General features: G+C 36.7%; 11 protein-coding genes and 4 pseudogenes across 16 annotated transcripts in view; 8 read left to right on the forward strand and 7 right to left on the reverse strand.

The window, feature by feature from the left end:
- Positions 1-7,240: 7,240 nt before the first annotated feature.
- Positions 7,241-10,679, reverse strand: LOC137727703 (uncharacterized). Its single transcript, XM_068466526.2, has 4 exons — positions 10,276-10,679; positions 8,920-9,551; positions 8,158-8,673; positions 7,241-7,608 (listed from the first exon to the last, which is right to left on the reverse strand). The coding sequence occupies exons 1-4, from the start codon at positions 10,544-10,546 to the stop codon at positions 7,453-7,455; spliced, it is 1,575 nt and encodes a 524-aa protein (XP_068322627.2). The 5' UTR covers positions 10,547-10,679; the 3' UTR covers positions 7,241-7,452.
- An 11,479-nt stretch (positions 10,680-22,158) lies between these two features.
- Positions 22,159-27,665, forward strand: LOC137728921 (agamous-like MADS-box protein AGL12). 2 transcript variants are annotated; one of them, XM_068467730.2, is made up of 7 exons: positions 22,159-22,521; positions 22,722-22,809; positions 25,033-25,094; positions 25,697-25,796; positions 25,930-25,971; positions 27,023-27,064; positions 27,352-27,665. In XM_068467730.2, exons 1-7 carry the CDS (start codon positions 22,340-22,342, stop codon positions 27,442-27,444), a joined length of 609 nt encoding a protein of 202 aa, XP_068323831.2. In that variant the 5' UTR covers positions 22,159-22,339; the 3' UTR covers positions 27,445-27,665. The 2 variants fall into 2 exon arrangements, with proteins under 2 accessions (XP_068323831.2, XP_088542617.1); XM_088686491.1 differs by having other exon boundaries at positions 22,202-22,521; positions 25,894-25,971.
- A 4,002-nt stretch (positions 27,666-31,667) lies between these two features.
- LOC148690373 (uncharacterized) lies at positions 31,668-32,831 on the forward strand (annotated as a pseudogene).
- Positions 32,832-32,846: 15 nt separating this feature from the next.
- Positions 32,847-34,021, forward strand: LOC148690374 (uncharacterized; annotated as a pseudogene).
- Positions 34,022-39,462: 5,441 nt separating this feature from the next.
- On the forward strand, positions 39,463-49,710 carry LOC137709931 (suppressor of mec-8 and unc-52 protein homolog 1). Its single transcript, XM_068448915.2, has 16 exons — positions 39,463-39,797; positions 40,167-40,377; positions 41,492-41,644; positions 42,116-42,164; positions 42,715-42,798; positions 44,397-44,500; positions 44,805-44,891; positions 44,980-45,033; positions 45,388-45,483; positions 46,529-46,656; positions 47,006-47,132; positions 47,229-47,288; positions 47,421-47,528; positions 47,712-47,812; positions 48,220-48,271; positions 49,284-49,710. The coding sequence occupies exons 1-16, from the start codon at positions 39,769-39,771 to the stop codon at positions 49,380-49,382; spliced, it is 1,542 nt and encodes a 513-aa protein (XP_068305016.2). The 5' UTR covers positions 39,463-39,768; the 3' UTR covers positions 49,383-49,710.
- A 4,551-nt stretch (positions 49,711-54,261) lies between these two features.
- On the forward strand, positions 54,262-56,698 carry LOC137719235 (GDSL esterase/lipase At1g71691-like). The gene is made up of 5 exons (XM_068458408.2): positions 54,262-54,765; positions 55,156-55,277; positions 55,429-55,668; positions 55,892-56,141; positions 56,247-56,698. The coding sequence occupies exons 1-5, from the start codon at positions 54,447-54,449 to the stop codon at positions 56,483-56,485; spliced, it is 1,170 nt and encodes a 389-aa protein (XP_068314509.2). The 5' UTR covers positions 54,262-54,446; the 3' UTR covers positions 56,486-56,698.
- Positions 56,699-58,716: 2,018 nt separating this feature from the next.
- Positions 58,717-61,040, reverse strand: LOC137742503 (uncharacterized). Its single transcript, XM_068482389.2, has 3 exons — positions 60,626-61,040; positions 59,368-59,482; positions 58,717-58,947 (listed from the first exon to the last, which is right to left on the reverse strand). The coding sequence occupies exons 1-3, from the start codon at positions 60,851-60,853 to the stop codon at positions 58,874-58,876; spliced, it is 417 nt and encodes a 138-aa protein (XP_068338490.1). The 5' UTR covers positions 60,854-61,040; the 3' UTR covers positions 58,717-58,873.
- Positions 61,041-66,531: 5,491 nt separating this feature from the next.
- LOC137710610 (uncharacterized) lies at positions 66,532-70,662 on the forward strand (annotated as a pseudogene). Its single transcript, XR_015957346.1, has 2 exons — positions 66,532-68,760; positions 70,524-70,662. The product of XR_015957346.1 is annotated as an uncharacterized LOC137710610 (transcript).
- A 1,725-nt stretch (positions 70,663-72,387) lies between these two features.
- LOC137712790 (glucuronoxylan 4-O-methyltransferase 3 pseudogene) lies at positions 72,388-73,923 on the reverse strand (annotated as a pseudogene). Its single transcript, XR_015956210.1, has one exon. The product of XR_015956210.1 is annotated as a glucuronoxylan 4-O-methyltransferase 3 pseudogene (transcript).
- A 3,603-nt stretch (positions 73,924-77,526) lies between these two features.
- Positions 77,527-81,511, forward strand: LOC137716772 (uncharacterized). Its single transcript, XM_088685654.1, has 10 exons — positions 77,527-77,904; positions 78,030-78,204; positions 78,288-78,446; positions 78,704-78,797; positions 79,393-79,463; positions 79,599-79,650; positions 80,215-80,263; positions 80,355-80,492; positions 80,941-81,060; positions 81,194-81,511. The coding sequence occupies exons 1-10, from the start codon at positions 77,549-77,551 to the stop codon at positions 81,339-81,341; spliced, it is 1,362 nt and encodes a 453-aa protein (XP_088541780.1). The 5' UTR covers positions 77,527-77,548; the 3' UTR covers positions 81,342-81,511.
- A 674-nt stretch (positions 81,512-82,185) lies between these two features.
- On the reverse strand, positions 82,186-86,418 carry LOC137713179 (Thioredoxin family protein). 2 transcript variants are annotated; one of them, XM_068452448.2, is made up of 10 exons: positions 85,892-86,418; positions 85,618-85,656; positions 85,185-85,311; positions 84,784-84,845; positions 84,610-84,677; positions 84,217-84,266; positions 83,449-83,518; positions 83,239-83,362; positions 82,533-82,646; positions 82,186-82,427 (listed from the first exon to the last, which is right to left on the reverse strand). In XM_068452448.2, the coding sequence occupies exons 1-10, from the start codon at positions 86,237-86,239 to the stop codon at positions 82,326-82,328; spliced, it is 1,104 nt and encodes a 367-aa protein (XP_068308549.2). In that variant the 5' UTR covers positions 86,240-86,418; the 3' UTR covers positions 82,186-82,325. The 2 variants fall into 2 exon arrangements, with proteins under 2 accessions (XP_068308549.2, XP_088541781.1); XM_088685655.1 differs by having other exon boundaries at positions 85,888-86,293.
- Positions 86,419-87,101: 683 nt separating this feature from the next.
- On the reverse strand, positions 87,102-93,182 carry LOC137736843 (nuclear pore complex protein NUP96). Of its 2 annotated transcripts, none has more exons than XM_068476137.2 (6): positions 92,891-93,182; positions 89,948-92,539; positions 88,605-88,728; positions 88,127-88,275; positions 87,718-87,815; positions 87,102-87,562 (listed from the first exon to the last, which is right to left on the reverse strand). In XM_068476137.2, exons 2-6 carry the CDS (start codon positions 92,477-92,479, stop codon positions 87,367-87,369), a joined length of 3,099 nt encoding a protein of 1,032 aa, XP_068332238.2. In that variant the 5' UTR covers positions 92,480-92,539; positions 92,891-93,182; the 3' UTR covers positions 87,102-87,366. The 2 variants fall into 2 exon arrangements, with proteins under 2 accessions (XP_068332238.2, XP_068332247.2); XM_068476146.2 differs by having other exon boundaries at positions 89,948-92,480; positions 92,891-93,152.
- A 5,725-nt stretch (positions 93,183-98,907) lies between these two features.
- LOC137711760 (putative methyltransferase At1g22800, mitochondrial) lies at positions 98,908-104,889 on the forward strand. Its single transcript, XM_068451005.2, has 11 exons — positions 98,908-99,297; positions 99,460-99,540; positions 100,287-100,365; positions 100,797-100,938; positions 101,034-101,103; positions 102,633-102,697; positions 102,803-102,881; positions 103,361-103,448; positions 103,998-104,062; positions 104,181-104,270; positions 104,550-104,889. The coding sequence occupies exons 1-11, from the start codon at positions 99,136-99,138 to the stop codon at positions 104,661-104,663; spliced, it is 1,035 nt and encodes a 344-aa protein (XP_068307106.1). The 5' UTR covers positions 98,908-99,135; the 3' UTR covers positions 104,664-104,889.
- A 27,663-nt stretch (positions 104,890-132,552) lies between these two features.
- LOC137727683 (uncharacterized) lies at positions 132,553-132,996 on the reverse strand. The gene has a single exon (XM_068466512.2). It carries the CDS (start codon positions 132,994-132,996, stop codon positions 132,553-132,555), a length of 444 nt encoding a protein of 147 aa, XP_068322613.2.
- A 9,967-nt stretch (positions 132,997-142,963) lies between these two features.
- Positions 142,964-143,258, reverse strand: part of LOC137729612 (lysine histidine transporter-like 5) — a 2,697-nt gene continuing 2,402 nt past the window's right edge. The window contains exon 8 of the mRNA XM_068468594.2: positions 142,964-143,258. This exon is cut by the window's right edge and continues 30 nt beyond it. Coding sequence (XP_068324695.2) covers positions 143,190-143,258 — 69 coding nt within the window. The 3' untranslated portion in view covers positions 142,964-143,189.

Here is a 143,258-nt window from a genome sequence, read left to right on the forward strand (position 1 = left end):
GTTGTGTTGGCTATTGGTTTCTAGGTTATTTGGTTGCCTCAATATTTGTTTTAATACTTGTCATGGTTGCCTTAGATTTGTCGGCTTGATTTTATGGTTGCATCGATTTATAGTTGCCTTGGATCTGTTGCCTCGGTTTATGGTTACCTCGGATATGTTGCCTCGGATTTGTTGCTTCGATTTATTGGCTTGATTAATAATTACATCGGTTATTTGATGCCTCATTTCATAGTTGCCTTGTATTATTTTGTAAGTCATTGATTAGGGCTTACCTCTAACATCATGATATTTGTTGTGAATTTTAATGGTTGTCTCGATAGTTTTTGCATTGGTTAATGGTTTTTTGGGCTTTTTGATCCCCAGGTCTTCGGTTTTTAATGCCTTATGGCTGCCTTATTTTTATGCATTATGGCTGCCTTTTTTGATACATTTCATCGTTGCCTCGATCATTATGGGCTAATTAATCGCTGTCTCAAATATCTGGATGCCTTAAGTTCATGTTTTAATGCTTGTCATGGTTGCCTCAGATTTTTTTGGCTTAATTTTATAATTGCATCGATTTATGGTTGCCGCCAATCTGTTGCCTTGACCCTCTATTTATGGCTTAATTTTTTTGGCTTAATTTTATAGTTCGCGAAAAGATCTAAGTTCCCAGTTACGGTTTTCATTTGGAAAATAATATGAAGTCATCTTTTCATATATCTTCACAATTGTCATGGTTGCCTCAGTTATTTGGTGCTCATATTTTTGGTTGCCTCGATATTTGTTGTGTTGGCTATTGGTTTCTAGGTTATTTGGTTGCCTCAATATTTGTTTTAATACTTGTCATGGCTGCCTTAGATTTGTCGGCTTGATTTGATGGTTGCATCGATTTATAGTTTCCTTGGATCTGTTGCCTTGATTTATGGTTACGTATGATCTGTTGCTTCATTTTATGGTTACCTCAGATTTGTTGCTTCGATTTATTGGCTTGATTAATAATTACATCGGTTATTTGATGCCTCATTTCATAGTTGCCTCGGATTATTTTGTAAGTCATTGATTAGGGCTTACCTCAATTGTTTAACATCACGATTTTTGTTGTGAATTTTAATGGTTGTTTCGATAGTTTTTGCATTGGTTAATGGGATTTTGGGCTTTTTGATCCCCAGGTCTTCGGTTTTTAATGCCTTATTTTTATGCATTATGGCTGCCTTTTTTGATACATTTCATCGTTTCCTCGATCATTATGGGCTAATTAATCGTTGTCTCAAATATCTGGATGCCTTAAGTTCATGTTTTAATGCTTGTCATGGTTGCCTCTGATTTTTTGGCTTAATTTTATAGTTGCATCGATTTATGGTTGCTGCGAATCTGTTGCCTCGACCCTCAATATGGTCACCCCATATATGTTGCCTCGAATTTATTGCCTCAGATATGTTGCCTCGATTTATTGGTTTGATTAATAATTACCTCGGTTAGTTGATGCCTCTTTCCTTAGTTGCTTCAAATTATTTTTTTAAGGCATTGATTAGTGGTTACCACCTTAGTTGTTTAATGTCACGATATTTGTTGCATACTTTAAATGGTTGTCTCGATAGTTTTTGCGTTGTTTAATGGTTTTTTCGACTTTTTGATCCCTAAGTCCTGAGTTTTTAATGCCTTATGGCTGACTCGTTTTTTATGCATTATGGCTACCATTTTGATACCTTTCGTCGTTGCCTCAATCATTGTGGGCTAATAAGTGGCTGTTTCAAATATCTTGATGCCTTAAGTTCATGTTTTTAATGCTTGTCATGGTTGCCTCAGATTTGTTGGCTTAATTTTATGGTTGCATTGGTCTATGGTTGCCTCGAATCTGTAGCCTCGGCCATCGATTTATGGTTACCTCACATATGTTGCCTCGATTTTGGTTGCCTCGAATTTACTGCCTTGGATTTGTTGCCTTGATTTATTGGTTTGATTAGTAATTACCTCTCATTGTTTCATGCCTCATTTCGTAGTTGCCTCAGATTATTTTGTAAGGCATTGATTAGTGGTTACCTCAGTTGTCACCATATGTGTTGTGTATTTTAATGGCTGTCTCAAAAGTTTTGGTTAGTGGTTTTTTGGGCTGTTTGATACCCAAGTCTTGAGTTTTTAATGCCTTATGGCTGACTTGTTTTTTATGCATTATGGCTGCCCTTTTGATACCTTTCGTCGTTGCCTTCATCATTGTGGTCTAATAAATGGTTGCCTCAAATATCTTGATGCCTTAAGTTCATGTTTTAATGCTTGTCATGGTTGCCTCAGATTTCTTGGCTTAATTTTATGGTTGCATCGATTTATGGCCTCGAATCTTCAGCCCTCGACTTATGGTTACCTCGGACATTTTGCCTCGATTTTGGTTGCCTCGAATTTGTTGCCTCGGATTTGTTGCCTCGATTTATTGATTAGATTAATAATTACCTCAGTTATTTGATGCCTTGTTTCGTAGTTGCCTCAGATTATTTTCTAAGGCAATGATTAGTGGTTACCTCATTTGTTTAATGTCACAATATTTGGTGCGTATTTTAATGGTTGTCTCGATAGTTTTTTGCATTGGTTAATGGTTTTTTGGGCTCCCCAAGTCCTGAGTTTAATGCCTTATGGCTGACTTGTTTTTTATGCATTATGGCTGCCTTTTTTAATACCTTTCATCGTTGCCTCAATCAGTGTGGGCTAATTAATGGATGTCTCAAATATCTTGATGCCTTAAGTTCATGTTTTAATGCTTGTCATAGTTGCCTCAGATTTGTTGGCTTAATTTTATGGTTGCCTCGGATCTGTAGCCCCGGCCCTCGATTTATGATTACCTCGGATTGTTGCCTAAAATTTGTTGCCTCGATTTATTGGTTTGATTAATAATTACCTCGGTTATTTGATGCTTCGTTTTGTAGTTGCCTCAGATTATTTTCTAAGGCATTGATTAGTGGTTACCTCAGTTGTTTAATGTCATGATAATTGTTGCGTATTTTAATGGTTGTCTCGATAGTTTTTGCATTGGTTAATGGTTTTTGGGCTTTTTGATCCCCAAGCCCTTTGTTTTTAATGCCTTACAGCTGAGTCGATTTTTATGCATTATGGTTGCCTTTTTTGATACCTTTCATTGTTGCCTCAATCATGTGGGCTAATTAATCGCTGTCTTAAATATCTTGATGCCTTAAGTTCATGTTTTAATGCTTGGCATGGTTGCCTCAGGTTTGTTGTCTTAATTTTATGGCTGCATCGATTTATGGTTGCCTCAGATCTGTAGCCTCAGCCCTTGATTTATGGTTACCTTGGATATGTTGTCTCGATGTCGATTGCTTCAAATTTGTTGCCTCGATTTATTGGTTTGATTAATAATTACCCCGGTTATTTGATGCCTCATTTTGTAGTTGCCTCGGATTATTTTGTAAGGCATCGATTAGAGGTTGCCTTAGCTGTTTAATGTCATGATATTTGTTGCGTATTTTGCATTGGTTAATGGATTTTTGGGCTTTTCGATCCCAGGTCCTCACTTTTTAATGCCTTATGGCTGCCTCAATAGTTTTTGCATTGGTTAATGGTTTTTGGGCTTTTTGATCCCCAAGCCCTTTGTTTTTAATGCCTTACAATTGAGTCGATTTTTATACATTATGGTTGCCTTTTTTGATACCTTTCATTGTTGCCTCAATCATGTGGGCTAATTAATAGCTGTATCAAATATTTTGATGCCTTAAGTTCATGTTTTAATGCTTGGCATGGTTGCCTCAGGTTTGTTGTCTTAATTTTATGGCTGCATCGATTTATGGTTACCTTGGATCTGTAGTCTCGGCCCCGTGATTTATGGTTACCTTGGATATGTTGTCTCGATTTTGATTGCTTCAAATTTGTTGCCTCGATTTATTGGTTTGATTAATAATTACCCTAGTTATTTGATGCCTCATTTCGTAGTTGCCTCGGATTATTTTGTAAGGCATCGATTAGAAGTTGCCTCAGCTGTTTAATGTCATGATATTTGTTGCGTATTTTAATGGTTGTCTCGATAGTTTTGCATTGGTTAATGGATTTTTGGGCTTTTCGATCCCAGGTCCTCACTTTTTAATGCCTTATGGCTGCCTTGTTTTGATACCTTTCACCGGTGCCTCGATTATTGTGGGCTAATTAATGGTTGTCCCAAATATCTTGATGGCTTAAGTTCATGGTTACTTTTGACTATTATGTTGTCAGAATTAATGTGTGTTCAATGGCCTCGGTTATTTTGATGCATAATTCTTAGGTATTTTGTTGGTCAACTTGTTGGTTTTCTCATCTTGTTATTATCTTGTTGGATTTACGGTTAATTGTGACCAAAAGAATAATTTTTGTTTCTATCTTAGATCATGGCGCCTTATTATATTGAAACCTTGATTCATAATTGGGTTTAAATTTGTTGTCTCGGTTAATGTTTTCCTCGGTCAATTGATCCTTGAATTCATGATTCCCCTTAGATTATATAATGCCTCAAATTTTGTTGCATCAGTTGATGTTTTATATTGACCCAAAAAAGAAGAGTACGTTTCTATCTAAGATCTTTGTGCCTGGTTATTTGGAAACCTTGGTTAACTGATGGGTTTAAATTTTCTGTCTCGGTTAATGATTTCCTCAGTAATTTGTTCCTTGAATTCATGGTCCCTCAGATTATTTGATGCCTCAAATTTCGTTGCTTCTGTTATTGTTTGCCTGATATTGTTGCCTTGGTGAATGGTTTTTACCTAGCTCTATATTATTTGATGCCTCAGATTATTTTTGGAGTTAGCTCACCCTTGCGGGATCACGACCCATTATATATACTTGGTATTGGCCATAATTTACAAGAACATTCGGTAAATACATTCAACCAACTCCAATCCTTTTACCCATTAACATCTTAGAAGATTTCATGAAACCCTTATCACTTAGTTTTTGACTTTTCGGAAATATTTTAGCTGATGAATTAGTAGTTGTTGATGAAGGTTGATATCTTGCTTGGTTTATAATAAGGTTCCATTTTAAGCAAGAATGCTACTTATGCCGCAGCACCACATGGTCATTCCTCGTTACACAGGAAGGAGCCAAGAGAGGGAGACTGAAAGTAAGAATGCTAATAACTGCAAAGAACTTAAAAGCACAGATTCTCCTGATTAATGCCTAGGTGTTTGAAAATTAAGAAATGGTGCCTAGATTTGTTGATGTGCCCGCCTAATATGTTTGCTCCCTATTTTTGCATTATGTTCCAATACTCCATAATATATATATATATATATATCATTCTATTTTCTAGTTTATGATGAAATTATATATTTTTTTTATTATAAACGGACATTTATTTACATGAAATACAATAGATATACTTAAATCCGCCTAGTGCGCTTAGGTGCCCACCTAAGCTCCGTCTAGCCGTCTAGGCATTAGGTCCCAACTCATCGCCGGACTAACGTTTAGCATCTTTTGGAACCTTGATAATGAAGTCAAGATATCCCACTTCCTATACCCCAAGAAGCTAATGGGCTGAATTCTTTAAATGAAGACACAAAACCAAATGGGATGGACTCTCATGATTTTGAATATAGTTTTACCAAACAAGTTTTTAAGGTTTAAAACTTGAAAATTGTTTTTTAGTTTGAAAAGTTGGATTCAAGTAGAGTACCAAACAGACTCTCAATTTTTTATTGTATTTTTATTCCCTTTACTGCTGCCTTGCTTGACGCTTATCATGGTTGCCTCAGATTTTGTTGCCCTAATTTTTGTTGCCTCAGTTATTTGATGCCTCGGTCCATGGTTTCCTCAAATTAATGTTGATATCGTTCATGGTTGTCAGTGTTAAGAGTATTGCGTTTAAGAATGGGAAAAACAGAATGAACTTGAGAAATTGAAAACAAAACAACCAAGGCAAATAACACCACTCATCTTCATCTTGGTCTAGTCATCATTAGACATACTTGTTGGCTTGCTCGTAACACCTTCAGTAAAGCATGCCCTTCAGTAAAGCATGTCCTTCATTTAAAGTGGGTCGCACCATCCATTAGAAAAGGATATCAACCAAACCAAGCTTTGATACCACTTGGTGAGAATATCGCGTTTACGAATAGGAAAAACAGAACGAACTCAAGAAATCGAAAACAAAATAATCAAGAAAAATAACATTGAGAATTAATTGCTTTGATACCACTTGTTGAGAATATCGCATTTTGCTAATGGGAAAAACAAAACGAACTCGAGAAATCGAAAACAAAATAATCAAGAGTAATAACATCAAGAATTAATTGCTTTGATACCACTTGTTGAGAATATCACGTTTTGCTAATGGGAAAAACAAAAAGAACTCGAGAAATCGAAAACAAAATAATCAAGAGTAATAACACTGAGAATTAACTTGGTTTGGCTATATGTGCCTACATCCACAGAGCAACAACAATAATTTTCAGTGAATAATCTTGTCAAATCTCTATGATCAAGACTTGACTAAAAACCTAAAAGAACAAGAACAAGAGATACACTTTGCCCTTACAATATTCTCTCACTCTAATCCCTTGAGTGGTATACAAAATACTGTTTTGCTCCTATTCAAAACTAAAACAATAGCCCCTTTATATAGACATAATAAATGTCGTCTTCAATAAACATTACTAATCCTAATTGGAATCTAGTTATAAATCTTTCTCCAATAGAAAAACTAACTCCAATTAGGAAAACAATTTAATCATCCATGACTAATTCCCAATAGCCGTAGGACAACCCATCATAGGCGGGAAAACCCAAGTCATATCTTCATTCATGAAGATTCTTTGTTGCCTCAAGAATGAAGACACTGGGAGTTAAGGGCCCTTACAGTTAGCTAAGGCTCCAGAAGTTGAACCTTATAAATTGACCTCCGTCCAGCTCGATGTCTACAAACTGTTTTTCTCTGTTAATTCTCTACAATTTCTTTTCGTTAATTTCAATTTATTTGAGCTAAAAATGGAAAGATGTTTCAAACTAGTGTAAATAGAGCCACCGAAGAGAAGAAATGTCAGAAATCCAACAAGGAAGGCAACATTGAAGGATGCATGCAGATTGCAGGTTTATAACCAATTCATTACCTGCCCATTGATTTCTCCCAATGTCTCAATTCCATGTAATTCTTACCAGAAAATTGTTGAAGTATATAATTCATTGCTGATGTCCTTGGAGCCGTCGCTTGCGTTTCTATTTTCTGGTGTTGTAGCCGACGAGGCAAGGAAGAAATATAGGAGGGAAGTAAATCGCGGTGCCATGGATCTGTCCCCATATATATATATATATATACAAATCTGAAGCCAACCAAATTTTGTCCTCAAATGTATCAATGGCATTTGGTATACGTACATGGAATTTGGATATGTATACATGCACAGACATTTTGAACTCTATTTACATTAATAACTAGAGGGTTGCTTATTTCAACGAAAGAGAAACGAAAAAGAAAAGAACGGTGATCATAATGGGGAGATTTCAATAAGAGCTATAACCACCTTCAACACCTTCAGGAACTAGTACATCAAAATCACTTACAGTCCATTCCGCAGTCTCTCCCGAGTTACTGACGTATATTTCTGTACCAACATTAATCGAAGACCATACCCTCTCTGCTGGTTTTGTTCCTGGGTCCTGTACAACAAGTTCATGAGCACCTCAGACTAATTAAAATGGTTTCAGCATCAACTTAGGAGAACATAGGCTTTTACTCAAGGCAACGAAATTACGTTTACTAAGAAAAACCCAAACCAATATACAAAATTTGAAATGATAACATTATGTTTCGGACAGAGTTGTACTCGTAAATTTTTTTGTAAAATTTTCAGTTTATGTGAATATGTGTGGAGGGGCCAAAAGTTTAAGGGCCTAGCCTAAGGTCCTGCAATTCTGAGGGCCGGCCCTGCTAATGGCATCCTTGCCATCCCATTTGAAAGATTTATGATCCTGCAAGATCTTAAACCCTCTCTGGTGTGGATCATCCAGTTTATATAGAGGGACTGCTTCCGGGATTCATGACAAGTCGACTTGTTTTAAGTATCAGACACAACTTTGTATGTAGGAAAAAGTTAAAATGCAACACAAGGTAACATGCTTCAAAAAGTAAGATACCAACCAAAATACTTTAGACGATTGAAGAAATGAACTCTCAAGGAACGATTTTGAGCAAATACAAAATTATACCTGGTAGAAGTACAACCGGCTAGAGAGGGCACCCACATCAAGCTCCCACGTCCTGGGGTCGCCAACCCATCCATTTCCTTGCTTTCCAGGATAGCCATGTACAGCCCATTCCGGATGCGGAAGAATTTGCACCAATTCCTGTGCTTGTGGATTGCTATATGGGTCACATATATCATATGGTTTCTCCAGATATTCAGCATTCCCAGGAGCGCAGTAGAGATGGTAAGCAGAATATGGAAACCGAGATGTTTCATTTCTGTATGTTATGTCACCGCTAACAGTAACATGGTAAGGCGGGCAGGAGACAAGGTTATCTGGCCGACACCAGCTTGTTGTTTCTGGATTTATTATCATTTCACTATATCTAGTTACATCTGTCAGAACATTACCATCACATGGTTTTCCATTATTCTTCCAACAGCTTCCTATATCAAGCATATAAAACTGACTGTTTGGCCCTCCTCCACGTTTAACATCAAGTGTTAATCGTACTTTAAAATGTGGAGACACTGGCAGCTGCACAAACAAAGAAAATCACGATGAAGTGCTTCCATGGAGTCACTTCAAACTTTGAAATGTTGCTGCATGAGAAATAGAAATACAAAGAGTTGGTATCATAAATATCCAAATGCATACACCATATTGGACCTGAAGTGTTCAACTAAACTCATCCTACGCTCAGTGAAGGCGTGCGTTCTTAGCATGAATGGGAATGTCAAACTTTAATGCCAGTAAGAAAGAACTAAAGCTGAGTAATCAAACCTTTCTCATGACGCCACGACCATCGTAGTGGTAACCACCATTAAATCCTTTTGTTGCATCTGCACGCAGATACAACATAAGCCAGGGATACTTTGAAGATGTTGTCAACCTCTGCGAGAAAATCCAACTTCCTGTGCTCAGGTTTTTCTGCCAGGAGACCGAAAAGTAGGAGTTCCTTCCTATACCTTTGGTCAAATCAGCATCAAGATCATAAGTTCCATAAAATCCTCCAGTCACAGACAATTTTTGGTAACCGTCAGAAACCAATCTTGAGTAGTTATGGTACACGAGTGGCTGGTTCATGCAACCTTCACCGAAACATGGAAAGTTCCTATCTGTTACAATTTTGCTTAAGTGCTTGCCATTTTCAGGACAAAGAGTAGTGTTCTTGTCAAAATTTCCATTCTTCAGCATGACCATCCAAAACTGCCATGGATCCGATGAATTATGAACCTCGCATAAACAAGCAAGATACAGTTCCTTTTCCGTTGCATACAAGTCAGGGTCTGTGTATGACTTGAAATCCCTTAAGGGAAACATATCGCCAGCCCTTAAGTTGTTGTCTGATTCATTAACTCTGTGATGAAGTACACACTTCCTCTCCACGTCAAGAGAGGTCCGATCCATAGGTTCTGATAATGGAAAATATATATAAAACCAAAAAGGATCAATTAGATAGCAAATTCAATGTGGTAGACAAATCCCAAACAGTGTACTGCACAGTCAATCTAAATTACCGTTATTCCTAAACACGGTGGTACATAGATAGTGACACGAAACTATGGAAAGAAGCAACAATGTATTGCGCTATCGTTCTACATCCAAGTTCAGGTAGCTGAGTGAGTGAAGTTGATCCTCAAACAAGCAAGCCAAATTCCCAAATAAGGAATCAAGTTAGCATCAAAACATTTCCAAATGCGAGAAAAACGAGCAGGACCATAAACATATACAGTTAAAATATAAAGACCTAATATTTATTTGTTCTAATTTCACCATGTGGAAGTGATTTGGGAAATATTTGCATCATCAAGAAACAAAACAACACAGGAAAAATGAACCATAAAACGTACATTTAAATTCCCATTATCTTTTTCAACGGAGTGAAGGCTTACACTAAATTAATCTAATAAACTATAACATCAAGCCTTATCCCACCAAGTGGGGTCGGGTAGAAAGTCACTGTGCTCGGTTATGCACCAAGTCGTTAGCTACAAGTTATCTATATCTTTTCTTAAAGTCTCTCACTAAATTAATCTGACCTACGGATATTAAGTGCCGAAAAAACCGAACAGTGTTTCAAAAGCAAGGGCAATCATTCAACTTTAATCAACTAGTCAAAGAAGATAATTCATGTACCGGTAGTAGTAACAGTCGGACAATGGATATCAGCACAATCAGCGAGCCTGGGGCTGCCCATGCCGGGCGCTTCACTTCCAACTTCATTGCAGAAGTTCCAAGCTTCCAACGCAACTCTCACATTTGGGTTCCTCATTCCCGGGTCTCCTATTGCCGACGTGTACTCGACCGACTCCGAGTCCGACACATAGTCACCCAAATTCGACACGAACAGTTGACAAACAAGAACATAAAGAACAACATAAGCTGACCCGACACGGCGACCCATCATCTCTAACCGTGAAGGACTGCGAGGAAGAAATGGAGCATCTGGTCGCGGGAAGCGAACTTCACTCGGTTCTTGTGGATTTTGGTTGGTGAAGAAAACAGAGTTAGTCTTGCTTTGAAGCGAAGTTGCTCTGGACGCGTTGCGTGTGTTTTTCAGGGACATGAAGGAAATGGGAAGCCCAATACGAAATTAGGCCCACTAACTTGGGTGTCCAAGGACAGATAAGATAAATTATGGAACATTTTTAAACTTGGGTGGCCAAGAACAAGCACACGGATCCCCTCATGAGCAAATCATACGGATCGTTGGATTTTGATCCAACGGTTACATATAAGGGATAGATCCTTCTAAAAATTATAATAATTGTAATCAATCAAAATCGAACAGTTCGTGTGATTTGCTCAGGAAGCTCAGCCTCCTAAGCTTATAAGGGGATCTGTTCCCATTGGTCAATCGGCAAAACTCACATTTACAATTTATTATTAATTTTGTTTGGTTTTGCTTAGGTGTATGAGTTAATTTTTTTTAACAAAATAAGTTACAAGTCCTTGTAGTGTATGAGTTTTTTTAAGAAAAACTAATGAAAATGGTTTAAAAGTTTTAAATCTTAACCAAAAGCACCTTAATACTAGTAAAAATCCAAATCAAACCAGTCCAATCTTAATTTTTCATAAGGCTCTTATAAGATAACGAGATCACACAAGATTAGAGGGTACGAGTTCATATCCATGCCCTCTTTCTTTTATACAAGACCCACACGTTGAAACTCAATGTCCAGGGGGATCAAGTTCTCAAAATGTGACGTTCTTCACAATTTTTCCCATTTTTTTTCAAACCGAACGGAACTTGTCCTCAACTCAAGTGAGAAGATTAATCCTCTCCTCATGGGCTTCCTTTCCATGGAAATGTTTCCTCAAAATTGATCTTTCATATTTGGTTCTAGAAATAGGGCAATGTTTAGTTTTAGAAATAGTAGTAGTGCCAGTGTTCAATTCTAAAAATAGTGGCAAGTTCAATTCTAGAAATAGTTGTAGTGATGGTATTTAGTTCTAGAAATAGTGATAGTATTCAGTTCTAGAAATAGTGGCAGTGTTTAATTCTAAAAATTGTTGGCAGTGTTCAGTTCTAAAAATAGTGGCAGTGTCAAGTTCTAGAAATAATTGCAATGGCAGTGTTAAGTTCTAGAAATAGTGGCAATGTTCAGTTCTAGAAATAGTGGCAATATTCATTTCTATAAATAGTTATAGTAGTTTGATGGATTTGGGATAACGCTTATTAGGCGCAAGGGCTGAAATAAAAAATAGAAGGGTTGCGCTTCCAACCCATGGGTTTTAATATCTAGGGTTCGATGTACATAATTTGTGTTATGTAATTAAATAAAGTTATTAGGGTGCTTTTGGTTAAGAAAAAAATTTGGAGAGACCATTTTTCATTAAACATTGTGTTCTTTTTATTAAATAAAATTATTAGGCTGGTTTTGGTCAAGAAAAAGTTTGGAGAAGCCATTTTCTTTAAAGTTCTTTTTTTACTGATCAGTTTATGATTTAATTACAAATACACATTTCAATCAAATGAGACAAACCTTACACCTACACGGTTAAGTTACCTAAAACCATCTCTAACCGAATAGGCTATATTTAGCCCCCTCCAGATTATAGTCCTGTAAGAAATTATTTTTTAATGAACAGTGTTAGACCATATTTATATACCATCTCCAACCAAAGAGGGCTATTTTTTAGCCACTCCCTCAACAATTTATTATTTTAAGTTTGTTCTTTAATTTTATTGGTTAATTGAATTAAACTATCATATTAAAATAAGGTTTGAACATATTTTGAGTGTCACTTGTCGCTAAATGAATAAACCCCTGGATTTCTTATCATTTGGTTGAAGATGTGGCCATTTGAAAAAATATTGAAAAGATTAAATTTAGATTGGAAGAGGTAAGGGAGGGGTGTTTATGAACATGATATGAGAAATAGTGTAGAAATGGCTTAGGTATTAATTTGGGAAAAAATAGATTTTTTTTTCTTTTTTTTTGAAATTTCGGCTTGAAAGAAAAAATGGGCCCCTCAAATAGGCTACTCGGCTGGCTAAGAGTGCCCAGCCCAATGGCCAAAGGGCTAAAGCTTGGCTTGGTGGGTCCCCTTTTTTTTTGCCCAGCTCTTCATTGGAGTTGGGTTTTGGAGCATTTCACGCTGGATTTTGGACTATAGCCCTATAACCATCTCCAACCAACCCGGTCAAAGGGCCATAGGCCAAAATATAGTATGTTTTGACACAAAAATCGTCTCCAATTGAGGACTAAGCCAAATGGCTTGTGGGCCTCACTTAGCTAAAAATTAGACACCATGCTAGCGGGCTAGCCAAAATGAGTCAGTCAACCCGATGCAGCAGCCCAGCCCACTTGCAATGGCTACTTGGCGTCAGCATGATGCCAACTAGCAACAGGTAGCTGACATCATGCTAACGTCAAATTGTCGTTGGAATTTTTTTTTTTTTTTAGACGAAATTTTCCATACTATCTTACCTCATTTTATTTCAATTCTTCACATTCTATTCTCTTACATCTTCCAATAATCTTTCCTTTAATTTTTTCAATAATTTTCAAATGGCCACATCTTCAATCAAAGGAAGGGCTTGGACTCGAAAAGAAGATGAAGCTCTTTGCATGGCTTATAGATGGGTCTCGAAAGATAGTGTCAATGGTAGTTCTCAAACAAGTGAAGGTATTTGGACTCGTACATCCAAAAAGTACTATGAGTTCTACGAAGGCAATACTCCACTAAATACCCAAAACCACAAGAGTTATTCTTCAAGATAGAAAAAAAAAACATCTTCAACCAAGTTTGAATAAATAGCATCAAGCCGTGATAAGGGCCGAAATGAGACATGAAAGCGGAGCCAATCTTTACGACGAAGTAAGTGTTTTTATAAGTTTTTTAAAATATTTAATTATATTACATTTAATTTCATAAAGATAAGAAATCTGGAGAGTTACTCACTTTAGCAATATGTGTCGCTCGAAATTCTATTCAAAAAATTATTGAGATTATATAAAGATAAGAAATTCGGAGGTTTATTCATTTAACGACAAGTGACACTCAAAATATGTCTAAAAATATTATTTTAATATGGTAGTTTAAATCTATTAACCATATTAATTCAATTAAAATAATAAATTATTGAGAGGGCTAAAAAATAGCCTTCTTCTGTTGGAGATGGGCTTTTTGTCAAAGGGCTATGTGTTGGCCTATGACCATTTGACCCCCTCGGTTGGAGATGGTATAAAATATGGTCTAGCACTGTTTATTAAAAAAAAAATTCTTGCAAAACTATAGGGCTAAACATGTTCCTTTGACCCCATTTCGGTTGGAGATGGCCTAATGGCTGTTTGATAGGCCCCGGTGAGTTATTTACTAAGTTTTTTCGTTTCAACCTTGTACCATAATACATGTTCAAATATAAAAGGTCAAGTGTCTTTTCTTTTTCTTTTTTCCTTTTGTTTTTTTTTTTTTTTTTTTTGGTTTACAATGGGGTATAAACCTAAAAGAAAAATAAAAATCACGAGGTCAAGCGACTTTAGTTATACTAACAGTTAAAGGAAGCAAAATAGTCAATGATCTGATTATGATATGATTTGGGGTAATTGTAGGATCAAATAGTCAATGATCCGTTTTGGAGTGATTGCATAATTGAATCTGTACAACTAGGAATTTATACAAAATTGTGAATCTATTCTAGGTAAATTGAAGCTAATGCTATGCTCGTTACAATTCAATTCTACAAACATTCTAAGACGGATTATTGACTATTTGATCCTACAAATTACTTCGAATCATATCATCATCAAATCGTTGACTATTTTGCTTCCTTTAACACTTCTCCTTAAGTTGGAGATGGACGTCAATGACACCCAACTTGCTAAGATGTGAGTGCTAAGATGTGAGTGAAAGGCATGTGCTCTTAGCGGCTTCCTAAATATGTCAACTATTTCATTCCCAGTTTTCACATGAGTAGTCTTGACTTCTCCCCTTTGCATCCTTTCATGAACTATTCGTAACCAATAACTATTAATGTGTTTGGTCCGCTCATGATGCACAGGGCACTACTAGAAAAATGAAAGTAACCAATAACTATTATTGTTGTACATTTAGTTTCAAAACTGTTGTGGTTAGCAATGTTGTCTAATTGGCGTACATGCATGCACAACAGTTACTAAATGTTGCAATTATTTGACACAGAAAAGAAAGAATATTTAATATTTGGGTAAATTACACTTCACCATCTTAAATTTGGGGTCTATTGCAACCTCATACAATATCTTCAAAACATTTCACTTTCATACCTCACCTACTATTTTATTTCAATATAGTACCTCTGTTACATTTTTTATTCGTTGATCCGTTAAGAGTTGACGTGACTACCACATTTGTGCCACGTGGCTGCCAAATTTGTGCCATGTGGCAAAAAAATATTTTTTTATTCATTTAAAAATAATTAATTAAAAAAAAAGGCCAACCGATAACCCATCTTCCACCCCCCTCCCGGACCCACCTCCCCCTCCTTCACTATGTTCACCATCCCTGCAACCCCCCCCCCACCTTCTCGCTTTCCTCTCTCTTCACCTCCCCAACCTTCGTCCCCTCCCTTCACCACCAAAACCTCAACTTCTCCCTCTTCGTCACTTTCCTCGACCACAAGCCCCTCCTCGACTACTTCACTGGAAAGATCTTCTCCTCCGACTCCATCGAGTTCCTCCTCCCTCCCCAGAATGACACCATACACCACCCCAAAATCTCAATCGCCCTCGATTTCGCCAGCAACGGCAACCACATCAGGAACAACAACGACGATTACACTGCTTTGGATTCTAGGGTTTTCACTCATATTGAGACACCAGTGGATGACAGAGTGGATGGACGAGGGGGTTTTCACTCGCGGCGCTGGGCGAGGGGATTGGTGGCATGGAACCTAGCATAGCAGGGCAGGCAGAGAATGACCGAGTCGGCTTTGCAGGGAGATGAAGGTTGGGGAAAGAGAAAAGGGGTGGGGGTGATGAGGTAGGAGACTGGTGGGTTTTGGGGTTTTGGGTGGTGCGGGCTGGGGTGGGGGTTGCAGGGGAGGTGGGGTGGGGTGGGGTGGGGTTGGGGGGGGGGGGGGGGGGGGGGTTTGTTGCAGGGGAGGTGAAGGTGGGGTGGGATGGGGTGTTTGGGTTGCAGGGAAGAAGATGGGTTTTTTTTTTTTTTTTTTTTTTTATAAATAAATAGGGTAAATTATTATAATATTTTAAATGAATAAAAAAATATTTTTGTTGCCACGTGGCACAAATTTAGCAGCCACGTCAGCTCTTAATGGATTAATGGATTGAAAATGTAACGGAAGTACTATATTGAAATAAAATAGTAGGTGAGGTATGAAAGTGAAATGTTTTGAAGATGTTGTATGAAGTTATAATAGAACCTAAACATAAGGTGGTAAATTGCAATTTACCCTTAATATTTATATTCAATTGACAACATCGGTAATCAAATAAATTTTTTAACATATCACATTTTGACATTTTTTTTTAGAAGCTCTAAAGCCGCTATAGAGGTTTTTTTTTTTTTTTTTTTTTTTTTTTTTCTCTACAAAACCATTGTAGTTTTTGGTCACACACGGTTGCTTTGTAGTGAAAACTTATGCTTTTATCAATTCTTGGAAATTTACAAGGGTTTTCTTGAACCATTGTCTAATTTAGCATGAACAGTTGTTCTTACATATTTTATAGCAATTGGACTACTGTTTAAATATTGTCATTGTTTAATACCGGATTAATAAAATGCTTAAACAATAAGTTTAAGGAATAGATAATTGAGGGAATATAATGTAAAGAAGTTAGATTCGTGAGACATTTTTCTCTCGAACACAAACGTTTCAGATCATAGGATTGCTAACTTAGTATTAACAATCCGGTAAGATTAGTACATTCTATGTCTTCTCTCTTCAGAGAGTGATTAGTCTCAAGTTATTAGTGTGAAGACATTAAGACAAGTATGTAGGTCCACAATAGACAATGAGTGCATTGAGCACAATCAAACATAAGTTCTTATAGTCATTTCATATGATAACTCACTGGTTGGATAATGCAAAGTAGTCGTATGACCTAAGACACCATAGTTGTCTCTTTTATCATTTGACGATGTGTGATAGCCTCAAGGTTTGTTCCATGCATTACCGGGGTCATAGACTTATTCTTAGAGGCATGTGAGTGTACAATAAGGAATCTCTAACCTTCAACCATTGAAGGAGAATACTCTATGATATGATTCAAGAGTCTATGGCTAGAGCACGTGAATGTGATATAGGATGTATGTTCCAAATCATGTTTACGGGAATCATATAGATAAGAAAATCACATTAGATGGGAGACATGAATAAACTATCAACCAAACAATGTGATCAAGAGTATTGATTTAGAGAACATATTGAATTGTAATTCCAACTGAATAGGTTTTTTACTTCTTCTAGTTAGCATGAGTAGCTACACACTGCTAGGTGTCAATTATATCTTGTGGAACCCCTGAGGATTAACAATTACTAATCTTCAGTAAAGGAGAACTGAAAGGTAGTTTCAATTCATAATCCTCCGCTACCTCACTAATTAAACCCTAATGAATCATATACTGTGTAAAATATAATTAAATAATCTAACTGTTTTTGGTTAGGATGACTAAATGTTAGTTAATCAAACGAACAAGTTGGAATCGGACCTTAAGTTAATTTCAACCTTCATAACTTAATCTGCATTGAACCATCAAGCCCAACTAGTTAAATGGTTTATCAACTTACAATTAAAAAGCCGAAAAGGCTCACTAAGCCTAGTGAGGCCGCCCATATATAGATCGAGCTTAAGCCGACCAAGTCAGAAAACTACATTAAGTATGAAGTTAGAACTTATACACATTAAGGAGCAAAGGTTCAACCCGTGGGCTTTAACATATATATATATATATATATATATATATATATATATATATATAATGTAGACAATGAGTTAAACCGTTGATATTCACGACTATGATTTTAATATGAACAAATATATAAAATTTTGGGATATGATATCCACATACCCTATTTTACTTCTCACATACCTTTTTAATTTTTGGCTGTCGGATCAGATAAATTGAAGAAGATCAACAAACAAAAATTATCAAGGGGTGTGTGAGAAGTAAAATGGAGTGTGTGGATAGCACACCCCCACACACCCCAAAATTTTAAGTTTATCTAATGTTGTGATAGAATTAAGTTTATCTAATGTTGTGATAGAATTAATGTTGAGGATGAATTTCACATTGATGAGAGAATGAACTTTGCATGAGTTCATAAGTAGTTGGGTTATTCCTCATATAGCCAATTGATTTTATGGTAGAACCTTAACTTTCTTCATGGTATTAGAGCCAGGCTACCTCACGTGGGAAGGCCAACGGCAACATGAACTCCAAGGCACTCTATTTGTATTGTTCACGTGTTAGACTTAAAAATTTGTCAGACATGAGGAGGCGTACTGAGAATTAATCTCATCTATAGAAGAAAGGACCCTTCGTGTACGTATAAATAGTGGAACCTCAACTTTCTTCGCTTATAATTCAAGATTCTATTCATTGATCAACTAGTGAGTTGTTAAATAACCGAGTTCTTAATTTTAATTTTTGTATAATTAATAGGGTTCTTTAGAAATTGGGCCTTGAATCTCCTATTTTCTAAACAAAAACCCACCTAATATTAAACATTCAAATAAAACTTAAATTTCAAATAAACTACCATATAGACAAATATGTAACCAACTAATACACATGTTTTCCCTCTCATATAAGCTTTTTCCTCATCTTCCATCTCTTTTCTCACTTTAGGCTCTAGCTATTATAATAATACTTTAACTTGAAAATACCAGATCATAGAAGACGAAAACAGACCGTACATCTTCCCCCCCCCCCCCCCAACAAAAAAAAGTCCGTACATTCGACTGTCTAGGGTTTTATTTTTCAAAGCTTTTCAAGCCATGGCCGAAAACGATGATGGAATCTTGGCTTACTGGTACATACGAATGGCGCAAAGATTTAATTATTGGGTAAAGTACAAAAAACTACCTCAACTATTGGGGCCAGGACAGTTTCATACCTCATCTTTTAAAATTGACAATGTCATACCGCATCTTACGAATTTGTGACAGTGTCATACCTCCGTCAATTTTTCTGTTAATTTTTCTGTTAAATGCTGACGTGGCAAGAGACAGGGACCACTATCTATTAAAAAATTATTAAAATATTATTTAAAACTAAAAAAATATTTAATATTTTTTAAATATTAAAATAATAAATAAAAGTAAAATTAAAAAAAAAAGGGTAAAGTACAAAAAACTACCTCAACTATTGGGGTCACGACAGTTTTATACCTCATCTTTTAAAATTGACAATGTCATACCGCATATTACGAATTTGTGACAATGTCATACCTCCGTCAATTTTTCCATAAGTTTTTCTTTTAAGTGCTCACGTGGCTTGATTCGGGACATACTTTCTATTAAAAAATTATTAAAAAGTAAAAAACAATTATTTAATATTTTTAAAATATTAAAATAATAATAAAAAGTAGAGAAAACAAAAAACCATCAGTTCGTTCCTCCCCTCCCCCTCCCCCCTCCTCTCTCTTCTCCCCATCTTCATTTTCTTTCCCCCACCAGCAAACCCAAAAAAATAAAAAAAATTTGAAAACCCAACAACCCCCCTACGGAAGAACAAGAAGGAGAAGGAGGAGGAGGAGGAGGAGGAAGAAGAAGAAGAAGAGGGAAAAAAGGAGGAAGGAAAAAAAAAAATTCCTCCCATGTCGGCGCGGAAGAGGAAGAATGGAGAAGGAGGAGGAGGAAGAGGAAGAAAAGGAGGAGGAAAGAAGAGGAAGAAAAAATAAAAAAAAATTTGAAAACCCATCAACACCCCCTTGCAGAAGAAGAAGAAGGAGAAGGAGAAGGAGAAGGAGGAAGAAGAAGAAGAGGAAAAAAAGGAGGAAGGAAATTTTTTTTTTTAAAAACCATCAACTCCCCTGCGGAAGAAGAACAAGAACAAGAAGAAGAAGAAGAGGAAAAACAGAAGGAAAAAAAAAAAATTGAAAACCCATCAAACCCCAAATCCACCACTTTCGTCCATTCTTCACATCCTCTTCCGCACCCATCCTCCACCTTCTCTGCTCACCCATCTTCCCGCGCGACAGGATCTGGGTTTTTTTTTTTTTTTTTTTTTTTTTTTTTTCTGGGTTGCAGGAGGGAGAAGAGTGTGGGTGTGGGGAAATTGAGTGTGGGTGTGGGGGGAAGATAAATTGGATTTTATTATTTTTTTTTTTTTGTTGGGATTTGCAGGTGGGGGAAGAAGATGAAGATGGGGAGAGGAGAGAGGAGGGAGGAGGGGGAGAGGAGAGAGGAGGGAGGAGGGGGAGGGGAGGGACGAAATGAGGTTTTTTTTTTCTTCTGCTTTTTATTATTATTTTAATAATTAAAAAAATTAAATAATTGTTTTTTAGTTTTTAATAATTTTTTAATAGAAAGTAGGTCCCGAATCAAGCCACGTTAGCACTTAACAGAAAAACTAACAGAAAAATTGACAGAGGTATGACATTGTCACAAATTCGTAAGATGCGGTATGACATTGTCAATTTTAAAAGATAAGGTATGAAACTGTCGTGACCCCAATAGTTGAGGTAGTTTTTTGTACTTTACCTTTTTTTTTTAATTTTACTTTTATTTATTATTTTAATATTTAAAAAATATTAAATTTTTTTTTTAGTTTTTAATAATATTTTATTAATTTTTTAATAGAAAGTGGTCTCCGTCTCTTGCCACGTCAGCATTTAACAGAAAAACTAACAGAAAAATTGACGGAGGTATGACATTGTCACAAATTCGTAAGATGCGGTATGACATTATCAATTTTAAAAGATGAGGTATGAAACTGTCGTGACTCCAATAATTGAGGTAGTTTTTTGTACTTTACTCTTAATTATTTGGGAAATTAAAAAGGAACTGTTTCTGCATAGCGGCATTATTTATGTAGAGTCTAATTTCAGCTTTTGAACTTTTGAAACCTAATAAGTGGCCGGGTGAGTGTGATCGCAAAAGGTTTTTGGAATCAAGCTTTACACTGCAAAAGAACTATATGCATCCACGCGGCGGCTTTCTAAGCCACTTCATGGAGCCTATCCGATCCAAGATGTCGAAGACAGATCTCTGCACTGAATTGTATTGATCGTGTGGGATTTGACAAAGATTCTTGGCTTCTCAGCAAAGATGAAGAAAAATAATAATAACTAAATTCTTCGAAATTAAAATATAAGTTGTAGGGAGACAGTGGAGAAAGCTGACCTGACATTTGTGAGTATATTTTCTTCAGAAAAAAGTTAATGGAGAAAGCAAAATTTTTAAGGGATTTTCTACAATATCTTGGAGTATGAAATATTCTAAATGTTTTAATCGTTAAATATTTGTTATAACGAAAATATGCAAGGGATTTTTTTACAATATCTTGAAGTATGAAATATTTCAAATGTTTTAATTGTTAGACATTTGTTATAACGGTTAAAACACTTGAATATAAAATACTTAGAGGCGCTCTAAATATTTTAACCGGTATAATAAGCTTGGAAGGCTTAAACCAGGCAGGGGTTTTGTCACAGATACAAAGGGCGCAATCCTTGAAGGCAAGGCCGAAAGGATGTGGAAAAAGGAGAGGCAAAAGCTAGCAACCAAACATGGGCAGCTCATTGGTGTTGATGTGCGTCACATGAAAAAAAGCTTTCAAATTGCATGCTGACTAGACTTCAACTATCCCACACAAATACACTTTTCCTTCACCTGAGAGTGTTGAATGGTCAATGAGGATACCAAATCTAGTTCTGCAAGGGCCATACCAATGTGTTGACCTACGCATGGGATGGGAGGATGACATACTATATATCACCTTTTCAACACAGAGTGATTCTAGAATTCAGAGAATTAGATGATTTAGTATTGACATGTTTATACAAGTCCGTGATTTAGAGTGCAAATAAATTACTTGATTTACAAAAATTAAAAAAAAAATAACGAGAATAAGTAATTCTAAGCTAACCCTAAGAGGTAACGGAAATCTTAATGGATTCACCCAGCTAGTGAGCACACTAATTAATGTAGGAATAATCAGTCTTATTAAAGTTGCAGCTGTCAATTAACGTGATTCAATAAATGTTAACAACAAGAGACTTAATTAGTTTGCGCTTCACATATAAGCTGTAGAGATACTGAAAAAGGCTTGGTTTATGCATGATTCACGTACTATAATATTATAATGTAATGACTAAATTAACCATTGATACATAACGTGGGGCAATGTGATTAACTTTGTGAAATGGTGGGACTGAAATTCTGTTGGAGATAGAGAGCATGATAGAATAAAGGGAGCTAATTATGTGAGAGGTTAAATCAATTAATGTTAAACAAAGCTCAGTGATTTGTAAAAGTAGGTGCGCATTACTCTTATTCATGGGTTGAAGAGATAGATTGGAATCGACGTAAGGGTATATAAGGCACTAAGCTCTCGATATTTAGAGGCAAACTGTGCGTCGGTAAATTCAGAAAGAGGAGATTATTGCAACAACCTCGAAGCTAGTCCAAACTAGTGGGAGGTTGTCTGCAAAGGAAATTAAACAGCCACCAAATTTCTGAATCAACCATAAATACTCGTATATATATACAGTCAAACCCTAGATATATCGATTGATCGATTGGTCGATATGGCTCGTGGAAAGGTTCAGATGAAGAGGATCGAGAACCCGGTGCACAGGCAGGTTACTTTCTGCAAGCGCCGGGCGGGACTCTTAAAGAAGGCTAAAGAGCTGTCTGTGCTGTGTGATGCTGAGATTGGAGTTTTCATTTTCTCCTCCCATGGAAAGCTCTTTGAACTAGCCACCAAAGGGTCGCTAGCTCTCTCTATCTATTTCTGTATAATAATACTGTATCCTGTATATTTTTTAGTAGATAGTTTCATATACCATATAGTTAAGTATTGCATGTACTCTTAGTAGAAAGAAAATTTACAATCGGTAGAGACCTAAGTGTTAATTAACTGTTTGAGAGTAATTCTAATTGAACTTGCTTTGTTATTTATTATGGTAGAAGCATGCAAGGGCTTATTGAGAGGTACATGAAGATGAAGCCCACCCGAGTGTCTCATGCTGAACAAACCGTGGAAACAGAGACTTTGGTATGGTATATCTTGTTGTTTAATTTGTCACTTCTTTTGTCAAATTTATGTCATTTATTTGTTTCATCACACTAAATAACATCTCATGTTATACACAGTTTAAAGGAGAACACACACACATATTTAGAAGATGTTGAATACTGTACCACGTATAAAACGAATATTATTGGCATTCTTATTCATAAAGCTAGTGCAGCATCAGGTGCTGGTTATGAATGATGCTTACAAGATTACAGAAGTTAATTAAATACACAGACATACACGCTTAGCTAGAATAATAAAATAAACAAAATATATAGAACATGGATACATGATATTGTTTGGGTTTCAAAAGAGTTTACTCAAGTGTTAACCAGTATTTTAAGAGAAACTCAGTAAACTCAATTGTTAACCAGTATTTTAATACATAGCTAACCACTCATGTTCATATGGTTTGACATCATACTTTTCATGATTTGGACCGATCATTTTTATTAGGTCATCAATTTATAGTTATCCTTACAAACTAATTCACTCCGATTGGAGGGTGTTTAGTGATATGCATGTATGTACGACATTACGTACGTACACATACCTGTATTTAATTGATTTTATGTCTTACTTTATGTTATATATTTTAGGGTAAAGTACAAAAAATTACCTCAACTATTAGTGTCATGACATTTTCATACCTCATCTTTTAAAATTGACAATGTCATACCTCATCTTATGAATTTGTGCCAATGTCAGACCTTCGTCAGTTTTTCTATTAAATGCTGATGTGGCTAGAAACATGACCCATTTTTATTAAATAATTAATTAATTAATTAAAAATATTAAAAAATTAAATATTAAAAAATAAAAAAAATAAAACCAAAAAAAACAATAAACAATAAACCAAAAAAAACCCACCAACCTGTGTTTCCCCTCCCCAAAAACCCAGATCCCCTTCTCTGAGTTCTCCCCCACCCAACCCTCTATCTCCTCTCTCTCTCTCTCGCCTATTTCTCTTCTCTCTCCCTGCAACCTGCATCCCTAAAATCCCAAAACCCAGAAACCACTCCCACCCGAGTCATCACCACCGGTGAGCTCTCAATCCTTTGAGCTGACGATCGCAGATTAACCCCAGACCTTTCCCCGCCACTCCCGCTGGCGTCGAAGCTCTCCTTCTAGCACCGCATATGCTTCTGGTTCCCCCACTTCAAATACCACAGCAAGTTGAAACTGTGTAGAGGCTTCACCCTCTCAGAACCCATCGCCATGGACTTTACCTCCACTCTCTCCTCCTCATCTGACCCGCCTATATACACCATTTATTGAAAACTCAAACCAAAGAGAGCCACTCTCAGATCACAACTCTTTCTCTATTTCTCACGCCTTCTCTGATTTTCTCAGAAAATATAGGAATTTTCTGGGAAAAATAGAGAGTTTTTTCTATTGGGATTGTTGTTGTTGTTGTTGTTGTTGTTATTGTTTTGTTTTTCTCTCGCAAATTGCCGGAAGGGCAGACTCCGGGGGCGAGGAGGAGAATGGAATGTTGTTGTGGAGGTTGTGGCTAGAGTTAGGGTTTGGGGGCAATTGGAGGTCGTGGCTATCATCGCTGGAGTCAACGACAGAGGTAGGGTTGTCGTCGGTGGGATTAGAGAGGAAGGTTGGGGGGGGGACGGGTGGGAAGGATTTCTGGGTTTTGGGATTTTAGGGATGCATGTTGCAGGGAGAGAGAAGAGAGAGAGGCGAGAAAGAGGGTTGGGTGGGAGAGAACTCAGATAAGTGGATTTGGGTTTTTGGGGAGGGGGGACACGGGTTGATGGGTTTTTTTTGGTTTTTTGTTTTTTTTGTTTTTATTTTATTTTTTAATATTTAATTTTTTTTTTAAATATTTAATTTTTTTAATAAAAATGGGTCCCATCTCTGGCTACGTCAGCATTTAATAGAAAAAGTAACAGAAAAACTGACAGAGGTTTGACATTGGCATAAATTCGTAAGATGAGATATGACATTGTCAATTTTAAAAGATGAGGTATGAAAGTGTCATGACACCAATAGTTGAGGTAGTTTTTTGTACTTTACCCTATTTTTTATTTTATTTAATACATTAGGGAAAGAGAGGTGAAACCATATATACATCGTGCATCTACGATAATTACAATCCTTTTTTATTGACTTGATTAGGGTATATTCATGGATGCCAACTACGACTCTAAACCTAAGTTGAATTCCCTTATTCTTTGTATTGATATATAGGATGCGAAAAAGGAGATTAACTTGCTGAAACAGGAGATTGAAATATTGCAGAAAGGCCTCAGGTATTACAAATTAGTAACATTATAATTAATACCTTATTTATTCTCATGACATCAATATATATAACTTATATTTGCATGTGATTGTATCTACATATTTCTAACAATTATATATGACAAAAATATATATATGGAGTTAAATCCATGGAGTCTACTAATTACCATAATACAAGGATAATGCAAATATCTGGTATATCTAATAGTTTTTCTGGTATGGTTAATTCTAGCAACGTCACATGTCTGTAGTTAGTTTAAATTAATTGACCTCAAAGTTTATGAATTGGAGAAGTACCCATTTGAAAGTGTTTTTAAAATGATTGAAAGCATTTTAAGTGAAAGTGTTTTTGCCCAAAAGCACTTGAAGTGCGCTTACTGCAAGATGCACTAGTTATGTGCTTTTTGTAAGAAGTACTTTAAGTGATATTCCAAAATTCACTTTCACTTTTACTAATGATTGGTTTCAGAGGCACTCTAAACAAAAGTGTTTTCAGTTATTTAAAAACATTTCCAAACAAAACCATAAACTTTCAACACATATATCATTAGTTTGGTAATGTTTGTAATTTTGGTTTAAATGAATTGGATAACTTACAAAAAGATTACAGGTATATGTTTGATGGAGGTGCTGGGACAATGACTTTGGATGAACTACAAGTGCTTGAAAAAAATCTTGAAATATGGATTTATCACGTCCGCTCGGCAAAGGTAACGTTTTTATTTTAATTTAATTACTTATGTTGTTATTACTTTTTTTATCACAGTCCGTAAATTATATTTAAGCAACAGTTAATTCATGTTATAGAAATTAATTCGAAGACTGAGTCATCAAAATTTACAGATGGACATTTTGTTCCAAGAGATCCAGCTGTTGAGGAACTCGGTAAGTTTGCCATCCAAAGTCCCTACTTACTTTTTGATGAGATCATACATTGGATCGACAATATATGATACTGTATTATTCGATTAGAGATCTCGATTTAAATAGGAAAAATATAATTACACACTTTTGTTTAATCTTATTCTTTAATTTCATTTGGTTATTTAATTCAATGAGATATGATCAAAGAGGTACGCAAGAGAAGAAAAAAAGTTAAAAATTGATCAATGTCGTTCAAAATTCACGTCAATGTTGTCTTCTTTTTAGATTTCGTTTAAAACTTCAAGTCTTTGAAATGCATTAAAACTCTTTGACCAAAAAAATGTCCAAATTCTAACAATTATAGCCAACTAACCAAGAATAAAAGCAAACTACCAAAAAAAAAAAAAAAAAAAAAACCTAACCCAGCCACCTCCCATAATCTCCCGCAACCATCTCCAGTCTCCACCACCATCAGCCTCGTCTGCCACCTTCGGATCTCTTCCACCCTGATCCCACCCGCACACCATATGTTGAAAAAATAAGGTCTGATTGCTATATTTAATCACATAGAAAGCCAAGAATAATACATGCAATCAAATATCAACCATGTCCTTAAGATACTCATGATTTATCGACTTTTATCCCCCAAAAAATAACAACCACGTCCTTCTATTAGTAATACTTTAAATTGTAAGGCTCCACCAAACTACAATAGTGTTGAACTCCTAAATCCCTATATCTAGAGTTTTAAGTGCATTGTTTCTTTTTACTAATGTTGCCTAACTCCCTTGGTACTTGAACTTTTTGGAAGAGAGCACTTCATGGCCTCCAAAGCGTTTGGCAGTGGAGCTTGACTTCATTTTTTTTTTTTTTTTTGTTACTTCATGGAGAATACAGCTAGGAATCATTATCTTATCCATCACTTGCCACTTAAGTGGGCACATACATGACCTTATGAAAATTAAACTTTTAATTTTGGATTTTTTATTGAATTTTTATGTTTATTGATACTATTAATGATTTAATTTTTTTTTTTTAAATCTTCTAAAATAATTAAATTGGTATTTTGAAGGAAGGAGTTCTGACAGCTGCAAATAAGTATCTTCAAGATAAGGTAATCAACATTCTTATTAAAGTTTATGAGTAAATTGTAGCTGTAGTCAGCTAATTATCAGCCAATTTTCAATTTGGTCCTTCAAGACCAAATAATGAAAATATTCAGACCTTGACATCCAGACCAAAGTAACAACTGTTAAATGTGTCGGTATAAATTCAAAATACCAATTTAGGGGCCAAAGCTAGGTATAACTGAAGCACTATTGTTACAATTATTTTTGTGAAAAATACTAAATTTTACTTTTTAAGTCGTTGATCTTAAATATATTTATTTATTTTATGCAGATTGAAGAGAACACTGGAGTTACTAACTTTGTACCAATGGCGACTTACAACACATATCCGCTAACCATACCAGATGACATATTTGAGTGTTAGAGAAGCAACTATGCTTTGAGTAATGGTTTAGTATTCTTATTGCCAAGTGTGGTGTAGTTTAAACAATTTCATAAATAAATGTTATTAAGAATCATCTAGCTAGCTATGGCTTACAATACTGCATGTATATTGTTGTATTGTACAATATGGTATTGCAACTGAAGTGCTTTGTAAGGGAATTTAATGATATGCATAATATAATGGTGTGGTTTATTGTTGAATCATCGCCATTTATTGAATGTTTTTTTATTTTTAGGTTAACTACATTTTTACCCTCAAGGTTTAGGGTAATTTTGATATTAACTGTCACGAGGTTTCAGTATTAGCAGTTTACACAATCAGGTTTTAAAATTGGATTAATTCAATACTTCTATCTAATTGGCCGTTAGGCCTTCTGTTTCGTTTTGACACAGTTTACTATATATTAATCATCTGCCGTGTGAAAGTTTGTTGAAAGCACATAGATTCTTCACTGAGAACCAAAAACCTTATGTTCATCGCTGTGAGTCATTTGTCCCCTGAATTTAAAATTTAGGATCATATTGTCAGCATAGCTCGCAAGTAGGGCTGGAAGCCTTAATGCTGATAACCTTGCAGGTAGAGAACAAGCAACCTCACACTTCGCTTCCCTGAACTCTCTCATCTCTAGTCTAACGCCAATTTGTCGTGGAACTTAATGCACATGGCTAGGGGAAAATTGGTCATTTATAAAGGTTCAGGAGAGTAATCTTTTAAAAATAAAGATCAGGAGGAAAATTGGCCAATTATAAAAGTTCATGAAGTAATTAGCTAAAATTAAAGTTTAGAGGAGAAATTGACAACTCCTTACAAATTCAAAGATGGAAGAGGGGAACAAATACCTCTATTTAAAAATCCCTCAACTGTACCCACTTGGTGATTTTTTCCATGCGTATGACAGCCTAAGAACCCAAGCCTATCCATCAATTTTAGGACTTGGTGGTTTTAGCAACAACTACGTGAATGCAATCCAATCAAGATTAACAACAATGACCAAGGTTTTCAAGTAATAATATTTGCAGGTTATCAATATCAAACAAGTATAACAAACACTCAAAACTATTGTTACCTGAAAAACTAAATTAGTAGGCAAAATTTTAAAGGTATAAGGTCCTCAAAAAATAAACAACTAAATCCTTTGAAATAGCAGACAATTAATGCCGTTTATAAGTTATCAATACAACAAGTTATGGTTGTTGCTAGCGATGTTTCATGTCATGAAAACGTCGCATAATAAGCTCATTATCAATAAAAGCTAAACATCTCTCTCAATGTAAATAATCATACTATCACTCAACCATTGATCTCCCATTTATTAAACACTGGTGTTTTCACAATATTCATAACAAAAAATGCTCTCTCCACCGAAACGGTTGCAACCAGTAACTCAGCGTTTACCTCATTGAAGCAATCATTCAATTCTTTTAGTTGCGTACCAAGGACTTGAAAATAGAAGTTCAGATGATAGTAACGGAAGTTTGTGAATCATGGAGCTTTACGCTTTGACATTTTGATATCATTTCCTCCCAGAACTTTTGTATATCATCAAATAAGTCTTCAAAGGCACATCAAAAATTCGTTAAAAGTAGTGATGACAAGAAAAAGTATATAAATTTGAGTATTAAATAACCTCCCCCTATATTGTTTTAATAACATTAAGGTAATTTTTAGTATTGAAAGTCTTATTTTATGTGGTATTTTGTGGGTACAGTTTATCTAAAGTATTTCATTGAAGCACTTAGTTACGTCTTTAAAGTATATCACGTCCAAAACAATATAATTAGGGACCAATTAAAAGATCCAGCCAAAAGAAAGAGGGACCAAGCCAAACCGTTTAACCAAAAACAAAGGGACCAAGTCAAACGGTAAAAAGATAGAAGGAAAAAAAAAAGGAAAGAAAAAATGGAGAAAATAAAGAATAGAAAGACAGAAGAAAACGTAATAAATCACAACGTTTTATTTTTTATTTTTTTGGATGAAAGATGATATATTTCATTCAAAATGATAACCTAGGCTAAACAGTACAAAGAGTGGAAAGGTCTTCCTCAAGAAGATCACATATAAAATAAGAAGGATTGACAAACCAAGTAGAATTACCCCGAATGGAGAGCAAACCTAGCAATTCTATAGGCGACAGAGTTGGCATATCAGCGAACATGGGCAATAGAAACTTCAACGATCATCTCTATCATGATTTAGACATCCTCTATGATTAGTCCAACAGTCGAAAAATCCTTAGAAGAATCATTCCATGCAGAAACAATTTGAAGCGAATCACTCTTTAAAATAATATTTTGGAAAATTCGACCACCAGTTCGAAACCAACCATGACAACCATTGTTTCATTTAAAGGAGTGGAAAGAAACAATGGTGTCTTGTCTAAGTTTTTTTTTTTTTTTTTTTTTTTTTTTTTTAACACAACTTTTTCTATTCTCTTCTTTTTCCTCGCGCGGGAGTTGCCCTCTTTTGCAACGGGCAGCCTACTGATGCCATGGCTCTTCATGCGGGCTTTCGCCCATTGGAGGAGCGGATTCCTTGCGCTTCATGTAAATTTTCGACGATCGGAGAGGCGGTTCGCACCTCCTTGCGCTACTGTAGCTTCACCACTGAATGTATCTGTAGATGCTATGTTTTCTTTTTAGAGAGTGACTAGTCTCCAATCATCGGCGTGAAAGACACTAAGGTAAGTATGTAAATGCTCAATGGAGAATGAGTTCACTGAGCACGATCAAACATAAATTCTCATAATCATGTCATGTAAGAACTCTTTGGTTGGGATAGTGCAAAGTAGTCATTTGACATAAGATACCATAGTTGTCTTGTGGATACATCTTTGATCATTTGACAATGCGTCATAACCGTAGGGTTTGTTCCATGCATTATTAGGGTCTTAGACTTATTCATAAACGTATGTGAGTGTACAATAATGTATCTATAATCTTTAACCATTGAAGAAGAATATTCTATTATATGACTCAAGAGTCTCTGACCAGTGCACATAAATGTGATTTAAGACTTATGTTCCAAATCACGATTACATGAATCATATAGAAAATAGAATCATATTGGATGATAGACATGAATTAACTATTAACCAAACAACATGATGAAGAATATTGATTTAGAGAATGGCTGTATTGCATTGTATTTCCAACTAAATATGTTTTCCGCCTCTTCTGGTTAGCAATTACTAATTTTCACTAAAAGAAGGTAGTTTCAATTTATAATTGATTAGTAAGAGTTTTAATCATCTATTGCCTCACTAATTAGAACCTAAGAGATCGTATATTATGTAAGGTACAATTAAATGGCTTAATTATTTAATGTTATGATCACTAGCGGAGCCAATGTGAGGGCATTGGGCTCCCTTGACCCCAATAGCTTAAATTGTAACTTATCCCTTTAAAAAACAATTTGACCCCTTTAATAGCATTACAGCAGCAGCCAGCAACGGTTGCATGGGCCACAATGCCAATAAATATTGACCTAAGTTGGGTCACCCAACATGGAACAAGTGAGCCCACATGTAACCCTTTCAGCCAAGTAGCAACAAAATATAAGAAAATAAAAAATAATTTTTAATTAATAATTTTTCTATTGTAACATTGACCAGCTGCTCCACCACGACACATTTGAGGCTCTCTCTACCTGCACGACTCCACCATACCACTGGCACCATATCTATTCAAATTTCAAGTTTCTCTATTCGTCAAGTTTAATTAGGTACCCTCTACTCCAAATTTCCTATCATTGACAACTTTGTTATCTTAAATTTATTGTGGTTTTTAAAGTTTCATTCAATTTCAATTATGAATAAAAAAAGGATTAGGTTTGAGAGTTATTCCAGTTTTTCATTCAATTCCAATTTAGAATTAGGTCTGAGAGGGGCAGAGTGTCATCCTCGTATCCATTTATAACATCGGGTATGAAAAAAGTTCTTGAATGTAGTATAATTTAGTCAAATTATATATTCTTTTAGTGCATATGCAAATATGTTCATGATTTGTTTATTCCAAATTTCATTAGTTAATTATATAATTCCTAATTTTTCATTAGTTAATTCCATTAGTCAAGCCTCAATCACTGAAGAAAAAAATTGCTTAATATTGTGTTTTATTACTTATAATTTGATTGAGTCAATTGTTGTTAATTTGATCAAATTTATATTATGTTGTTGACTCTTTTGGGTATTATTGAAAACAGTTATGGATATGTATTTTAAGAGAAAATCAATCGAAGATAACCTCTCACCCTCTACAACAGATATTCCTAAAAGCTCAAATGAAAATGATATAGAAAGTATACTGGCAAATCTTCCAAGAGATCCTGGGCTTCGACTCCGGATATCAGAATATGATTCAAATATTAGAGATCAAGTCCGAATAGCTTTTTTACAGAAGGAATTGGTTCAACCTTGAACCCATCAATTTCTATATATGTCATTTGCAGAAGTACAATGTTGTTTCAATCCTAAATGGTTCGATGACTTTCCTAATTGGTTGGAGTATAGCAAATCCAAAAATGTTGTTTTCTGTCAAAGTTGTTATCTCTTCAAGCTAGAGATTGCAGACCAAGCAGGTAATGATAATTTTACTAGCAAAGGTTTTTATAATTGGAAGAAAAAAATGTCGACTTCAAGTTCATGTTGGAGGCCCTTATTGTGCTCAGAACCAAGCTTTACTTCAGTTTGAAGTTTTAATGAATCACAATCAACATATTCAAACAATTGTCCACAAACAGTCAGATTAAGCACGTATTGACTATCACAATCGTTTGAATGCATCACTTAATTGCATTCACTTTTTATTGCAACAAGGTCTTGCTTTTCGCAGTCATGATGAAAGTGAAGATTCAAGCAATAAGGGTAATTTTCTTGAGCTTTTGAAGTTTCTTGTAGATCATAATGAGGGATTAAATATGTGGTGTTTGAAAATGCTCCTGAAAATCTCAAGTTAACGTCACCTGATATTCAAAAAGATATTGTGTATGCACCAGCATGTGAAACCACCATTGCTATCATGTTTGATATTGGTGATGATGCTTTCTTTTCTGTTTGGGTTGATGAATCGGGTGATATATCAGTCAAGGAACAAATGACGGTTGTACTTCGCTGTGTGAATACCAACAGACAAGTAGTTGAAAGATTTGTGAGCATAAAACATGTTCCTAATACTACTGCTTTTTCACTTAAAGAGGCAATTGATCAGTTATTCTCTATAGGATTAAGCATATCTAGATTGCGTGGACAAGGTTATGATGAGGCTAGCAATATGCAAGGTGAGTTTAATGGTCTTAAGACACTTACTTTGAAAGAAAATGAACATTTTATATTCATTGTTTTGCACATCAACTTTAACTTGCTTTTGTAGCCGTGGAAAAAAATCATATTCAAATTGGCTCTTTTTTCTGCTTGGTTAATAATGTTGTTACTATTGTCGGAGCATCATGTAAACATCGAGACATGGTTAGAGAAAGACAACAAGCCAAAGTTATGGAAGCTATTCAAAATTATGAGCTTCCAAGTGGGCAAAGCTTGAACCAAGAAACTAGTCTTAAACGTGCAAGAGATGCACGTTGGGGCTCACACTATGGTACCTTGGTAAGCTTGATTAATATGTTATCTTATGTAATTGAAATGCTTGAGGTGATTGTAGATGATGGTGTAAGTCTTGATCAAAGAGGTGAAGCGGATATTTTATTGAATCTTTTGCAATCTTTTGATTTTGTATCTACTCTCTTCCTGATGAAAGAAATATTGGGAATCTCAAATGTGTTGTCACAAGCATTGCAAAAGAAAGATCTCGATGTAGTGAGTGTTATGGCTTTAGTCAAAACATGTAAGCAACAACTACAAGCAATGAAGGATAATGGATGAGATGCTTGGCTAGATTAAGTTTCTTCTTTTTGTGGCAAGCATGATATTGATATTCCTGATATGAATGATATATTTGTAGCTTGAGGGAGGTCACATCATAAAGTTGAAAATTTGACAAACTTTCATCACTAACTTGTTGATCTCTTTATTGATGTTATTGATAAGAAACTTCAAGAGTTGAACAATCATTTTAATGAGGCAAGTACAAAGTTGCTTCTTTATGTTGCATGCTTAAACCCATATGACTTATTCTTAGCTTTTGACATTGAAAAATTAGTTCATCTTGTTCAATTTTATCCCAAAGATTTTTCTAATATGGAGCTCACACTTCTTAAAGATGAACTTAAGAATTATATTTCTTTTATATGCATTTGCATAATGAATTTTTTACGTTGAAAGGAATTAGTAGCCTTGCACAAAAGTTGTTGGAGACAAAGAGGGATAAACAGTATCTCTTGGTGTACTTGCTAGTGAAATTAGCATTGATTTTACCTGTTGCTACTGCTTCAATTGAAAGAGCTTTTTCAGTAATGAAAATTGTAAAGAATCCACATCATGTTATGATGGGTGATATACTTGAATGATAGTTTGGCTGTGTACATTGAGAAAGAGGTATTTGATTCTATTGATAATGATGTTGTAATACAACATTTCCAAAATATGAGAACACGTCGTGGACAATAATAAATGAAAGTATAATTAATTTTTGAAAGTTATTTTTTGACTCTATTGTCTTAAATTCTTGACTCCGCTACAGGTTATAATAAATTAAATGTTAATTAATGAAATGAATAAAGTTCAAATTGGACCTTTAGTTAGTTTTGGGCTTCATAGTTTAATGGGTTTTGAACTATCAAGCCTAACAAGTTAAATGGCATAACAACTTAAAACTAAAATGCCCAAAAGGCTCACTAAGCCTAGTGAGGCCTCCCATATAGAGAGTGAGCAACAAGAAAGAGCTCACGCCGACGAAGTCAGAAAAGATAGTTGGATTATGTTAATTTGAGAAAGTGAGCAATATAGGGGCAACACACAATTAGGATTTTGAAAATAATAGGAAAATCAAAACTATATATACGACCAAGAAATTTTAATTCTCATTGATTGAAAGTGCTTAGCTGTGTACAATATAGATAATTACGTTAAAAACTATATTAAGTAGGAATCTACAACTTATAGGCTTCTAGAACCATCCTTAAACCCGTGGGCTTCTCTAACATAAAAACCTAGCCAATAAGCTAAAGCGTTGATATTCACGACTATGATTTTAATCTGAACAGATATGCAAAGTTTTAAGTTTATCCAATGTTGTGATAAAATGATTGTTTCGAATGAATTTTATATTAATGGGATAAGATATTTTATATAGTTTATAAGTGGTTGGTCCTCATATTTGACAATTGGTTTATGATGGAACCTCAACTTTTTTCATGGTATTAGAGCCAAGTTGCCCCACGTGTGAAGTCCAACAGCTACATAACTCTACGTCACTCCATTTGTATGTCTACGCGAAAGGACATTTAAGAATCAATTCCATTGTTGTACATTTATGAGAGAAGGAACCTTCGATCCATGAACTTGTAAATAATAAAACCTCAACTTTCTTTGCTTACAATTCAAGATTCTATTCATTGATCAACTAGTGAGTTGTTAACTAACCGAGTTGTTAATTTTAATTTTTGTATAATTGCTATGTGTTTTTCCTCCCACATATGCTTTCCCTCATCTTCCATCTTTTTTCTCACGGCTCTATCTATTATAATAATATTTTAACTTAAACATAACAGATCACAGAATACGAAAACTGACCGTCCATTCAACAGTTTAAGGTTTCATCTGTTTTCATTTTCAAGCTTTTAAACCTATGGCCGAAATGGTGATGGAATCTTGGGTTACTGGTTCATAACGGCACAAAGATTTATTTATTTGGAAAATTAAAAAGAAACTGTTTCTGCAGAGTGGCATTTTTTATTTAGTCTAATTATACTTTAACTTTTGGACTTTTGAAACCTAATAAGTGGTCGGGTGAGCGTGTTAGCAAAAGGGTTTTTGGAATCAAGCTTTACACTGCAAAAGAAGTATGCATCCACGCGGCGGCAATATACGCGACTTTATGGAGCTTATCTGATCGCATAAGTCAAAGAAAAATCTTTTTACTGAATTGTATTGAACGTCTGGGATTTGACAATATTCTTGGCTTCTAAGCTAAAGATGAAGAAAAATAATAAATAACTTAGTTCTTTGAAATTAAAAAAATAAAGTTTTAAGGAGACAGTGGGGAAACGCTGACGGAGTTTTTTTCTTCACGAAAAAGGTTAATGGAGAAAACAAAATGGTCAAGGGATTATTCACAATATATCGGTGTGGAATGGTCCACAATATTTCGAGTATAGAGTTTTCCGGTCTGTAATTCTAAGGTTCAACCATTTTAATAGAGAGTGATTCAAGAATTTAGAGAATTGGATGATTTTGTACTGACATATTTTATAAAAGTGAGTAATTTATAGTACAAATAAAATTACTTGATTTACTAAAAAAAAAAAAAAACGAGAATAAGTAATTCTAACCTAACTCTAAGAGGTAACGGAATTCTTAATGGATTCATCTAGCTAGTGAACACACTAATTAATGTAGGAATAATCAGTTTTACTTTTGTAATCAAAGATGCAATTGTCAATTAACGTGATCTAATAGATGTAAGCAACAAGAGACTTGATTAATTTACGCTTCACATCTTAATTAGTTTGTGTTGGATTCACATACTATATATATTATAATGTAATGACTATTGAAATATACCACATCAGCAAAATGAGGAGGAAAAAAAGTTTAAATATTTTAACCTCGCTCCAACTAGTGCTGAGATCTTTTGTGATAAAACATCACATTTGTCGGACTATGCAAATGATAATAACAAAGTGGAGACAATATCAGTGTTGTTAAAAGTGAGCATTTGACCCGTCTTTTTGACAATTTGAAAATGACTAAATTCACCATTGATAGACAATGTGGGGTAATGTAACTAACTTTGTGAAATGGTGGGACTGGAATTCTGTTGGAGATAGAGAGTATGAGAGAATAAAGAGAGCTGATTTTGTTGGAGGTTAAATTAATTAAATGTTAAACAAAGCTCAGTGATTTGTAAAAGTAGGCGACATTATTTTAAGCAAAACTAATGAAAATAATTTCAAAACTTTGAGTTTTAAATATAAGAATAAAATAAAAGGTAAAGTGAATAGTACCAAGATTAATTTTTTAGTGTAAAAATGTGATTTTTCGTTAAAGTAAACAGTACCAAAAACTTTTCGTTAAAATTCCCTTATTCTTAATCATGGGTTGAGATATGACTGGAATCCCTCTCTAGATTAGAATCCATGGGAGGGTATAAAAGGCAGGAAGCTGATGAGTTCTAAGTTACGAAAGAGGAGGATTGCAACAACCTCGAAGCTAGTTTAAACTAGTGGAAGGTTGTCTGCAGAGGAAATTAAAACAGCCACGAAATTTCTAAACCAGTTAAAACTTATATCGATTGATCAATCGGATGATATCGCTTGCAGAAAATTAATAATAATAATGTAAAGGAGCTAGAGACCTTCTTCAACATCACACAGCACAGACAGCTTCTTAGCCTTCTTCATGAGTTTTCATCTTTCCTCTTATGGAAAGCTCTTTAAACTAGCCATGGAAACACAATGAAAAGCTCCTTAGATGTCTATGCTGTGTGATGCTGAGATTGGAGTCTTCATTTTCTCCTCCCATGGAAAGCTCTATGAACTAGCCACCAAAAGGTCTCTAGCTCTCTCTACTTAATAATAACAATAATAATAATCTATAGTTTTCTTGCTATAATTTCAGTTACCATATAATTAAGTCGTGTGCTGTACAATAGAAATAAAATTTACAATCAGTAGACCTACGTGTTATATAATTATTAACTCTTTGAATATTGTATTAATTTAAAGAAATATAGCTTTTAGATTAATTCTGATTGAACTTGCTCTGTTATATATTATGGTAGAAGCATGCAAGAGCTGATTGAGAGGTACATGAAGATGAAGGCTGTCTCAGGCTGAACAAACCATGGAAACACAAACTCAGGTACAATTTAGGTACTGTTTAATTTGTTACTTCTTTTCATATTTAGTCATTTATTTGTTCCATTACACTGAATAACTTCTCATGTTTATTTTTACGGAAGACATGAGACACCTAATTATAGGAAGAGAATTGCTAGGGAGACTCTCTCAAACAGGGACTTTTCATGGACTCTCTATCACCTCACAGTTTAACTTCATTTCTTATGCCAACATTATAAAATATTGTGTAAAAAACATGAGGTGGTAGAGAATCTATGAACATCCCCACTTTTGAAAGAATCTCCTTAGCATTTATCTTATAGGAGTCTCAAATATACAATAAATACTAACTAAATGTACACACATAGTATTTACTTGTATATTTAGGGTTCATTAGGAAGTGTTTTTAAAATGACTGAAAACGCTTTTGGCGAAAATATTTTTGGAACCAATTCTTAGTAAAAATGCAAGTAAACCTAGAAAAGCACTTGAACTAGTGCTTCTTATAGGAAACACTTCAAATGCTTTTAAAATTTAAAAACATTTTCTCTAAAAACTTTCAGTCATCTTAAAAGCACTTTCAAACAAACCTTTAGTTAATATTTAATTGTATATTCGAGATTCTTGTAATTAGGTGTCTATTGTTGTTTGGCCTTACAAAAGAGTATGTCAGGGTTAAGGAGAGCAGATGGTGGTGGTTGCGTTGAGGAGAACATATGTGGCGTTGGAGTCGGGATAGAGACCTCAAGGTCAAGGCTCGAATTCTAGAGAGGGAAGAGTTGAGTGAATTGGGTCTGAGAACACGAAGTTGGGAGTCTAGGGACGAGACAACTCAAACAAGAATAATAGAGAAAGGATGATAGATGGTAGAGATTTAATCAAGGTAGGAAATCAACGGTTCGAGTCAAGGGCTCGTTTTCTCCAATTTCTAGAACCGCCCCACCTCGATATTTACCTAGACTCACCTTGCCCTGGACCCGTCCCGTACCCATTGTGAACTGCATAGATCCGCCCTGATCCGCGAGTCCAAGACCCGTTTGCCCACCTCTATTAGTGACCAAAGTAATTTGGGGCCTAAAAGCAGTTCCAGCGTAGGAACCCTCCCCCCAGGCAATACACTATGATATTCACCCGATGAACAGTAACTGTCTTTTGCATCTCCACCGTTGCACTTCAATAGTCCTGGCAATAGGCAATAGACAATAAAATATTAATATTTTTTGTATTTATAAAATAATACAAAATAATTTTATTTGTAATTTCGGATTGGAATTTTAATCGTTCTCGTTGCGCCACGTGTCATTATCCGAAAATTTATAAAATAATACAAAATAATTTTATTTGTAATTTTGGACCGACATATTTTTTTAGTTGTTCTCGTTGCGCCACATGTCGTAATCCGAAAAAGATAATTATTGGTGATGGATTTCTGATAAGATTTTTTTTAAAAAAAATTTCAATTTTTTTATGTGTAAGGTAGATGATAATGAGAAGGTATTTATAGAAAAGTAAAAACAATTTTTTTTTTTGGATTTTTTACAATTTTTTAAAATTTTTTATTCAACTAATTAATCTCTACCGTTGGATTTAAAAAAAATTGAATTCCAACACTCCAGATTGTGCCACGTGTCACAACTGTAACATTTCTAATTTTTAAAACTATTTTTTATTTATTATTTATTTATAAAGGCTAATAATATCAACCGTTGATCTCAGATCCAACGGTTGATATTAAATAAGGTATTTTTTATTTTTATTACCATTGCAAATCAGATGGTTCAAAATGTTTTGCTGTTGAGATCGAACAGACCATGGGAAGCCACGCGGCTTCCCAACGGTAACATTTTTCAATAGGTCGCGGACCCCAATTCTTGAAATCCTGTCGGCCCACGCTCCCATTCGTGCGCTTGAGGGCCACGCACCTGACAGAAAAAAATAAAAAAAATGGCTGACGTCAGCTGTGCGTCATAAACCCTCGGACTCTCGGGCTGACAACTCATGCCAGGCCCCTCTCTTGAACCGGACCTGTCCCTCGGGCTGCCACACGATGGACTCTCTCACTCGGGATCTACGGCCCTGTTCACCAGCCCTTCCCCCGAGCACCAGCCAACGCTGGAACTGCTCTAAACACAAACCCAAACCCCTTCCGAACAAAAAAAAAATAGAAAAACACAGCCACTCCGCTCCCTCCCCTTCCCTCCGCCTCCTTGAAGCCGCAGCCCTCACCCGCCCAAACTTTCTCTTTCTTCTTCTTCTTCCTAGACGTCGCTGCAAACCCTAGTCTTCCTCTCTCTCTCTCTCTCTCTCTCTCTCTCTCTCTCTCTGTTTCCTTCCCACTGAAACTTCGTCGGCACAATGTCTACCTTAGAAATCGAAGCTCGAGAGTATGTCTTTTTGTTTTTCCTCTTTAACGTTGTATTGCACACACATAAATCCTATGTTTATGTTTTTCTAGGGTTCAATATTTAAGTTCTTGTGTTGTTTTCTGGCAGACAACTGGGGGAGCAGAGTAGGGTTAAGTTAGGTTTAACTGGGTTATGTTTGCTTTTTTTTTTTTTGATAATCATTGGATTCTGTTCGTTCAAAGACAAACAATGCCTGGGAAGTTCTCGGATGTTGTCGAATATGTTGGCTTTCGGTAACAGGGGTATTGACTTGTTTGCTAAAGATATAGTGAGAGTACAACGTTGTACTGTTTGAGTGTACTAGAAAATTCGATGTTGTTAATCTGTTTTATTTTTCTCTCTTTTCAGTGTCATCAAGATTGTGCTTCAATTTTGCAAAGAGAATTCTTTGCACCAAACGTTTCAAACGTTGCAGAGTGAGTGCCAGGTATCTTTGAACACTGTTGACAGCGTTGAGACATTTGTTTCTGACATAAATAGTGGAAGGTGGGATGCAATTTTGCCTCAAGTGGCTCAACTTAAGCTTCCCAGGAATAAATTGGAGGATTTGTACGAGCAGGTTTGTAACAATACTTACCTTTGAATATGTATGTTGCAAGCCTGGTATTAGTCCTTTCACTTTCCGACATGTTTACACTACCGTTCAACTCTAGCTGCTGTGATGTATGAACAATGTTACTTGTTTTGCATATTCTTCAACTTATAAGCTCACTGTCGTGATTTATAATGCTCAAGATTGGTGTTAGCTGTATTGAATATGATTCTTACAGGGCTAGTCCTTTTTGTGTGCGCGTATATAACTTCCAATTTACATTATGCCAATATTATATGAGAGAATTTCTCCTGCTAGGATGCATGATATGGCTACCGGGATTTAGTGATCAAAGGTGTAAAGTGTAGGACAGAAGCAATAATGCACATTTGATTTAGTTGTAGAACACAAAAGCATATATCTGATATATGAAGGTTTTTCGAGTGGCCCATCTCATGTATAAAGGCATATTTGAGCTGAGGAACTCGTTAAGACTCATTTGAGAGGAGAAAGTAGTATAAGGTATTCTGAAGTCAGCAATAGAGTTGTACTGATATTGTAAGGTGGAAACAAACATATTCTGTTTATTTTGAAATATTGAATATGAATAATGTCCCAACAAAAACAAGTGCACGCATAGGAACACACCACACCTAGCCATTGTCTAAATGCACAAATAACATTGTCAACTTCTAATCCCTAGAACCTTTGACAGAATGGATCAAACTAGTACTGATGTAAGAAGGCTCAATCATATTAAAATTTCTAATACTCTTAGGAATGGTAGCGCCTAAGTCTGTTGGTTTTGATCAGATTCACTCTCGTGAAAATGGATGACATTAAGGCAAATCAGATCATTGTCTATAAACCAAAGTTTGTGTGGTGGGGTTGGATACTTTTTTCCCATTTTTTTCTGCTGTCGTTGTATGTCTTGGATATGGATTTTTCAGTTTGTGTTAATTTGGATTGCGGAGTTATGTCTTTGTTTGGCCCTAAATGTTAGTATGATCGCTGTGTACCTCTGCCAGGTTTAGTTGGCTCTACTTCCCTGAAAGCCTACTTGAATGGATTGACAGTGGAGTAATTTTTTCTATGTTTCTTCTGTCCATGTTATGATTTTCATTTGTTATGTGTTGTGTAGATTGTACTCGAAATGATTGAACTTCGAGAATTGGATACTGCTCGTGCTATCTTAAGACAGACTCAGGTAATGGGTGTAGTGAAGCAAGAACAACCTGAAAGATTCTTGCGACTTGAGCATCTCCTTGTCAGAACCTATTTTGATCCAAATGAGGTATGAAATAGCTTTCAAATAATTATTTGACTCACTAGTTATTGAATTATTGGTCATAATAAGAAAGAATTTCAACCTTTATTTCTTTATTGCTATCTACAATGAGAATATGTGCAATGAAGTCCTGCCAAAAACATGCTAGTCAGTTGAAGGTTCCCAGACACTTGAATGTCCCAAAAACCTTAATATCACAAACACCTGAAGGTCCCAATCAACAGCCTGCACTCCAGAACTAATGATGCATTATATTTATTCAGCTCGAGGAAAAAAGAAAGAAAGAAAATGATATTGGTCTGGTCTTAATTTTTGTCTTTTCTCTGTAATGCCATCAAATTAGATTGAAGGTTAACTAAATAGTGCACCTGAATCTTTTGCTGTTAGCTCATTCCACTGTCTTGGAGTATGTTGTGCTTTCATTTCAATCAGCATGGTGCTCTATTAGAAACTTAAAGGTTATGTTGTCTATAACAGGCTTATCAAGAGTCAACAAAAGAAAAACGGCGTGCTCAAATTGCTCAAGGTTTCACTCCATCTCCCTTCTATAAGTGAACTTTAAATATTTCCATTAGGTTTTTAATCTCAATGAATACATCAGGTATCTCTCCTCTATGATTAGAGATAAAATTTGTCACTGAAAAATCACTGAAGGAACATAAAAAACGTAAGAAAAAAACCTTGCACAATTTGGATTCACTTCAATCTTCAGATAACGGTTCAATTCATAGTTTGGGGAGAAAAAATCTGATATGCTTGCCGCCTGAAGACTTCTAGGGACTGAAATATACTCGTATGGTCATACAATGTCATAATGCGTTAAGAAAAGCAAAGATCTGTTATTACTAAATTTTCTGTTTAGCATTTCCTTTAATTTGTTTTCATTGTTCCTGTTTATGGATTTAGACCAGGCCTTGGATATGGAGAGTTTAAATGTGAAATACAGTCAGAGGTGTCTGACATTGAAATCTGACAAAAAATGTAGATAGCAAATGAAAAAATCATTGTAGTTGTTGAAGTTTATTCTTTGAAGTTTGTGGTCTTTGACGAGTTTTATTTTCTTTTGAATTTCTCAGCACTTGCTGCAGAAGTTAGTGTGGTGCCACCATCAAGATTAACAGCTCTAATTGGTCAGGCTCTGAAGTGGCAGCAGCACCAAGGTGAACTTTTGCATCTGTTATTTTGTTTTGTTGATTATTTGGTATGAGGTTCTCTTTGAAAATTATCCTCCCGTGGAAGAGCTTTAAAGAAAATCCTCTAGTGGATATGTTGCTTAAAATTCATTTCTGCTTTACTCTTTTCTCCCTCCCTCCCTTCTATTTCCATCCTGTCATAGATGAGAGTACTTTGTATTTCTTATAGATACCCTTCATGGCTATAAAATCTATATTCACTTTTATGCATTGTGAATTTTAGTGCCACTGAAATCAAGTTTTATTTATCCGCAAGAAGTTTTCTCCGTACATGTTAGGTGAGGATACAGAGATTTTTGTTGTTAATTTAGCTTCGGCGTCTTGCCATACCTTGTCCCTCCTTAATAATTCTTCATCTTGATGGTTCACATATGCATTGAGATGAAAGATTCATGTGCTATATATGTGGATTCCATCTGTTTTTCTTTTCCTTGAGAGGAAACAAATTTTATTAAATGCAGAGTAAGCAAAAAATGAATGTTACCCTTTCTGTACTTTTGAATGACACTTCCTCTTGTTGAAGTGATTGATGGACTGCTTTTCACTGTACATGTAATTGCCCTTTATCTTTATAACTGTGAGGCCGCGTTCGTTTGATTGGAATGTTAGAAAAGGAATAGAATTTGCATACAATTTCAAGGACGGAATGGCTATGATCGTTTCATTCCACCATTTGGCATATATGTTACGAATTGTAAATAGGAATAGGCTGAAGGACTAACATATTTCCAATTTTACACTTTTTTGTTTTACGACTTACTAATTTTCAAAACTTAAAAAGAATCTTTCAACATCAGTATCAAAACTGCTGTCATGATGATTGAGATGTCCAACTACTTCTGCATGTAAGAAATTAATACGTCTTTATATAAAAGACCAATTTATATATATGTAATATTATGTTTGGTATAAAACGAGGACCAGAATCGAGAAGAAAATAAAGAAGATGAACATGATTGCTCCTATTGACATGGTGGAGTTCACCTCCACCACCAGTAAAGGAGACTATCAAAGAATCTATCCTGGGTTTGAGCCCAATATATGTTAGCATGGCTTGCTGGTGATAAATTGATAAATGATCTTTTTTGCAACATATTTGCTACAAGTGAGAATTGCACATGTTCACAGAAGAGTTTCACGAAGTATGTAGATTAAAGAAAAAATAGGTTTAATATGCAAGGGCACAAAATGGTAGAGAAGACAGTTGTGGGAGGGTACTTTTCTCAAATTTGCATCCCATTAGAAGTACGTAATAGAAATTCCAGCCTTCCACCTGTTTCAATTCCACCTAGTCAATGTAGTTGAGTTCAGTCTGTTCCTTAACTCTATTTTCATTCCAAGCTAAATAAACATCCAATTTTGATGGAAAGGAAACAAATTCCTATTCCAGGCCTTGCTTACTGCCGAGCAAATGAGGCCTAAGTTAACAGTCTCTTATTAAAAGAAGTGGACTTCTGGTTCACTTCGTATAGGTTTTTTTCTCTATCAATATATATTCTAATCAGATTTATTTTTATTAACAGGAATGGTCACTTATGTGGTTACTTTTTTTTTTTCTCTTTCAGGATTGCTTCCCCCAGGAACACAGTTTGACTTATTTCGGGGAACAGCTGCTATGAAACAAGATGTGGATGACTTGTATCCAACAACTCTTTCACACACAATAAAGGCAGGGAATTTACATGTAGCATTGTAGCTATATATCATTTTGATACATTGTTCAGTATCCTTTATTGGTTTAGTGTTAAGGGCTATTAATGCTGGATACTGAACTTCATTTTAAATAAGGTTTTAGGAACTTAGACTACAGTAACATCAATATTTGATGGTAGTTCTTTTATCCATGCATCAGCCTATGAAGAAATTTAAATAGATTAGAAAGATCTTATCGATTTATATTAATTAGTGGCTTGATTATTTGTAACAATTTCTTTCTGAACTTCTAATCTGTTTTTGGCGGTGTTTTGCTGCAGTTTGGGACAAAAAGTCATGCAGAATGTGCCCGGTTCTCACCAGATGGGCAGTTTCTTGTCTCTTGCTCGGTTGATGGATTTATTGAGGTATATATGATTATGATGCTTTTGTTAATATGGAATTATTTGGTGTGATTTGAGTGCGTTCTTTTTCCAATGTTTGTGTCACTTCCAGGTGTGGGATTACTTAAGCGGGAAACTCAAGAAGGATCTTCAGTACCAGGCTGATGTGAGCATTTATTTTCTTTCCAAAGTCTTGTGCATTCTACAACAATAATACATGCATAGATATATAATATAAGTATATATTTTCATTGCAAGTGTAAGGTTAATTAATTGTAAAGTTGTACCATTATGACCTTGATATCATTGGTTCTGAGCAAGAAACATGCCATTGGAAGTCGGGATAATGTTGTATTTTTCACCCTCTCAAGGGTTCTCGATGAATGCAACTTGGGCTCTGGCCTGCTTGTCATGTCCTTATACACACACATGTGCCCCTACACACACGGACGGTCGCTCAGTTGTTTTTTTTTTTTGCAACCTGCCTTCTGCATTTTCTGATGTGCTGTCAATATTGCAGGAAAGTTTCATGATGCACGAGGATGCTGTCCTCTGTGTTGAATTTAGCCGAGATTCAGAGATGCTTGCATCTGGGTCACAAGATGGAAAGATCAAAGTAAATTATGCTCATTTTTCTTGGATGGAACAGTTTGGTTCTTGTTTTTTCTTCTAGAAGTTAAATTCTCCATACATTTTTCTTAAATTTTTGTTTTAATTTCCCATTAGAAACCATCATATGACCACATGTATCCTCAATTAATTAGAGTCCTTCAAATTTACTCCCACACCTGTCTTCAAATACTATTCAGTCCAAACCAGTCTCCCTCTAGTACTAATCTGAGCAAATGTTGCCATCTGACTATGGGGATGGCTGCCCTATTATTATAAAATTGATGTTAGTTTTATGTAGTTACTTCTCTTTCAGAGAGTCCATATGATTCTCCCACTGCTTTGTAAGCATTCATTACTGTGTACCCTAATTTTCTTACATGTCAGTGGATAAAGTTGGTATGAATACGACACTTAGGTGTTCCAGAAATTGTAATGAGTGACGAATGGAGTTTTTAATGTTGGATTCTGGTTCTGATTATAGTTCTATTAGTATATCTCCCAAGCTGTAGGTTAAAGTGCATTATGATTTTGTTGCTAGGAAAGATAGATTGACCGCCAAACTTTTGTTTACTTGATTCATCTCATGTTATGATCACATGTTGCTAATTGTTTCACATGGGTGTTCTATACATGGTATTGCTCATTGTATTTAAATTTCTATTTTATTTCGTGTTATTACATTTTTGTATGGGTGTTTTTGGAGTGTATATCCCATTTCACGCAAATGTTCTGTTTGTTTTGTGATTATATTTGTGTGTGGTTGCCTCTGGTCAAATTTTTTTGTCTATGATATGAACATAACTCAAGCTGTGTTTGTTGAGATTTCTGAGTATGCTTCCTTTTTCTGGTCCAAGATAAGGCCCTAGTATAGTAATTATGATTTGGCGTCTTATCTTGAAGCTAGAAGATAGTTTGCAGAATGTTATTTAACTTTTTTGGTTCCTATCCATTTTGCTACTTTGCATTTGTTGACTTAATTCAGTTTTGATATGTTATACAGTTTTATTGAATTTGTTACTGAACTTAATTTGTCTAAATTCTTCTTACAGGTTTGGCGTATTAGGACTGGGCAGTGCTTGCGCCGTCTTGAACGTGCACATTCAAAGGGTGTCACCAGTGTTTCCTTCTCTCGTGATGGAAGCCAGTTACTTAGTACATCATTTGACAGCACTGCAAAGTATTTTTTCACATCTCTTGTTGCATATGTTTCCTAGATTGGTACATTAGTTATTACTTTACATGTCAACGTTTACTCTATCACTAATATTGTTTCAACATTGAGTTTTGACTGTTCCTATGTTTTCATTTTTAATACATCCGTTGAATTGTATTAGTTTTGTAACAGTTATGCATCACGCATTGTCACATGCATCTCCTTGTTTTTCACTTTTATGTTTTGGTTACTATGATTTAATGTCAAAAAGTGCATTATTGGCCGCCACGCGCATCTCCTCTTTTCGTTCATATATAATTATATTTATATTCATTGCTATATTTTTAAAGGTGACTGTTTATGACTGATGTAGAATCCATGGCCTAAAATCTGGGAAGGCGTTGAAAGAATTTCGTGGACATTCATCTTATGTAAATGATGCAATCTTTACAAGTGATGGAGCTCGTGTAATTACTGCATCTAGCGATTGTACGGTCAAGGTAAGTTTCTTGCGATATGTATTTGTATCTCGTAGACGCTGTTGTTGCGCAACACCTTTCCATTTTCTGGGGCATAAATATGTTTTTTTTTTTTAGGTCTGGGATTTGAAGACTACAGACTGTCTGCAGACATTCAAGCCACCTCCTCCTTTAAGGGTATTCCTGTTTATTGTTTTAATATTTTATATATCATGAGCTAGAGGAACCTAGCTACATTTCCTTTGAACTTCTGCCTTTTCTTTTATTGTTTTTGCATCTAATATGTGGTTTTTTTGTTTGAACTGTTAGGGAGGTGATGCTTCTGTGAATTCTGTTCATCTTTACCCAAAAAATACAGATCACATCATTGTATGTAATAAGACGTCATCCATTTATGTCATGACACTTCAAGGGCAGGTATATATTTTTTTCACTCTTGTTCAACGTGTCACAATGTATTTGGCAGGCAGTGATGATTGGTTTAACATTTTTTAAAGTTTGTTTTTGAAAATTTCATGTTTTAAAGCCAAAATATTTTGTTTTGTTGTTAAGTGCAAATGAATTTATTATTACTGAGACTGTCTGATTATTTTGGCTTAGGTTGTGAAGAGCTTTTCATCTGGTAAAAAGGAAGGTGGAGATTTTTTGTCAGCTTGTGTGTCACCTAAAGGGGAATGGATTTACTGTGTTGGTGAAGACAGGTATTCCAGATAAACTTTTGTCAAATTTTCATCGTGCTCATATTACATTTGTTTATGTTAATATACATTCTTAATATGCTTGTTTTTGTGTCTGTTATGTATGAAATCTTGCCAAATTCAAAAGATGTCTTATACACTTTGCGGTGTTTATCCTCGTCTTCTAGAGAACTATTTGTTTTCTTAGCATCATTGGATAGACGAAGTTTTGCTTTTCCAACATTAGAATTCCAAAATTAGAATCTAAGAGATAATTTGGGCTTCTCCTTCTCTAGAGTCAGAGCCGTTTGTGTTATTTTTTTTCCTCCAACGGGTACTTGCCAGTTGGAAACTACAAAGACTGTGCTACCTGCTTTGTTCTTGTGATCATCAGCATGCAGGGTGCTTACCAATGTTTCATCTGTTTGCAGGAATATGTACTGTTTCAGTCACCAATCTGGTAAACTAGAGCATCTAATGAAGGTATGTATTTTGTTGATAAAGATTGAGTTGGTAATGAAATTTTTTTTTTTTTCCGAACAAAGTACTGAATTAACTTTAGAATGATATACCTGACGCATATCTGGAATCACAACAATTATTGACAATTTTGTTAATTGACGTTTGTATTTTGGTAATGGAGATTGAGATGGTGCAGAACAAGGGCTTAGAATGCAAATACTTGTTGCACATCTGGAATCACATTAAACGAGAATTTATGTATTTGTTTAAACATGGCTATTGCTCTAAATTCACAAAGTACTTTGAAAAGACAACTGAATGTTCTAGTGATGATTTTTCCTTGGTTGAGTTAAATTGGTGTTTTTCAAACTTCATTGAGACATGGATCTTCTAGTATTTCTAACCAGTTTTGGTTGCTTCACTGATTGAGATCTGATCACTCAGCATTGCAAGTGTCTTATTATATTCTTTCTGCTTGGCATGAAACCCCATATTCGAAGATGTACATGGGTTAAGTTTCATACCCTATACAAATAAGGTGTGAAGGAGAAATCCTGTGTATGTTCTCTTAGATAAATATCTGCCCCATCTTGTTTAAAATACTAATAGAGGTATCTGATGACATCTTTGTTTGTGCTGGCCGATATAACTATTTGGCCCTTGTCATCCATATATACCTGTAAGCATACTGCATGCAGATGACATCTTTCTGGATGTGTATTCATCCTAGATGTGGCAAATTTAAGACAAAGCCTGTTTTGGTCCCTGAATGGCTCGTTTTAAAGGAGTGGTACGGTAATTGCAATTCTTGCCGCATTCTAATTCCAGCTATTTCTGGTCCCGAAACCTGCACTATTCACATCCGTGGGTGTGTGCATGTGTGGACGTCTGGGATTACACTGTTGGTTGTGTTTGCTGAGATCTAACTGCGCATGTTAAACGATCTCTGTGTTTACACAATCCTCCTTTGATAACCGAAAATGCATAAATGAATGCCAAAGAGTTATGAAGTGCTTTCTATTGTGATTTGCAGGTCCATGAAAAGGAGGTAATTGGCATCAGTCACCATCCTCACAGGAATCTTGTCGCCACATATAGCGAAGACTGCACACTGAAGTTATGGAAGCCTTGAATCTCTGGTGACCTGTATGTAATTTCGTTTCCGGCTGCGTGAAGTTAGATTGCTGACATGCATATTTGGTTGGCATTTGAGAAACAAAGTATAAGCGGTGTCTGCAAAAACTCACTCAGACCCAGAGCCGATTAGGATGTTGGATTCGTAACATTTACTCATCGATCAATCATGGTTTGGACATATTGTATAGCTTTTTACTAAGCAACATCTGTAATTTTGATTCATAACTCGTATTCGTGTTATGCACTCTAGAACCAAGATTTGGCATAATCTGTTTTCGGTTAAATCGAATCAAGTGCTTAATTTTATAGACATGGTTTGCTAAGTACTTGTGGAAGGATAGGCTTTGATTCGAATAATTGAAACTGTCTGTTATTTAGTGCGTAAAACTAGGTTGATACATTTTAGTGCAGTGGTCCTCTTATTTTGGGAGGTTCCAGCTTAGCACATGACTAATTAGTCTAGCTGTATCGGGTCTTGACGGAAGAGGAGATTTTAGGTTCGGCTCACATTACGAGAAGGGTATAAGAAGTTGCCTCCATTTTATGCTTCAATCGTCCGATCTGAATTCTGCATGACATCAAATGACCTCCAATCTGACTTGTGCTGTGTTGATGGAAGAGAGTGAATGAGAGCTTTTTGGCATCAATTTATATGCCTTTATTAGTCGCGACTAGAACTATTGGAACATAGTCCCCCGGATAAACAGATGGAAAGTGCTCGAATTTGAAGAAAAATCACCAATAGAATATGAAGAGGAGCTCTGAGAAGAAATCCTAAAACCCAATATATTGAATTAGAGTTCAAAATCGTAATTAAGCCAAACAGGAGCCACACCTTTTTTTTTTTTTTTTTTACTTAGTACAACGATACATTTTACATTAAAGAGAGCATGGAGTTCAACTAAGCCACATAATCAACCTAATTTGGTATCGAATTCGCCATCCACGAAATTCGAATCTAAGACCCCTTGTTTCCTAGTAAGAAAGAATACTACCATATTGTAGTACCGAGTGGCATACTGTCATTGATTTAGCTAATAATCAAACATGGAATCAAGGCATACTGCCATTGATTGTTGGGTAAGAAACCAGTGGCGAAGCCACGTGAGGGCGAGGAGTGGCGGCCGCCACTCCCTTCGCCGAAACACCACTGAGAGCTAAGTTCAACCCTCCCCTCGCCGAAAAACCGACTGGTGTAGCCCCTCTGTTTTCGATGTTCTGTTTTTGCTGCGCACAGCAACAGCAGCAACATATTTGGCTCTTTTTTTTTCTTTTCAAAACATCCAAGCCAAAATGACGTCGTTTTGGTCCTGGTAAAAAAAATTTAAAAATTTAAAAATAAAATGACGCCGTGTTCCTCCTTCGCTCAGTTCCTTCAGCCTCGTGTCCCCCTGTATTGTTTCAACCTCTCCCATTCACTATTCAGAGATAAAGAGAGAGCAGCTTTGCCCCCAAAATCCCAGCAGCCAACGCCCAACGGAACGGAAAATTTAGAAAGGTTGATTCCCGTTGGCTTTTTGCAGCCATCACCAGCCATTCTTCAGCCACTAAAGTCTGAGCGGCCGGCTTCCAACCTTCAATCAAAGGTAAATTTTTTATTTCCTAAATTTATAATCCCTAACCCTAATTAATTATTGAATACGAATTTCGTTTAATTGATATAGAATCATATAGTAATGCACTAATATGGTTAGTAGTTATTGATTATTGATATGATTCTAAGATTATTGATTTGAAATTATGAAATTATTTTATAGGGTGAAAAAAAATTGAATTCTTGATTATTAGTTGAATTGATTAGTTCTATTCATATGATTAGTTGAATTGAATTTTTATTTATCAAATAATTTGTATGCTTATTGGTACTGATTAATTGAATTGTTGGTTGGATTAGTTATTATGCATACTATAGTATAGTCGACTCTAGGATTAAGAGTCTAAGATTTTTTTTTCTTTCTATTTTACAGTTACGTAATGAAACGATACTATAAGAAATAATGCTTAAATCCTCCTTCAAAATGGAACGATACTATGAAGATTGTGAAACCACCATTGCGTAATAAAATAAGAGATCAATGGTTGAGTGATAGTATGATTGTTTACGTTGAGAGAGATGTATTTGCTTTTATTAATAATGAACCTATTATGTGACGTTTTCATGACATGAAACCTCGCCGGCAACAATTGTAATTTGTTTGTATTGATTAATTATGGAATACATTACTATATAAAAAGATTTAGTTGTTGCCATTTTTCTTTAACCTTGCACTCTTTTAAGTTTGCCCCTCCTCTCGAAAAATCGTGGCTTCACCACTGTAAGAAACCACCAGTTAACTAATGGGTTGCTAACAGGTTCACCAATACTAGCCCCCATTAAGTCTTCACCCATTATTTGAATTTTTTTTTTTGCGAGCAAATTGAGTCGTGTTAATGAGTTGGGTTCATTTTACCAGCTTTATTCCGTAACTAGATGCTTGGTTTAGGTTATAACTATAGATCAAATAGTAATGTAAGTTGTACATAAACATTTTTACTTACCACCTTATTATCACCATAAACAAATTTAATTGAAATTTATATAGTGAATAAACACAAATTTCAAATTTTAAACTCATTCCATTGAAATAACGAAACCCAAGTTGGAGTAGGGGAACAACAAAGAAGAGTCAACTTTGTTCTCCCCGAGAGAATCAATTCTTTTATTTATTTATTTGGGACAAAAGTCAAAGTACATAAGAATGCTGCCCCCTGCTCCGCCCCGCCTAGCAGGCATAACCACCAACTGTCCCACAACAACACAGGACTTAGGAATTAGGAGTGGCGTGGCAACCCCTGAATCCGCCTTCAACACCACCAATCGATCAGCTCTCTCTCTCTCTCTCTCTCTCTCTCTCTCTCTCTCTCTCTCTCTCTCTCTCTCCCCTTTCTTTTAGACTGACACACAGCTTATTTGCTCAAAATTAAGGCCCCTTTGAAAATATTTTTGAAATAATTGAAAATGTTTTAGATGAAAATATTTTTAAATCAATTTTTAGTAAATATAAGTGAATTTTGAAAAAAATACTTGAAGTGCTTATTATAAGAAATACATATAACTGAATCTTCTCACAAAAAGCATTTTAAGTGCTTTTGGAATTCAAAATTATTTATCTAAAAACGATTTTAATCATTTTAAAAACACTTCCAAACGAGTCATTAATTTCTAATCTGTGTTTTAGGCATACCCTTCAAAAGGGACGTACACGGCACAGATTCTGTAACAGTAGTGTCTACATATCTAATGCCAACAAGAATTTGTGTGGATTTTTATTTATGTATTCTTGTTTCATTAGCACGAATGCGTGCCATATAAATTGTTTTCATTCACTAGGATCATTTATCTTGATCCTTAGGCACATCACGTGTTGACTTCTTGCATTCATAACTCAAGGTTCTTATTAAGAATTCTGGCACCTGCACCTGGATGCATACATGTGAAACATCATATGGATATGGGGTTAATTAGAGTAAGTGGCCAAACTTGGAGTTCCAAGGACTCAAAACATATACTAAAAGAAAGTCTTGAAGAGTTCTAGACATGAAGTGTAGATCATCAAGGTTTCATTTCAGCAACAAAAATGGAATTTATCAACTACTTCTCAACGAATTCCACAAAACCACAAAAAACGCAGATAAATATTTGTCGACTCACATGTTCAGTTTACGTGGCTGCATGTATGTCTTGGTTGGTCCTCTCCTTTCTTTTACGCGCAGGAGTGCTGCTAGTGCACCAGCTCAGTCCCGAAAAATAGTTTTACGTGGAAGAGTAACGCAAGAGAGACAATATGACATCCTAATAGTGTACCTTTTGAAGTGGAAAAGCTAAGTGATATATACCATTAACTTTTAATCAGATAAATTTATTAATTAACGTGACATGTACACATCACTTATCACATCAAATTGTGCACTAATATGACATAAAAATATTATCTCCCTAGCATTTTTCATATCAAAAGTTTAACGTGTTTAGTGGGACATTTTAAACTTTAAGATGAAAAAAAATTTCCACTAAAACAAAATATTTTTACATTTTAGAATTTTCTAATGGAAACTCTGTGAGTCTTCCTGGCCTCCGAAATGGGTGGATAACCATGGCTTACCACTAGTTGTCACCATTTTTATAAAAAGAAAAAGAAAACAAATAGAAAAAAGGAAAAAAATAGAAAACAAACAGTAGAAGTGTCATTTGCATCCTCAGTTTTACATCTTTAAAGTAAATATTTCTGATGGAACGTAATTTGCTATACAAAGAGCATCCATGTTGTCTTCAACTAAGCAAAAACTTACGCCACACTTACTTCTGGAGAGACTAAATTTTTAAATCAAATTTTATAAACTAAATGATGTGGATATTGATAATTGAATTATTACTTAAATGTTGATTAATGTATTTATTTCATATTGGTGATACATCATTTGGTTTAAAAAATTGGTCTCCCTAGCATTATCATTACAAAATTAATATCTAACCTACCAAATTAGGGAATTGTTATTGGCACTCTAAAAATCTCATTTTGCGCTCTAAATTTTCTTAATAATTATAGAAAATTAAGAGTATAAAATGAAAATTTTGAAGTGCTAACCGTTCTCCCAAATTATGCAACAGATATGGAAGCTCAAACTAGCCTTAATAAACTCAGCCAATTATTTACTTGTTAATTTTGTGCACCACCTAATTAGGGTTGAATATTAATTCGTTGCATGGAAATGGCTATCAATTTATATGAGAGAGAGAGAGAGAGAGAGAGAGAGAGAGAGAGAGAGTTGGGAAAACTTCAAGAAATTAGAACAGCGGTAGGAAAAAGAGAAGGATGCTTGGGAAGGGAAATTTTGTATTAAATTACTGCAGCTGATAGACGTGAACATTTATTACCTTCACAACCACCGCCTTGCCATTCCTATTAAATCATCGCTGCATGCTCCTCCTGCAAATACAGCACTACATTTCTTCTCTCTCTCTCTCTTACTCTTCTACCGCCCTACGTTACCATCTGAAAACATCAATATTCAGCCATTGATGGCTAGGCACCTTCCAAGTAGCAGTATTAGGTTGTTCTGTGTGGTTGTTTTGGTGATGGTGGTTCTGGAAGCTGGAGTAGTTTGGTGCCAACATGTGAACTCATCATCACCGTCAGCCGGTGGCGGTGGCGGTGGGAGGAGATTGTTGTCAGAAACGGTGCCTGCCATGTTTATATTTGGAGACTCTCTAATTGACAATGGGAATAACAACGACATTCCGTCATTTGCCAAGGCTAACTATTTCCCTTATGGCATTGATTTCAACGGCGGTCCTACTGGCCGTTTTTCCAATGGCTACACCATGGTTGATGAAATATGTCTCTCTCTCTTGCCTGCTGCTTTTATGTTTATTTTTTTACCTTAAGGAAATTAGTCGTTGCTTTTATTTTATTTTTTGGTTTTATGGGTACCCTATTTACTTAATATAGAATAGACCAATTGGGTTGGTATATGATTTGATCTTAATCTCTGAATTTTTTATGTTAACCTACTTGTTAATTACACATAAATAAATGAAGTCTTGGAGATGCATCTTATTTGCTCATTTGACTAATTAAAGGGCACATTTACATTCCTCATTAGAGCATAAAAACCAGGCATTATACACTTTTATAAAATGATGAAAAAAAACTTAAACATTATTGCCATTTATCTCTCTTTTTTTTCTTTTTCTTTTTTCTTTTTAAATTAATTTGATCCTCCTGCAGCTGAACTGCTAGGACTTCCCTTGATTCCTGCTCACTCTGAAGCTTCTGGTGATCAAATGCGTCATGGAGTCAATTATGCATCTGCAGCTGCTGGAATCCTTGATGACACTGGCAGAAACTTCGTAATTAATTAACTACTTCATGCTTCATAATTTAATTAACTAACTCTATGTATTTATCTTAAACTTTGCATGAATTTGGCAGAACCATCGCTTTGCATGTTTGCTCTGGAATTGTTTCAGTTGAATTAGTTGTCACAATTGTTTTCTGCAGGTGGGAAGAATACCTTTTAGTGAACAAATAAGAAACTTTCAGAATACACTTGATCAGATAACAGGCAATCTTGGTGCTGATGATGCTGCTCGATCTATTGCCAAGTGCATCTTCTTCGTTGGAATGGGAAGCAATGACTACCTGAATAATTACCTAATGCCCAACTATCCAACTAGGAATCAGTACAATGCCCAACAATATGCTGATCTCTTGGCTCAAGAATATACACAGCAGCTCACTGTAAGAACTTCACCTCCTCAACTAGACGCTCCATATGTTTAGATCGTATAACTGTCTTACATTGCGTATTTGAAGCGTTATTGCATCATATAATCGATAAAAGTTAGGGACACTATGCGTACTGTAAATTGGTTTTGCGTTGGATGCTCTAGCTTGAACAACGCATGCATGACTTCTCGTACAATTACATAAGCATCGTATTAATATATGTGACATGTTCCAGAGACTTTACAATCTTGGTGCCCGAAAATTTGTTATTGCTGGATTAGGAAGAATGGGTTGCATTCCAAGTATTTTGGCCCAAAATCCAAGTGGAACCTGCTCGGACGGAGTTAATCGCCTTGTTCTACCTTTTAATACAAATGTGAAGACAATGATCAACAATCTTAATGCCAACTTACCGAGCTCAAAGTTCATTTACATAGACATCGCTCGTATGTTCGAAGACATGCTCCTCAATTCTAGATCCTATGGTATGCTTGCTACTGTATATTTAATCTTAAGTCATTCCTGATTGAACTTTAATTATGTGTCCGTCGACACTAGCAATTTCAATATTTGTGCAATTCTGTTTGTAGGATTCAGCGTTGCAAATCGTGGATGCTGCGGTATTGGGCGTAACAGAGGCCAAGTTACATGTCTTCCTTTCCAAACACCATGCCCAAATCGAGACCAATATATCTTCTGGGATGCATTCCACCCGACATCAGCGGTGAACATCATAATTGGGAGGAAAGCTTTCAGCGGGGACCGTACCGAGGTTTATCCCATGAACATACAGCAGCTTGCCACTCTTGACATTGAAAGGAACCAGTAGAAAGTGCGGTGGTTCAAATTTACCGTTTGGCTTTATCTTTCTATTTTGTTTCTACTAATTTGTTCGAGTGCTGCAGAGAAATGTTACAAATCTCGGACTTCTTGTACTTTATTGGTTTTGAACTTTAGATTGTTGTTTGGAATTGGCTAGTAGTAGTAGTAGATTATCCTTTTCTTCTCTCATTTATTATACATTTTATTCTTACGCTCCCAATCCAAGTCTAAATGAAAGTGGAGAGAGAGGACGTCAAATAGTTGACAGATGACACTCCATTTTCACGTCTAATCTCTATAATTTATTATACACTTATTCTTCTTTTTTGTTTTTCATTCTTTCGTTTTTGTTTCCTCTTTCTTGGAGAGTTGGTAGATTCATTATCCCACCATGATCTTATGAGATCAATATTATTTTGGGCTTTCGCAAAAATAACTTTCTCAAAATTATCTTCATAGTCAAAATCACTTAGAACACTGTTTTTAACACCATTTTTAGTGGGAAAAAATGAAAACTCTATCCAATTTATTGCACCCGAAAATAACAATCGACATGTATTGGTTTTTTTAACTTTAGTTTGATTCGTTAGTTTCTCACTAATCTTAACAAAGATGGCTACACTAATTAAGTATTTAATTATCATAGCTACCTTAAGTTGAGCTGTGATTTGATTTGATTGAGCATGAATAAAGTTAACCTTGTGGACTAGATTTTCTGAATTTATCCTTCACTTTTCATGCTATAAACCTTTGGATGGATTCAAAAATCACCATGGCCTGGTAGTAACACTTAATTCAAGGGGATCCTTCCTAGCTTGAAAGGACGCATGATTCAATTATATACTTCCACTAGTGGTGATATACCCACATGAATTGACAACACGTACAAGCAGAAATTACTAAAACAGAAAAATATTTATTAACATTATTAAATTAGCAATCAACTGAAAAGCATCCAAGGTCAATTAGTTTTATAGTGAAATTTCAATTTTCTTCATATTATATCTATCTTATTTTTATTTCGACAAAAAAAAGCATCAAAGAAAGACTAAATTGTAACAATTGTTCCTTAACTTTAATTCAATTGTAGCAATTGTTCTTTAACTTTAATTCAATTAGAGTAATGGTTCATCAACTAAAATTCAATTACCATTGGTCCCTCAACTCATCAAAACATGCAACTATGGTCCCTCAACTAAAAATTCATTATCATTGGTGTCTCAAGTTTAATCCAACTGGAGAAATGATCTCTTAACTTTAACCCAATTGGAGCAACGGTTCTTCCAACATAACTTATTTTGACAAAATTCTTACGAAGTTGAAGAAAATGACCATAACTACACATTTTGATGAGTTGAGGGACCAATGATAATAGATTTTTTGTTGAGGTACCATTGCTACAATTTACTCTCAAAGAAATTGACAATTCATAAGAAATCAATCAGTGATGAGGTTGTTGCATGCAAGAAGTTCCAAAAGCTTTGTATTGTCTTGGGTTTCATGGCATAGTCCGTTGTTGAATGTTGATTGGGCAAGCATATGACCGTGTATTAGAACCATTATATGATGCCTTGCCCAGCATAATGTTTGCTGCCACTGTTGGATAGAAGGCATCCCAAAACAAGTACTATGTGCGATCTCTACAAGCTTGCTGAAGAGGTAGACAAGTTATCTGCCCATTGTTCCTTCCTACTCCAGAACACCCCTTGTCTATCACCTCAAACCCTGCACCATTGTTTAAAAATTGAAGCGGCCTAGATCCACATCAGAAATTTTACAAAATACATTACTACTTATAAATGATGGTTTCATTACCACACCGGAACTTTTGTGGTATACTTGACTATGATGATTTTTGAATGAGAACGGCTTGGATGATTGAACAATGTTTCAAATTTGTCACATTTATACAGTAGGCCCCACTTATTGGATAAGATTGTGTTGTTGGTAAAGACCTTAATCATCTTTTGACAAAAGACGCGATCTCATATGTGATATGTTATTTCTAAGGGTTGATAACCCTATACAATACATATTCATTCTTTGATCAGAAGCAATGACATATCAAGTGGTATGAGGCTACAGTTGTACGTAAAATGGAACCCGAGAGAAAGATATTGTACGAGTATTGTGCCTCCACAATCCATATATGCATCAACAAATGAAATGCCCTTTCTCCATACTCCTCCATGATAGCATGCAAATAGATTTTTCTTCCTTTTTTTGAGACAAATAGACTTCGCGACAAAGATGTGTTGCCATTTAAATTGTGAGATTTCTCAATATTTAGAGACAATTTACTATCATGGTCATGGACAGAACATTCAAGCTAAACACAGTCAAAACTAGAATTACAAAATGTTTATTACTCAACTCTTATGTTCCTCAACATGCATCAACGAACTTTACGAACTTTTTCTTCCTGTCCTAGCCCAAGTGATTTTTGCGCATTTGCAATACCTTCAGGATCTGCAATACAAGAAACCAAATTAACCAGATTATAATGTCAAAGGTTTATCATATGTCCAAGTTTTCAATTAACTGGCTTCTAAGTAAAGGGATCATGCGTAATGTGTACGCATATCCACAAAAATTTTGACTCTTGACTTTGGTTCTGAAGTATCCAGGCCGATCGTGAGAGGAAAGCTTCCCCTCAGATATTGGAATGTAAATGAACCATGGCAAAATAAAATCTCTCTCACTGTAGTATAATAAGATAGAAACATTTATCACGCTTCTAGTACTCGTAGTATATAAGCATAGCTATAGCATTGCCACTTCATTCACAGAAACAACGGATTGAGGGCGGGATCCCAGATTTTGTTATTTAGGCTTAATATTTCATCAACTTGGTGTCGGTACCCACAAAGTGTAAGCAGATATACGTACCAAAGAACTGTGTGAAAATACGAGTGAAGAAGTTCAAGTTGCGGGAGACATTGTATGCCATGGCAGGAGGAAGAGGTTTCACGACAGTATCAATGCTGAACACCCGTTGAAGGAACTGCAAAACGAATTTGTCAGGCATAAAATTATCAAAGAATAAATTTTAGATGTAGATGCTATACATAAAAATGAAATGGAACATGGAAATTATATGCCAAATAGATAATCATAGAGAACCAAGCAAATAATGATGTAAAAGCAAATAATCTACAAAACATAACTGAACGAAAGCAGCTAGATAGTCAATTCAACATGAAGAGCACACTTAGCTTGGACTGTCTTCTAAATTACTGAAACGAGCCAGAAACACTAGTAAAGTCATCTTCTTATTTTCTTTGTCCCTTAGCTTCAGGAAAGGGGGTTTTAATCGAGGACTCTAGTACAGAGTTGGAGAGGAATGCCAGTAGACCAGTACCTAGGTGGTTCCAACAAGTCCAAGTTTTACCATCCTACTTGCATACTATTGCCATGTCTTGCTTCCAGATTTAGTAAGGGCATGTCCTTCACTAATTGAAACTAAAGAACACGAATTGGTCAAGAAAGAACTCAAATACTTCTGAAACAGTAGCAGAAGGGGTTTACTGAAATCTGGTTTTGGCAGGCCATGCCCCAGTTTTCCGTGCGTACCGCCGACACAGTTATTAAGTATGCACGGGAACATGAGGGGCCATGTGAATACATGTAAATAAAGTACCTCAAACACCCAATATGAGATATATGTATGACAGTATGACTTATGAGCTATAAGCTACATCGTTAATCTACCCAAGATGCGCCACTCGTAACTCATTTCTTGTAACCCCTTTTGCTCAAGCATTTGAAGCGTACAGCTACAAAATTTGTCAAGAACTTTGCAAGCATATGGCTGTGATTCTCACAAAACATCATGCGTAAAGCAACTACTAGCAACCAAATTTAGATAGAAAATTAATTAAAACACAATAATCACGCACAACCCAGAAAAGTAGAAACCCCAAAATCTTCAGAATCATATTAGGCTAAGGCAATTAACTAAACTGATATTAGCAATTAACTGCAGAATAACCAAACAAATTGCCAATTGGATATTTAAATAAACACATTTTTATGTGCCAAATTTGATAATTCCAAAAGATAAACAAAAACAACCAAATTAAATGATACTCTGAGAGCGCAACAGCAAGAACTGATGAAATTGCGAACTGGGTAAACTTAAGAGGACCTGAAAGTTGCGCTGGAAGCTGTAGCGGAGCTCAGGATCGATCTCCGTGAGAGAATCTTGATCGTCTTGGTCCTGAGAGCGCTTGGTTTTCTTGCGAGGGACGTGCATGGTTGGAGTCGACCCTGGCTGGCTCGTCACCTTAAGCTTCCCTTCTGGGAATTCATCCTCCGCCTCTTGTTCCACCCTCCACGGAGCTGAAGACATCAACTGCTTCTTCGACTTCGACATGTTCGACGATCGCTGTACTTTCCTGGCGAAGAGCCTGAGGATGAGGAGAAGGAGCGTGTGTTATAGATAGGGGTCGTGTTTGGATGTGGGTGCAGTTGTGCTCTGTTCGCCCATCAGGAATACCTCACAGCTCTATCGAGACGGCTTATCGACAAGAATAGAGAGAGGGCTTTAGAGGCTTTAGCCTAAATCATTTGGTAATTGGCCCCTTTTCTAATGTTATGTCAAAGGTTGGGCAACTCGTTAGGTTACGTCCATACTGATGTAGTTTTCGTTACAAATAGAATATAACCGAATGACTAATATTATAGATGGACTCTATGAAAGTTCTTTTCTTCGTAAAGACAATAAGAAGTCTTAAAAGTCTTAAAAAGCGTAAAAGTGTCTACATTAGAATGACTCCAAAAGACTCTTTAAATCTCTTGGAATACTAGTTTAAAGAGCTAAACCCATAAAAATCATCTCCAACAAACTCTTTAACTTAAAGGATTTTCGATCTTAACAAAATGAGAAGTGACTCATTATACTTGATTAATTTTATGCTATATAGTAGTTCAGTATGAGAGAAATAAATATCCCTGATATATAATGGCAATGACGTGTACTTTAACGTGGCAACAGAGTTTTTCTAGATTGTTAACTAGGCATATTGTGTGAGAGAAGTGTGGGTATAAAAATTAAGGGTCAAGTAACCAACCATTCTCATCCCATGCATCCTAAATTAGGAGAGTGAGGCTTAAATAAAGCAACATAAATCAACCATTACTAAGGAACATGGAGTGAGATAATGGAACTTGGAGCCCAAGCTTTTTTTTGCCAATAAAAAAAGCCTAGGATCCCACTAGAACAACATGAGGAGAAAAAGAAGTATAAGATCGTTCTAAATTTTATAAGCATCCTGAACAAGGACTAATTTGAGCGTCGGATTGTTTTCTTGCAGATCCCCCTTATGATACCCTACCCTTTATATTTACGTATTTATATTATTAAATGTGTGAATTTACCAAATTATCCTCGTAGCATGAACATTGAATTTTGTTGACCATCTCGTCGTGACGCGCATGACTAATTTTCTTAATTTATTCTTTTTGTACTTGATGCCACTAATGTTTGGGTGTGAGTGGATTCGAATTTGGAACTATAACAAAGTTTTTACGATTTTTGAAATGTCGAGGATATTTCGGTAATTTGACTTTTGGAAGATATTTCACGTTTCATCTTTAGTGGTCTTATTTCTTGAGCTATTGGGACCCACTCCTTGTCCCTTATCCCCCGACCCTATCCTTTCCCGTGTGAACCCCCTTTTTTCCTTTTTCTGTCAGCTTACTCCCTCCCATCTTTAAACTCTCTATCTCTCTCTAAAATTGCCTTCCCCGAGGGAGCACACGCACAAACAAACAACACAACAACAACAACAACAAGGACACCACCACCTCACCTGTAGGTGAACCCACGAACCTAGAACAAGGAGGAAACCCCCCAAACCCCTTTCTTCCTCTCGGCACCATCACTATTCACTGAGTTTCTCTGGTGAATTCTCGCCTTCTTCAGCGAACGTAAGCCTCGAAACTTGTCCAAAACTTGTAGATCATGTCTTGGTGTATGTTTGGGAGTATTTTAGAGAAGTTTTGGTAACGTTTGGATGTAGGAAACCCTCGGGGAAACCTTCCCCAATTTTCTGGGGAGACATCCCACTTTCGAGCCTTTTTTTTTGGCAAAACCACATCAAGTTAACGGGCAACCTCCGACACTTTGTAGGATTTTTCCGGCTATCTCTGGTCAGTTTTTGAACTCCAAACAGATATAATCTTGTTCTACACTTCCTTAGCTTCGTTTTGATATATTATGGGTCAAATTTGGTTAAGAAATGATGAAGTTACGAAGTTTTGAATTTTGCCCAAACTTTTGGCCAAAAAATTTAGTTTTCGGTGAGCTCCGACTGCTTGGGTCAGCTCGACTCCAGCGGCTCGGCTCGGTTGAGTCAGCCGTTGACTTCTCGGTCAGTGTTGACCATTGACGTGTCAACGTTGACTTTTGGTTGACTTTTTTTTAGTTTCGACCGGGACCTCTCCTAGAGTAATTTCGACGTCCTGATTCCAAATTCGGGCTCCGTTTTCCCAAATTCAATCATTTTAGTAGAGTTTTACTAATTAGTCCTTTTATATGCTTAGGTGCATTTGTTAGTGGTAACCCCATCCTCTATAGTTCGAACTTAACAAAATGAGTAGTGACTCATTATACTTGATTAATTTTATGCTATATAGTAGTTCAATAAGAGAGAAATAATTATATAATATAAAATGGCATGACGTGTACTTTAACGTGGCATTAGAGTTTTTCTAGACCGTTAACTAGGCATATTGTGTGAGAGAAGTGTGGGTGTAAAAATTAAGGGTCAAGTAACTAGCCATTTCTCATCCCATGCATCCTGAATTAGGGGAGTGGAGCTTAAATAAAGCAACATGAATCAACCACTACTAAGCAACATGGAGTGAGATAATGGAACTTGGAGCCCAAGGTTTTTCTGCTTATAAAAAGCTTAGGATCCCACCAGAACAATAGGAGGACAAAAGGAAGTACGAGATTGTTCTAAATTTTATAAGCATCTTGAACAAAGACTGACTTGAGGGCCAGATTGTTTTCTTGCAGATCCCTCTTATGATACCATGCGCTTGATATTTACGTATTTGTATTATTAAATGTGTGAATTTACCAAATTGCCCTCGTAACATGAACGTTGACTATCTCGTTGTGACGCGTATGACTAATTTTCTTAATTTATTCTTTTTGTACTCGATGCCACGAACGTTTGGGCGGTAGCAGATTCGAATTTGGAACTAGAACGAAATTTTTACGATTTTTGAAACGTTGAGAGTATTTCCCTTGGCCCTATCCCTTCCCATGTGAAACCCCCTTTTTTCCTTTTTTTTTTCTTTTTTTCTGTCAACTCACTCTCTCGCTTCTCTAAACTATCTTCTCTTATCTCTCTATCTCTCTTTGAAACTGCCCTTCCCGAGGGCGCACACACACAGAAAAACAACACAACAACAACATGGACACCACCACCTCCCCTCTAGGTGAACTCACGAACCTAGAACAATGAGGAAACCCCCCAAACCCCTATCTTCCTCTCGGCACCATCACTGTTCACCAAGTTTGTCCATTGAATTCTCGCCTTCTTCGGTGAAGGTAAGCCTTGAAACTTGTCCAAAACTTGTAGATCGTGTCTTGGTGTATGTTTGGGGAGTAATTTAGAGAAGTCTTGGTAATGTTTGGACATAGGAAACCCTTGGGGAAACATTCACCAATTTGTCGGCAAGACAGTCAACTTTTGAGCCATTTTTTGGCCAAACCACGGTGAGTTAACCATCGAGAAGGGTAACATTCTCTTCGTCTCGTCGAGAGGTATTATTTTTGTTTTTGAATCACTCGATTTCGTTGAGTATTGAAGAAGTTATATCCATTTGAACTTTCCCCGGTTTATGACAACCTCCAACGCTTTGCAAGCTTTTTTCAGGCCATCTCTAGCCATTTTTTAAACTCCAAACAAGTATAATCTTATTCTTCACTTCCTTAGCTTCGTTTTTATATATTAGAGGTCGAATTTGGTTAAGAAACGACGAAATTATAAAGCTTTGAATTTTGCCTAAACATCCGGCCAAAAATTTTAGTTTCGGTGAGCTCAGGCGGCTTGAGTTAGCCGTTGACTTCTTAGTCAGCATTGACCGTTGACTTTTGGTTGACTTTTTTTCGGGTTTCAGTCGGGACCCCTCCTAGATTAATTTCAACGTCCTGATTCCAAATCCGTGCTCCACTTTCCAAAATTCAATCGTTTTATTAGAGTTTTACTAATTAGTCCTTTTATATGCTTAGGTGCATTTGTTAGTGGCAACCCCGTCCTCTTTAGTTTGAATGGCTCTTCGATGACGGAGTATTGGTGAGTGGACCCCTTCCAAAATGCATGTTTTTTATTACTAGAAATGCATACATGAAAAGCATGATTTTATGACTATGTTTTATGAAACATTTATTGAGCTATCGGATTTACGCTTTATGCAATATCATGCTTTATCGAATTTACGTTTACTGAAATATTTATGAACATGGATTTAGGATATGATGTTTGAGCTATTAGGCTCCAATGATATATATTTTGGAAAGATTATGTTCATGATTTTCTGTGCTTAATTAGCAGGTATTCATACAATGTGCCTGGGCAGGCGATGTAGGTGCCTTAAGACATGCGATGGATGTGCCTTCGGGTGATTATGGTATCACTACTAAGCACACTTTTTATGATATATGTTTTAAGAAGGTTTTATGGCATGCTGGGGTTTTCGGAAAACCTATTACTTATTATGCTATATGAGTTTTCTAAAACTAGATGTTAGTACGTTTAAAGAGAAAGTGATGTAGTATTACTTATATATAAACTTAGTCCACTCATGTTTTGTTTTGCGCCCCCTTCAAGACCTAGGAATGAGGCATACGATCTGAGTAACGAGGCATTCCCATATCAATGAATTTGTGTCCTCCTCTCTACGTAGGACATCTCTTGTAATCGCACTTTCTAATATCTCTTCCGCTTGTATTTTGACTTAGTAGTATGCTTTGAACATGTTCATGCATTATCACTTTTTAAATGTTGTCAGTTGAATATTCTCCTTTGGTTTAGTGACGTGTACCTTATTACTATTATTTTGTTAAGGTTGGTATTTTTATATTACTTTGCATGGTTACACGCAAAAATTATATGCATGTTTTACATGTTCCTAGCATATGCATTAAATGAAAGAGAATTTTAACGAAAAACCCACTGTACTGTTCACTTTAATGAAAAACCATATTTTTACACTAAAAAGTCAATCCTGATACTATTCACTTTACCCTTTATTTTTTTCCTTATCATTAAAACTCAAAGTTTTCAAACCATTTTCATTAGTTTTCCCTAAATGAAATGGCTTGTGTCACCCTCGACGTCAGCCAGCACGTGACCATTCTGTTGTCCTTCGGACACTGGGATCAGGGTGTGTCATCCCTCCTCCCTCATTGATGACAATTGAAGATGATGTCTTAAGTTCCTTAATATGTTCAAGATTACTTGTTAGTGGAAAATTGAAATATCCAAAATTTTCCACTTCAACAAGAAGTGAGTGAGTAAACCCTAAGCACAAACCCCACACATGAACCCCAAGTAGCTACGACAAGTTCTAGCAACTCAAGTGGCTCTACAAGTCTCCAAATATAGGAGTTTGCAGACTTTAGAACCACTTCAGTTGTTAGAACTTGTCGTAGCTACTTGGGGTTCGTCATTCGTGTTTGGGGCTTGTCCCAAATCAAAAGGCCCAATTGTCCTATTAAAGTCCTTGACCGAAAAGCTTACATGCCCGCCTGCCCCGTTATCCTATTAAACCCTTTGACCGAAAAGCTTACGTGCCCGCCTGCCCCGTTATCCTATTAAAGCCTTTGACCGAAAAGCTTACGTGCCCGCCTGCCCCGTAATTCAAGTCTGAGACAACTTTTCAGGCCTCTCTCTGTGCGTGCGCTTTCGGAGCTCGGCATGCTTGCTTTAACTCCAGCAACAACATTTTTAGTGTCACGCAGCAGCGGCGGGGACGGCGTCGGTTAAGGTACCACCGTCACCAATCCTCCGAATTACATACTAAAAATGATGATAAAGAAACTTCTACCCAGGCTGTAATTTTCCTTCTCATGGCTTCTGCGTTTGCTCAAAGCTCTTCTCTTCACTCCCATCTGTGACTTCTTCCTCCGGTGTCGAAACCCAATTGAGGTTTCTTTGTGGCAAGTCCAACCCTCAGGTTTCAGAGGCGGTTTTTGGTTTCCTCCGCGCCGTCGACTCGAACAGCTAGCCTTCTGGGGCAGCCTGCAATTTGCTCTTGCACGCTCTCACAAAGTCCAAAAATTATGAATTGGCGTTTTCGGTTTCTAGTAAGATGTTTCGTGTTGGTGTTCGTCCGAGTTTTATATGATTGAGTTGTTTAGTTGCTTGTTTTGTTAACAACCATCACCCCTAATTCGCACCCGGGGTATTGGGGTTGTTGTTAAAGCGTGGATTTCAGTTGAGTCCGTATTTTCTGAATCTTACATTGAAGGGTTTCTGCACTAACGATGAGGTTGACAAGGCAATGGAGTTGTTTCGTGTAACGGGAAGAAATTATGTAACCCCGGATATTGTTAGTTACAACACTCTTATAAATGGACTTTGCAGGGCGAAAATTTTGAAAGAAGCAACGGAGTTGCTGGTTGATATGGAATTGTCTGAATCTGACCCGAATGTGAAGACATACAGCACTTTGATCAATGGATTCTGCAAGGATGGTCGAGTAGATGAGGCGATGGGTTTGTTCGAGAATTGAAGCAAAAGGGTTTGGAAGCGGATGTTGTAGTGTACAATTCCATTGTAAGTGCTTTTTGTGATAAAGGGAGTTTTGATAGAGGCAAAGAAATTTTTGATGAGATGTTAAAGAAGGGTATTCCTCCTAATGTGGTTACATATAATTGTTTCATAAATAATCTATCCAAAATAGGGAAATGGAAAGAAGCCACCGCGATGTTAAATGATATGATAGAGTATGGAGTTCGCCCTGATGTTGTTACTTATACAGGCTTACTTGACGGGCTTTTCAAAAATGGAAGTGATACAAAAGCCATGGTGCTATTCAGTCTAATGCTATCGAGGGGTGAAGAGCCTAACACTGTAACGTACAATGTTATGATTTATGGACTGTGCAAGAAAGGTTTGGTGGATGAGGCTTTTAAGATTTTCGAAATGATGAAGGGTATGGGGAAACAGCCTGATGTAATTACATACAACACGTTACTGATGGGACTTTCTTGTCATGTGAAGGTAGATGAGGCAATGAAACTTTTCAGTGTGATATCAAAGGATGAGATCCTTCTTGAGCCAGATGTAATCACATATAACATCCTGATTAATGGACTGTGCAAGGAAGGCAATCTTGATAAAGTTATGGATATTTGCAAAACAATGGTTGAAAGGGGCATTGCAGGCAACTTATCTACTTATAATTCTTTGATAGATGCATGTCTACAGGAAGGATTTGTGGGCAAGGCCATAAAATTCTTGAGATATGCACTTGACTTGGGATTGGTTCTGAAAGGAATTACTTATGGTGTCTCAATGGGTTTTGCAAAACTCACATGCTTAGGTTTGCAAAAGGACTCTTTAGTCAAATGAGAGCTGCTGGGGTTAGTCCTACTGCGATTGACTACAACGTTTTGATGGTATCCTTATGCAAGGAGAGTAGTTTGGAGCAAGCTAGGATGCTATTTGAAGAGATGAGGCGTACAAATTGTGTGCCAAATCTGGTCTCATTTAATACAATAATTGATGAAACTCTAAAAGCGGGAGATGTTGTATCTGCTCAAGACTTGCTACAGGACATGTTTAAAATGGATTTAACTCCTGATGCCATTACCTTTTCCTTATTAGTAAGCTGGTTCTCGAAACTTGGGCTTTTGGATGAGGCTAAAATGTTTCTCAAGAATATGATTGCTTGTGGTGTTGAACCTGATGCCTTTGTTTTCGATTCTTTACTAAGGAGCTATTGTTTAAGGGGTGACACAGAAGAAATCGTTAATTTGCTTTATCAGATGGCAGACAAGGGTGTTGTTCTTGACTCAGAAATAACTTCTACTATCTTGGAATGCCTTAGTGAAATCCCTGACGATGTTGATGTGATGAAGATTCTTCCAACTTTTTCCCAAGAAACATCAAAAGGAGCCAGCATTACCTGCAATGAGCTATTGGTGAAACTCAATAACTCTCACCCAGAACTTAGATTATATGCTGCTTGATGTTCTTCATTCCAAGAGGGACCTTCCAGTGCCACGATAAACCTGCTGCTTGTTCTATCATATCATATGTAAGTCTTGTATTGTCTTTTGCTTTTTACAGTTCTGCAGAATACCCTATTAATTCTTTTTCTCATGAAATAACCAGTTTCCAGATGTACAACAATGGAATAACCAGTTTCCAGGTGTACGACAATCATTTCTTTCAAGATAAAATTATCAAGTATGGAATTTTTTGTTGTCTTGTTCTGCAGAATGGAATGTTTTTTCCACTTAGGATTCAGTGTCTCCGGATATCGTGTTTGTATTACTTTCCAGATTTTCCTCCTTCTATCTTGTAATATACTATCTGTAGTAATTGAAGCATCCTTAATCGAACATTGGTTATTCTGATGCTATGCATACCCATAAAGTTTGAAACTATGTATGTGAAAACATGTGAAGAATGCACAATAACGTAAAAAGAAAATAATATGAGAGGATGATTGACAGAGTAATACAAAACATGGATAAAGAGAAAACAATTTGAAAGTTTAGTTAGTTATGGTTATAATGTTTTTCTAGTAGATTTAGGGGTAGGGTTAGAGGGAGGAAAATGTTGGCTAGGTGGGCGTTCCTCCAATCACTGTCCGGGCCTAGGTTTCTAAAGGCAAATCAAACGAAAAAGCCTTTCGGAAAGTTAAGAAACTGATAATACTTCAAGTAAAATACATCCACCTAACTCCTTCGCCCACGGGACTTTCCCTTTTATACTACATTAGTAATTCCCAGACCCTTCCAAAATGACCCGTTAAACTTCCCATACATCATTAATGCCAACAACTACCCATTAATATCAGTAATCCGCTAGACAAACCCATTAGGTTTCCCATACATAGTTATTACTTAGTACTTGGTAAGTTTAACCAGACTCATAATACATTTACTGCATTAGAGAGTATAAGTACACCTGCATTGGAAGCATTTAGATTGAGGTCTTTGGACAAACAACACTGATTACTTCAATTTGTACATATTGTACTTATTTTGGTTGTTGGTGCCGCTTGGTTGCACTTTTTCGTTTGCTGGCGTTTGGAAAAGAGAATGTCCGCACTCTATCCTGTTCTGAAAAATTCTTGTTTAAGTCAAACCTTACATTAGTATCAGTGGTTGCCTTAAATTGAGAACTCTCCCGAGAGAAATATCATTGCTTTGGTTTAGTGTACTATGTGTAGAGGATTGCCTTGGTTTAGTGTTCTATGTGTAGAGGAAAGGGGTGACGTGGTGTATCTATTACTACACTGTCCTGTTGCTAGGATCTATGATCTTTGTCCCCTCTGTTCGGTGACTTCGCATGATGTTGAGCACAGATACTCTTGGATCAGGCGTTTTCTTTAATTTGTTTATGTATAAACACAGTTGAAGAACATTTTGTGTCATCACCGTTCCTCTGTTTTCTACTTGTGCACTTATCGTATGTAGTTAAACTTTAGTTCCAATTTCTCAACAAAATAAAAAAACGATGTGAAGTTCAAATTGGTGCTGCTTGTGGATCAGTTTAAAGGACAGTTCAAATGGAAAATGGGTAGTTATTGTTCTGAAATGGAGCTTGTATGTACTTCTTGCTTGCATTTTGCAGAAGTCTCTTATACTTTTGATTTTGATGCTTATGAAACTCAATGCTCATTAGATTGAGAATAAAAGTCGCATATCGTCACCAACATTTCACCATTGTTTTCTATCTAACACCCGCTGGTACTCTTTATAATTGCACTTGGAACTCAAGCTTCAGTGTGTTATGAAATCAAATCATGTGAAGACGTCTAATGACTGCCCTTTTTTTATGCAATTGCAGTTTAAACCGTGCAGCATGGAATTCATCGGTCATATTGAAGCTGCAAGGTGTGATGAGATTCTGATAAATGTGTTATCTGGGATTCAACCTATCCCTCGAAATCTCGTGGAGTCAGCTCCACTGTCCCTTCATGTTACAGATGATCTTCATCCTCTATCTAATTGCATCTAAGTTTCCATCCCCAAGCCATGTAGGTACAAATGGATGCTTTCAAGGATGCGGTCCAGATCGACATCATATGTTGTGATTTGAAGAGCCTGCCGTCGAGAAATGTAACGCCAAATGTTAACTACGGCAACAAAGAGAAAAAAGACATGATGTATGGATGTGCATGCATATCTAATGAACAAAGAGCTGAAGAGAAAGCCAAGTATCAAAGAATACCTTTGTAAGTTTGTTAACACACTTGAGAACCAGACCAGAGAAGTGGCACGACTAGCGTCGTCGTCCAAGCATGTGGGATAAGAAGGAACATCACTTGTTAACGGCAGATAATCCCGATCAGAAAAATGAGTTGGCTTTTCATTGCCGTTAATGTTAGTTATGCACTCCTAATCATGATTACTATCGTCACTAATCATTTTACTTTCAGTTTTATCACAAGGCACAATGGGAAGAGTCTTGCTTTAATGTATAGGTGATCATATTCACAGTAGTACTTTGATCCTAGTTCTTTCTTGCTCTTTCTTTTAAGGCTTTTTATCTAAAAATGGTTTCTGAGGTAAACATAACTCTCAACTTTGGTCTCTGACAATGAATATCAATGGAACCGGACCTTGAATTTGTCCACGGTAAATCATTTTGATTATTTTATGAAAAATTTGTCCACATTTGTAAGGTATTTTTGTCAAACCAACTCATCTACTTAACTAGAATATTGACAGATTTTCCACTAAAGAACTAATGATTTACGACAAACTTAGAAACTACTTCTATCGATTTCCATGGTTAGAGAAGTGTTAAGTTTGATTCTCGACAAAGATGAATTTGAATCATGTTATTGCTAGTCAATTGTACGGCTGAGTTTGCTCTCCCACACCAACGAAACGATATCCGAGAAAGCTAAAGAGAAGAAAAAGGGGGGAAATGGCAGAATTCAAACTCAAGTTGCAATCCACACTACCACGATCATATAGACAAGAAATTTTTCATTATAACTGGAATACGGATGATATACCACGTGTTTTTATATAAACAATGAGATATTTTATGGTTTAAGTTATTAATTTTTTAACACACATATCTTACTATTTGCATAGTAACACGTAATGTATTATTCCGTAGTCCGATTACACTAAAAAAATTTATCACTTCTCGTAAACACAGACTTAATTTTTGAAACCAAACACTTCTTACGAATGAGGATCCTCTTCGGATCCTTTTTGTGAGGATTATAGGGATCCTCCAATCACGTTATGTGATCAGAAATTATTATAAATTTTTTATTTAAAATTAAATATAAATAGTACTAACTAAAACTAGTTTTACAATATACAATGAACAAACATGATCGAAGAATCATCAGAATACTCACAAAGAAAATCATTAGAGGATTCTCATTCATAGGCAGATTGTCTACTCTCCTGTTTGGGTGCCCTTCCCATCCTCTCCTATTTTGTGCGATCACAGTTAAATCACGTTAACATTTTATATTAATTTTTTTATAAAAATAATAAGACAAAAAATAATAAAAATATAAAATATTAACATAATTTAATCGTAACTACACAAATAAAAAAAATAAAAATTGCATCCAAAACAGGAGGGCAGACAATCTGCCTGCTTCTCATTCACTTCTTACACACCCATATGTACCGTTGTTTTCATTTTGTTATATGTTCAATTTGATGAAGAAAAAGAATCCTTTTACTTTCGGCTCCGTGAATGATGTTTTGTCTCTATATGGTTATTTTGCTTACAATAACTGGACACGGACGGTGAACAACTTACACGTACACAGGACCCGAAACACTTGTCCACCACGTCGGCACACCTTTTCTTTTCATAAATTAAACACAATATTTTAAAAAGAAGAACAACACTACCTACTTTTCAATACACAAGAAAAGAGAGATAATATCAATATTCCACCCAAGAAATAATATCAACCGTTAATTCCACCCAGGTTTCTGCTGGAAATCGACCGATCAGATCAGATTGATCGAGAAGGTGATAAAAAAATCAAGATCATCATCTTCTAAGGGCAAAATGGTCTACCTAATCGAGCCCTGTGACTGGGAATAGTGAAGTGCCTGAGCAGGCCCTCCTGCTCCGTCAAGTACCCCTCGCAGAGAAAAGCCTTGGAGAAGCTGTCCTCAACCACTCTATTCACATCATGTACAAACACATGAGTTTCCCCCTCCTCCCTGTTCCTCCCCATCAGCCCCGCCGTGTATATGGCGCCCATTCTTCCCGGAGCTCCGTCGAAGTACCCCGTCGGCGCATCCACCATGATCAGATCCCACTCGATATCGTACACATCGCTCGGCAAGTTCTTGAGCGCCAGCTCGCACTTTGAAAACCTCGGATCCCCAACAGCTTTGCACTCTTCCTTCCTTCCGATCTCCATGAGCTTGTCCGCTTGGTGGACCTTGGTGTCGTATGTCACGTGGTAGGCCTCTAAGCCCGGCAGCTTCTGTTTGATTTGGTCGATCCATGAATTGTCTTCTTCGAGGAAGATGGTTCTTCCGCCGTGGTTGAGAGCCGTCCACATGAGGCTGTCGCGGCCGAGGCCGAAGACTAGAAAGTTGCAGGGTGATTTTTTGGAAAGGATCGCGGCGGAGACGGAGACTTCTTTGATGGTTTGTTGTGGCGTGACGTTTGTTGTGGCGTAGTGGATGATGGCGTGGGCTAGGGATGGTGGGATTTTGGTGCATGTTGGGGTGAATGGTTGATCGCATGGTGGTTGTTGTTGTTGTTGTTGTTGTTGTTGTTGGGGTTTAGGGTTTGGCATGAGATGGGATAGTGAGGAATTGGCCGTGGACGGTGACGGAAATAGTGACGATGAGAAGGTTGATCTGACAATGAAGACAGTGAAGAGGAAGATGAAGCAGCAGCAGAGGAGGATGACCTTGAGACTGATGCCACATTGAGGTTTGGACCTCATGGTGCTTGATGAGATGAGAGAGAGAGAGAGAGGAGAGAGAGAGAGAGAGGGGGGACCGAGGAGATAATGTTGATCTGAGGTTTTATGAACAGAAGGTGGAGAAGTGGTGGGGAATGGAAGAGAGGGAGGAGACAGGGGTTTATTGTTTGTTTCTGCTTTTCAAGGAGAGGTTAGCAAAGTTGGTACATTAAATTAAGGAGGGTAGAGGGAAACAGTGGCACCCTTGAGAGTTACTCAAGCGATGATGGCATATTACCAGATCCATGGTAACGTAGTGTGTACCCTTAAAAATGTGCCCCAGTATTTTCTACCTTCACGCCCACTATAAAGTAATATTTTTGCTAATCACACTCAAGTAATGGTGATGCTCATCATTCTCAAGTGATAATGATGTCCACTACTCTATTTTGATGAGTTTAAATTTCGATATTTGTTGAATGAATAGATCAAAATCTTAAAAATTAAACTCATCCAATGATAATAAGTAGAATGTTAAACATTACCACCACACCATTATCACCGTAGTGGAGTTTGAACCCTAACAAAAATTGAAAACTATTTCGATGAGTTTTTATAGTTTTGACTTAATTTTAATTTTCATTTGTCGTTTTTTAATAAAAACTGAAAACAATTATCAATCACGTTTTTAGTTTCTAGCTTTCTTTGTCACCCCTCCAACTATTTTGCACCTGAGCTCTCCCATACTATTATCATCGTAGTGGAGTTTGACCACCATGTTTGGCTGGACCCCTCGTAGAAGGACTACAACCGTTTTCTTAATCTAAATAGTTTCCAACTACGTTTGGTGTAAAAATTTACAAATTCTTTTAAATTATAGAAGTGCTTCTAGAAAAGTTGATAGGTACTTCTTCAAAAAGCACCTCCAAATATTTTTCACGAAGCACAAAACAATTTCTAGAGTCAATAATAGCCCTAATCATGGATATAATTCCATGAATGGGACCCGGATTATATATGTATTATTCTCTTAATTAAAGGAATTAGACGTGATTAGGAAGAGAGATAGAGAGAAGTAATGATTAATTATATCTTGCTCTCTAATCGAAATCTGAAATCTTCATCTTAGAAGTGGAAATTGGATCCTATCCTGATTCACTTTGTAGGGATCTTAGAAATCCTCACATCTTAAACGTTTATCGTATATCGTGCGATAAAAAATTATTTGACTTTTTTTATTTAAAATTAAACACAAATAGTATCTGACGAAAACTAACCGTACGATATACAATAAACAACTAGAAAGTGAGAATTCTTATAATCCCCACAAAATTAATTCGGAGAAAATCCTCTTCTTTATAAGTGAAGCAAGATAGGTTGTTGGAGGGTTGATGTAGACACAAAGGCCACCACTGCTGTTTCGGTTGGTAGAAATAACATGGTTGGTGTATCGGCCGCTGATATTTGTTGATATATTTCTGATTTTTTTTCTCTTTTATAATAGGGAAGGTGTGATGCTTTTGATTATTCATGTCTTTTGCTGTGCTGCAAAGCTTTTTAAACTTGAAAAGGGACATGTAGTAGTTATAAAACCTTTGTCTAATTGCGACATACAAAGAATACGTTAAGAGGGTTTGACTCCTAAAAAAAAAAAAACATTATGAGGGGAGAGATTTTTTAATATATTCGAAACATGAGTCGATATATTACGTGTTATAATACAAGTAGAGAGGCACTAAAAAATATATCATTTTCGTTTATGTTATGACATGTGATTTGCCTATTTCTGTTGTGGTTGAAAGGGAAAAATCTTCCGTTTAATTTAGTTATTGATGTTCTGGATTGATATTCAGATGTCTAAGAGAGATTTTTGTTAGTATACTTGTAAGACGAGTCGATACATTACCTGTTATAATATAAAAAGCCTCTCTACTTATATTATGATACATAGTTTATCGATTTGTGTTTCAATTACTTGAAAAAATCTTCCATTTAGTTTGGTTATTGATGTTCTAGACTGAGATTCAAACCTCTAAGTGAATAATGAAATGTATCCCGTATAGGAAAGAACACCGACGAAGAAAATAGAACAAGTGGAATGAACATTCAAAAGGGCATTTTGATAACCTTAGAATCTACCTTTTTAAAAGAGGGATTTGAGTTTAATCATTGAATTGAGAATGACATTTATGCTTTGCTTGGTATAATTTTCTCTTTTTTATTTATTTTGAAAACGCAGAGGATCGTGGAGCTCAACTCAATAGAGAAAAAGAGTTTCAATCTTGCAACGCAACAGTAAATAAATAGCAAAAAGCAAACTAGAGCACAAGGACTTTTTTAAAGTGGTAACACCCCGTATACAACGGAGAAATTTCACGGGCAAACTGACAAGAATAATTCACCAAGATCAAACAGTATATACAAGACTCAAAAACTGCCTTGCCTTCTTGTCTTCGTACTTGCTTTCTTCGTCTCATCTTTTTTATTTTGAAAGCAACGATATATTTATAAGTCAAGAAAAACAACAGGGAAGCTGGTTAGAAAAAGAACCAGCCGCTTTAAGGGTTACAATCCATCAAGTAAAATGTCTGGAGGTTCGTCTCATCTTGATGAAACGCAGTCACCTCAGAGCACGAAGGTTCGCCCATGGCTAGAACACAATATGAATGATGATATGAATGCTAGATGAGTTTCACTCAAATTTCACTTCACTAACCTAGCATATAGATTCCTTGCCTCGATGCTTTTTCTCGCACCAGACTTATGATTGGCAAAGACAGAAAACCTGCTGGAAAACCAGCAGTATACAATGGACATGAGAATCAAATTTGATGCCTACAATTAAGTAAATTCATATTATAGTTTGACTCTATAGTAAACTGATTATATCATATAAATTGATTTTATTGGTCTCACTCTCTTAATAAAATATAAACACTCAATTTATATTTTCCTAATAAAGACACATTACACTTGTCTAGGAAATTAGCTGTCACAAAAGCTTGAGCTTTCAGCTTTGCTTCTTGCACATTATTAATTTTTGATATGATTAAAATACATTTGTATCGTAAGGGGATGAGACGTTTTCAATAAGTTGGTACTTGTTTGGAATAATAAAAATGCTGAGATCGATTTGAAAGATACTAAATTTAATCTTATACTTTTTAGTAGATTCATTTTGGTCCTTAATTGGAGACGAATTTTGCATAAAATTTGAATTAAAAGGGCCCATAGCCATAATCCGAATTGAAAAATCTGGTTCTAATATCAATTATTTACAAGCCATGAATATAAAAATTAGAATGTTAGAAAAAGAAAAAAAAAGGATTATAAATTTATAAGTAAACTCTATAACAATGGGTTTAATCGATGGGTTTGAGGTATGTGCCCTCTATCCACAAAATTCGTTAATGAGATAGATTGGTCCAGTTTACTTTGGTGAGATTCAATACATGAACGAAAGAAACAATGTCTTATGAAACACTTCTTTTATTTTGTCTCAAAATTATTAAAGGTATCAATTAATTCAACAATTGGATCGTTGGAGTTTCATATAATTAGTCTGGGGTTTATTCTTTTAACCGTAGGTATTCTTTTAGGAGTAGTATGTGCTAGTGAAACATGGGGATCATATTGGAATTGGGATTCAAAGGAGACTTGGGCATTTACTAATTGGAGCATATTTGCTATTTATTTACATATTAGAACAAATACAATTTTTGCAATTGTCACCTCATTGGCTTTCTTATAAGGATAATGCTTTCTAATTAAAATCCACATTATTCGATTTGTAAATTTGGTTTAAAATTTTGGTTTTTCTAGCAATACTCTTCGTATAATTTAGATAGAGGGAATTGTAATTGGTACTTTAAAAATCTCATTTTGCATTTCAAACTTTCTATAATTAGAATGAAAATTTTAAAATGTTAATACAATTTCGAAAAAAAAAATTGCCCAAAGTATGTTACTTTTCCAATGGAAGAAAATTGGGTCGGACTCACAAAACCCTTGTTTTTGCCGCCAAAAGAGAGAGCAAACTTCTGCAAAACCCTACAACTCCTCCTCCTCCTCCTCCTGCTCTCCGACTCTAAATCCGAAGCTGTTTGTCTCTGTCGATATGAAATTCGCAGTGAAGGCATGGAGCGGCGGAAGAGCGCGGACCGGGGTTCTCCACTTTGGCAGCTGCCCGACCCCAATAGAGACCCCTTCTCTTCTCCTCTCCACCCGAAAGGGCCTGCCCCTGTTCACCCCTCCTGACCTTCTTCCTTCTCTTCCTTTGCCTGATTCCCGTCTCTTCCATGTTAGCTCCCTCCACTTGTAAGTAACTATATTTATACCCTCCAGCCTTTCCATGTTTCTACTTTTGCCACATTGATATTGCATTCCACCTGTTTGTGAATTGGTCTGTGAGAAAACAGTTCAAGCATTGTTTGACTTTGCAGCTTGGAAGTCCCCTCACCTCAAACAATTTCAAAAATAGGAGGACTGCATCAGTTGCTCGGCTTGCCCGAACATGGGTTCGTGTGCATACCAAGGGACTCCATTCAATGCCTTCCTGAATGTAATAGCAGTAACAAATTTGGAGCATCTTTCGAGACTCCTTCTGGTCGCCGTTTGGTAATTGCCTCATCTTGCTTTCTGGAATAAGTTGATTTCGGGTTAGTTGGTGGTGACTGTATAGTCTTTTTATGTGCTTGTAGATGAAACCCGTAGAGTATGTCGAGTTGATTACTTCCTTGAAGCCCAATATGTGGACCACTTTGGCAGATGAAGTTCCTGTATGGGTCTCTGATAAGAGGAACAAGACCTCAGTTGATCGAACTATAAGATGGCTTGATGAATGCATTGAGCTAAATCAGGTAAAAGACCGTCCTGTCGTGCCATTATGAAAGACCCATTTTAGAGAGGTAGTGGCATCATATATGCTTATACAATCACTGGCATATGCGTTGTATACTTGGTGTGCTGCTAGCAGACCTAGACGTTTTAAAATGAAAAAGAAATTGTGCTACGATATATAGAGCATTCTTTCTTCTTCTTTTTGTTGATAATATAAATATGAGTTTACTCTTTTCTGTTTAGACTGAATGATGGTCATATATTGCTCAAAGTGTAGGCAGGTGGACCTGTCATTGGATCTGTTGTTGGTGGGTCTTCAGTAAATGAACGTGAGAGATGTGCCCAAGAGGTGGCTAGCCGAAATGTATCAGGTTTCTATAATTCTTCGTTTCTTCCTTATCACAGACTTGTATGTTGCATCGTTTCTTAGAACTTATTTGATTTTTTTTTTTCAAGAAAAACGAATTTGTTCAATCAAGAGAACCCTGTAAAAAATTTGGATAAGGAAACAAAATTACATGGACTAAGTTTATTTAAAGATCAATTGAAAACGATTTGAAACCTAACAAAAACTTCTGACTACCAAAAATAAACACAATTTATAACAGCTAATAACTTCAGCATAATAATTGAGAATGAACACTCCCTTATGGAACTGAACTTCCACTTTGGGTTTTCTTGTAATTTTCTAAACATTTGAAGCTTTTGTGAACATGACAAAACAATAGGAAATTAGTGCCAAACAATTTCATTTGGATTTCTTTCTTACCCATATTTCTAATAGTTTGGTGTATTAAAAGGGCGTTGTTATTGGAACTCTTAAAATCTCCTTGTGCACTCCAAACTTTATACATTTAGAAAGAAAAATAGAGGAGTGCACAATGAGATTTTTGGAGTGTCATTATTAACACCCTTATTTAATTGCGTTGCTATATAATTTGCTATGAAAATATTTTTTTTCTCCAGGTTATTGGATTGGAGGATTTGGGCTTGGAGAGAACATGGATGAGCGTCCTGCTCTCCTTAATGCTGTTACTGTAAGTCACGAACTGGAGTCTTCATTTTTCCCCTGAACTTGATCAAACCCTATTCTCATACTTCGTACATCAAAACAAAAAATGTCTTCATTTATATTTTGATTTTTGATATCTAATTCTCATATAAATGTTCAGGATATCTTACAAGAAGAGAAACCACGCTTGATCAGTGGGCTTGGACTTCCAGGTAACAGGTCTACCATTGTTATAATAAACTGGTGGTCTTACCAATTTGTTGTTGATACATCTAGACTTCTGCGGACATTGTTATGGTTTGAATGTTTTGTGTGAAATTTTTTTCAGAAATAAACAGCCTAATTTATCAAGAAAAATTTCAGGACTCTGTATGTTTTAGGTATTGGTTTACCATCAGTTTCTTCCACATTTTGTAACTGCCCTTTATTTTGTTAAATTGGAAAAAAAGTAGCTGGATTTAGAATTTTTCATGTAAATTGTTTGATTAGCTTTATGTTTTCTTGTAGGATGGGTGCTGTTTAGCTCCTTCTTGTGTTATTGATATTCTGTTTCTTGTTGGTGGTACCTTTTGAGGACTATTGAAAAGTTGAAAATTCATTGTGTTTCTTATTTTTTTTTATAAAAATAACTAATAAATTGCAGTTTTCCAGTTATTATGAACTTGGGGAGATCCGTTAAAGGAAAATGTTTTCAACAGTTAACTGTACCTTTGGTCAAATGTGTGATTATTCATTCACAATTATCGGCAAATGAGCTTTTTCTTTCTATCTCACAGAGGAGGTCTTGCAGGGCGTTGCTGCCGGCATTGATGTCTTTGATTCAACGTGAGTTGCTCAGTCTTCTAACTAATTTGAATGTCTTTCTCCTTGCTGTTACCATGATCCAAAAGGGGATGATATGTATCAATTTTTGCAGGTATATATGCCATCTTACCCTTGGCGGCTTTGCACTTACGTTTCCTCTTGATGGAGTTGAGATGAAAGCATCTGGTATTGAGTTGACTAATATTGGAAGTGACCAGACAAAGATTAATCTGAGAGGAACAGCTTACAGGTAACTAATGACATCTATTTCTACTTGTACCACTAACAGTGTTCATGAGTTTGTTCAATGTATCCCCTTTGTAATTTTAAGTAGTAGATATCAAGTTTGACATAAAGGAATAAGGCACATGGCATGTCGATTGACGAGTGATTTAGGATAAACTTTCAGTGCAAAGTATATTAAAGCAACATAAAAGAAAATGCAAAACGAAATTTGATAATATAAAAGTAAAGAACTAGAACACTGTAACCTGTGGACTCACTTGGGGCTTTAGAAGTTTTTGCATGACATTGTCATGAAGGGCGTCTTTGCGTTTACGTTTTAAATTTCTTGAAATGTTACCATATTTAGTTTATCATTTATTGCCAAACGGATCCAAAAATAATTAGTGCTGTAACTCTTAACATGATATTTCCCTACGAGATCCTTGATTTTTTTTTTTAAAAAACTCTTTCAGGAAAGATCTGTCACCCATTGTTGCAAATTGTAACTGCTACACGTGCAAGAATCATACAAAAGCTTACATCAATCACCTGCTCAATGTTCGCGAAATGCTGGCTCAGACTCTACTAGAAATGTATGTGCTGTTTTGCTTCCATTCAATATCATTATTACTTGCATCACTACTGTTATCGTCGTGGCTGTGATCATTACTGTCGTCGTCATCATCATCATCATCATCATCATCAGATTGTCCCTTGATTGTGCAGACATAATACCCACCATTATCTAGGATTTTTCCGTTCTATAAGGGAAGCGATTAAGTCCGGTAATTTTGAGCAGTTCAGACAGAAATTCGTTGAGAGTAGATGTTATCATGTTGCTGCTGAAGCTGCTGCTGCTGCTGCCTTCATGTGAATTCGTTACGCGCATTTCAGTTTTGTAATCTTATAGACATAGGGCGTCTGCACACGCGTGCGCGCCTGTTTTTTTTTACAATTATACCATATTGATGAACCAGTGGCAATGTGAAATTTATACAAGCGTCACTTTCGAATCAGTATTCGAAAGTGTCACTTTTTCTGTTATCCCAATCTCTCACTCCCAAGATGTTCAATAAGTTCTAGTTCTTAGGTTGTAGCTCTTTCTCTTGTGCAGGAAATAAAGGATCATTTGAAACCATATATTCGAAGCAAGATCAATGTACTTAACGTCATTTTGGAAGCGGACGTGGGTTACCCAAGTTTCAACCATCCTTCATGTAGTTTAGATGAATTTGGTATAACTTATCTTGTCATTTGTCAGAAAAATCATCGATGAATGAAATAAAAAATAAAACTAGAGTATATACTAATGATGTGTCATATTTTAATTCGCTAGATTACTTTTATGGCCAAAATGAAAAGTAAAATGGGGGAAATGCGAGACTATACAACATTACATTGGACAAAGCAAAACACACATCCAGGAGGAACAAAGAGAACAACAGAAATGCCAAAGTGCGACATCCATGAACCATGATGATGTGATTCGATGTCAAAGACAAACTCCCTTATGGCACGAAGGGACGGACAAGGGTGCCACATTAGTCCGACCATCTGTCAGCTCAATCGGGCACGGTTTAATGATGTATCGGACCGAATTTTTGAGTCTTGAGACAGAGTGAACAGCCATTCTAAAGAAGAAGGAAAAGCTTGCCCTCAATTTCGGACAGATCTAGGTTTTAACAATGAGTAGCACTGGCATAAAGATCAATGCATGATGAGAATAAAAAACCGTGTACCTTATGAATGAACGAGAATCAATCATTTGAGGTATACAGATATGTTCTTAAACAAGGCCCGAGCTGATTAGAGGGCGATCAGATTCATCTCAGCTTCTGAGTGCAACTATATTTTCTAACTATACAAGAGTGGCTGCTGAATATGTCTGGAACAAGTACGACAGAATCTTCTTGTAGTCACCGACATGAGTACTGGTGTTAGGATCAATCAGGTAAGGAACCTATAACAAAGACAGTTTTCGCAGTCATCCTTAGGGTTCTCAACAGGAGATTAGCACGTACGCTAAGAAAAATCATCTGAGGGATAGATGTTCTCAAATGCTAACCTCTTTGGATCCAGATGCCTCAAGTAACTTCGACCGCAGGGACCCTTCTCCCACGTTTTGAAGGATGTAAGGAAGTTCCAATTCACAAAGTGCCTCACGCACAATTCGTGCATACTGGAAACAAAGGAAAAGGAAGGCGTGTGTGTGAGGGGGAAGAGAAAGATATTACAAATCACATGAAATGCCACAAGTCATTGAAGGATTTATCTGCAAACTACTTCCAGCATAAAATACAGAAAATAATTGTCAAATGACCCTGGAATTTGGCCTCAACTGTGAATCTACAATGTCACGCTGAAAATTGTTTTTACTGATAGCACTTGGAAATTCCATCAGCATTTATGGACAACTACGACTACATAAATCTCAGGACAATCACGTCCTAATTTAGCCAAATGAAGGCCAAGTCTCAAATTAAAGCAGATTGTGATTTGTGTTTGTCATTTTCTCCCTTCTTTCTTATAAGACTGTCATTTTCTCTCCTCTCCCTCGAATTTAGGCCGTTAGAGCTCAGTAAAACAGATTAAAATGACCATTTTATGTGCAAACTAGAAATAAATTTAAACAAACCGGTAAATGATAGGGAGAAAAGAAGAGAGGATTGAAGCCCAAATTGTGGCGACAGGCAAAAAGAAATATGAAAACACATGCGGATGCCTAAATCATGGTATATTGGAAACGATTCAATGAAAGACCATTGTCTCACCGGATTGTTTTCGTACGAGTAAAGTTCCAGCTTTTTGGGTGGTGGGTCTGGGCTCGCCTTTTCCCACAATGTCAATCCTCTGCCTGCTCGCAGAATTGTTGGCATCCATCCCGTGAATAATGTGCTACAGGGAGCAATATTTAATATGTGAGAGAGAGAGAGAGAGAGAGAGAGAGCCAGAGAGAGCCAGAGAGAGCCAAGGTTCAATACCTTTCCAAAAGCCCCACTGAAGGCTTTCTGCCTTTACCATATTGCTGGAATAGGTATTTCACAATTTCACCTGTAATCAAAAGCAATAAGGTTGCAAATTATACAACCTTGATAAAATAATTTCAAACAACGTAAGATAAACATGAATCAGCATAATGTTACAAGTTCAATGTACATTATTGAGTGTTAAACTCTATGCAGACTTAGTTAAATTTCAAACACAGTGCAGAAAAACGCTCTCAATTACAACATTTAGCTACGCTCAATGTAGATGTATTGATGTAAGCACTTGCTGATACTTCCCCAACGATAGGACTAATTATTGATTCTATACCATGTCAAAACAGAGAAGAAAAGAATGTAGGTGAAAAGAAAATGTAGAAGCAAATAGCTTGTCTAAGAAGATAGAAACCAAGCATTACGAAGTATGATGACGTTGCTCATAAAACCTATTGGTTAAATGAACTTGACAATTGTTGAGGCAAGGAAGTTGGGAGATGTTTTATTTACCTATAGTACAGAACATTCAGATGAAACAGCTTTACAATTAAACCACCCATGCTAATCTAGAAGACAGTACAGCTTTACAATTGGTTACCACTTTCATACATGGAGTGCAATCTGTGTGTGTGTGTGTGTGTGTGTGTGTGAGAGAGAGAGAGAGAGAGAGAGAGAGAGAGAGAGAGAGAGACATACAGACGGAAAGAGACCAGGATACAAAGAGATGGAGTGGAATCCATGTGAAACAAACAAAGTTTAATAACTTACCACTTTCATACATTGAAATACCAGTATTTGGATCAATGAGAAAAGGAAACCTGCATAAGAATATTCACAATTCCAGTTACAAAGGAGATGAAGAGGCACTCAACAAAAGCTAGTAGTAGGCATAATAACGACCTTTTAGGCAAGAAAATGCATGATACAAGCATATTAAAGTTAAACAAAATAATAATAATGTCATATTTGGTGGATTTAGTTGTGTTAAATATGCTCTCAGTTATCATCTGTTAGTTCCAATTTGAGATACATGTATAATAACCTGACCTCAATACAAACTTAGCTCCAATTAGACTTGATTCAACTTTCAGAAAATATTATCAGAAAGACAACAAATTCTTTCTAGATGGTATAAAGATTAAAGAAATGAGAATTACATACAGCTCTTTGCCACCGAATCTTTTGACCATTTCTCTATGTCTTACCGAACCTTTTGGACAAGGATATACCTGCAAATGTGTGTTTACACTTGACATTTGAAAATCCAAATACCAATTAAGCATCAACAAGGAATAACCACTATGATTACTGGTTGAATTGATATGTGTTACTCACCTCTACCGAAAGATCAAGCTCAGTCAAAGCTTCTCTAACCCTCCTGCAAAAAGGGCAAGCCTCTGTTGACAAAACCAGTTCGGGAATTCAACAAGGGAAAGATTATATTCCGCAATGAAGTCAAGTCAACAATGAAATGGACTGTACCAAACAGTAAGAACTAGTGTAGAAATATTCACATTGCCAACAAAACAATTAGCTTCTTAGTTCTTAGTCATATGCTAATCATGCTAATACACAAGTTTATAGCCTTTGATTGGTCCAGTAAACAAATTTATACCCATGTTTGGTACACTGGTAACCTCAATGGTGAAAATCGTTGTCCACAACACTAAAACTCCAAACAAAACAAAGCTACAATTACTTTATTTGTAGTCTTATAATCAGAAAGAAAAGCTTACCAAATTCAAAAAGCTGCAAACGCAAAGGAGGATCCAAGGTAGTGATCTCCTGGCTGTCCATATTATTTGACAGAGATCTTGATCCCCAAGGGAATCTAGCCAAGGTAGACAACGAAGACGTAGCTACCTATTGAGATCCAAAACAATGGAAGTCAATTAGGGTCAGCTAAGAGGTAAGTTGTTCACAGATAGGCATATTCCTAATGAAAACTTATGATTAGACCCAAATCCATGGATGTTTACAACACCTATAGGGCAGAAAATCAAACACACACTGAAAGGAATCAAAGCTGTGATGAAGTTACAGTCCAATCCAATGCTATTAAATTGTAAAGTTACAGTCCAAAGGTTCTTTAGCCACTGCAATTTCACAGTAGGAACAAACGATCAATGCAAAGTTCCGTTATTGAGAATGAATTTTTAAAGTGATTACCTCCAAAGTAAAGTTCCGTTCTTGAGAGGGATCTCCTCCCTGCACGAAACAAGACGAAAACAATGGTGAACAAATGCCAAAAGATCAACACAGCATTTCAATAATTTATCATAAACAAGAGTATCAAATTCAGTTGTATGAACTTCGAAGAAGCAACAACAATTTGGTAGAGCTAGTATCATAAACAGGAGTATCTTCACATGCAGTTGACATTAGTAATTAGCAAAAAGTATAGTGAAAAGGAAAGGAAAAGAAAAGGATAGGAAAGACCGACGGAGAAGAGCTTGAGCAGGGGACAAAGAAAAGACAGAAGGCTGGTTGATGGGTTGCCGCCATTTTCTCCGGTTGCCGATTCGTTTTGTGCGTCGGAGTCGGCTGAATTTGCAGGAAGAAATCTGTTTCTGCGAGGAACCCAGTTCCCATTTGTCAGCAATGTTGGAGAACATGGAGATAGTTTGAGGGTAGAAACTGGAATTAAAGTGGTTGGAATTAATGGAGAATTGTGGGCATGTGTGAGGAAACTGTATGGCGGAGGCGGATGCTGAGGCGGAGAAGGCGGCGGCTTAGAGGAAGAGTAGTAGACTAGTGTTTGAGAGCACGACGTCAGAGATGCTAGTGACATGTTTGGACCTTGCTTCTCTCCTGTTTCAGTTGAGTTGTTGCCTGTTGGGTGGTTATCAGTGCTTGCTTTCGCTTCGCAATCTTTAAAAATCTCTCTCCATCTTTGTACTTCCTAATCGCAAAACAACAACTTACATGCCACGGTACACCGTCACGTGTGCCAATTAATGAAATAAGAACCTACGAGATACATTAAAGCAATAAGATATAAAGAAATTTTTTCCCGTAGAGGATTAGAACAGATAAATTTTCTTCTTGATTAATTCAATCCTTTATATCAAACGAAGTTTCTAAAATTAGTTATTTTTATTCTTTTGTTAATAAACACAAATTATGAGCATTCCCTTAAAATCTATTCTTTTAGTAAACACATGAAGGAGAATAACACTCGTTCTTTACAAAACTACTCCTTTTACCATGTCTTAATCCATCTAAACTACGACGAAAACAATTCGAACTTGAGTGCGCTTGCCAACTCGGTCAAATCAAAATCTAGCCGTTACATAATTATTTGGTTTTTATTTTTAAATTTCTTAAAAAGGAATTTACACTGTTTGAAAATTAAAAACTCATTTCACATTGTTTTCGCTTTTAAGATTTTGATCTCATTCATTTTCTTTATTTCTTCCCCTTTATACCACCATCTTTTCATCTCACGTTTCTTAGTTTATTTCATTTTCATGAACGAAATAATGTGAAGAAAAAAAAGGTGTATTTTTCGTTTGTTTGAGTCAATAGCGATTTATTTATTTATTTTTCAAATAAAATTTATGAACCTATTTACCCTTATCATGGTCGTATCTCACGACGAAAAAGGGTACAAATAGTTAAGGGTTTTAGGGTTTAGGGTACAATTAACAAACTAGGAAAATAGCTTTTGTACCACAAAACTCATGAGCAATGCATGTCCGGAATAGACCGACTACAGAGAAGATTGTTGTTGAAGCAAACAATAAGGCCTTGCGAGAAAACAAAAACAAACCCGAACCCGAACCCGAACCCGAACTTGAAAACTTCCTCTTTTATAGTTTCAGTGAACAGAGTGCCGTGAATCTCTCCATTGATCAATCTACCATGAAAAAGCACTCGAGAGCTCAATTTTCGCACGGTACGCAAAAAGGGGGAAATCTACGGAGCAACCTCTGAAAGAAAGCATGTAAAGAGAGACACTGCCTCTTGCAAATGACTTGAGCGATTGTCTTCAGGAATGGGAGCACAAAAAACAGTGTCAAAGCAACTTAATTGAACATCTCGTGTTGGTCCCTCGCCAATATCAGATAAAAGCAAATTGCATATCTCGTCCGCCATCTTCGAATATACTACCCTGTTTGGTAAATATGCAAATTTCATGATAACCGTAGAGCAAGCTACGACGAAAATTAAAATATCACAGTAATAACAAGCGTGAGTTGTCTTAATAAAACCCAACAATTTTGCTTCGATCCGTGCAAAAGCTCAGTCAAGGGTTGTTGAACGTACCTCACGTCAATTGGTAACCTGACACCCCAAACAGCCAAAGACTGGTTTAACTGACCAAGAAATTCTTTACAAGCAGAATTTCTGCTTTCAAGTGAATCCTGCAGCATACATAACACAGTGCTGAGCCCTCATTGGAAAAAGAAAGACCAAATACCAAATGATTACCCCAATTTATTCTCGAGTACATGGCATCGATTTGGGCCTAGAGTATGAGTATCGCTTTCACAAATATATTAAAACATAAAAAGAAAAGAAATATCATCATTTTCTAAGCCTTTCGACATCATAAAGATCCCGTTGCATTGAATCTTATCAACAGCCAATTGAGTATTTACAATAATGCAGGGTTGACTATCATGCAGACCTACAAAACATTTATAATCTTATCAAGTAGGATAAGCTGTCATACCAATTGATTCATGGTATCGTTCACTTCCTGCAATGAACTTCTAATCGAATAGAATGAAATATAAATCCCAGCTCCGAGGTCCCAATTTTCAATTTCTGATTTGTGGTCCTCCATGGAAGTTGCAATTCTCCATATATCTGAGTGTTCGACTGCATTCAGAAAAGGAAAAACAAAATTACAAACCATATTAACTAAAGCAATTGAGGCCCAAATCTAGTGAGTGAATAGTTCATATATTCAAAATTTTGGGAACAAAATCAGTTAAAGGTACATCATCCCTAAACCAATCAACTACCTGCTTCTAAATTCAATAGGTCGAAGAAATAAACTGTTCAAGTTATATGCATATTCTTAACAACAGAATGAAAAGTATACTTTGCTATAACAGATTCCTAATCAGTGATTCTACTAGAGTACATCCAGAAACTTAAGAAAGACATAATGAAACTAAATGGAAAGAGAAGTTATTAAACCATACCAGACAAGAATAATTTGGGAGCAACAGAAGTTACGAAAATAGTGTGTGCTCTCTGCCAATTTGCACATTCAAGAAAGTGTTCAAGAGCCTTCGCAAGATCCCCATAGTAATTGAAATACACAGCCTGCAATCACAAAAAAAAAAAAAAAAAAATCATTCACACAGTAGAATAATTAAGTCGGAAGACTAAATTCCATTTCCATTTCCAAGACTTTCAGATAAGCAACCAACCACAGATAAATTAAAGGAAAACAGCTGACATCGAGTTTTTGGTTTTTTTATTTTTTTATTTTTTATTTTTTATATCAACTGCTGTTCATGAGATTTGAACTCAGCACACATCGAATTTTTAATTAGAATCTTAAATAGTGATCTTCTGATGAGAATCAACATAGGGAACTCCAAACCCTGGGATTCAGAAACTGGAAATTGAGAGTCCCTTGTATGCGTTGTAAATATGACAATGATCATCTTATTGCCTCTGTCAAAAATTTAGAGCATCCTACAATTTTAATTTAGATTTTGTGATACGAGAAAGGACAGACATCCTATAGCATCTATCAGCAATTCAGAGTAATATGATTTTTAATTGTATGATTTATTAAGCTTCACCCCAGTGCCTAGAAGTAGAAAAGGGGAGGCATTAATTAACAGCATTCCAAAACAAAATACCAAAATGTTTGTCTTACTTTGTTACATGCCTGGTAATCCTAAAGAAATTAAAAGTCAAAACAGCAGACTGGTAACCAACAAATTTTCTTCTCAAAGAAAGGCTCCCAAGTTCCCGAAACAGAAAAGCGAGAGTCAAGCATGGCATTTCAAAAGTAGGAAAAAGAAATATTAATTTCCTTATTGTTAGTAAAATCCATATATGCATTTACTTATTTAAAAAAGAGGATTTTTGGAATATTCAAGAGAAAAGGATTTGTTTGCAATCCCACATTTTTTGACATGATCAAATTTATTCGTAAATATCACGGGCATAAGAGATTAATACTTTTTAAAACCCCAAATAAGCAATTTACATTGACAACTCAAATCCAAATTTCTCATCTTAAATCCTTGCATCCAAATGGATCCTCATAAGATTTCAAATAAGATGAAAAAGACTTAAAATAACAAAAATAGAAGTTTTAAAATGAAAGTAACAACAAATCATTTCGAACTCGAATAGGGTTTCAAAGTGAATATATGGTCAGTCATTGTCAATAAGCTACTAAGCTCATTGTTTTTTCATAAACATGATTTATATTCCAAGTATGTTAAGAGAGGACGTCAAAATAAATTTTTGTATACAATTACAACTATACATTGAATCAGTAAAATGAGAATATATGACATACCATAGCCTCATGAAGCCATGCCTTAGGAATACCCAAGTCTAAAATGGCTTGGCGTTGTGATTCTTGTGAACTCCAGGATTCACAATATTGGAACAAGATTTCCCGAATAAGATTAGAATGGAGATATGGAAAATCTTCAGACTGGGGCATGTGAAGGGCCACATAGATGGCCCAATGACATTGCCCAAGACACAACAGCTGGGAAACAAATCCCATGTCAAGAACATGAAGATCCTTAGAGCTGATAGCACCAACTGCTTCCAACACTGTACGCTGATGCCAGATCATATGGTAATCCAGTGGATCGTGTGTTGACGAGAAGGCACTAAACATGGGCTTCAGAAAGCCAACTTCACCTTCTTCACTGGCATGAAGCAGCATCAGATAATAAGATAGATCATAACGTTTCACCGCATTCGAATTCCCAGCCTCTTCTACCAGTCCTTCATCAATGTAGACTGGAACTGGGTATGGAGCTTTACCATCGTCAAGAAGATGTTGATAGGTGTGAAAAATCGTAGGCAGTGAAGTGCTAGGTTCTAATTGATACCACATCAACAACCCTAGAAATCTCTTCCAATCAACGTTAACATCGTGAAAAGCACCATGGATATTACCAGCAAGCAACTCATAGAGCCTTATCCTGTCTTTCTCAATGAAGTCGAAATCAAGCCCATTGATCCTCCAACGATCAAGTTGTTGGGCAACATCAGTACGATTGACTATGGACCCACCGGCCTGACTCAACAAACAAGCCAATCTCACGTCTCCTCGAGAAGCAGCAAGTTCCACAGCAGCATCCAACTGACGCCCACTCAAAAGTAACAATATATATTCTAGATAACTGGACTCATTCAAGAAGCTTATCTTTTCTTGTACTCGATGAGAAACATTCTCCTGCAACCAATAGCTAAACTCTGCCCTCCGAATAAGAGGTAAAGCTTCCAGGTCTACTTGTTGAGAAGCTTCCGTCACATCCTGAACCATTTCTTCCTCACTATCAGCACCCAAAGATTTCAATTTTCCACCATTTTCCCTATCAGAAAAGAGAACTTTTATCAACTCCCAAATCATTATTTGGTGTGTCAAAACCAAACGGGCAGAGGAAGATAGGCTGGGAACTTCCAGCTGCTTCTCAATAATATCTACATAGCTCCTACAAATCTGTGGAAGCATCAGGCGGTTGGAGACAAGCTTTTGAAGCTTCAGGTTGAATGATCCAACTTCAATCACCTCTGTCTGATGATATATTCCCTTGTGAAGATCTAAAGGAGAATCAATAGCCATGTCAACAAGTTCCTCCCTAACTTTGTTGTTTTCATCTCGAACAACACTGTCAATAGCAACCTTCTCTATATTGATTATGGATGATAGCATCATTGGAGAACCGTTACTCCCGACTGGTGTTCCAGCATGGACAAGGGTTCCATTTGGGCCCCATCCTACTCGAAATGACCTACCCATAAACAAACCAGCATCAACTATGTTGTGAGAATGTTTTCTGGTTACTGGTGTTTCATGCTTGAGATCAAGCATAAAACCCTCTTTCAATGTCTTAGGGTGCATGGCCTTATTTTCTTGGGCCATTAGAATGGCTCCAGGAGAATTTGAGTCAAAACTACCATGCTTGTACTCTAGCAATGCCAGTGGGGTTTTTCGCACAGCTGGTGGAGTAGATCTCTGACTCATCCTCTGAGAAGCATATGATGAATTATAATGTGCAGGGATATGATTCAAATCCTCAGCCTCCTCTTCCTCATCATGGAACATCAACATTCTCATTTCTTTCATCTTTACGGGGTCAAGCCCAAGATGTACAGGTAGAGAATGTGAAAGCCCAATTCCAGTGGGATCCATTTGGTTTTCTTCATCACCATCAGAAATCTCACCATGGTTCATTTCCACAAGATCTTGAGCTGAAGCACTATCTTCCATCATGATGTCTTCTTCATCATCTTCATTCAACCCAAATCTGCTGAAATGGTGAACAAAGAATTTCCATTCCCCGCTTTCTGGATTATACGAAATAAAGCGAGCTCCTTGTCCCTCCGCACTCTGCATCAACTTTTTCACAATATTATATTTTTGTCTCTCGTCAATATTTGATGGTCTTGTTTGCAGGACCAAAGTTACTTCAGCAGGCTTGTTAAGACCTTGGCCAACCAAAGGCTTGACAGCTTCATCTTCATATACGATTACCTCGTGTCTATGGAACTTGACAATATTATCTAATTCCAAAAACCTTATGTCAGTCTTCCCAGGATACTTGACAGAGCCATAACCAAGTCTCCCAACTGTGAAGTCCAACACTCGGCTACAGAAACCAGGATCTGCGTATTCTCGAGCAGCCAAATCCTTCAAAGAGGGCTGCGTATAGTAATCAGCTGCTTCTAAAGTTGGTAAACAGGGTACGGATGCTTCAAGATGGCTAAAAGTCCCAGACGAAGAAAAGCAAGTGTCCCGAGAAACCCTTCGTTTCTTGTGTTGACATGTAATATGTGAATTAGGAGGAGTTCCAGATTCAATGCCCATTCTGCAGGGTTGTAACAATTGATACGTTGCTTCAAATATTATAAATTTCACTACAAGTTCCTGAAAATGTGAAACATAAATCGAACATTAACCACAAATATTAAAAATTCCTACTCTCAATGGCACACATCCATGAAATGTTGCTTATAATTCTTCCCCAAATAATGGGAGAAATCGTTATATCAGCCACCATTATCCACCGTAAGGGTGCCCAGAACTAGAAACTGACGTGAGAAACCCAAAAAATTTAGTCCTAATTGGCCTTCTCTAAGCCCTAAAACCCTATCAACACAATTGCAAGACTAAATTACCGAAAAAAGGCCCCAGCTTCCGTGACCCAGTAAAAAACTAGCATGGACAAATCAAAAGAAATCAAAGGAAATCAGTGGTGAACTCTGAGTGAACACTTACAGTGCATTCAGCTCCTGTGCCGCTCGGTTTCAGCCAAGTCAAGCATTTGAGACCACTTTCAGTTCCTCCATAATTTTGTCGGCTGCCATTTCAGAGCACTAATTCTAAAAATCAGAGGCCTGCAAACTTCAACGGAGAACAGCACAGAAAACCTTGTTGGTGTCCTCCCAAGCGCTCGAAATAAAAGACGGAGAAGACGAGCGAAAGTGGGTTGGCGGCGTCGGAGGGTGGGCTTTCCTTTATCGCGCGCTTTGTCCAAACCAAATATGAGTGTTCTAATTTCAGGTGATTTATTTTTTGTAACTTAGGTTTGGAATCAATTTCAATTCTTCACAATAGTTTTAAAATATTTTAATTTCATACATTTACTTATCATTTTATTTCAATTTCATACATTTAGTTATCATTTTATTTCAATTTTATGAATCTGTTAGAAAATCTATTAAGTAAACCGTTAAATGATAATGTGGCAAATATGAGATCTACAGTTGTGTTACGTGGCAAAAAAATTTAATTTTTTATGCATTTAAAATATAATATTATTTACCCTATTAAAAAATAAATAAATAAATAAAAAACCAAACAAAACAAACCCAGAAACCCATAACCCCCCACGACCCACTTTTCCATCTCCACTTTCTTCACCTCTCATCCCTTCTCTCTCCCCAAACCCACTCCTTCCTCTTCACCCCCGACCCACATTCAGCTTTGAGGCCCCAGCCGATACTTTCCAAAAGACGACGGCGTCGAAAATCGCAAGATCAGGCGAATCGCCTAATAGGCGTCAGAGATCGTGAAAGGTCGGGTTGATCGGATTTCGGTGCCAATGTAGCAAGCTCATTTGCTCCAAGCACTAGTCCTCCGATCGCCATGTGTGCAGCTACGACTATTTGGGGTTTCGGGTGGGGTGGGGGAATTGCGGGGAGGTGGGGGTGGGATCGGGGGTGAAGAGGAAGGAGTGGGTTTGGGGAGAGAGAATTGATGGGAGGTGAAGAGGGAGGAGATGGAGAAGTGGGTTCCCCGGGGGGGGTGTGTTCTGGGTTTGTTTTGTTTGGTTGTTGTTTTTTTTTTTTTTTTTAACAAGGTAAATAATATTATATTTTAAATGCATAAAAAATTAATTTTTTTGCCACATGGCAAAAATGTGGCAATCATGTCAGCACAAATGTGGATCTCATATTTGCCACGTCATCACTTAACGGTTTACTTAACAGATTTTCTAACGGATGTATGAAATTGAAATAAAATGATAAGTAAATGTATGAAATTGAAATGTTTTAAAGATGTTGTAGAAATTGACCCCAAACTTTAAGGGGTAAAATGTAATTTACCCTTATTTTTGTGCTAAAATGGTCAAACAATAGACCTAAGTCTTGAATTTGATCCTTAATAATGAAAATAGATGTCACTCAATACTACAGTCTTGTGGTATTTCTTTTTCCTTGAAAATGAGTGGTTTTAGGTTTGAATCTCGTAAATGGCGAATTCGATACCAAATTAGGCTAATGTTGTGTAGGGGTGGTTCAGTATGGGATCCCATACCGAAACCCTTGTCCCAATTCCCAAACTGAAATTTTCGGGAATCCCAATTTCAATACCGATTCCAAACCAAATTTTCGGGACTCCCAATTTTCGAGAATCCCAAAATAGTTTCGGGATTTCGGGACAAATCGGGAATCCCTAAATGGTTTTGGGTTTTTGGACAAAAATTTGACATATTGTACTTTTGGGCTAAAATTCAACATTTTATATTAAAAATTGACATATAGGCATGCCCAATCTGCCAATTTGTTTCTACTAATCTGTGCACAAATTTCCCAATTCAAAAGCGTCTGTGCACAATCTGCCTATTCAAAAGCAATCTGCCAATCTATGCACAACAACGTCTGCCTATTCAATTTCAACAACACATGCCTACTCGGTTGAGGCAAACAGAATTACCTTGTCCTTGATATCCTTGTGGCATTGGTTTGTTTGTACACCTTCTCTGTTAACAATAACACACCAACAAAACAACATTCTGGTTGCCTAATACCCCAAGTAATTCTCATAAAAAGACAAAAAATTTGATCTTGCTTAAACTTTGATCAACATTGGTAAATATTGGTCGCTAATGTGACATCCATTTTATTAATAATGGCTTCCTACTAGAAGAGAATAACCTCCACGGCTCCACATATGCTATTAAACCAGAATTTGAGAGAGTATTAAATCAGAATTTGAGAAAGTATTAAACCAATCTGCAAAAACCCAAGAACCCAAGAACCTGAACCATTAGATCAATTAAATAGAATCTGATATGTGAAACCAAACAAATCCTAAATTTACAAACCCTAATCTAGAATTCGAAAATTAAATTTCAAAAACCCTAAAATTACAAACCCTAATCTAGAATTCGTAAATTAATTTCACAAACCCTAAATTAATTCCCATATTTATTTACATGTGTCTGAATATGAGAGATAGAATCGCGTGAAAGAGTCAGAGACTCCTGAGAGAGAGAATTGCGAGAGAGAGTCGCGATAGAGAGAATCGTGAGAGAAAGACCTCATACCGGTGGTAGCTGTGACTCTGTATCGTGAAGGAAGGGAGAGACAGCGGTGGATGATCCGCTTGTGGTGGTGGGCCGGTGAATGGTTGGCCGAAGTTGGATTTGAGTGAGACTGAGCTGAGAGAGAGACTGAGAAATTAAATGAAAGTTAGAAACTGGAGTGGAGTTAGTTCAGTCCTCGATGGGGACAAACAAAGCTGAAACTTGAAAGCCTAACAAGGAATAGATGGACGGCATAGATTAATTTGAAACAATCCAACGGTTCAAATTAATTCTAATTATAATTAAAAAAATAATATATATATATATAATAATTAAAAATATATTTTTTCGGTTCGGTATGGGAATACTGAAATATTGGAAAGGCAATCCCGATTCCCATACCGAAATTTCAGTATTTTTTAGGTATGGGAATACCGAAATTTTGGGAAAATCGGTTTGGGACATGTTTGGTTTGGGATTGGTATTTTTTTGGTTTGGTTTGGGAATATTGGGAATTTTTTCCACCCCTGATGTGTGGCTTAGCCAAATTCTCCCCTCTTAAAGTAAAAATATCAATGTACTAAAAAAAAAAAAACCAATGAAAATAGATAAATATAGTCCTTCACTTTAAACGTTGAAAATCAATGTTGTTGTTATGTTAGTATTTGGGGCCTCAACCAACTGAGCATTCAAAAATATCTACTTGTTCGCTTGCACTTGGGGCCTCAACCACCTTTACATCTAGTTCACTTGCCGAGCTAGCCTTCTTAGCTCTCATTTTGGGCAACTATTGCTCTGACTGTTGAATCTATTGGTCCACCACAGAAATCATGTCCCCAATTTTGGTTCCTTCTTCGACAATGATTTCAGAAGAGTAGAGGATTGAGAGTGTTGACGTCTCATTTGATGCACATCCTTAGCCTTTTTGGTAACTTAGTAGCATTGTTCATGCAACTACTTCAGAAACTTGAAGACTGATTTGAAGGTCTTGAATTGCTCTTTCGAGTTCTCCATCAGCTCATATAGCTTCTCAAGTGTCTTTTCAGATTGATCAAGCATGTCTAATTGAAAGTTGCCATCAAATTGATCAAGTCTAATTGAAAGTTTCCATCAAAACCACCTTCCAACCAGTGCCTGCAGGATTGCTTTAGAGCTTCAGCTTGTTGGACTGACGACATCTGGCTAGGGGAGTTAACCGTTTGGCTGAGTTGCTGAAATTCGAGCAAGACCTCAAAGATGCATATGTTGGGAGAAACAACAGGCATTTTCTTATGCTTGTTGCTCTGAGAGGGTGTGCTAGGCTTTTCCTTGCTAGCATCGAGCACCTCCTGATACATTTGGACAGCTTCAATATTAGGAAGAGGGATTATGTAGAAAGTTCCACATTTCACAATGTTGTAGAAAGGAACTCGAATGTACATTTCTAAACCCGAGATGTCTGTAGTAGTAGGAGTTTCGGCCAACTGCCTCGCAAGAATTGTTCTCTCAGAGAATGTGATCTCCTTGTTCTTAAATTCGAAGAAGTACTATTGAAGCCATAATTGAACCATCCACAATGGTCCTTGAACATTGGTATTGAAAGATTAATTCCTAGTCATCGTATCTAACGTGGCATAAATATGAGCAAGGACGAAGGGGCATGTGGCTAGATTATCACATTGATTCAAGGCTTCAACGAGGGGGGATCCACTCAACTTTCATACGCTTTTAAGGGTTGGGGAACATGAACTTATTCAGCCAATAGAGCAAGAAGTACATGTTCTCTTGATCTTTATTGGTGGAGAGGGAAGAAGGATCATACTTTCTTTTGAGATAGTTGAGGAAGCCGGAGTAAGAAGTTGCATGCTTGAAATTCTGAAGAGAACAACTTAATCTTCACCGGTGGCAGAGTGGCCCTAACTTCTCTTTTTTCTTCATCGACTGTAAGTTCCAGGGAGAGACTAATCCTTCGAGACGTCGATACACTTGCCTGATGGTCTCAGACCAAATAGCTGAGTCATGTTCAGAATCGTGAGAGACTTCGATTAATGGCTTAATTACATTTAAAGGGGGCCATGTTTGGACCTAAAATAAATATTGGCCTGTTCGAGATCCATGTTATTTCCATTTAAAATGCTAGTGGATATGTTTAAATTTTACCCGATTGCTTTTGTTTCTCATCTTCTTTCAAGTTATTGCTTCGTTGTTGAATATTTGACAAGTGTTTAACTTTATTTCCATTTTCATATAGTTTGTGATGCATTATATTCTTTTGTTTATATTTAGAATTGCAAACTGAGTTGAGCCAAAATTCGATCAGTTTGTGATTATCACTTGACATAAAAAGAAGGCTTATTATATTAACACCCCATAAATTATTGAATAAACCCCACGTATTTAATACATCCTACATTTTCTTTTTCAATTAAAAATTATCTTAATCACCCCACATCCTTCCCCATAATACCCTCACACCCCCACATTCTTAATATACACCTTACATTTTCTACATGCACCCCATATTTTCTATACACTCCACATTTCTCAAATCTTATAAAGCTTTTAATTTGGACAAAAAATGTCGACTGAAATTTTGACAAAAAATGCCGACTGGAATTTCGACAAAAGATGCCACCTGGAATTTAAAGCATATGTGGATTGTTTTCAATTCCACCGTTAAAACTCATGTCGTCAGTTTTTAATATTTGGTGGTAATTTTAGGTGTTTAATTCTTCATGTAATCTCTGTGATCCCTAAAAGATGAATACGAATATAGAAACTTGAATAACGCATCAGAAGCAAAATTAAATAATTATCGATATCGTCAAAATCACTAAAACAATAAAAAAATATGAAGTCTTACCTCATGTGAAGCTTTCGAAACATCGATTTCGTGTTTCATTCGCCAAAAATATTTTTTCTCAATCAACATGTTCATAGTTTCATTGGGTAGGATTTTATTTAACAATAGAGGGTTGGATGAGTTTTGATAGTTGAAGAAGATAAATAATACGTTAAAAGTGATTTAGAGTGCATATATAATTTTTTTTTTTTAAAACCTAATAAGGTCAAAATTGCCATTGCGCAGTAAGGTAAATAAGCTATTTAATACTAAATTTTAATGTTGGATGTCTTCAACATTTTGTCGGGTGTTAATATAAAAAGCTTAAAAAAAAATTGAAATCCTTTGCATAGCAAGGCATAGAAACTAACTTGACAAATAACACAATCTCCTAATTAGAAGCTCAGTTTACTGGTGCAAAAATTTACAATCTAACAGTAGCATCATTCGATCTTTCAGTTTGTACTCTTTGTCAGTTCAAAAATATATATTTTTTTGTTTGAATACATCGATATTTTTACACTAGGACAATATAGAGTTCAGTTAAGCCACACAATAGCTAACCTAAATTGGTATTGAATTCACCGTGTACCAAATTCGAACATAGAACTGAATGACCGTTTAAAAATGCTTTTAAAAGCTTTGAATAGGCGTTAGGCTCTTGTCAGGGGCTTATAATTTTCTGATCAGCATCAGGTACCGTATCTCTATCCCAAGTTCCTCTCTCTCCCCTCTTTCATGGACTCAAATGGGGTTTGAATTTTATTGATATACAACTAAGGGGCAAACTGGCTGAACAAAAAGTTGAGGGGTAAATTGGCACTTGGGTGATTGAGGGATAAACGAACATTGCATTTGAGAAAAACAAAAAGGTGGAGTGGAGTGCGAAAAATGAGAGGCTTGTACCGGAGGTGCTCGCTATGGAGGACAGGAAGAGAAGCTCCGCACTCACTCTTCTTCTTCTCAAATGCTCTCTGTACCGACACCAACAACATTGATGGGGTTCAAGGCTCCAGGATCAAGGTCTTTGATCGCCACTTCAGACGCAAACAGGTTCTAATTTCCTCTTTCCCCCCACAAATTTCAGTAAAAGCATCTCACTTTAGCAATTGCCAATTGGGTGGGCATTCTGATAAATTAAATTTCATGTTTTTTTTTTCTTTCAGAAATTAAATAATAAAAAAATTGTCATTTGTTATTGTTGTTTGTGTGCAGCTTGATCGAGCTGCTTGGTTGATGCGTTCCAAGGATTCTTTTGTTGATGCTGTTGCTGAGAATCTATTAGATCGCTTGGAGGTAAAAAAAAACCCAGTTTTTTTATTTTATTTTAATTTTAATTTTGGTTTAGAACCTTTAGTTTTACTCAAGGAATGAATTATTATCAGAACAGATAATTTTGTTAGTAGAATTTGTTGGCTTCATCACTGTTTCTGATGGTAAGAACACCACTCGGGACGATTCAAGTATATTATCAACCAAATTACTTCCCCGTATGGTATATAAAATTGCATATCTTGAGCTATGTTATACCCGGTGAACGTCATACGTCAGCATGCTGTTCTCTATAGTTTTCCTAGGACTCTGGTGATTTATAGAATCCCCTTTCCTTGAGTGGCTATATCCTTTCGAATGTTTCAGCTGATATAGTTGGATGATGCACTCCTTTTTCTTTCCTAAGTAGAAAACTTAACCCTATTTTCTTGTGTTCTTACTTCCAAACCTTTTCAAGTTCTATTGTTCCACCAGCATCTGATGAATTTAGGTAACAGTAAAGTCTGGTAACCTTCTTGGGGAAACCTTGCAACACTTGATTCATCTAAGTTCATAAATTGTGATGTTTAACGACACTACTTTTAGGGTAATGCAATAGTTAGTGTTTAATTCTAGGCTGTAGAGTGAGGAATGTGTACATCTTCCTGCAAGTCTATATTCGATGTTTCAGTTTATGGTGCTCATTCAAAGAAAAATATTTCACTCTGTATTTATATGGCTAGTACTTTCTTCTCTTTTGTGTTTGAATTTCCATGTGTAACATATTGAAGGACTGCAAGAAAACATTTCCAACAGCATTATGTTTGGGAGGCCAATTGGAAGCTGTCAGGCGTTTGTTACATGGTCGCGGTAAGAAATTAGTTTTTTAATACCTTTCTCCTTTATGCTTTGTATTTAGTTTTAACATATTGTCCGACATGTAATTTATTTTTCGTAGTTAAAGAGATTAAATGACTATTTCTAACCTTATTGACGAAAATTATCATGCAAATGATGTTACTGAGTAAGTGATGTTTAAGTGGAAATAGTGGTATTTTTGTTTTTGAATTGGTACGACTCACAAATCACCAATTTCCTACCATTTATGATGTACTCCAGTAGCTCCATAAGCAGAGCCTTAACCGAAGGGGTTGAAGATGATTCTCTGTTAACTCTCTCTCTCTCTCTGTCTCTGTGTCCCCCACCACCACCACCACCCCCCCGGCGGTTATGATGGCATAAAGTGATTCCTCAATTACAATCTAACTTAGCTGCCTTTTTTTTCTTTTTTCCAATGCTAGGTGCCATTGAAAAGCTCATTATGATGTCTGCATCATATGACATGGTAAAACTGTGTAGAAATGCTGAGCGTGAGTTACAAACTGAAAACATTGAAACATCCTTTATGGTTGGTGACGAAGAGTTTTTGCCAGTCAAGGAAAGGTATCCCTCTACATTTAATTTCTTTGGTTTTGGTTAATTTAACTGCTTGAGGGATTTTAATTTTGATATAATATCCTCTAATTGTATGTGTGAAGTTCTGTGGATCTGGTATTAAGCTGCTTGGGCCTTCACTGGACAAATGATCTTCCAGGAGCAATGATACAGGTATCTTGCCCTTTCATTGTTGTGTGCCTGAACATTCAAGATCAATGTTAAATTTATTACTTGGATCTGTTATAACTCATGCGAGGGTGATGCAAAGAATTCATGGAAGAGCATATAACAAAATACTTGTTAAATCTTGCTTGTTTACGTAATATAGACAGTGCTCTGAAAAATGCATATTTATGTTGTGGTTCTTCATTTTCATATATTGATGGAGAACAGGATAGGAAGTTTAATGACAAGGATGTGTCGTTTAATTATTTTAGGGTTTTAAAATAAAGGCTGCTCGTTTCAGCAGGCCCATTAGTCTTTTAGTTTCCTTTTTTTTTAACAAGGATTGGGTTAATTTCCTTTTTTTTTAAGGATTAGTTTATTTCCTATTTTATTAGTTTTATGTCTTTATAAATTACATCCTTGTAGACTCTCTGGTGACAGATTGGACGATTGAATTTATTTATTTATTTTTTTTTTTTGAACAAACGATATTATCTACACTGAAGGGGTGGGGGAGTGGTCTAAGCCTCACAATGGGCTAGCAATAATGTGGTTCAAATTCGCCTTTGGCGAGTATCGAACCTAAGAGCTCTCACTTCCAAGTGAAGAGGAATACCACTAGACCGTAGTACTAAGTGGCTGGACGATTGAATTTAAAGTGCTGGGCTTTGCTTTTCTCTAGGTTTGTGTGATGCAACCTAACCCTAGGTGTGATGCCTAAGGCTTCTAGGAGTGATTCCTAGAAACCCTACTGGTGTGATGCTAGCAGTTTCTATCATTTTCTCATAATTTTCCTTTATCTTCCTTTAAGATTTCTGCTGTGCCTTCAACGATTCATAATTTCAACAAGAATCAAAATAGACAGACATCTTCCTTTAATTGAGGTTGTCCTGTGTCATATACACCTTCAAAACTATAAAGATGTTTTTAAATCAAGCTCTTAGAAAATTATACTTATTTCTTTTATTTTACAAAAGATTTAATAGCTTTTGGTCAAATTCTTAAATCATATTGAATAATCAAATTCAGAACCTTGCAAATTTCAAAGTAGAACTACATAAGCTTTGCATAATTGCATTTGTGGAGAACAATACACATTACTGCACTGAGAAAATGTAGATGTACTCGTACATTGACAGAGATACGAGAGAACAAAAATCTGCATGATTTGCATGAAACAGTATTTCTCAGTATATCAGATACCTAACTCATGAAAAAACACGTATAAAGTCTTTATAATTGTTAGCACATTGTTGAAAAGTTATAGCAGCTACTTTTAAAGGGAGATATACTGCTTGTAGCTTTGTAGATTTCTTGGTTGTTGACAAAACATGATTGTTGTTGCTCTTATGGAGTTAATTCCCACGAATGTATTCATGACTTTCATTTGTGTACCTTTACTTTTTCTTTTTCTTGTTTTCTCTATTCCTGTATCTGTGTTATATAATCCAGAAGGTTATCATTGTCATTATCATCATCAGAGTCCAGAATGTAACTGCATGAAAATATCTAAGACAAATGTTTATGTTTGACAGTGCAGATTGGCATTGAAGCCAGATGGCCTATTTTTAGCGGCAATTCTTGGTGGAGAAACCTTAAAGTTGTTTATTCTTTGTTGACTTGTCAGTTATATTGAAACTTGAAAGTGGTTTAAACTTTGATTTGTTAATATGTTGATGATTACTTATCCATTTTTTGTTACTAGAGAACTGAGGATAGCATGCACTGTGGCACAAATGGAGCGTGAAGGAGGCATCAGTCCACGAGTATCACCTTTGGCGCAAGTATGTAACTGTTGCATTGGTTTTGTTGTCTAATGAATCCAAGGAGTAATTTTGATCCGTGGACAATCCATGTGTCTGACCCAATGGCCGCACATGCCTCTCGTTGCCCTATATAATTGATCTGCATGTTTGGCTCCTGTCACGTACATACCAAACATAATGGGGCACATTGAGAGTATAGAATCCCACATTTGAAATTCAAAACCTTGCATAACAGCATATAAGATGTTAGTTTTCTCCAACTGGCAACCGTATGGGGGCACAAAATTAGAGTATAGAATTGCACATTGGAAATTCAGAGCCTTGCATAACAATTATAAGTTCATAGGCCTCTCCACCAATTGCCTAGTGACTTTGGGATGGATGCCTTGAGACTTTCTTTCCAAGTTCTGTTATTTTAGGTTTCCTGTAAAATTATATCATTCTGCTGTTAAAAATCGGCATGTAAACCCTCCCACACATTTTCCTTTTGAGCTTAGGTGCGGGATGCAGGCAATCTGTTGACCAGGGCAGGCTTTACCCTTCCAGGTGTTGATGTGGACGAGTTTGTAGTCAGATATCCAAGTGGTGAGCATTCCGTCTATTGTTTGGGCATGTGATTGTAGTAATTTATTGCTTGGGACTTTATGGTCAATGCTCCTTGGATGTTCCATGTCACAGTTAATATGTTCGTGCCTTCAATTTTAGGTTTATCTTGTGTTTCTTTAAGCTTAATAGCATGTGATCGCATGGGTGAGAACATAATTACGGGCACAAAGTCTTTAACAATGAAATGATGCGTGCACATGGAAGACTCAAAAGTCCACTTGATGCTATCTGTAGAAGTGGTGTTAGTATACTTACACAAGATTGGTTCCCATAGTTATGGTACCCTGTGGAGAGATTGAAAATATGGCCCTAATTTACACACATACAAAAAAATACTGTAAAAAGGGCCTATATGAAATATTATAACCTACTTTATACATCAAAAAGAGAGCCTACTTCTAAAACAGTTCAGGGATCCTTCAACTTTGCATATGGCTAGGGAAGGCCCTAGTTTTTATGAATTTCCTGTTGTTATACATGTATCCTAAGTCGTAATCATTTAGAACATTTTCTCTCCGTTTGGTGTAGCTCTGGATCTCATAGAACATCTGCGGGCAATGGGTGAAACGAATGCTCTTCTACAAAGGAACACTGTAAGCTGTATTTACTTTTGGGATAAAAAAAAAACTTTGTTTCTTTACGTTATGAAGTAATCACGTCTACTTTCATCAAATCGATTGATTGGTGTGATATGCTTATTATTGAAACCAGATTTTAAAGAGAGACACGGCCCTGGCCACTGCAGCAATTTATGATTCAATGTTTGCAACAGAAGATGGCACCATCCCAGCAACCTTCCAGGTGAGCATATGATAAACTCCCTTACGGTTGTGAAATTTGTTAACTTAAAACCTAGATTAACGTTAGTTTGTGTTCCTTTTATATGTTGTCTGTGCCTTGTACTTGTCTCTTAAACTGTACCAGTAAAGTTATTAGGAAATCTTAATCCAAGACTTCATTTGATCACTATCATATCTGTGTTTAAGCGCGGTTCTGCACCATGCTCTTATGTGTAACAAGCTGATCCAAAAAACTCTGGTCTTATCGAACAAATGACTCGGTGTTTTGTTGGATTTGCAGGTGATTTATATGACAGGGTGGAGGGACCATCCATCTCAGCAGAGGGCAAAACGGAGGGGGTCTGCAACTGTATCTTTTCAGGACATCCAGAAGCAATTTGGAAGTGAGACTTGATCTCTCTATGTACTCACGTTTTCTAAGCAAATGAAAGTGAAGTAAGAGAAGAAAATTGTACGAGTGAGAAAGAGAAAGTAATAAGTAGGCGAGGAGAGAGAGAGAGAGAGAGAGAATAAGTTCAGGAGAGGAAATTTTGAGTTAGAAAAATTCTAAATACTCACTTGTAATGTTTTTAAGAAATAATCTATTTATTTAAGTTAGTTTCAAGTTTAGCTTTTAAAAATAGTCTTATTAAGAATTCAAGGATTAAGACAAAAATAATTTTTGAGTTTAAGAAATTGAATTAAAGCGAACACCAAACATGTTCTAGAATTTTCCGAACTATTTGTTATCAATTTAAGTCGAAGATTAAACATCAGTTGAAAGGATTTGGATTTCATCCGGATTCTCTTTGTAGGGATCATTATATCCTGTCTGTTCATTGTAAATCGTGCGGTTAGAAATCTTTTTGAATTTTTTATTAAAAATTAAACACAAACATTATTTAACAAAAATTGGCCGGACAATGTAAATGGATAAGATGTAAGGATCCCGAGGATCAATCTGGAGAGGATCCTCATCCCAATTGAAAAGCGATGTTTATGTCATTCTACTATTAGTACTTTGTCAAATAGGATTTTCTATAACAATGAGAATTCACAGTAAATGTGAATTGTTGCTTAATAAGTCTCTGTAGTTTTGAAAGAAAGACACTCAAGCACTTAAAAAAATATAAGGCGGTGCTATCCATACACCTCTTTTTATCTTCTGTATATTTTTTTGTTAATTTTTCTACTGTGATATATGGTAATTGAAAAGAAGTGTTATAAGTTGAAACGTACAAGAGGGAAAATAGGAGGATCAATAGCTATCAGTAATTCAAAACATTAGTGCATGTGGTGCTTTAACGCAATGGCGGAAGCAAGCATGCTTATGCATCTTGGTGCGAATTCCATCCCCACCAATTTCCTTCCCCCTTGACAACCTGCTAACGCTATCGATCAACTTAAAAATAAAAATAATTCAATACATACTCTTTGATCACAATCCACAAAAGAAAATACAGAGTTAGTCTCACAGACGCGCACACACCAACACTGACTAGATCCCCAGCTATTTCAGCAACAAAGCAATGGCAGCGATCGAATACTGAAACCATAGACCATGTCCGAAGCATAGTTCGTGACATATATATCAAACCGACTACCAAAAACTGAAACCATAAACCATAAACACAATTAGTTAGTAGATGAGCTCCTACCGTTGCATACTTCCTACTAACTTGTGCGGCTTTCGACCACATAAACTAATGGCAATCATCCTGACACCACCAAGCCGGACAAAAAGGCTCAATTCATATTCATTGCTCAATAGATCATTCATGCATCAATGTATATAGGACACTTGATCTGCGGCAAATTAGCACCACTGATCATACACTTCAAACTAACCTTGTCAATTTACTCCAGATGACGGCATGCCTGTACAGCAACATTTTCCAAACTTCGGTATCCCAGAACTTGACAAAGCTGAAATGAACGATGAGGTCACATTAAGCAATTATAATCTCATATCACATAGAACGATATAACTTTTGAGTATAGATCAAAGAAATAAGGAGCGAAGGAGCCATATCTCCTGCCAGAGATAATAATCTGTTAGATAAGAAGAAAAACTCGTTTAAATTATTCTACATGGTAGTCTGAAAGAAGAAAGTACTCACGTTTGGTTGTTTTTTGATTCACAGCATTACTTCCCAATTTCTAATTCCACTCTCCTTCACCGAAATACATGAACACGGTGCATAACAAGATATAATAATTGTCGCTGGTAGACACGTCTATAATATTGCAGCAGTGTATATCATAATTCAATACCAGTGTGTTGGATATTTGGTGATCTCTCAGAATCCTTTCTTCAATACCGGTTAAGTTATAAAGTCTGTTGTTCAAATTTGAAATTCTAGAAGGAAATCAAAAAAATATTCTTCACATATAATTACAGAAATTGGAATCGTATTAGGATATTGTGCTTACAAATCATGTCAACTGAAAAACAACTGCAGATACAAAATTTAAAGTTTAAAACTTTGTAGTACCTGGTAGGAAGCATTAGAGACGCAGTGGCATCATAAACTGTACACACAATTAAATTCTTAAACTTTGTATACTTTTGATAAGAGATGAAAACAAATTATTAGTTTGTTCAAATCAACACTCATACTTAACAAGAGATCTCAAGTCAAAGGAACAAAAACCAATTTCAATAAAACCGAAGTTAGAAACTATTATTATCGGAGTGGTCACAAGACTCACTGTCATCTGTCGCCTGCAACAGCAACTAGAACTGAACGAAGCTCACAATTTGCGAAGTTGCATAGAAACAACAAAAAAAAAGAGAACAAGAAAGTGGAAGCGTACCTTTCCACGTTGCCAATACAAGAACGAAAGCCAAAAGAGCTGAAATCTATAGCTTAAAGCAGTATCACATAAGTTCACGAAATAGTTTGATCTATTAGATTTATTGTAAATTTTACAATTACATTATCACTCCAATCAATTCCTGAAAGTGGTCTGCTATGAAGATTGAATGGAAAAAAAGGTAAGCTAAATGTTCAGATGCTATGCAAGTTTCAATCAAGTGATTTCAGTTACGAGGGGCAATCACAGACCTACTTGTAGAATAAAGATACAAGCCTAAGAGTATGACAGAAACTCCTGTTAATAATGACGTACCAAATGTTCCCGCCAAAGCTCAACTGCTGTAATGGTGGGCAAATTACACTTGAAACTGGATGATGGTCACTGTTCCCAGCATTGCAACCTGTAGACGATGTATATCTATTCTGATTGTATATGCTTTCCGTCTACATGGTCCTACAAAACTGCCATTGGTCAATAGTCTCAATACAGGTTGCTTTTTAGTTTTTTCAACTTCCATTAACCAAGTGAAACGATCACTCTTATTTGTTTTGAATATTGGGCACTGTCTCTTCAAGAGTTCCAACACAACAGGCCTCGACAAACAGCAGCTAAATGTTTCGAGAAACATACACTCAGACAGTCAAATCACCCATTCAATTATTCAAGTACACAGCTGAAACAATATTTTCCAAAACAAACATATACGAGCTGCTGGACTGGAAGCGTGAAGGGATTTCAAAATTACTAATATGCCCATCCACTTAAAACGTTATTTTATTTTTTGAATAAACATTTTTTAAGAAAAAAAAAACACATAAAGTATACTTTTAATACCTTATTTTATATTGAGACAATATTTTTAAACATTTAAAGGAGAAACCAAAAAAAAAACAAAAAAAAGAAAGTGAAAGATGACATCATTTGTTTTTTTTTCTCTAGATTTTAACTTACGATAATACCCTTTATTTTTGTATCTTTTCACACTTCTCTCTCTAGCATTGAAGTTGTTCATGCCACCTAAGCACCTTGTTTCTCGGGGTTCAAAGAGATGATATACTCGTTTGGACGTGCTTTTAAAATCACAGAAAATGTTTTTGATGAAAATATTTTAGAACCAATATTTAATAAATATGCAAGTAAATGGAGAAACACATAACTGGTGTTTCTTGCAGAAAGAACTTTAAGTGCTTTTGGAACTCAAATTTTTTTTCTTCTAAAAGCTCTTTCAGTCATTTTAAAAGTACATCCAAATGAGCCCGTAGAATGTGGAGGTTGGGCATCTACACCTTTTTACCGCAAGAATGAACTTCCCATCATTAGTTGAGGTTGACTAGTACAAAAGCTAAAACAATTATATTTACACTTAGGAATGAGATTTTTGAAAATCTAATTCAAATTTATTTGTTTCAAGTACATCAAATATGCCCTCAAACTTTTTAAAAGGATAAAAAAATTGATCCAAGTGAACAAAAGACCAAATTACAAAACAAACGTCAATCTTATATCCTTATACATTTAAACATCGTTCAATCGACTCTCAAATGATTGAATACATGATGGAGCCTGCACAAGAGAAATCAAACTATACCCAATGAGTAATTTAATTTGAAGGAGGATGTTCCTTAATATTGAAATTAATTTGATTGGTAAAAAAGTAAATTCTTTGGAACTTACAAGTACCGAATAAGAATCAATCTAACCCAACTCAACACAAACTAAGCTTTCCCATTTACTAATTCTTCTAAAACTATACAAACTGATTCTATTAAAAAACTATATAAATTCATTTTTTTATTGAAGTCAATTATGTTGCATATATATATATATTTTTTTAAAAGTATTGAAGTCAATTAAGTTGCATATATATTTGAAATTGATTCTGCAAAATGGTCGAAGACGGTTTGAATTGATTCTGCAAAAATTGTCGATGACGGGTTAAATTGATTATGCAAATATGGTCGAAGACAGGTTGAATTGATTGTGCAAAAATGGTCAAGAACGGATTGAACTGATTTTGCAAAAATGGTTGAAAACGAGTTGAACTGATTCTACAAATGGTCGATGATGGGTTGAACTGATTTTGCAAAAAAAGAGGGGTTGAACTAATTCTACAAAAATGAGTGAGGACGGATTGAACTGATTTTGCAAAAAAATGTCGAGGATGGATTGAATTGATTCTGCAAAAATGGTCGAGGACAGGTTGAACTGATTTTGCAAAAAAATGTCGAGGATGGATTGAACTGATTATGCAAAAATGGTCGAGGACAGGTTGAACTGATTCTGCAAAAATTGTCAAAATATGTTAAACTGATTTTGCAAAAATGGTTGAAGATGAATTGAACTGATTCTGCAAAAATGGTTTAGGACTGATTGAACTGATTATAGTAATAAATGATACAAACTTCTACTACATATAGTTTCAAAACTTGTTCTACGTCAATAGTCGAGGATTGGTTGAGCTTATGGCACATATTAATTTTATTGGAGTTGGGAGGGTTGGGTTCTATTAAAAGCCTAAAATCTTAGGAGTATGGTTGGTATTTTAAAACATTGTTTTCATGTTTTTGGGCTGTGCTTTAATTGTTTTGATACTTTTATCTCTCATTGACATGTTTAAAAACTAGTAGAGTTCATTGAAATATGTAAAAATTGTTGTCTCTATATATAAAGCTCCCATTTTTTAACCTCTTTGTTTGAAAATGAAATCACGCGCTGGTTGATGAGAGATTTTTCAGTGTGGCCGGAATACGGACACACAAGTATCATGTCATTATTCAAGTGGAGGGGACGCCTGAAAAGAAACTTTCCTCCACTTGTATAGTAACATATGGCATATCACCCCCTATTCCAGGCACATTGAAAGTCTCTTTGATTTGAGCCTATACACGCTTAAAATTGAGCTTCGAAATTCAAAATTCGAGCAATTTACATCCTCCAAATCTTGTAAATTAATTTTGGGGTCGGCATTTCAATTCTCCACGACTTATAAATGTTTTGTCCTCGATATTTACAATATGTTGCGTTGCTTATATTTTAAAAATAACAAGACTTGGCTGCTGAATTGTTCAGCAGCCAAGTTAATTCCTTTTAAAAATCTCAGACATGGGGTTGATTGAAAATCCCGAATATTGAACGGGAGTTAAATAAATGATTAAAAAGAAACTGAATCAGGATTGGGAAATAGTTTACTTAAAACGATGGGGAACTTTGGTGGGCTGAAATAAATCGAAGATTGATTTTATTAAGATGTGAGTCAAATACAGAATTAGAGTTACTCGAAATACAAGTATAATTTACTGTTGACAGTGCCATGAGAGTTACTCGAAATACAAGTATGATTTATATTGTTGGCAGTGCCGTGTCATCTCGCAAACCATCTATTCGTGATCATCTGCATAGAAAAATATGCAGTGGTAAGGGTGAGCAAAATGTATGACATTACTCCTCCTCAGGGGTCACCCTGTTTTATTATAAAAACAAATAGATATGAGTACATCCCTTGGAATTCAATTTTCTTTAACTAAAACCCATCATGATAAATTTCTCTAACAAAAATCCAATGACTAGGCTCCAACTAAGCAATATCCATAATTAAGTTTCACTTGGCAAAATTTGTATTTTTGGATGTCTAAATTACCCTTAATAACACGTACTTTGGGTCTCTCGCTTATTATCTACATTTATTTTACATTATTTCATTCAATTAAATGTCTTCAAAAACCTTATGGAGATTTGGAAAAAAGTTTTAAATATCACGATTCCTATGCATTTAATAAATAAAAAAAATTACATGATACTAATGTTCCTTATATAGTTGTTTTCACATGATGCTAATAGGTAAATTAGTATATCCTACAAATATAAAAAAAATAAAAAATTTATTTTATTCAAAATTATTAATTTTTTAAATATAACATAGGTGAATTATTTTGCACAACAGATATATAATAACAATATAAGTTCCTAGTAAATTATGTAATGATACATGCAAAATAATTTACCTACAAAATAAATAAATATTTTTATTCAAAGTTAATTAAATACCAATATTTTGCAATATATATATATATATATATATATATATATATATATGTGACATCCCACATTGCCCAGGAAAGTGATCCTTATATGTATATTCTCATCCCTACCTAGCACGAGGCCTTTTGGGAGCTCACTGGCTTCGGGTTCCGTAGGAACTCCGAAGTTAAGCGAGAAGGGGGCTTAAGCAATCCCATGATGGGTGACCCACTGGGAAGTTGCTCGTGAGTTCCCAAAAACAAAACCGTGAGGGAATCGTAAGCCCAAAGCGGACAATATCGTGCTACGGTGGTGGAGCGGGGCCGGGAAGTGATCCGCCCCGGGCCAGGATGTGACAAATTGGTATCAGAGCCTAACCTTGGTTGCGTGTGTGCCGACGAGGACGTCGGGCCCCTAAGGGGGGTGGATTGTGACATCCCACATTGCCCAGGAAAGTGATCCTTATATGTATATTCTCATCCCTACCTAGCACGAGGCCTTTTGGGAGCTCACTGACTTCGGGTTCCGTAGGAACTCCGAAGTTAAGCGAGAAGGGGGCTTAAGCAATCCCATGATGGGTGACCCATTGGGAAGTTGCTCGTGAGTTCCCAAAAACAAAACCGTGAGGGAATCGTAAGCCCAAAGCGGACAATATCGTGCTACGGTGGTGGAGCGGGGCCGGGAAGTGATCCGCCCCGGGCCGGGATGTGACATATATATATATATATATATATATATATATATATAACAATTTACCTACAAAATAAAAGAATGTTGATTGATTACACACTCTATATAATAATAACAAAATGTGATATGTAATATCACATGAAAAATAATTTACCTACAAAATAAATAAATGTTTTTAGCCAATTGATTCAAAATTAATTAATTACATATTATTTTACATAAAAATATAGATAAATTACTTGCACGCATATATATAATTTTAACAAAATATGCCTAATACATACATGCAAAATAATTTATCTACAATGTTTGTCAAACAAATAAAAGAAATGAAGCATTTGATGGTAAGAGAAGTATAAAGTAGATAATTTTATAATAATAAGGCACTTATTTCCCACAATTATGGTGGATAATTAAATTCATTAACATAACTAAAGTGTTGTGGCACAATTGTAAATAGTTTGAAAATAATAGGTATTTATTTGTTTACAAGCCTACTTCAAATTTGGGTTTTATTTGGATGTTTAAAATAAGATGGGTTTTTGTCAAGAAAGTAAGTGTTGTATGAGCTTATATCTAAAGAACCCTAATATATATCATATGACATTTGAGTTAAAATCTCAAATCATGATCAATCTCGATCGATCAGTTCAAGCTAGTGGCACGCGATTACTCCAACGTCACTATATCCAACATTACCTGATGACCAAGTAAAACATAGTAACTACCAGGCTATAAAGTGGCAAGGTGCACACAAGACATATTGTACTCTTGCAAAATATTCGAACAACAATCGATCATCACGACATGCAATACGTGTGAAACATTCAGAAAAATCAATAACCCCATCCAAATACAATTTCGTAATCATGGCCAATATCAACTTAACTCCAAGGCCAAACACTATCCAAATACGATTTGAATGAAAACCATTCCGTGCAAAACATTTGTAAAAAATAGTACAGGGAAAACTAATGAGCCAAGCGAAAAGACTACCTGTACTCTGAGCTAAACTCGTAACTTCATCATAGTCCACGTAATGTAAACATCATATTAGAAAGATTGTCTCACTTCCAAAATCTCTTCGTAATCTTATAGATTAGGTTCATTGAATCTTCTATGTTAGGTTCATTGTTCAAAGATTAGGTTCCTTTTGTATTTGTACTATATATTGTTTATTTGTGAATGGATGAAATTTAGAAAACCTTTTTCTACATGATATCACTTTAGGTCTAGGCTCTCTCTCATCAGACACCCTCGTTGATCCTCTCTGTTCAATCTGATGGCTACTAATTCTTCCTCAGCTTTTTCCTCTTTCTTTTTTCCCATCTGCACCAGTTCACTTTTCTGGCCCCAACACAACCAGTTTTCTCAAACTCGATGACACCAACTACCTCGAGTGGCTTTGTCAAATGAACTCATTTCTTGTTGGCCAAGTTTTTTAAAAATTTGTTGACGGAACTCGTCCGAAGCCTGCTGTCACCGTCCTCATCATGCAACTTATTGCTCCCGAGTCCTTCTCCTCCCTGTCTGGTGCTTCCTCGTCTGTTGACTCACCTGTTATTGTTTCCTCTCCTAACCCGGCACTGCCTTTTTGTATCCAACAAGATCAACTTGTGGTGAGTTACATCATCACCACTCTCACCAAGCCTATTATCTCGCTCACTATTGGCTGCGAGACGTCCCAAAAAATTCTAGGATTGTCTCTAGCTCCACTTTGCTCAGAAACAGTTGCTAACTTTGCATCTCTTCAATTTCAACTCATGGACATGACCAAAGGTTCCATATCAACTGATGAGTGCCTGCGTCATGATGCGATATTTATACGCACACAAACTAAACCCTATTTGTGACAATTGTAGTAATGATGTAAGTAGGGATCGTTCTAACCGGGGATTAACTAGGGATGCTAAACACTTGACTCAAATAAATAAAACTAACTTTTAAAACACTAAGACAAACTAAAAGACTCAAAACAAGTTCAAAAGACTCCAAATACTTAAAAACATAAAATAAGACAAATCAAATGATTAAGACTCAACGAAATATGGGGGAAATGTGTTTGGACGATATTAAATTAAAAAGACAGAATATAATTAAAGGCAAAATGTAAATATGAATGTGATGAAAATATGGATGATGGAATAGCCAAGGGGTTCTTCTCCACACATGTTACACTTGCATACAATATTGATTCTCAGTTGGTCTTTCGATAAGTTGTGAAACTCAATGCTCCAAGTTAATTAGGTCCGCTTAGATTAACTTTCAGATTTCCCTAAATTCGTTGGATTGAATGGAATACGCATTACAACCAAATTATTCTTAATCAAAGTCCCTAACTATGGAATACGCATGATAGAGACATTCAACAAAGATCATTAAGTTCAATGAAAATTATAAGTGTTGACGAGGCATTCGTTACTATGGAATACGCATGAAACTTATGCCAAGAATTCGTTTAACGCGATTGTTTATAAGCAACCTCCACTACTTGTGAATATAAGTTCATAACGATTAGGTGAAACTCACTTATATTCTAGCGTCATATTCATGCATGAAAATTAAGCTTGCAATCTCAATGAACATACATAAATAAGTTATCAATCAAACAGTTAAACGAATTGAATCCACAACTTATGAAATTCCAACCAAAAGTAATCAATTCATATTGCAAATATAAACATAGTTTCGAATCACCCCCTAGCTAAAGGGGGTTTAGTTCCTCATAACCTTGAAATCAAAGAAACAACTAAACATTCCAACAACTCAACTTGAATTGTATGAACGTTTAGGCACTCTTCTCTTCCATTACAAAACAAAGAAAATTGAATTCAAACATTGAAATCAAAGAAACACCTAAACATTCCAACAACTCAAACTTGAATTGTATGAACGTTTAGGCACTCTTCTCTTCCTCGTTGTTGTGGCACAAGGTCTAAGGTGAGCTTTGGGGATTATGTGAAGTGTTTTGGAGGGATGGGAAGTGGTTGGATAGTGGCTGCAATGGAGGAGAAAAACTGCACAGAAATGGAAGGGGAATTGCGGCAATGGATGTGTATTTGTGTGGTGTGTTGTGTTGTGAAATGAATGAAAAATGAGATCCCTTGAATGATGGGAATGCAAGGGTATTTATAGGAGGAGTGGAGATGTATATGGCTGTTTGTTTAAGGTGTTTGTGTGGAGGAATGATGGAAAAACAGCTAGGACAACATGTGAAAGCTGGAAAATAAAAGGGAAAGCTGGAATGTGGAATGGTGCCCACGGCAAAGTGTTGTTTGTTTGATGATGATGCATGTGATGGGTGGGAACAAAGGGGGAAACATGGCACAAGGGTGCTTGAGTGAATGATTGAATGTGCATGTGGATTAAAGAATGAGTGGTGGTGTAATGATGAAGTGAATGCATGTGGAATTGCAAGGAGGAAAGCTGAAATTGTGAAGGGAAGGCACGGCACAAGGCAGATTTTGATGTTGGAAATGCATGTGTTTTACTCAATTATATTGTTGGGAAGGCATGTGGATTAGATGGAATGTAGGTGGGTTATAATGATGAATGCATGTGGAATTGCAAGGAGGAAAGGTGCAGAAAATGGGAAGAAATGCACGGCAATGTGTTTTGTAAAAGGGAAGATGGTGTGTGAATGCATGTGAAGATGCTAATAAATAATGCATGTAGGGTTAGGAAATAAAATCATAATTTAAAGGGGAATGATTAAAGGGTGTTGAAAGGTTTTGCATGGCTTTGAAGTGATTGTGGATTGGGCTAGAGTTTAAGTACATGAAATGGACCCAAATTGCTCCCCCTTGCATGGCAAGGAATGGTGTTTGTGTTAAGCCCAAGGCAAGGTGAATGTAATTGGGTTAGGGCCATTGTTTTGTGTCCTCAAGTGCTTACAAGGCCTTCAATTTCATCAAACACTTGGGCTCCAAGCATAAGCTATCCATCCTTAGTCCAATAGTGCTCCAAAACACTCCACAATGCATCCTTTCGTCAAACACATCTTATTATCCTGAAAACACACAAAAGAAGCATAAAGGACTAAACTAACTAAAGAAACATAACGTAAATGTACGAGAACAAGCCATTTAAGTCGCATGAATATGCTCCTATCAAATACCCCCACACTTAGCTTTTGCTAGTCCTCGAGCAAAACAGAAAAACAAAATAAAACGAAACGAAACAAACCAAACACAATCTTAAACCTTCCAACGTTGCCTCAGGGATTTCCAATGCACATGACATGTTAAAAATCATTATTCCCACAGATTTTGGTTATCTTTACACTTAAGTACATACTTAATCATAGTCACCACATACTAATTCACAATTAAGCATTTAAAACTATATTTTGAATGTAGTAACATGCCTTAGAGAATTTGCTCAAATCCTTACAAGATATGCACTCATTTTTCACACAGATTTTCTGACTACACACCCTACACTAGCTATATGTGAGAAGATTGATGTAAAAATGAATTCTAACACTCACATATGTTATATTAAAGAAAGCATTTTCTGGATTTACGACAATGACATGAATATGATCTCATGAATGGAATGCTACTACTTAGACGCGAGAACCAGTGACACCATAAGCTCATACCAAGTTCAAACTCCACAAATTGAAATACACAACACTCAAGATAGAAGTCAAAGGGGTGTAACGGGGCTAGGGTATTGGCTAACAGTGAAAGGTGAAGGATAAACAAACATTCTTAAAGCAATAGTGAGAAAAGTATTTGAATTAGGCACTTAGAATTCCCTTTAGAACGTAAAAATCAACTTTGAACACCCAAGGGAAAGTCACACAAAACTTAGGGCCATATTCAACTTTTTGGACCCTTTCTTCAACCATCAACGCTCGTGAGTTCATTCTTACTTATTTTCACTTTTTTTTTTTTTTTTTTTTTTTTTTTTTTTTTCTTTTGAATCTCGGAACATACATATAAACGTAAGAACAAACTTTTACTCCCCCACACTCATTTTCTTGCATAATGTAACTCAAAAGGAATTCATTTAAGTCATGCTTACTATACTTTAAGAACAAGGGTATAGGAAAGTCCTACTCTAGGCTAGGTAAGGGGTGATGTGGTTAGCAAAGAAAATAGGATAAACGAGGCTCAACGGGGTTAAAACTAATATATACGAAATATGGGAAGTAAGGCTATTTGGCTATGATGGCAACTACACAACTTCATCTTGATATATGTTATGCAATTCAATGTCATGCTTTGAATGAAACGGATATAAGTTCTAGCATTTAGTTCTATCATGATACAATTGCATTCTAAGTAGCAACCAAGCAAGGAATAATGAGATCATGCAACAACTTTAGAAAACACAGAATCACAGATTATAACTCTCCAAAGAAGGTAATAGCTCGAGTCTCACAAGGTTGTAGCGTTTGTATGAGTTCCTTCCTTCAAGCATGTTACAAAAACGAATTTTTCTTTTATGATTGCATGTGAAGTCATACATTATAACCATAACTAAGCATATACCAAGAGTAAATCAAACTTTTCTCCATGTTTATAACTCTTTTTAACAGTCATGCAATTACAAACCAAATCCTCATCATAACTTTGGAAGGTTCCCTAAGACACAAACACACAAAAACAACTCTTTTTTTTGGGTTTTTCAAAACAATTTTTCAAATTTTTATGTGCTTTTCGGAGTTATAAAAACAAAACATACTAAAACACTCTAAAACAACTTAAAAACACCTTAAAACAGCAAGGAACAACATTTGAAGTTATGGGTGATAAAATCCCACGAATTTGCATTAACAACATTAGTTACCCCCCACACTTAAATCAAACATTGTCCTCAATGTTTTAAGCATAGATTCACACAAAACATAAGTAAACACACAAACAACAACTAAACATACTAAACATGGCAGAATGTAATTAACAAAGAGAAGAGTTTAGGGACGCAAATCTGGTTATGGAGTGTAAATTCCCCCTTCTCTTTGTTGATTGCATTGAGGCTTGATCTTGATGATTCCACAGGCTTACTCTCGAACTGGTTTCCGCCCATCATTGATTTTCCTTTGTGCTACTGGGCTGGAGGATTCTTTTGGTCTTCCCCGAAGGTCTGAGCTTACCCCTTTGGTCTGTTTCTTTGTTCAATCTTTCCAATTCGTAATGAAAAGGGTTGGAGGATAACTCAGCCTATGTTTGTCTCCACATGCTTCAATGTATCATTTTCACTTGCCTTACTTGCTCCCCTTTGCAGAAGTGGTCCCTTCTCCGGAAGTGTATCAACCGTTGAAGATGACTACTCGAGAGCAACGCTAGGTAAGCAATCAGGAATAGATTCCAGGCAGTTGGCTCCAGAACGGAAGACTGACTCCAAGTGCCGGCTGATTGCTTGTTTTACTTTGCCATGCGAGTAAGAACAAGGACAAAGAAAAAGACAGGAAAAGAGCATGATATGAGATACTTTTGCTTTTGACCTTGATGATATGAGATACCTTTGCTTTTGAAGAAGCGGTGAATGAATCAGCACATGTATTTGTTGTGCTGTTTCCTCCTGGGTCATCTGTACTCCAGACATCTGGTATCATCTTTGGGGAAGAAGAAAGAATTTAGTATTTCGAAAGGCTTTGCTGGGAGTGCACCCTCAGAGGTGAGGGAGAGTTGGGCATTTTCTTCAGGTTTGCCCTGCCATAAAAGACGAAGGTCGACATATATAGAGATAATAGCAAGTGGTGGTACTTTTTACCTTTGTCGACAAACGTTTTGATCCCGCAACTCTGGCTTTTTGAAATAGTGGCGCCTCTTCGATTTTTGAATACGCCTCTTCGATTTCTGAGCAGGCGCCCCTTCGATTTCTGAGCGACACGTGGTAGTGCAGATGCGGCTCCTTTTGACAAAGCTGCACGCGTCTTCTGAAAAGCCGAGAAAGCGTCGCCGAACTTTGCGCTTGTCGGCTAAAGATGTGTAGTTGTGATGATGGCCTCCACGTGTTGTCTGAAAAGAAGAAATCTTTTGACAAAGTTGAACGCGCCTTCTGAAAAGCCGAGAAAGCGTCGCCTAAATTACGCCGGAAATTCCGGCTTTTTGAATTGGTGGACGCGTCGCCTTGGCTTTTTTATTGAGCTATCGATCACCACAACAAACACACTATGAAGATTTCCCATTCTTGAAAATCGACTCCGGCCCTTTGAAATTTAACTCCATCCCTTCTCTTTGAACACTTTTGAAAAATGGCAAACTCATCGAACCTTAGCTTGGAATTGAGCCTTAGCAGTGATACGGGCGCGCCGCGTCAAGGTAACGTATGGCGCCCTTCTTTCTTTTCTTCTAACGGTCCTCTCACAGGTGAAGACTCCGTGATGCAGGACGCCACAACAGCTACAATAGTAGCTAGGAACCTCCTCACTCCGAAAGATAGTAGGCTGCTGTCAGGACGGTCCGATGAGTTGGCCGTTCAAGAGTCCCTCGCACTTAGTGTTCAGTGTGCGAGTTCTGTGTCCAACATGGGCCAACGCCTGCTTGCCCGCTCCCGTCAGGTGGAATCATTGATGGCAGAGGTGGAAAGTCTTAAGCAGGAGATCCAGCAGCTGAAGTATGAGAATAGAAGTTTGCACGTGCTTGCAAACAACTATTCGACGGGCATGAAGAGGAAGCTTGATGAGCTGCAAGAGTCTGAAGGTCGGATTCACAGTGACCGTCAAAGGTTTTCGTCTTTCCTCCAGAGGCACCTTTTTCCTGGCTCATCTAGCGCTTGGCCAAGTATTGAGGCCTGGAATGCTCTATCTTCAATGCCTCTCGCTCCGATGCCTTCTGCTCCTATGCCTTCCGCTCCGATGCCTTCTGTTCCTACGCCTTCCGCTTCAAGAGTAAAGCCACGTAGTGGGGCCTCAAGCAAACAACCTTTGTGAAGCACCATCTTTCTTTGTTTAGCAGTGCCTATCAATAAATCAAACATTTTCTCAATGTTACAATCATAGACTCACACAATTAATAAACAAACAAACAATAACAACTAAACAACCTAACAAGGCAGAAACGAAATAGCAACAAAGAGAAGAGTTTTTTAGGAATCTGGATTTGGAGTGCTTTCTAAGTCTTCCTTTGTTGAATGCATGGGTTGCCTCCCAAGTAGCGCTTTCTTTTACGTCTTGCAGCCGGACGGTACCTCCGTTTAAGCTTGACTAGGTTCCACGGCATGGAGGGGTACCTCCTCCACGACATGCTCCTCAAACATCTCGTAATAGGGCTTCAATCGATGCCCATTCACTTTGAATTCTTGCTGCGTCCTTGAACTTTTGATTTGCACTGCACCATGAGGGAAAACATTAGTAACAACAAACGGGCCAATCCATTTAGAACGCAACTTACCAGGAAACAAACGTAGGCGAGAGTTGAAAAGTAACACTTTCTGCCCAACTGTGAAGGTCTTGGTTCGAATCATTTTATCATGGAATGCTTTGGTCTTGGCTTTGTACATCCGGGCATTCTCATAGGCTTCATTCCGAATCTCCTCAAGTTCATTCAATTGGAGCTTCCTATGAACTCCCGCTGCATCTATGTCCATGTTGAAAGTCTTCACGGCCCAATGTGCCTTGTGCTCTAACTCTACGGGCAAATGACATGGCTTACCATAGACGAGCCGAAAAGGTGACATCCCAATGGGTGTTTTGTATGCCGTACGATATGCCCACAGTGCATCATCTAAACGCAAGCTCCAATCCCTCCTTGTTGGTCCAACGGTCTTCTCCAAAATTTGTTTGATTTCTCGGTTAGACACCTCGGCTTGGCCATTTGTTTGAGGATGGTAAGGTGTGGAGACCTTATGGTTGACATGGTACTTTCTTAGCAACGCCTCAATGGTCCGATTGCAAAAGTGAGACCCTCCATCACTTATGATTACTCTCGGCATTCCAAACCTAGCAAAAATGTTAGTTTTCACGAAATCTGCAACCACCTTAGAATCGTTAGTACGGGTGGCTTTTGCTTCCACCCATTTAGAAACATAATCAACGGCTAGCAAGATATAAGTGAAACCATAAGATGGAGGGAAAGGGCCCATGAAATCAATGCCCCAAACATCAAAAATTTCAACATTAAAGACAGGGGTTTGCGGCATTTGGTCCTTGGTACCTATGTTACCCATTCGTTGGCAACGATCACAAGACATACAAAAGGTTCTAGCATCCCTAAATATAGTCGGCCAATAAAAACCACACTCTAGAACCTTGAGGGCAGTGCGTTGTGTGCCAAAATGACCACCACATGCATATGTGTGACAAAAGCTTAGAATTGAGTGAAATTCAGAATCATGCACACATCTACGTACAATTTGATCTGAGCAATACTTCCACAAATAAGGGTCATCCCAAACATAGAAACGTGCATCATTTTTAAGCTTATCACGTTGGTGCTTGTTTAGTTCATTTGGAATTTGTTTAGCCACCAAGTAATTCACTAAATCTGCATACCATGGTTCACTTACCTCAATGGATAGCAGCTGCTCATCGGGAAAAGTTTCAGGGATAGGTACGGCATGTTCATGCTCCTCGTGGATCATTCGGCTTAAATGGTCAGCCACTACATTCTCGCTTCCTTTCTTATCCCGGATTTCAATATCAAATTCTTGAAGAAGAAGAATCCAACGGATAAGCCTCGGCTTTGCTTCCTTTTTCGTGATCAAGTACCTCAAAGCTGCATGATCAGAATAAACGATTACTTTAGTACCAATTAAATATGAACGGAATTTATCTAAAGCAAAAACCACAGCTAGAAGTTCTTTTTCCGTCGTGGAGTAGTTCAATTGGGCATCATTGAGAGTCCGAGAGGCATAGTATATGACATGCGGCCGCTTGTCTCTTCTTTGTCCTAGAACAGCTCCTAATGCATAGTCGGATGCATCGCACATGAGCTCGAACGGAAGGCTCCAATCTGGAGGTACAATAATGGGGGCCGAGACTAGCTTCTCCTTGAGTTGGTTAAATGCCGAATTACACTCTTCATCAAACTTGAATGGCACATCTTTTTGAAGCAATCGGCAAAGAGGGTTGGACATCTTGGAGAAGTCCTTGATAAAACGCCTATAGAACCCTGCATGGCCAAGAAACGAACGTACCTCTCTAACCGAAGTAGGAGAGGGTAAGTGACGTACAAGGTCTATTTTCGATTTATCTACTTCAATTCCTTTTTCTGAAACAATATGTCCTAAAACTATACCTTGTTTCACCATAAAGTGACATTTCTCCCAATTCAAGACAAGGTTAGTTTCAACACATCGTTTCAAAATTAAGGTTAGATTATCCAAGCAATTATCAAATGAACTCCCAAACACACTGAAATCATCCATGAAAACCTCAATGATCTTTTCAACAAAATCGGAAAATATACTTACCATACACCTTTGGAAAGTGGCCGGTGCGTTGCATAAGCCAAATGGCATGCGACGATAAGCAAATGTTCCAAAGGGACATGTGAATGTGGTCTTCTCTTGATCATCCGGGGCTATCACAATTTGGTTATATCCAGAGTATCCATCAAGAAAACAGTAAAAGGCATGACCGGCTAACCTTTCGAGCATCTGGTCGATGAATGGCAAAGGAAAGTGATCTTTCCTAGTCATGGCATTTAGCTTCCGGTAATCGATACATACTCGCCATCCAGTCTGAATGCGTGTAGGTACGAGCTCATTCTCATCATTCTTGATAACAGTTACTCCGGACTTCTTGGGAACGACTTGAACTGGAGAGACCCAACGGCTATCGGAGATAGGGTAGATCACTCCGCAATCCAAAAGCTTGATTATTTCCTTCTTCACCACTTCCATCATCGGAGGGTTGAGACGGCGTTGAGCCTCTCGGGATGGCTTAGTCCCCTCCTCAAGAAGTATACGGTGCATGCATGTGGTAGGGCTTATTCCTTTAATGTCGGTCAAAGTCCACCCTATGGCCGTTTTGTGTTCTCGCAGCACCCTCACAAGCTTCTCCTCCTCCATTGCCGTGAGACTTGATGAAATGATGACGGGCAATGTTTCGCCTTCTCCCAAAAACACATACTTCAAATGGTCCGGCAACGGCTTAAGTTCAAGCGATGGTGCCTGAACAACAGAAGGTAGCATCTTAGTGGAAACTGAATTTGAAAGTGAGAGTGGAACCTTACCATATTGTTGTGGCAATGACTCAAGGGCTGCCACAACCTCAATTATTTCTTCACTAGAACCCATGGCAAAGAATTCCTCCTCCTTGCCGTGGCCTTGCATTGGCCCAAATCCTTCATTTTTGCACTCTATGGCCTTAGTGATGGTTGTTTCCAGGGCGTCCTCGTTCAATTCTTCAAGGTATACCTGCGCCAAAGAATCGATAACATCAATGGAAAAACAAGAATGGTCATCAACGGGATATCTCATAGTTTCAGAAATATTAAAATCAATCACTTCCCCATCGAATTCCATTGTCAAGGTGCCTTTGTATACATCAATCTTCGTTCGGGCCGTCTTCATGAATGGCCTACCAAGGAGAATCGGCAAAGATGTAGAATGGGCTGAATCCTCCATGTCTAGGACGTAGAAATCAGCCGGAAAAATTAAATGGTTCACCTGCACAAGCACATCTTCCAAAACTCCTTTTGGATACGCGTTAGAACGATCGGCCAATTGTATAATTACACCATCTTGTTTTAATTCACCCAAATTCATAGATGCATAAATAGAATAAGGCATGACATTTATGGATGCACCTAAATCAAGCATGGCATGTTCAAAACGATTATGTCCAATCACACAAGGAATCGTGAAACTACCGGGGTCTTTGCACTTGGTAGGCAGTTTACGTTGCAAAACAACGGACACATTCTCGCTTACCTTCACTACCTCTTTGTTTGCCCTTCTTCTCTTTGTATTGCATAGGTCCTTGAGGAATTTAGCATACTTTGGAACCTGTTTGATTGCATCGAGAAGCGGTATGTTCACTTGCACCTTCCGGAATGTTTCAAGAATGTCCTTCTCGCTTTCTTCCTTTTTTTCTTGCATGAACCTGCGAGGAAAAGGTACATTGGGCAGATTAGGACGTGAAGTACATGAATTTGAACTTAAATTACCTGATTTGGCCGAGTTAGGGTGATTGGGGGCCTGCGGCATTGGGTTTTTCACCCTTACCGTGGGTGAGCTAGACACTTCCTCAGGTTGTGTCGTCTCTTCATCTACTTTCTGGGCAGATTTGGGATTGTTTGGCTCGGTCCCAACTTCTTTTCCACCCCTTAGGGTGATGACCTTGGCGGATTCGAATCCTCCCTTTGGATTGACTGTGGTTGAGCTAGGAAGCTTTCCTTGCTCTCTAATCTGTCCAAGGAACTCAGAAATCTGCCCTATTTGTTTCTTCATATCCATCATCTCCTTCTCGTTATTTGCTATCTGGTTGTTTTGATTTTGCAACCCCTGCGAAATAGAGGTTAGTAATTGCATAGCTTGATCACTTTCCAAGGACGTACCTGAATGAGATGATGCCGAAGGTTGTTGGGGTGCATACGGCTTGGAATAAAAACCAGGGGGGTTTGGCCTAAATCCTCCTTGTTGGGCAGCTTGTTGTGGCTCCCTCCATTTGAAGTTTGGATGGTCCCTCCATCCGGCATTGTAAGTGTTCGAGTATGGGTTGTTTTGATTTTGTCCTTGGAAACCAATTGCATTGGCAGATTCCCACCCACCATTCTCGATTAGTTGAGGGCACTTGTCGGATGGATGCCCTTGAATTGAGCACACGCCACAAACTTGGTGTTCTTGTGCTTTTGGACCAATCACAACCTGAGAAACAAGAGAAGTAAGATTAGCAAGTTGTGATTGAATTTCAGAAATAGCACTCACCTCATTTACACTTTGTTGTCGTGGGGCTTCCCTTTGACCCACTCCTTCATATTGTTGAGCGTTGAGCGCTCGGTTGGCTATGAGAATCTTGGCATCCCTTGGTGTTTTGTCCACCAATGCTCCTCCCGCTGATGCATCAAGCATTTGACGTTCGATAGGAAGGAGGCCCTCATAGAAATATTGAAGGAGAAGTTCCTCCTTCATTTGATGTTGAGGACATGAAGCTACAAGGCCCTTGAAGCGCTCATAATAAGCCGGGAATGTCTCACCATGATTTTGTTGAATACCACTAATTTTTTTCCGTAGGAGAATCACTCTCGAAGTAGGGAAGAATTTCTCCAAGAAAGCACGCTTCATACTCTCCCACGAAGTCACAGTTCCCGGGTCTAGTTCGTAGAGCCAATCTTTGGCCTTGTCCATAAGTGAAAATGGAAAGGCCTTCATCTTCAATATACTCCCATCCACATTGACGGGGGTCATGCTCGAACAAACCACCTCGAACTCCTTCAAGTGTTTGTTGGGGTCTTCCATAGACAAGCCATGGAACTTCGGAATATGGTGTAACAAACTGGATTTGAGTTCAAATTCCTCAGTCTTCCCCTCTGCAGCCGTGGGGTATTGGATACAAAGAGGCAATGCATTATCCAAACCCGAGGCCGAAAGCTCCTTGATGGTTCTATTATCTGCTGCCATGGCTTGTTCTTCTTCAAAAATCTGATCCGTGGGCTTTTCTTCTACACCTACTTCGTCTTCTTCAAGCCCAGGTTGTGGTGGAGGTTGTGGTGGCTCTTGTTGACTCCTCGTTCTCCTCAAAGTGCGTTCAAAATCACCGTCAAAGTCGGAGATGTTCTCTATAATAGGCCGAGAGCTACGAGTCATACACAGTACCTAAAAAAACAAGGAAACAAACAAACTAAGAATCTGAAATAAGAATGCACGAAAAACAAAAAAAATATAAAAATAAAGACAAGGGACTAGCAAAGTTGCTAATCCCCGGCAACGGCGCCAAAATTTGATGCGATATTTATACGCACACAAACTAAACCCTATTTGTGACAATTGTAGTAATGATGTAAGTAGGGATCGTTCTAACCGGGGATTAACTAGGGATGCTAAACACTTGACTCAAATAAATAAAACTAACTTTTAAAACACTAAGACAAACTAAAAGACTCAAAACAAGTTCAAAAGACTCCAAATACTTAAAAACATAAAATAAGACAAATCAAATGATTAAGACTCAACGAAATATGGGGGAAATGTGTTTGGACGATATTAAATTAAAAAGACAGAATATAATTAAAGGCAAAATGTAAATATGAATGTGATGAAAATATGGATGATGGAATAGCCAAGGGGTTCTTCTCCACACATGTTACACTTGCATACAATATTGATTCTCAGTTGGTATTTCGATAAGTTGTGAAACTCAATGCTCCAAGTTAATTAGGTCCGCTTAGATTAACTTTCAGATTTCCCTAAATTCGTTGGATTGAATGGAATACGCATTACAACCAAATTATTCTTAATCAAAGTCCCTAACTATGGAATACGCATGATAGAGACATTCAACAAAGATCATTAAGTTCAATGAAAATTATAAGTGTTGACGAGGCATTCGTTACTATGGAATACGCATGAAACTTATGCCAAGAATTCGTTTAACGCGATTGTTTATAAGCAACCTCCACTACTTGTGAATATAAGTTCATAACGATTAGGTGAAACTCACTTATATTCTAGCGTCATATTCATGCATGAAAATTAAGCTTGCAATCTCAATGAAGATACATAAATAAGTTATCAATCAAACAGTTAAACGAATTGAATCCACAACTTATGAAATTCCAACCAAAAGTAATCAATTCATATTGCAAATATAAACATAGTTTCGAATCACCCCCTAGCTAAAGGGGGTTTAGTTCCTCATAACCTTGAAATCAAAGAAACAACTAAACATTCCAACAACTCAACTTGAATTGTATGAACGTTTAGGCACTCTTCTCTTCCATTACAAAACAAAGAAAATTGAATTCAAACATTGAAATCAAAGAAACACCTAAACATTCCAACAACTCAAACTTGAATTGTATGAACGTTTAGGCACTCTTCTCTTCCTCGTTGTTGTGGCACAAGGTCTAAGGTGAGCTTTGGGGATTATGTGAAGTGTTTTGGAGGGATGGGAAGTGGTTGGATAGTGGCTGCAATGGAGGAGAAAAACTGCACAGAAATGGAAGGGGAATTGCGGCAATGGATGTGTATTTGTGTGGTGTGTTGTGTTGTGAAATGAATGAAAAATGAGATCCCTTGAATGATGGGAATGCAAGGGTATTTATAGGAGGAGTGGAGATGTATATGGCTGTTTGTTTAAGGTGTTTGTGTGGAGGAATGATGGAAAAACAGCTAGGACAACATGTGAAAGCTGGAAAATAAAAGGGAAAGCTGGAATGTGGAATGGTGCCCACGGCAAAGTGTTGTTTGTTTGATGATGATGCATGTGATGGGTGGGAACAAAGGGGGAAACATGGCACAAGGGTGCTTGAGTGAATGATTGAATGTGCATGTGGATTAAAGAATGAGTGGTGGTGTAATGATGAAGTGAATGCATGTGGAATTGCAAGGAGGAAAGCTGAAATTGTGAAGGGAAGGCACGGCACAAGGCAGATTTTGATGTTGGAAATGCATGTGTTTTACTCAATTATATTGTTGGGAAGGCATGTGGATTAGATGGAATGTAGGTGGGTTATAATGATGAATGCATGTGGAATTGCAAGGAGGAAAGGTGCAGAAAATGGGAAGAAATGCACGGCAATGTGTTTTGTAAAAGGGAAGATGGTGTGTGAATGCATGTGAAGATGCTAATAAATAATGCATGTAGGGTTAGGAAATAAAATCATAATTTAAAGGGGAATGATTAAAGGGTGTTGAAAGGTTTTGCATGGCTTTGAAGTGATTGTGGATTGGGCTAGAGTTTAAGTACATGAAATGGACCCAAATTGCTCCCCCTTGCATGGCAAGGAATGGTGTTTGTGTTAAGCCCAAGGCAAGGTGAATGTAATTGGGTTAGGGCCATTGTTTTGTGTCCTCAAGTGCTTACAAGGCCTTCAATTTCATCAAACACTTGGGCTCCAAGCATAAGCTATCCATCCTTAGTCCAATAGTGCTCCAAAACACTCCACAATGCATCCTTTCGTCAAACACATCTTATTATCCTGAAAACACACAAAAGAAGCATAAAGGACTAAACTAACTAAAGAAACATAACGTAAATGTACGAGAACAAGCCATTTAAGTCGCATGAATATGCTCCTATCACGTCACTCCAAATCTCTTGCCAATTCCTTGCTGACATCAATAAACATGTTGATCTTGAATATTTTGTCAATGCCATCCTTTGTGGTCTTGGCCCCAAATATCTTATGCTTTGTACTGCCATCCTTCAGACATGCACCTCCTCTGCCCACCTATTATGATCTCCGCCCCCGCTTTCTGGCATTTGAAGCTCAAGATCCTCATCTGAACAATCCCTCTCACTTTTCTCATATTGCTTTCTACACAACCTACCCCAATCCTCCACCCCAAAATAATGGGCCCCGTCCCCCTTTTTCTACACATCACTACCTGTAATGCATATGCAGATCTGTTGGAATTTATTAGTTAAGCTTCACATAGATTACAATATTAACTAGAAGCAAAGTGTAAATCAAACCTGAAGAAGCCATTGTAATTGAGTTCGCAGAGGTAAGTCTTCTACTCAATGGGGACTTTATGTTCTAACTAGAGTAGAGCTAGTTTACTGAATAAGAACGCGCATTTCCCCTTGAGCAGGGACCGAACCTTTATAGATGTGTAACCTCAACCATTTCCTCCTATCACGGAAACAGTTTGATTAAACCCCACGTCCATTTGATTTCCAACATGGGATATCCACTCTCTACCATGTTTATCCTTATTGTCCTACTTTAAAGGAAATAATATTTATTCATATATTAACCCTAACTGATTTCGGCTTCCATTAAACTTAAACCCTGATATGATAAGTTCAGAGTCCAATAGGGTGCCAACATTCTCCTACTTGAACCTAAACTGATCACTTTCGTTCAAGCAATGTATTCACCAAAATCAATTCCTTAGTGATCACATGAGTTAATAGATGAACAAGCATTTCCTCACACATCGACCATGAGTGATTCAAGGCACATAACTATAGAAAGAACTTGCACAATAATAGCACAATCACTCTATAATCAATAATACTATGAAGCCAATCACGTATGATGCTTAAACATGTTAGATAAAAGGGAGCCATTTTTCATACTCCCACTGGATAAACCATTTCCTTAGCATTGCAGTATCCTTGATGCATTCCTGTAAATGATCATTAGTCATCACATGTGTGTGTGTGTACACATACTAAATTATTCATACTCTTGATATTTCAAAAATAAATGAATAATGCAATGGGAAACTATAGGAAATATAGAACCTTATCAACTAAATCAATAGCTATATGCCAATAACTCACATCAAATGACACATGAAGTATCATTTAGCAAGTACTTTAACAACTATTTGCACGAACAAAACAACTATCAAGGCAAATGAAATTAAACCAAACTTTTTCACCCACATAGCTGCTGAATCGAACAAATCCAAGACTCCCATTTTTGCAGCATGCATCTTGAACACAGCAACTGGCAGTGCCTTAGTAAATGGGTCTGCTATCATGGAGTGGGTGTCAACATGCTAAATTATCACCAGTCCATTCTTCACATCCTCTCTAACTGAACAATACTTAATATCCATTCACCGATTGGTAGTAGACTGCTTGTTGTTTTTGGAAATGAACACATCAGCCTTACTATCACAGTGTATCACAATTGGCCTTGAGATGCTATCCACGACTCCCATAAGAGTAACCAGATCTTTGATCCACAATGCCTTTTGCGTAGCCTCAAAGACGGCGATATACTCAGCTTGCATCGTGGAGGTTGCAAGTGTCTTCTATTTAGCACTCCTCCACAAAATGACTCCTACTAGAAAAAATAAATTACCACTCGTGGACATTCTATCATCCTCACACCCTGCGAAGTCAGAGTCTGAGTAACCTACTGCTTTAAGCTTTTCACACTTCTTATACACAAGCATGCACGACTTCGTTTTTGCAAGTACCTCAACACCTTTTTGGCAACCACCCAATGTTGCTATCCTGGGTTTGACTGAAACCTACCAAGCACACTTATTGAATATGCCAAGTCTGGAATTGTGCATACTTGAGCATACATCAAGCTTCCTACCAAAGATGCATATGGTTTGTTCAGCATACTTTGCATTTCCAATTGATTCTTAGGGCACTGAGACTTGTTTAGCTTCCCTCATCATGCTCAACATCAGTCAAGTAGGTCACATAATCGTTAGAGATCGTGTTGTGCCTTGGCCCGTTCGTTAGTGCGGAACCGAGATTCAAATTACAACCTCACCAAAATCACACACAGTTGAACAAAATAAAATACAAGAAATAAAGACACCGAGAAATTTACGAGGTTCGGCAAAAACCTGCCTACGTCCTCGGAGAGATATTGCTCTTCACTATGAGAAAAACAGTACAAGTTACACATGAGTTAAATCGACATAACCCAATCTCATATCCCTTGTACACCCACTCACAGAATTTTCCCAAGAGCCTCACTCTACCCCAAGAGTTCTTTCACAAGAGATCTTTCACTCTAGCTCTCTTGATTTCTCTCACCCATGCCCATGGTAGAGCCAAATGCTCACACCATCTCTTTTGGATGTTTTCCTTCTCTCATCCGTATTCTTGTTTTGCCAAATGCTCTCTTTTATGCTTTTCTTAATCCAAGCCTTCTCCCACAAAACATGGCTTTGAAAAAGCCACAAAACATGGCTTTGAAAAAACCACAAAACATGGCTTTGAAAAAGCCACAAAAAACATGGAGCAATTTAAGCCACAAAACAAGCCACAAAACAAGCCACAAAACAAGGAAACATAATCCTCATCATGATGTTCCCTCATCACTATTGTTTTGTTTCCTAGCCTAATTTGGCCACTATCCAACAGATCGCTGACCTTCGAACTCTTTATGATGCTCTTCTCGGTATTTCATTTATTACTGGGCTTTCCCTAACAGCTTCCTCGATAACATGTTCATGCATTGGCTCATTTGCATGATCATTTGATTATACCACCAATTTCAGAAATACCTCAGGTTCGAACATAATGGTTTGCATGGCATTTGACCCATGTTGATTATCTATCTCCTTCATGAAAGTCAGTGGGACCTTCATGTTCTTAAAAAATAAAGTTATTTGAATCTCCTCCATCATGGCTGACTTCTTCTTCAATAAACTTCACATTATTGGTTTCAAAAACTCTAGTGTGCAAGTTTGGAACATAAAACTTGTAACCTTAGATTTTTCAGGAAAACCAATAAAACGACAGCTTACGGTTCTCGAATCAAGTTTCTTTTCTTGTGGATTATACATCCTAGCCTTTGCCTTGCACCTCCAAACACGAAGATGATTGAGACTAGGTTTCCTCAATGTCCAAATCTCAAATGGAGTTTTATTCACAGCTTTGCTTGGGACTTGGTTCAACACATAATTTGCCATCTTCAAAGCTTTTCCCCAAAGAAAATGAGGGAGAGTTGTGCGGCTCATCATACTTCTCACCATCTCTTTCAGCGTTCTATTCCTTCTTTTCGTGACACCATTTCGCTCTGGTGTCGTGGTATATTGAGCTTGAATACCACATTCTTCAAGATATAAAGCCAATGGTCCCTTATGTTGCCTAACCTCTGTAAACCTGCCAAAATATTCCCCTCCTCTATCCGATCTCAAAACCTTTATTGTAGTGTCCAATTGGTTTTCAACTTCTGTTATAAAAATTTTAAAACAATTTGGGACTTGTGATTTTCCTGAAATTAAAAATTCATATCCATATTTTGTAAAATCATCTATAAATGTTACAAAATACACATTTCCACATATTGTTTTTGTGGGAAAAAGGACCACATACGTTGGAATGGATCACTTCCAACAGTTTTTGACTCCTTGTTGAATTCTTCTTTTTAATTTTTGTCAACTTCCCTTTGCAACAATCCACAAAATCATGTAGCTCGGTGAAATTTAAATCAGGCAAAATATTTTCTTTCACCAAACATTGCAATCTTGTTTTAGATATGTGACCTAATGTTCTATGCCAAAGCATGGAACAAAGGTCATTTGATAATGGTCCTTTAACTTGCAATGAAGAATCAATATTATAACAATTTAAATAATTCACGACGGTGCAATCCAATTTCCAAAGATCATTATCTAAAAGACAAACACCAAGCAAATAATTCATATCATTCTTCATAAATAACCTTATGCTCTCATTGTCTCCGATGAAAGCAAAACCATTCCTTACAAGTTTTGAAGAAAAAAACTAAAGACCTAGTTAATGACGGAACATAAAGAACATCAAAAAAGTTCTAAAACAAAGCCAAAAGATAGTCTAAGCTTGAGGTTGCCTATTGCTTCCACAACTACTTTATTTCCATTCCTAACATGCACTTCAAAAACTTCATTACTTGTTGACGCTCTTCTTGAAAAGCCCTGCAAAGAATTGGTAATATGTATCAAGCAGCCAGTGTCAAACCACCAAGTATTTCGAGGAGCATCAACAAGTAAAGTTTGAAAACAAACAAAATCATTAATAATTTTATTACCTTTCTTCACTGTCCATTTATTTCTTTTCTCACAGTCCCTTTTCAAATGTCCCAATTGTTTGCAAAAATAACACCTCATGTTTTCTAAGTTCACCTTTTAGTTTTGAGGTTCTCTAGAGGAGGAAGGAATATTGGTAGCAACATTAGAGGTAGTATACGGCTTAGTTTGCGTACCAGTGTTCACCATAGGCCTTTTCGCAGTATTGAAGTTTACCAAATTCACAGTCCAAATTTGGTCTTGCTCAGCCTATTCTCCTCTTGCACACAAATGAAGACCATCTCGTCAAGGATCCACTTCTCCTTTTGTGTGTTGTATGATATCTTAAGTTGTTTAAATGATTCAGGTAGTGATGAGAGTGCCATATGGACAACAAAAGAATCATCAAGTGGCATCTCGAGATCTTTTAGCTTGGCTGCAGTGTCTACTAACTTCAAAATGTGCTCACGAACACTGGTTTTCCCATCGAACTTGAGTGATGTCAGAGTGGTCATCAAGTTGCCCATTTCAGCATTCTCAGAAACCTTAAACTTTTCACCCACAACCTCCAGGAAGTCTTTCACCTTCTTACACACTGGGATCCCACCTTTAACTGTCTTGGTGATTGACATCTTCATCACCATAAGAACCATCCTGTTGGATTTCTCCCACCTTTCAGCCTTCATCCTTTGCTCATTGGTGTTGTTTTTAGTCACAGCAGGTGGTTAGTCTTCCCTTAGTGCAAGATCGTAATCCATCAGTCCTAGCACTATCTCAACATCTTACTTTCACTTCTTGAAATTCCATCCATTCAAGGGTTCAATGGAGGAGAAACTTAGAGCATTCGAATTCACTGAAGAAGCCACAAAAAACAATCAAATAACTTCATTGAAAAAATAATCAATCATAGATACATGTAACACCTTTGGGCAAGATACACAACTGCATTTTATGCATATGGTCTGGTCATGCATCCTTATTGTATAGCCTTCTTAATTAGGGTTCAAGTTACAACTAAAATTCTAATCTTTGGTAGAGAAAATAGTTGGCTCAAAGACTAACTAAAAAGCTATACACTGATTAATAAAACCAACCAGTTAATTTAGTACCCTTTAGAGTATAATGTTATCATGTCATGTATTACGAATCACTCTCCATGCAACCTCCTTAATAAACATTTGTTTTAATGGTTTATCAACATGATTTCCTTTAAATGATAATGAAGTTTGATTTCATATCAATTTGTATCAACTTTGTATCAACTTTGTTCTCGAAGAAACACACTCATGAAAACACGACATTAGTCATCACAATAAACAAATAGTACAAAATGAATCTACGAAGAGCTAAGACATGCTCTGATACCAAATGTTGGAATTTTATTAGTTTAGCTTCACATAGATTACAATATTAACTAGAAGCAAAGTGTAAATCAAACTTGAAGAAGCCATTGTAACTGAGTTCACAAGGGTAAGTCTTCTACTCAATGGGGACCTTATGTTCTAACTAGAATATGGCTCGTTTATTCAATAAGAACGCACATTTCCCCTTGAGCAAGGATTGAACCTTTATAGACGTGTAACCTCAACCATTTCCTCCTATCACGGAAACAGTTTGATTAAACCCCACTTCCATTTGATTTCCAATGTGGGATATCCACTCTCTACCATGTTTATCCTTATTGTCCTACTTTAAAGGAAATAATATCTACTCATATATTAACTCTAACTAATTTCGGCTTCCACTAAACTTAAACCCTAATGTGATAAGTTTAAAGTCCAATAGGGTTCCAACAAGATCTCCTGTAGTCTAGTTAATTCTCAATGCAGAACATAAGCCAAAAAATATGAACCTCACATTCAATGAAGAAGATTAGCAAAAAATATAGTTGAAATGGCAAAAACAACGTGCATCATTTCTGCCTATTTATGATAAGTCCAATCTCATCTACATTTCAGTTTTATTGTATCAAGCACAACAAAAACTTGAACCGAGAGCAGTTGCTTATCAAGCTTCAAAGATATATGAGGTAAAACACAAGACTCGGATCATAAAAACGTGTAAACACAAATATCCTGCGACAAATGACAAGAGAACACGTGTACAAAATAATTGTTTATATTAATGAATTTGTAGGGTTACAATCCCTTTACAACTTGATCATCTGATTCAATTTCCGAAAGGTGTAGATGTGCAGTGTTGTTGATCCAAGGGTCATGATGACTTGATCTTGGATGAACGAATGCCGCAAGGTTTTGGCTCTTGGCAATGGAGGAACCGACATGTGTAGGGGTGCTTGGTGGTTCTTCACGTGATTTGACGAAGAACATGAAGCGTTTTCCAAGTCTTCTTGAGTGTTTTGGTGGTTTGAGTGCTTGAGAGTTTCAGAATTTCAAAGCATCAGCGTCCGCGTGAAATGATTTTTGGATCCATTTCTTTGTCTTAGAACCTCCTATTTATAGACTCTCCAAGCCTTGACTAAGGATGGATTTGACCTTGATTGTGGGCTTGATTAATTGACGAAAGAACTAGGACTTTATTTGTGGGCTGGTTCGTGATTTGACTCCATCAATTAACATTTGATTTAACTAAAGTCTTATTATATTAACACCCCAAAAATTATGTACATACATGATGCAGGACAAACCAAGGGAGTCTCGGAAAGATGAGGGATGATAACCTTGGAATCACTTAACCAGGGGCAATAGAGCATGCTCACGTCGCTAATCGTGGATTCGCTCACACGACGAAGCCAAATGCTTGATTTTAGAAGGAGAAATCACTCTCTTCAAATGCACAAGGCAAATACAATTTTTTAATTCATTCAAATCTCCCTAAACATACATATGAAGTCCTTTAAATAGAGAGCTTACAATACATTGGTAGGATAAATACTTATTACTAACGATTATAGTTACTAGAAACCTAATAAAACACGGCTTTGAAAGATGAAAAACCACAAACAATCAAATTTAATATAAAAACTATATTTAATGTTGTGCATTGCATCAATACTAGGCATGGGCATGGGCCGGGCCGAGGATTACATTTTCTAATATAGGAACCGGACATTAACCGGCCCGGTTGAAATAGGCCGGTTCAGACGGGGTCCACGGGTCCCCTTTTATTTTTTTTTTCTTTTTTTTGTTTGAAAAAAATAATAATAAAATTTGTACATATTGCAAACTGCACATATTTGAATTTTGCACAGATAGCAAACTGCTGCACAGATTGCAAATTGTACAGATTTGCACAGATTGCAACTACACAGAGTCACATACTGCATTTATGCAGATTTTGCACAAATTCACCATTATTCACATCCAATCTAAATACAAAGTCCAACATCCAAGTTCATAGATTAACAATACATCCAAAATAACAATATTACATCGTCCAATATCTAAAAATCAAATCAACATACAAAATATCCGAAAGAGGAATGATTTATCAGATATGGGAATAACTTTCATTGTCCACATTCTCATTCTCCTTATGTGTATGGGATCAAGTGAATGAAATATTCCCTGATGCTGCAATGATTAGCCAGCAGAGGACATCTGGTAAAATTATAGAAAAATTGTCTCTATACTGTCCCTCATTTCTTATTCTTCCTCCTCAAAAGTTCCAGATCAAGTAATGTTAAAAAACTTCATCAAAGTTGAAATCAAAACTTTAACATTGGTATTAAGAGTCTGTTGTACTTTTATACAAAAGTAAGAACACAAGAACTAAAGTGGCTCGACGTAAAGCCTATAAGAAATTAACCAAATTCCAGACTCAAATACGTTGAAAGCCAAATTTTAAGCCCAATATCTCCTTCGCGCACCTTCCTTCTGTCCCTCTGATAGGAGCATATTTAGGCGACTTACTTAGCTTGTTTTCGTGCATCTATGTTGTTAATTCATAATTGTTTTAGTAGTTTAAGCCATTTTCGTGTGTTTTTAGGTTCATATGGCTAAGGAAGCAAAAAGATGCATTTTGGAGCATTTTGGAGCAAATTTGGGCTTGGAATGGATAGCATATGCTTGGAGCCAAAGTGTTGGACGAATTTGAAAGCCTTGTATGCACTTTGGACATAAAACAAAGGGCCTAGCCCAATCAAACAATCCTTTGAGCCATGCAAAACCTTTAGCCCAATCAACAACCCTTAGCCACATGCATTCACATGCATCACAACCCCAAAACCATCAAGAAACACCATTCACACACACATGCACTTACTCTTTCATCATTGCACCACCATTCACACACACATGCACTTAATCCTTCATCATTACACCACCTTCTCCATCTTTATTCCACATGCATTCATCATAATTCACCCTAGCTACCACCATTCACACACACATGCACTTACTCTTTCATCATTGCACCACCATTCACACACACATGCACTTACTCTTTCATCATTGCACCACCAACTCAACACATGCATTTCCACCTTCCTACTTCATCATTTCATCCACATGCACTCTCAATCATAACAACCACATTCACTCTTAAACAATCACCCACATATTATCCCATTCCCCCTATAAAAACCCATGCATTCATACACAAAAATCACATCTCATTTTCATACACAACACATCACAAACACATCCAATCTTCCCTCATTGCCGTGAGCTACCATTCCCTTATAATCCAAACACCACTCCTCATCCATTTCCATAATTCCCCAATCCATTCAACACACCAACAACATCCCTTAGACCTTGTGCTACGACGAAGAGGAAGATAAGAGGGCCTAAACGTTCATACAATTCAAGTTTGAGTTGTTGGAATGTTTAGGTGTTTCTTTGATTCTCTTTGTTTTGTACCATGAGGAACTTCCTCTCGGCTTCATTCCATTAGATACACTCTCCCATTTCTTAAAGGATTTCGACATCAGTTTTGCTTCAAGGGTTCTTTCTTCTTAATCCTATGTTCACTCATGTTATATATTTTTATGTCAAACCTTTTGTAAACATGAAGTGTAACTAATCTCTCTCTAGGGATTCGATGTAGCCTTGCAAGATTGCCATGTAGTTAATTCGGAATTCTCATTTAATCTATCTATTTCTTGTTTCATTCTCCGATTTAATTGTGACTTAGTGTGTTGATTTTAATGCTTGATCATCATTTGAATTAACCACAGGTTGTTTAGCCAAGATTAAAGCACACATCATGCATAATCTTGGTAGATATGTGAATGAATGAAGGGAATGTTTTGCAAACATCCTGCCGAGTGTTCCCTTTGGTTTTGTGAAAGTTTCTTGTGCACTACATAGTCTTGATTAGGAACCAAAGTTGCACATCACAATTAGGCTCATGATTAGAGACATTTGATCAAATCCACACATCATATGGCTGATCATATCTAAGTGAAACAAACCCAAGAAATAAGTAGAGGGATGAGTATAATCTGACTTAACAAACATGGACTTGGCTTAGCAATGGTGAAATCGAATCTCTAGCTTCATCTCCATTTGTGCTATCTCTTTTTATTAGCTGTTGATTCATTCATTTTGTGTTTACTTCATTTCCTTATGCTTTAATTTACAATCTGTCATTTAGTTTAATCAAAACCTAAATCCCCCTTTACCTTATTGTTCAATTTAGTTTATGCTTTAAAGCATTTTGAGTCTTTGGTTTGTCTTAGTGTTTTAAAGTTTAGTTTTGCATTCTTTGAGTCTAGTATAGTGTTTTAGATTGTGTTTTTAGCGTTTTTGAGTCAAATCCAAGTGATTAACAATCCCTCCTAATCCCCGGTCCAGAACGATCCCTACTTACATACTTACTACAATTGTCAAAAAGAGGGTTTAATTTGTGTGCGTATAATTCTCGCATCACCCTCTTCTTTCTTTCCCTTTTTTTTTTCTTTTCTCCCTAGTGCGATAGCAATCAAAGCGGAATTTGATATACAGATAAGGGGCCGAGGGTAAAGCCAAATACTAATGCATATGCAGAACATGACTCCGTGCTCTAACAGGCCAACCAAATGGTTTGAGACTACATATTGTAAAACTCAGAGTGGGGATCGAAAGCTCCATGAAAAATGATTGTGATGCTGATGCAGACAAAGATTTTGACCAGTTTTTGCATCCAATTCAACTCAAAAGGAAGAAGAAATGTATAGACTCACACTATCTACTAATCTAGTATCTAATTTCCATTAGAACTTAGAAGTTAGAAGGCATCAAAGCTTGCCAAATTACTGCAAAATTATCAATTCAATCATCAATCTACTGCAAAATTAACTCTAGTAACCTAGTTTGAAAACCCTAAAATCCCAAATTCCAATTTAAAAACCCTAAAATCGCTACACCCAAAATTCAAAATTTCAAATTAATAACAAAACCCTAATTCAAAATTACCTAAATTTTAGAGGGATGATGGCTGGTACCAGTGTCCTTGACAACGGTGATGGGGTTGTTGTCGAAGAGGAGATAATCAACGGCAGGGGTGATGGCTTGGCCTCTAGGTCCTCTAGGATGTTGTCGAGGAGGATGATGGGTGGTGCCGTTGTGTTCGTCGAGGAGAATCGACAGTTGGTGAGGGGGATGACGATTGGAGTCGAGGGAACTGTCGAGGAGGGACTGAGACTAAGAGTCTGAGAGTGAGAGTGAGAGTGAGAGTCGAGATGAGAGAGATAGAGAACTTAGGGTAAAACTAAAGCTAACGGTTCAAATTAGATATGGTAGCTTATTCATCAATCTGGTTCGTCCATTTTAATTACAAACGAGCCGATCCGGGTACCCGCGGTTCCTCTAGTCCAGGAATCGGCCCGAACCAAAAATCATAAAAGCCCGCCCCATTTCTCTTTTTTAAAAATAGGAACCGGCCCGTACCCGCCCTGACCCGCGGTTTCTGTACCCGTTTGCCCACCCCTAATCAATACATGTCACATCCCAGTCTCGGCTTCGCCGTAGCACGATATTGTTCTCTTTAGGCTTACCATTCCATCACGGTTTTGTTTCTAGGAACTCATGAGAACTTCCCAGTGGGTCACCCATCCTAGGATTTCTCTCACCCAAACTCGCTTAACTTCGGAGTTCTGATGGAACCCGAAGCCAGTGAGTTCCCAAAAGGCCTCGTGCTATATGGAGGTGGGCATGTACATATAAGGCACATCACCCCTTCTCCCTTGGTCCCTACTTTTATTTATGGAAACGTCAGAACCGCCGTGTAGTCCTCGTGAGCCACCAAAGATGAACAGCTACCTAGAACCTGGGGGGCGCAAAACAGAAGGGTGAGTGGGTAAAAACAAAGCGTTTGAAAACGTATTTATCTTTATGAACATAATAACCCCTCTTCGTAAAACCCGTATAGTTTCTAGAAAATACTACTATGTAGGTATGAAAACCAATGCACAAGAGCATAAAAAACTGAAGCATGCCATGTCATGATATCTCAGCAATAATAAATGTAAGCCAGGTGTGAAACCAATATAAAATAGTATAATGCTAGTCGGAGTCACCTAACGTGACCTGTATGACTGGACCTGTAACTTATCAATCTAGGCTAGCACACGAGTCGGAGTCACCTAGTGTGACCTGTACGACAGGCTAGGTATAAATATGTACGCTCAAGTGCTACGATCACGTGAAGGCTGTGCGATAATTCGCAGGTCACCTATGAGTCGGAACCACTTATTGTGGTCTGTATGACAGGCTGGCACCAGACTTGGATCCAAGGTAAGCGTGCGGTGCGGGAGGTGAACAATCATATGAAAGTTGACCCTAGCCCCGGGCGGGAGCACTAATACCGGGGTGCAACCATGATGAGCTCTAAATAAATGTGTGCATACCAATGCAATACAACCCATTCATTCACATAGTACTCACCTGAAGCTTACCTGAGTCTCCACAGCATCACACAATACAATTCACAAATGTAACAATGCAATATTTAAAATGTAACTTATTTACGACATGGCAAGCAAAGCATAGTTCCATATGAAAGCATTTTTGGAAACTGTATATAAATATAAATATATATATATATATATATATATATATATAGAAAACAAATGCCCACTCACTGATAAGTAGCAAGATCGTAGCCCCCTAGCTTCGGTTGTCCACGCTCATCCTCGGGGTACATCTCACCTATATGCGATACAACTATTTTTACATTAATTAATTAGCATGTAAACAAAGCCTAGGATTAATTGCTCAAATGGGATGTTTGAATATACCAATGTGATCTACTCGACAACACGAACATCGCCATATCTTTAGAAAAAAATTTGGATGTCCGACGTGCCTTCACGTGCCGACCAAGGCACGGCCACACGAGCCGGCCATGCGTAGGCACGTGCCTGGTACACTGGACGAAAACCTTAACGGCGTTAGGAATATTCCGTTAAAATTACAGAATATTCCGTTAAATTCTAACTGTGTTACCTGACGCCGTTAGAATATTCCATCAACTTTGACGGAATATTCTTTTTCTCCTCTGGTGGACCTCGCCGGTCTCCACCGTCCGCCGTCTGGTTCGCCGGTTTCTGGAAAATTTTCAAAACTTAATATCTACTTCATTTCTCAACCAAAATCCATGAAATTTATATGGATTTAAAGGTCTTGAAGAGTAGAACACATTCGTACCTATTAAGAGTTCAAAATCGTATGAAAAATGGTTGGAAAATTCCTTGGAAAATCCGGCCAATTCTTCAACTTTCCAAACTCGCCTATATCGATGTCCGCTTCACTCCAAGATTACTCCAAAGTGTTAGGGAAGTTGCCTGGATACCTTTCCAAGCCTTAAAAGCTCGTGAGTCGACAGTTAAAACTCACCAAAACTGAAACCTAAGGGTATGGCTAGGTTCGTGAGTTTGTTAGGAGTGTGATGGTAGTCTTTGTAGGTTCGATTCGTGCTGTTTTGGTGTGGTTTATGCATGTGGGGTGTCTTGGGTGCAGACAGGAAGAAGAAAGGAAAAGAGTCGAGAATGAGAGAGAGAGTGTATGTGTATGTGTGTGTGTGTGTGTGATTGGCCATAATCAGAAAATAATTTTTTTTTTATTGGGCTGCCGTGAGAGAGATAGAGTTCTAATTGGCCCAAAGAAAGATGAAAGCCCAAAATCTAATTGGTTTAGAGGTAATAGGAGCTAATATAATTGGCTCGTGATTTACCCGTTTAAGTATTCAATTAATCGTAACTTTTTCGTTATGAATCCGATTTAGCCCTAACTCGCATCGATGCGCTCGTGACGTCGAGTACTATTTAATTACAATGGCAAGAATATAATTTAAAACTACACATGTACATCCATGTCACTAAGCCAAAGAGGGCAATATCGTCACTTTACACAGTAGGGGAGAAAATATATATAATAATTTGGGACGAGTCATCACAATACACTCACATTTTCTATACACCCCACATTTCTCAAATCTTATAACATTCATTTTTTATTTTGAGGGACTGAATCTAACCATTTGAACGTTTAGTTTGCCGAAAGATTTCAAATCATCTAAATGTTTAGTTTGCCGAATGATTTGAAATCATCTTAGTATTATAGTGTGCATCGACAAATGTCTACCTTCGTTAAGTAGGGTAACATCAGCAATGGCTTCATTGCTAGGTTTAACTTTGTGGTACGCAATTTTTGTTTTGACTTTCACGAACTTCATTTTTGCAGTGTGGAGCACTTGGAAAACATTGGCATCCTCCATTACTTTCAAACACTGAGAAATTGGAGAAAAAAATTCTTGGACGGACAAAGGTAAGGAGATTTCATGTAAACTCTCATTGGTATCCTTCTTCAAACAATTTGACTATAAATGGTGATTACAGATTATAATCCGCTCATTTTCTGTACTTTTCTTTTCCTGCAAGTAATATGGTTGTTTTAACATTTTACAACTTGCTATGATGCTAAGGTTTTACAAATGATTTGAGTTTTAATGCTGGTGAAATAACTTCGCTGCGTTTGCATAGATAAATTCTCGCTCTTGGATTCGATGAACAATTCATTTGGATATGGGAATATTATTTTGATTATTGCGTGGCTGGTTTTAAGACGTATACTCTAGGAAATATTTGAAATATTTGAAGCTGCACTTCCAAACGAATTTGAGATATTTGAAGCTGCATCTTTACATTGATAGATATAAATGGAGGTACAAGTACAACTGGTTAGATTCATTTGAACTTTTTCAATAATAATAATAGCAATTTCAAAGCTACCATGCTGTTTTCATTTTCTTGTGCATATTTTGTTCAATCAACATGTTTGTAGTTTCATTGGTTAGGGTTTTGTTCAACAATGGAGGGTGGGAGGGTTTTGATAGTTGAGAAGATAAATAATACGCTAAAAGTGATTTGGGGTGTATTTAGAAATTTTTTTTTTTAAAACCTAATAAGGTCAAAATTGTCATTGCATAGTGGGGTAAATAAGTCATTTAATATTAAATTTTAATGTGAGGTGCATTCAACATTTTGTGGGGTGCTAATATAAAAAACCTAACTAAATTAAAATCAAATAATTCATTTCTGCAGATGTTGACACTTGTCATTCTTGATGACTCGTTCGATTTTGATGAGTCATATCCATGTGTATGATTTTGTGAGACACGTGGCGCATGTCACGTATGCCCTGGCATGTTGAAACTTTAATGCGTTTGTGAACATTTATTTCACCGAAATTTTGATGCCTACAAAACGAATTCAAAATTTGCTATCAAATGAATTAATGAATTTTAGCTGACAATTAAACTGAGTTCCAACACTGCATTCTTGTTTTTGCAGAAAATCCAAAACAAGAAGGCAAAAACACAAAGGAAAAAAAAAAAGACAATGTGGAACTTTTCCGTCTATAAACCACATCTTGCAGACTATGTATTCGATGATCTATATTCTAATTAAGAAGAAAAACAAATGTACGATCGAGCACTAAGAAAACATTTTGTAACTTTTGGCTTGCATAATAATTTCGCGCGCTCCTCCTATGGGTGAAAAAAG

The sequence above is a fragment of the Pyrus communis genome, chromosome 15 (assembly GCF_041283825.1).
Source record: "Pyrus communis isolate YQ-2024b chromosome 15, ASM4128382v1, whole genome shotgun sequence".
Lineage (NCBI taxonomy): Eukaryota > Viridiplantae > Streptophyta > Magnoliopsida > Rosales > Rosaceae > Pyrus > Pyrus communis.

Bases quoted from the DNA above. Each gene is read 5' to 3' on its own strand.
- LOC137727703 (XM_068466526.2), bottom strand. From the start codon at position 10,546: ATGATGGGTCGCCGTGTCGGGTCAGCTTATGTTGTTCTTTATGTTCTT. The intron at 9,552-10,275 runs GTACATGAATTA...TTCCATTATCAG, and splicing joins TCCGACTGTTACTACTACCG to AACCTATGGATCGGACCTCT. The intron at 8,674-8,919 runs GTTTGATTACTC...TTGTTTGTGCAG, and splicing joins GTCGTGGCGTCATGAGAAAG to CTGCCAGTGTCTCCACATTT.
- LOC137728921 (XM_088686491.1), top strand. From the start codon at position 22,340: ATGGCTCGTGGAAAGGTTCAGATGAAGAGGATCGAGAACCCGGTGCAC. The intron at 25,972-27,022 runs GTAAGTTTGCCA...GGTATTTTGAAG, and splicing joins TCCAGCTGTTGAGGAACTCG to GAAGGAGTTCTGACAGCTGC. The intron at 27,065-27,351 runs GTAATCAACATT...TATTTTATGCAG, and splicing joins ATAAGTATCTTCAAGATAAG to ATTGAAGAGAACACTGGAGT.
- LOC137709931 (XM_068448915.2), top strand. From the start codon at position 39,769: ATGTCTACCTTAGAAATCGAAGCTCGAGA. The intron at 44,892-44,979 runs GTATATATGATT...TGTCACTTCCAG, and splicing joins CGGTTGATGGATTTATTGAG to GTGTGGGATTACTTAAGCGG. The intron at 47,289-47,420 runs GTATTCCTGTTT...TTGAACTGTTAG, and splicing joins AGCCACCTCCTCCTTTAAGG to GGAGGTGATGCTTCTGTGAA.
- LOC137719235 (XM_068458408.2), top strand. From the start codon at position 54,447: ATGGCTAGGCACCTTCCAAGTAGCAGTATTAGGTTGTTCTGTGTGGTT. The intron at 55,278-55,428 runs GTAATTAATTAA...TGTTTTCTGCAG, and splicing joins ATGACACTGGCAGAAACTTC to GTGGGAAGAATACCTTTTAG. The intron at 56,142-56,246 runs GTATGCTTGCTA...TTCTGTTTGTAG, and splicing joins CCTCAATTCTAGATCCTATG to GATTCAGCGTTGCAAATCGT.
- LOC137742503 (XM_068482389.2), bottom strand. From the start codon at position 60,853: ATGTCGAAGTCGAAGAAGCAGTTGATGTCTTCAGCTCCGTGGAGGGTG. The intron at 59,483-60,625 runs GTCCTCTTAAGT...TTCGTTTTGCAG, and splicing joins GCTTCCAGCGCAACTTTCAG to TTCCTTCAACGGGTGTTCAG. The intron at 58,948-59,367 runs GTACGTATATCT...CTTGTATTGCAG, and splicing joins TATTTTCACACAGTTCTTTG to ATCCTGAAGGTATTGCAAAT.
- LOC137716772 (XM_088685654.1), top strand. From the start codon at position 77,549: ATGTTACTTTTCCAATGGAAGAAAATTGGGTCGGACTCACAAAACCCT. The intron at 78,205-78,287 runs GTAATTGCCTCA...ATGTGCTTGTAG, and splicing joins CTCCTTCTGGTCGCCGTTTG to ATGAAACCCGTAGAGTATGT. The intron at 80,264-80,354 runs GTGAGTTGCTCA...CAATTTTTGCAG, and splicing joins ATTGATGTCTTTGATTCAAC to GTATATATGCCATCTTACCC.
- LOC137713179 (XM_068452448.2), bottom strand. From the start codon at position 86,239: ATGTCACTAGCATCTCTGACGTCGTGCTCTCAAACACTAGTCTACTAC. The intron at 82,647-83,238 runs GTGAGACAATGG...CTTTGTTTCCAG, and splicing joins ACTCGTACGAAAACAATCCG to TATGCACGAATTGTGCGTGA. The intron at 82,428-82,532 runs GTTAGCATTTGA...TCTTTGTTATAG, and splicing joins AGGCATCTGGATCCAAAGAG to GTTCCTTACCTGATTGATCC.
- LOC137736843 (XM_068476137.2), bottom strand. From the start codon at position 92,479: ATGGGCATTGAATCTGGAACTCCTCCTAATTCACATATTACATGTCAA. The intron at 88,276-88,604 runs GTATGGTTTAAT...TTCTGAATGCAG, and splicing joins TCCCAAATTATTCTTGTCTG to TCGAACACTCAGATATATGG. The intron at 87,816-88,126 runs GTATGACAGCTT...TGTATGCTGCAG, and splicing joins ACGATACCATGAATCAATTG to GATTCACTTGAAAGCAGAAA.
- LOC137711760 (XM_068451005.2), top strand. From the start codon at position 99,136: ATGAGAGGCTTGTACCGGAGGTGCTCGCTATGGAGGACAGGAAGAGAA. The intron at 99,298-99,459 runs GTTCTAATTTCC...GTTTGTGTGCAG, and splicing joins GCCACTTCAGACGCAAACAG to CTTGATCGAGCTGCTTGGTT. The intron at 100,939-101,033 runs GTATCCCTCTAC...GTATGTGTGAAG, and splicing joins TTTTTGCCAGTCAAGGAAAG to TTCTGTGGATCTGGTATTAA.
- LOC137727683 (XM_068466512.2), bottom strand. From the start codon at position 132,996: ATGAAGGCTGAAAGGTGGGAGAAATCCAACAGGATGGTTCTTATGGTG.